The sequence below is a fragment of the Dermacentor silvarum genome, chromosome 3 (assembly GCF_013339745.2).
Source record: "Dermacentor silvarum isolate Dsil-2018 chromosome 3, BIME_Dsil_1.4, whole genome shotgun sequence".
Lineage (NCBI taxonomy): Eukaryota > Metazoa > Arthropoda > Arachnida > Ixodida > Ixodidae > Dermacentor > Dermacentor silvarum.
In genome coordinates, this window is record NC_051156.1 from 62983611 (window position 1) to 63127789 (window position 144179).

The 144179-nt window shown below is 49.1% G+C and overlaps 2 protein-coding genes across 2 annotated transcripts in view; one reads left to right on the forward strand and one right to left on the reverse strand.

Moving 5' to 3' along the window:
- The window catches only part of LOC119444431 (uncharacterized), a 20578-nt gene extending 3830 nt beyond the window's left edge, over positions 1-16748 (reverse strand). Inside the window, exons 1-3 of the mRNA XM_049664589.1 lie at positions 15891-16748; positions 15382-15773; positions 14789-15073 (exon numbers count right to left, since the gene is read on the reverse strand). Coding sequence (XP_049520546.1) covers positions 14789-15073; positions 15382-15773; positions 15891-16748 — 1535 coding nt within the window. The remainder of the gene's footprint in view (positions 1-14788; positions 15074-15381; positions 15774-15890) is intronic.
- Positions 16749-60150: 43402 nt separating this feature from the next.
- On the forward strand, positions 60151-99719 carry LOC119445457 (E3 ubiquitin-protein ligase MARCHF3-like). Its single transcript, XM_037709736.2, has 5 exons — positions 60151-60548; positions 62012-62239; positions 63279-63624; positions 89907-90068; positions 99216-99719. The coding sequence occupies exons 2-5, from the start codon at positions 62086-62088 to the stop codon at positions 99358-99360; spliced, it is 807 nt and encodes a 268-aa protein (XP_037565664.1). The 5' UTR covers positions 60151-60548; positions 62012-62085; the 3' UTR covers positions 99361-99719.
- The last annotated feature ends 44460 nt before the right edge of the window (positions 99720-144179 follow it).

Below are 144179 nucleotides of genomic sequence, written 5' to 3' on the forward strand. Positions count from 1 at the left end.
GTCCCTTGTGAGTAATTCACCGAGATAAACGTACTCTGCCAGATTCTAGAGGCTCACTGTCGACCATGAATTTTTGTTGTTTTACCAGGCTATTGAACATTCCCTTTGTCTTCCATATATTAATGTTCAACCCTACTCCTACACGGTCATCCCTGCCTTCTATTTCTCTCCCTCCTCCTCCTCCTCGTACTCCTACACTGTCTCTGTCCCCAATCAGTTGCTGCAATTCGTCCGCAGCATTCCTGAACAGGACAATGTCATCTGGAAACTAAACGTTGTTGAGATATTCGTCATTCATCCTCACCAGTTCTCACGCTGTATGTGCGAGTGAAAGGTGCGAGGGACGCGCGCTTTCACGGGGAGTGAACCCACGGCGGAGAATAAACGCGCGTTCTGCGCCGTGCTCCCTTAAGGGTTGCAGAAGTAGGCGTCTCTTTCCTCGTTTACAATCACCATATATGTAGAGCAAACGCCCCTTCTTCCGACGCGCGAGAGGCCGTGGGGGAGGGAGGGGAGGGAAGGGAGGCGACGTTTAGCTGCGGCACCAAGTGCCTATTTATATCAGAGGCTTCGGCAACAGTCACCAACGCCGCACGCATTTTGTGCGAACGCGGGCAAAACGCCGACGGCGTCGACAACAGTTCTGCGTGTTGCCGGTGCTACTGCATGTCCAAGTTTATACAGCTGATAAAGCTATTATTACTCCGAATAGCTCTCTACAAATTTGCTATCGCAATTGATGCTTCGCGTTTCTGGTGAAACTGCGACAACTTTTTTCTAGAACAAACTGCTCCGCGAAAAGGGTCAATATAGACTAGCCACCGGCGCGATCTGTCTGTGACCACGTGACTTGCTCGTCCATCGGAGCCACTCCTCTATCATTGGCGGAAGCGCACGTGGCGTCGCATGCACTTGCACCAATGGAAGCATCAAATGGCGCGTGGTCTGTCTTTGTGACCACGTGATGTTTTGTAGCATATATCTGGCCACGCCGCCGGATTTCCGCTTTGTGAGCCATATAATGCCTTCACATTAACAATAAAGCATACAAACAGAACGTCTGGGTGTTTTTAAGGCGAAAGCCTTAATTGGCTCATGGGTCGAAAAATCTAATGTCCGGCGTTATCGAAAAATTGACCGTCCGGCGTTATGGCACCAAAATTAAATTGCACCGAAATTTATGGGAGGTCCAACCAATCACCATTGGTGGGAGTCGAACCCACGATATATGGTGAAGTTAATTAAGGCACAGTTAATTAAGCTAGATCCTCCGACTCCGTTATGGGATAATGCAGGGAAGGAACGTCGCTTCCGGAGGCTAGACGAAACAAGGGGAGAGAGCGTCTATGTTGGTGGTGATGCTCGTCTCCTGAAATAACAGGTTCGCGGCACTTCAAATATTTCCATCTCTGCTATTAATTAACTAATTTGAAAAACTCGTGCGGTAGAACACTTCCTAGAAGGCACGTAACAACTTCCAGCGTGTAACCAAAATTTACTATGTAGCCTGGTGAGGGGCCCTTTAATATGCACCCACTGCACGGGACACGGGCGTTTTTGCATTTCACCCCCATCGAAATGCGGCTGCCGCGGCCGGGATTCGATCATGCGCCCTCGGGCTTAGTAGCGCAACGCCATAGCCACTACGCCAGCACGCAGGTCGAGTATAGTCCTACAGGTTAGCTGTAAGGTGTAGTTGCTTAGTTAATTGCTCATTAATTTACAGTGCGATTACTGATTGTTTTTTATGATGACGTGCTCGTTTGGAGGCTACAGGTAGCCCATAGCAGAAAAGTTATTTCTATTCACTAGTGACTAAAACGTGCTAATGTCTAGTCATCCCTGAATTACTCTAAGGTGTTTCGGTTGAGAGCCATGATGACATCGGGCGTGCGTCATTACCTCTCTTAACAATCTCATGCTAACATTTTCTCGTAATTGTTTACTCGAATCGACATGTCTGCCGCTCTCACAAAAAAAGAAGAAAAAACGAAAAAGAAAACAACAAAAAGGAAAAGAGAGAGAAAAAAAACAACAACAAGAAACTCCAAACGTTGTCGTTGGTCACATAGGGGAAAATCTAGTGGTCTTCCATCATGCTCTTTATTTATTTATTTTTTTGAACAAAGGGTTTCAACTCCAAACATTTTCACAAGATTTTGCTTGCCTCGGGATTCGAACATTCTTTAAGGACGTTCTGCACAGATTAAATTCACTGACGCTGGGAATAAATCGGCTGGCGTTGGGATTCATTTGAGCGGCAAAACCTGTAGTTTGCAAAATTGAAGCCAAGTGCCGCTGCAAAGTCTATTAGGCACAATGGTGCATCTGTATACGCTTCGCAGAGTTGCGCAAAGGTCTGCTATTTTGTTTCAAGCGTTGCGGTGAAGGCACTCTTCCTCCTCCTCCTCCTCTGCTGCTACTACTACTACTACTACTACTACTACTACTACTACTACTACTACTACTGCTACTACTGCCGTGCGACTGGCCGCTCGAGGCACTTTGCGTGCATTTGCGGGCTTCTTCCCGCTCGGAAAAACACTTTTATGTAGCACGTATTGAGCAACAGAAAGCTGTATCGGTAGTTTTTCATGTTGCTCTACCATCTTGTCATTGACACTTTGATAATTAGGAGAGCACTTCTCGAGTTAGATAATTAATTTCAATTACCTAATCAAATTTCAGTAACGAAAAAATACTGGCGGCTACTCCACTGTACTGGAAACAATACGCACTAGGTTTGCTTGGCGTAACGCCGTTCCCCCTTTTTTAAATCGTGCTGCGTGATAGCTGGGACACCCTGTATATGGATAGTGCATATACCTGTAAAATTCGTTCCAATAAAACCTGTTGTAAGTTCAGCGCTCGTCCGGCTCGTTTCTTTTTGTCGGCCGGGTGTTTAATTGCGCTGCAGTTCTCGTAACACTATTAGGCCTCTTACCCGCGGTTTTCGGTGGTTGGTGGTGTATCTCACTCTTATAGCTTTATCACATTTTGTGAAGACATAGGGGAAGTTAATGAGCCGATGTGACGTGGCATGGGGTGCGATTATGGTCTAAGCTAAAAATTGGTTATTTGTAAATCTGTCCCGGCAATTTTATGAAATATCAAAGCGACAGCTGTCGCCTTGTGTATCCTATGAGCGTATGATTATGCTGTTGCTTCTGTGAAAGGTAGCGAAACCCAGTGGGTGCTGTCGCTTCAATACGAGGGGCATTGGATGCGACGGAGGTTGGCACCGAACATTTAAAGGGCGGTTAAAGCGATAGCTGTGCACTATGACGTCGCCAAACACAGTGGATTTTAACGTTGGATTGTTAACGCTATTACTACAGTGTACTGGAAGGGGGGAGTGTGTTCAGGGAGGGCCCGTGGCTGAGGCTCCTTTTGTCGAGGTCACTAGGTGGCGCCACTTCAGCATGGGCTAAACATATTGAAAAGCAGAGCGAGCCAAACTTGTTACATAAAATTTGGCCCTATGAAATCAAGTGTTATACAATAGTTAGCCGTAGAAGTCACAATTGTTGCTTGTACATCGTTACGCTGCAGAAAATCAACAACTGTGGAAATGCACATGCACTTCTTACAATTACGTGTCACAAATGAAAAAAATTATGAATGAAAACATACTCCTTCGTATGCAGATATCACTTAAACAATACATGGACATTCTGTAAAGAGACGGGCTACTTAATTTCTAAAAGTCGCAAGATGAACAATGTACTGGAGATAGCAAGAGTAATTAATAACAAAAGTAATTAATAGCAATAACAAATTAATAACAATAACTGCCTAATTACTCAATTTGTAGGTAATATGAGTAATGCAAACTAACAGCACACTTTGATTTAATAAGTATTCAAACAATCGATGAAACATTTAATAAATAATTAATTATTAAAAGTAGTAATTACGTTTCACTTGCATGAGTTATTTAGAAGTTGGATAATTAAAAGTAATTCAATACTTTATCATTAAAATCATTATACTGCGTCGACAACCGCTGTGTATAACTGGAACACATCAGGGAAAAGCAAGCCTTTATTTTAAACGAGTTTGTCGTTTGAACTACATAAACTAAAAAAAAAATCACTAACAACACAAAGTTCGGGCATAATAAGACATGATTACTAGCGCAACAAGAGAGAGAATGAAAGAACACGGGACCTAGTACTTACTAGAGACCGGATTTTAGGCAAATGCCGTTTTGTTCCTTGCGCTCCTATCGCCCCACTTTGATATATGAGCATGAATCAGAGGTTAAGGAGGGATTTTATAGGGTTTTTATAGTGCCTATAAATGCCTATTTTGGCGTTTGTGCCTAAATGCCTATAAATGCCTATTTTCAATATCGGCGCCTATATGAACACTACTTAGCCTCAAGTTTCGCTTTCGAATGCAGTTAGAGACCGTTATTCATGTTACCGGGCAACATTGACTGTTCGGTACTCTATGGGGTTCAACCTAGTCCTTTAATTTAACCAACTCTCGGAAAACAACTGCTAGCAGCATTGAAATCAGACGCGCCGGCCAGCATACGCCGCCGCGCTGACATTGCGCGAGCGGTTGGCGAATGCGAAACCGCGGAGAGCCGTCAGGGGAAAGGAGAGTAAAGAGCAAAAGAAGAAAGAAAAATGTGATGTGCACGCGGCTTTTGTTTTGCTTGTAATTTACTTTTTAAGGTGTTCACCACCGTCGGGCGTTCCTTCTCAGCGTACGAGATCATTCTCAGTGACAAGAGGCACAATTTTGAATCCAAAAATCTGGAGATTGTGGTAGTTTGCTATTGTTTCCACAATCATCACAGTGACTCTTCGACTACGTTCTGCGTGCTCTCCAAACATGTGCACTTCAAATGGGCGGTACTGCATTAGGCCGTGTTGGGACGTCTGGCCTGTACAATTCTGATAATGCCATTGTATATGAGAAAATAGCGAAGAGTTGTACCTAACAGTCCTCATGTAAGAACATGCTAATTTCTTAATAAATAGTAGTCTCTCTTGCATTTGTTATTTGCCTGTTTTTGTTGTGTCTTAATTTATTGCGTCAGTCATACATAAAGTATCAGTTTTTTAAATCAGTATTTCCAGCTTTCAAGTATCTATTTTCATACCTGTTTCACTATATGCGACGCTCCAGTACAGTGGCCATTGAACATGAATATGAGCAGTGTGCTTATTGAATGAAGCCAATTGATCGTCATTAGTCCAGTAGTTTTATGGGACAATTGCACGGCTATGTTCAACTGTTCGCGCCTTTGTAGCATCGGAGACAATAACCTATCTTGTTTCCCTATCGTAGATATAGGCCGCGCACGTCTTAGTTTGAAGTTATTTGCATTTATGTAAAAATTTATTGTGCCTATATTAACGACGTTAGAGGCCTAAAACGTTGTTTTGCCTGCCTATTTTGGCGCCTAAAACGCTCTTTTTTAATGCTTAAAGATCCGGCCTCTAGTAATTACGCTAGTAATCATGTCTTATTATGCTCGTTATCAAATAGCCCAACTTCATTAAACTCAACATCACCTGCCTTAACAAAGTTCGACGCACACGCTAGCGGCGTACAAGCAGCACAGCTGACAACAGCAGGAATGAGCGACGGGAAACCCCATGCGACGGATGTTGGCGGCGGCGCTGTTGTTGCATGGGCTGGCATCCAAGTGCCGGACCTTTTCGCACTTTTCGCCCAGCAGCAATGCATGGCGCGTGCCGCCCCTAAACACACTACCCCCTTCTAGTAGGTACACCGTACTATTACGGCAAAAGCTTACTTCAAAAATTCATATGGCGGGTAGAGGCGCGGTTGGTTCAGTAGCGATAGCCCGGTCGCGGTCCATATGCAATAACTGCTGTAAAGACGACAACGGCCCCGTCCGCACCTTTCCTAAAGGGACTTTACCTTTCCCGCCTTCAGTGCGATTCGCGACGGCACCCCGCCGTGCTCACAGGTGCTGCAGATAAGTTATTGCGCGGCGATGAGGGTGATCGTATATACAGCTCCAGTGCACACGATAAAGACCGCTGCTCCGACCGTATACCGGTCAAAAGTGCTTAGTAAGCATGTCCTGCTGCCAGGGGGGTATCATAGAGAAAGAAATTCAACAAGAGGGGACACTCGGTAAAAACTGGCAACAGGAAACACGTCACCATAGGTCACGCTATAGCATTGATGCCGAACGTTAGCTGCCGCGAGTATCGAAAAAAAAGAAAGTGAAATTAGGTTAACGGACATTGATTTATTTTTTAAGTTCTCCGCCGGGAAAACTAAAAACGTTGTGCGTATAAATGAACTTAAACTTTGCGACTTATTTTTCTTGCCTTACCTAGCGACAGGTAAATGACGCGCCAGATGCATGCGTCATCCGCCAGATCGACACTCCCCCGAAGCGAGTGAGGGCGGCTGCGCGTGCGTTTTAGCGCTCGCCCGCGGCGACCCGTCCGTCTCCATTTTTTTTTTTAAATGTATCCTGGTTTCTTGGGCTCCGGGCGTATTCTTGCGTTCCTTCTGCACTGGGACAAGACACCATTGCACTATTGGACTACGGCAAGGTGAGAAATCTTGTTTCACATTCTACGACGAAATTAGGCTTACGGCATGGGACTGAGACTTAAGACGCAGTTAGCGAAAAACAGCTCGGCCATCCTGGCGCAGTTAATTTGAGTTAATGAATTGTGCTGGGGCATGTTTCCGACGCTTTCTAGGGGACTATTGTAACTTATTTCGGTTCTGTTGAGGCACACTGGCCGCACAGCGCGCTGTGACGCAGTTAGCGATAAGCAGCACGGCCGTGGTGACAAAGTTTGTTTGGCGTGTAATGAATCTTAGAGGGACAAGTTTGTGACGTTTTTTGTGGCCCCGCAACAACATATACCTTTTTCGGTACTCACGCCTGTCGAAAACGCGATGGGCGATTGCCAAGAGTGATAACATGAGAGTGTGTTGCTGGTGCCGGCAGAAAGCGAGGAAAAAAAAAATAAAAAAAAACGCTGAGGAACATACCAAACTTGTAATTTGAAAATTCCGTCTTCTAAAGGACTGAAAACAGGCTTTGCACCCACGCATTTGTCTTGAGTGCGAGTAGAAGGCATTCTGCGAACGTCTAGCATGGTCCGGCTGGGAGCCTCTGGTGCGTCCGTCTCTCTGTATGTAATGTACCGTCGCGTCGCCCGAGGCCAAGTTTTGGAAACGCGAAGTCGCCCGTGTATTTGTGCTGCTAAAGTGCAGGAAATAATTTCCGGAAATGCTGGAATGATTAGAAATCAGATGTTTTCATATTTTACGCTATTGTTTGGGATGAGTCGGGTTTTTTCCTACGCCATGTATGTAAAAGCGAATTGCTTTTGTTTGTAATGCCGCCCATTCACCGCTTTCGTACGTTTCGCCTCTACACGCAGTATTCCTATATCTAAATACCAAATGACACATGCTTGTAACATGCTGTTACATGCTTGTAAATGTAACATGCTTGTAATTTACTTTTTTTTCAGCTGATGCCGTCCGATGGAGCTTCATATGGAAGCAACTGCTTACCTGGTGTCACAACGTTGAATGAACGCACAAAAAGTGCGGAACGAGCTTTTATATGGATCAAAAGAATATTTCCTCATTTCACAAGGAGTCTGCGTCTACTTTGTGAAATTGCACGTGGCACAGATTCGATGGGACTCGACAAGATCGTTCGCAATCATTTTTACCAAATAATAAACAGATTCCGCGCGAATACCGTGCGCGGTAAGGCAAAAAAAATGTCAGTTTCGCCCTAAGGGCGAACAATGAATGCGATAGCAACAGAGCAATGCCATACGAAGTAACGTGAGCGACTTTGGTAGCAATATGAACTGTAGTAAACATGAGCTGGTTAAGTAAGCAGGTGTGCTGCGGCGTAAGTAGACCGACATGAAGAGAGACTCGATGACCACGAGAAGGCGCGTGTGAAACGGTGGTGTTGATGAGAAGCGCTTCCCGTGGGCAGCGCGTGCGAAGGGACACACCTGTAGCGCTGCACTGCCGATCCGGGCAGCATTGCATGTGTAGCGTGCGTTGGAAAATGTCGCCCGACTATTACGAACTGAATGAACAAGCGTGGTGTGAGCGCGCACAAACAAACATGAATAGATCACACTGAATGACTGCAGACAACGACTGTCAAAACGCATACGCCGCAGCAGGCGAAGGTACGTGCGGTCTATCGCTTCAACGGAAACTGAGCGGCGAATGCACATCGCATAGAAAGGTCAGAGCCGTGTGGAGATAAGAGACGGTGCAGGCGAGCGACGAGCGCGGTTGTTGGCAGAGTAGAAGTGCCCCCCTGCTCCCTCCGGCGCTGGCTTCCCGCTTCCTTGCTTGCGTGTGGAAGATTGAGTGCGTTCGCTCTCCGTGATAGCGCGCGTCCCCGCACGCTTCCGCTCGGCATACGGCGCGCGGCGAAGATTTTTTCTATACGGAACCTCACGGCGACGGCGACGACGACGGCGACGCCGACGGCAGAAATCCGGTTGAAGTGTCCATATAAGTGCTATCGCAATAAAAAAAAGCGCAGCCGGCGTGCTAGCTAGCGTTGAAAATGCGCGCGTCCAAAACCGAAAACGAATCCCGGCCACGGCGGCCGCATTTCGATGGGGGCGAAATGCGAAAACGCCCGCTGTACTTAGATTAGGTGCACGTTAAAGAATCCCAGGTGGTTCAAATTTCCGGAGTCCCCCCCTACGGCGTGCCTCATAATCAGATCGTGGATTTGGCACGTAAAACCCCATAATTTAATTTTTTTTAAACCGAAAACAGAAGTGATTGATGCCGACCGCTTGGCGCGCTGCCGTCAATTCGGCCGCTGGGCTCTATGGAGTGTCCGGAGTGTCCGCTCTTGTTGAATTCCTTTCTCTATGGTGGTACCGCGCCTTTGCCGATACCGATGTCACAAGAGCCGAAGCACACGATATGCCGGCGTTGTTTCCGCCAGGTTGACTTCTCTGTATCGAAATTAAAATTAAATTATGGGGTTTTACGTGCCAAAACCACGATCTGATTATGAGGCACGCCGTAGTGGGGGACTCCGGAAATTTGGACCACCTGGGGTTCTTTAACGTGCACCTAAATCTCTGTATCGAGTAGAACGATTGGTAATTCTTGTGGACGGCCTGATGACGCTCGGCCAACGGCGGTGCGGGTGGCTCGAGGCGCCTGCACGCAAATGCGTGAATTGACTCGTAAACCGAGGCCAAATGAGATTAAGGACGTCAAGCCTGCGTCTGCATATCCTGAAACATGCGCCCATCCCCACCATTTAGCAAACTTGCAATATTCTTTGAAAGTCAGCTTTTGAGATTACGAGCACTACTGCGCAAAAAAAAAGGGTTTTTGATTTTTTATAAGACAACTGGTGAAGCCGCACGACAGTCCGATCGGTCAAAAAAGTTGCATGAGGCATGGGATGGAGGGGAGGGGGTGCGGGGGGCAGGGCTCCGATTTTGTAGCGATGCCTTATGACTTATTCTATACTAGTCTTATCATCCACCCTCACGGCCGGCTGATCGTGTTGATAACGCGAGCGGACCGTCGCTCCGGCCACTGACAAAGTGCGATAAGCGCGAAAGGGCATTATTACCGGAAAGGCATCGCTACAATGTACCGGCCCAGGTCCTTTTCTTAATATTCTGCACCCGCCTTCTCTAAGCGCGAACGAACCTCTTGTACACTAATCAATTGCAGCAGAACTGCTGATTCACAGTCGACCAGCCGGCCTCTCGTCTTATACGCGCTGCGGTTATCAGATCAACGATTCCGAATTCACGCTCGGCGGTGAAAGCAGTGAAAGCTGTTGGCGTGGTCCTGTTTTTTTTCTTATGGGTATTCTGTTTTTCGTTCAGTGCACTGCGTGCGTATCCACGAATTTTTAATCTTGAAGGTGCTTCGATTAACTGAAAAATTAAATTGTGGAGTTTTACGTGCCAAAACCACGATCTGATTATGAGGCATGGCGAAGTCGAGAGTTTCGGATTACTTTCGACCACCTGGGGGTTCTTTAAGCTACACCCAATGCATGGTACAAGAGCGTTTTTGGATTTCGCCCCCATTGAAATGCGGCCGCCGTGGCTGGGATTTGATCGCATGACCTCGTGTTTAGCAGCGCCGCGCCAAAGCCACTAAGCAACTATGGCGGGTAACTAGAGTCGATGTCCGCCATTGCTGGGGTTGCACATTAACGCCAGCATTCTCGTATTTGTGCGCTGTCATTCTACATTTGATGGGCATGTAAAAACAAGGAATGGAATGGAGGAGCGCATTTTCGGTCATTTCTCTTTGTCTTTCACATTTTATTTAGAGCTACGTAATAACCAAACAAACATAAAAAAGAGAGAGAGAGAAAAAAAAGGGGGAAATAAAAAGAAACAAAAGGCTCATCCTTGTGCGGCCCTTTGTATATAGGGTTTTTGTGCCCTGTTTTCTGGCACGGCTCCTCTGTCGAGTCCCCGGCGACGTCCGAGCGGAGTCGTGGTGCACGCGCGAGACGAGAGCTCTCAAGGAGTACCGTGGCGCTTTTCGTCCACTGAGAGCCTACTGACGCAAGCGAAGAATAAGGTTGATGAGGATAAAAACATATTTATTATTAAGGGTACAGATTAAAGCGCACAATCACGATTCGTCCTTTCAAGTGGGCTGCTATACATGCCGAGTCGTTCAAGAGGTAGAAGGATCGTCGGTACTTGGCGCTGCTTTTGAGAAGATACGACTACGTCCCGGCTCGCCGGTCTTGCAAGCCGCGCTTGAGGGTATAATCAGCGACGGCGACAAAGAAGGTAGTTCACCCCCCTTCTTTTTTTTCTTCGTTTTCGTTCCTCTTTGTTGCTACACGTGCTTGAAGCGGTGAAAAGCGGCGATGAAAGAATCGGGATCGTTAATTAGCAGTCGTTAATCAACCGTACAATTGCGGCGTTCTTGCTCTTTTCATGCGAGACGTGCTGACACCGCGCCAATCACGACGTTTAGTTAATTGGGTACACGAGCGCTGGCATAGCTTTTATCTGCGCTAAACTTTGCGCACGGATCGCATGATATACTAGGTCTCCAGAGGTAGGCCCCTGCCACTATACTAAAGAGAAGGCATCATAAAGTTGGGGACAATTAGGTAAAGCAGTTTTCAATAATACGTGATGCAGGATTAGAGGGACTGAAAACGTAACTTCACGCAGTTGATGTCTTCCATGCAACCGGATAGCTTGCATGCTTTCTTTACTTTCTGTTCCGGTTTGCTTGACTCAAAAAAGGTGCGATCATTGTCGAAAACATTGCTAATAAAACGAATTGTTTCCAAGTACGCGCCAGCCGATGTCCTATATGACTGATTATACAGGAGTGGGCCCTGACTGGGCCGCGAAAAGCCGCGGGTGACCTGAGTAACCCGTGGCGTTAGTTACAAAAGATGGCTCAACAACAGGCACTATTGATTACTTACCTTCCAGCTCGAGACGAGCAACCTCGGACAACAGAGTGAAGCTTTTAGGGGTGACCTCCCTTTAGCAAAGGAATGTCGATCAACCTGCGCACATGCCCCCAGTCCTCCAGTCTAATACCCCTGTTCACTGGCGTAGCCAAGGGGGGGGGGGGGGGGGGTTCAGGGGGTTCAACCCCCCCCCCCCCCCGAAATTTTTTGCACCCCCCCCCCCCACTAACCCACCCTTTTCTCTCGTCGCTTCGCGCTGACATATTTCAAGAAACCGGTGCTACTTTCACACTTTCATTCCTGGGCGCTTCCGTTTGGGTTGGTAATTTACAGCGAATCATGTCTGCATATGGAAAAAACTGTCACGGTGTTTGTCAAGGCCTTGACACTCTGTGAGGTTTTGGGCGCGAATGTGGCGTCCGCATTCTGAAACAACAAATGCGCAACAAATGCGCAACAAATGAAGCAACAAATGCGGCAGCCGCATTTTAGATGAAGGCGAAAATGCTCGAGGCCCGTTTACTTGGATTTAGGTGCACGTTACAGTACCCAGGTGGTCGAAATTTCCGGTATACATTTCCGCCGCTTCCCTTCAGGTGCCGGTAGGCCGCGTTCGCGTAGGAACTTGGTCTCGAAGCTGTCGGAAGCGGCAAAATGTTGCAAAAATCCGCCCACCTAAGCGGCAAAACAGGCAGAAAAACAGGCGGCGAGCCAAATTGGTCTCGGACCGATTTTTTCGCCATGGCGAAGCGGAAACGCGGCGGAAAGTCGTTCTGCTCGACCGGAAGCTACACTAGCATGTAAACTTCCGGTCGTAACATTGAACATGGCACCAAAAGTGTAGGCTGTAATGCTGATCGACGCGATCAAGAACCACCCCTTGCTCTACGACAAGAGTGGCACTCAAACGTACTGTCAGCAATACTCGCGATAGTATTCAACGTCGCGCGACAGGAGGTGCGGCAACGAAGCCTTGGCGTGACCCAACTTCTTACACTTTTGCAAAGCCAGGCGAACCCACCACTGCAGTTTCCGAGGTTTTCTTGTCTTCCGTTTATTCATTGTCGATTTCTATCTAGAAAACAAGTAGGTAAAAGTATAAAAGCCATTTCTTCTTCCACTTCCATGGAAGACAATAGTTAGGCAGATTCCTCGTTGGCGCTCCATAATTCTCCTCGCACGTGCACGGTATGTTGCAGAAGTCGCAGGGTGCTTTCTCGTCGCGACGATAGATTGGGAGCGTAGGTCTCACGTAGGACGCGCAGGCTTCGGCGAGCCTCAACACAAGGGCCAGCCCGGGTTTTAGCTTTGGTGTTCCCGTTGCCGCTTTCGTGTCCTGGAGGCGCCGAAAATAATACGAAATGATGAAATGTTATTACAACTTGTAAATAAAAGCTATTAAAGAAATATAATCACGCCTACGCAGCAACCTGTGACACAGCGCTACCGCGCCCGTGTGAGAATTACAGAACGCCAACGAGGAACCCAAGGTCGCAGATGACACGCGAACTTGCACAAGATGATCACTTTTGATGACGGGTGGGTCAGTGAATGAACATACCGCTCGAAATAATGCGATAATGAGCGCCACCACGCCGACAAACGTACGCAGACTAGATGGATGTGGACGAAAGCGGGAGCGCGGCCGCGGTGGTAGCAAAACAAATGTGAACTTGGACATGCGCGGAAAAGATTTCCCGGCCGCTTTGGCCTCTCCACCCGCTTGCCGCTTCCCAAATGTGAACGTAGCCATAGTCTGCAGCGCAAAACGTCTCTCGTTTGCGATTGCGCCCCTACGGAAGGCTGGTAGTTACTGTTGTGTTGCTGAATCCCAAACCAGCAATTATGAAAGGCTGGTAGTTGCTGTTGTGTTGTGGAATCCCAAACCAGCAATGTACACACGAAAGGGTTGATGCCAGCAGTGAAAGTCCACCGACTCGCAACAGAATGCACGAAACAGACAGCCGACAAGCATGGATTACTGCTGTGCGCAGTACAGCGTAAGTAAACTGTTGTTGCAGGCGCTGACAGTTCTCGTCGGAGTTCACGCGTCCTGAGAAATTGATTATGTGCACTATGCACTGAACAAGACCGGAGTTCATTCCTGCATCACTAGTACACCAATCAGTCGAGATTCTGTGAGGTACAAGGCCACTTCCTGTTTGTACCGGCCTAAGTGAAGCAGAAATGACTCGCACGCACTACTTAAAATGCGTACACATGCCATAACTATGCAGTGCGGTGAAATATTCTGTACAATTTTGAATCTGTTGACGTAAGGCAAATGACGGCTGCACGCTCGCACACAGCGGAAGACACAGCGGCCCATGCACTTGCCGCAGGAAATGCAAGGCGACGAAAGCTTCGTAAAAAAAAGCATTACTCGTTTTTGCGCGTATTTAAGTTTTCTAGCGCAAAGACGCAGCGAAAAAGCTATTGCTATGGGAGTAGGTATAGCCTGGTAACACGTGCATTTTCACATGTATAGCCCTCCTTGACCTGTCAAACGCACTTCGCCCCGACGAGGACGACGCCATCTACGCTTAACGGAGATTAACAATTAATGATGTCTTCTCCGATCGGGCGGGTCGTCTCAATGATGCGTTTTGGAAGACTGGTCCGTTCAGTGGCGCGATGAGAGACGGTGCTCCAAACGCCCACTGTACCTGTCGTACTTACTGTATTTTACTGAGCTTACATTACTTTTTACTTAATTTCTTCACAAGCACACAGTGCCACACACACACGCGAGGGGGGGGGGGGGGGGTCCCATGTCTTTGATATACATGCATAGAGTGTGCTTAAACTACCGATACTTATTATCGATCACGTCACGTAGTGGAAAGCAGACGCTTGCCCCCCCCCCCCCCCCCCCCCGGTCGGGCCGATGACCCCCCCCCCCCCCCGAAAAAAATTTCTGGCTACGCCCCTGGTGGAAGTGGTGATATAGGGAGGCCGAGGGCTCGTGTCACAACCTTTCGAATAAGGGCGTTGAGTTTGTCGCGCTCCGCAAGTAGCCAATTGTGTATGGCGGCGACATAGGTAAAGTGGCAGAGAACAAACGCATGTACAAGACGCAGTAGGTTGTCTTCTTTCAGGCCGTGGAGCCGGTTGGCCACTCTACGTACGAGTCGTATTGCATTTTCAGTCTTAGTCATTAGTTTCTGCACCGTTAGGGTGTTGGTTCCGCGGGACTCGATGATCATACCCAGGACCCTGATGGAATCTACCCTGGGAACTATACGACCGTCTCTTATGCGGAGTGTGATGTTGCGTTCGGCCGGAGGTTTCTACCCTTTGGGCTTGGCGCCACGGCGTTTGGGCAAGTACAGCAACAGCTCCGACTTGGTGGGGGAGCACTTGAGACTGGTGTGTTCAAGGTAGGACTCGGCAGTTTCAATGGCCTCCTGCAGGGCGGATTCGATGAAGCCATCCGACCCCGCGGAGCACCAGATCGTTATGTCGTCCGCATAGATGGTGTGATTTAGCCCGTCGATCCTCGAGAGTCGTTCGGAGAGCCCGATCATCACTAGGTTGAAGAGCGTCGGCGAGAGGACGGACCCCTGGAGAGTTCCGCACTGTCCGAGCTCGACTTCTTCCGACACCAAGTATCCTGCGCGGAGGACGGCCCTGCGCCGGGTCACGAAGGAGCGGACAAAGTCGTAGAACCGACGCCCGAGCCCGAGGTCTGCGATCGCCTTCAGGATGGACGAGTGGGCGATCGTATCGAATGCCTTTTCTAAATCGAGGCCGAGTATATGGCACGGATATCCCGAGTGTTTCCTCCGTTGAGAATTTGATGTTTTAAGAGTAACATGGCATCTTGAGTAGATAGCCCAGGTCGAAAGCCGATCATGTGGTGCGGGAAGCAGTCGTGGTCCTCGAGATAGCGACCGACCCTGTTGAGGACGACGTGCTCCGCCACCTTGCCCACACACGACGTGAGCGAGATGGGCCGGAGGTGATCTAAGCTAGGCGCTTTTCCCAGTTTGGGAATAAGGATCGTGTGGGCGAGTCTCCAGGCGTTGGGTAGCTCGCCCTTCTTCCACGTTTCGTTGATAGTATCGGTGAGGTAATTGACGGAGGGCTCATCCAAGTTGCGTAGGAGCTTGTTGGGGATGCCATCGGGGCCAGAGGTGGAACGGCCATTGAGTTCGTGGAGAGCTCGGCGCACCTCTTCGACGGAAAAGTCGGCGTCTAAGTGGGTGTTGTAGGTGCCAGTGTATTCGGGGTGAGGAATCGACGGGTCCGCGGGAAGCGGTATATAGTTCTGCACGAGGCTTTTGGCGACTTCTTCGGGTGGTGCGGTCCCTTTGGCCTGATGAAGTATCTTCGCGAGAGAATGGCGCTGATTGGTGCGGGTGTTGGTGTTGGTTTCGTCGAGCAGGTGTTTGAGAAGGTTCCATGTTTTGCCATTACGGACCTGCCCGTCAATCGAGTTACAGACTTCGTCCCACTGCTGTTTGGAAAGGGTGCTGCAGTGATCCGCTGTGCTCTTGTTCAGCTCGGATATGCGTTTGCGTAACCTCCGATTGAGACGCTGGCCCTTCCATCGGGCCAGTAGGGATTGTTTGGCCTCGAGCAGGTGGGCTAGGCGACTGTCCATCCTCTCGGTGGACAGGTCTGTACAGATGGTTTTGGTGGCCTTGCCGACGTCGACCTTAAGCTGATCCGTCCACGTCTCGAGACTTGGCGCGGCGTAGGGAGGGGGTCGTTCTGCGCGAGTCTTACGGAAGAGGTCCCAGTCCACCCACGTGTACGTCTTGGTCTTCCTGCTGACTGTGGAGAAGTGTACGGCCAATAAGAAATGGTTGCTACCGAGATCTACCGCGAGGTTGGACCAACGGGCGTCGGCGATATTCTTGACGAAGCAGAGATCCGGGGTGGTGTCTCTTTGCGTGGACGTGCCAGTGCGGGTGGGGAAAGCCTTGTCCGTAATGAGGGTAAGATTCATGTCGTTCGCGTTCTGCCAAAGCTCGGTACCCTTGGGGGTGTCGTACGCGTAGCCCCAGGTGCGATGCGCGGCGTTAAAGTCGCCCGCGATCACTATCGGGTTGGAGCCGGCGAGGCGAATGGCTTTCTGGAACAGGCGTTTGAACCGTTGCTTGTGGTGACTGGGGCTGCTGTATACATTGAGTATGTACACGCTTTGTCGGGATGCATTGCCAGGGAGAAGCTCTACCATGACATGTTCGATTTCGGGCATGTCGAGGTCGTGCACAAGGCAGGTGATCTTATTAGTGACCAGCGTGGCGGTACCGCGTCCTCCCGAAGGGCCGGGTAACCACTGGTATCCGGAGAACATGGTGGTTGGCACTACAGTTTCTTGTAACAGGACGACGTGGGGTTTGGCTTCGTGGCTGCGTAGGTATTGCTGTAGGGAGGCTTTCTTACGGGCGAAGCTCCTACAGTTCCAGTGCCAGATGCGCATCTAGTCATTTGGCCTGGCCATCTTGAAGCATTTGGGTGTCGGTGCGGGCGTCCGACGGGTGCAAGGGAGCCACGTGAGGGGGTGGACTGGGCGTAGGCATGTATTGCGAAACCGGCTTAGCTGCGGCGACAGCGGGGGCGACGACGTGATCGAGATAGTGCTCTACTTTGCCCAACCGATCACCGTGGGCCGCGAGGGTGGACTGCACGAGGGCCATGCTCTCGCCGAGAAGCGGAGGCTTGTCTTAAAAAATCCACTTATTTACGCAAACGTCACGGTATATAATGCGTCAAATAAGACAAATAAACATGTTGCGCAGTCACAGATAGTAAATATTACGCATAGAAAGAGAAACGATACAGGCAATATCCGAGTATGTTTCCGATACGTATCTCCACAATCAGTTCGCATGCGAAGAAGCGCTCTGAAAATACCAGTATTTTCAGCGGGGGCTTTGTTTAAATCCATAGGACCACTGTCCATATGGCCACGGAGAGCCAGACCTTGTCGCCCGCAAAAAAAGAACTGTCACAATAATAGGCCGCTTTCTTCTGTTTTCTCTTATTTTACTTTGCCTGCCCTTGTCCAGCTGATCGATCACATTGGGCGCGCTTCCTGAAAATACTCAATACCCAATATCCGAGTATGTTTGTTGGGAAACGCCGCGTGGGCCGGGCTTTAAATGAGCAAGGTCGGTGAAAATTCGTAATTGATGTCCTCGTAATTTTCGTATTCGCATGATAATTTCGATCATGATGCTAAACGTTAGAATAAACGGCGAAAATTTCTGCGGTGCTAAAAGCTAATGAACAGTCATATGTTTTCATAATTACGAGTTTATGGATCTGAAGAAACAGAGCTTAATTTTTACTTGCACTCATTTTTGCTTCTTCGCTATCTAAAGGACAAACTTCACTCGGCGGGGAAGTTTAGCGAAGCGGTCAATGACTTCGGACATGTTGTTGCCAACGTCTCCGTGGCCGTATAGAAGCGCCAACCTAACCATGCGTTTCTCAGACATTGTAGAGCTCAGGTTGTTTTTTTAGTAATCTCATGTTAAAAAATATTCTCTCTGCCCTGGCAGTGGTTACTGGAAGGATGACTCGAATCTGCAGCAGTTTGTACATATTTACATAGAACCTGTAGTCGCACTGAGAGAGGGCATCTATTCCGGTGCTGAAACTTAAAAACACTCCTTCGATGTCGTTGACATCCTTGTTTAGGTACCTTGCACAAGCTGTTCAGTTCCATAAGTATCCGTCGTTTCGTCAGCGAGTATGGAGAAGCAGCCTGCAGCGTTTAATTTTGCATCTAGGCTTTTTTTTTTGTTGATAATTTCACCACAAATTTCTATAATTTGGTTTTGTACGTCTGGGCTTAAATACGAGACATTACTAGGGCAGCTTTCTAAATGGTTCTTCCGATACGTATCTCCACAATCAGTTCGCATGCGAAGAAGCGCTCTGAAAATACCAGTATTTTCAGCGGGGGCTTTGTTTAAATCCATAGGACCACTGTCCATATGGCCACGGAGAGCCAGACCTTGTCGCCCGCAAAAAAAGAACTGTCACAATAATAGGCCGCTTTCTTCTGTTTTCTCTTATTTTACTTTGCCTGCCCTTGTCCAGCTGATCGATCACATTGGGCGCGCTTCCTGAAAATGTTTGGAGAAAATTATCAGCTGCCAGCTGACAGCCACGGTGATATTTAGTATTTTCATGTGTGTGGAAGATGCGAGCGCGTGTTGGCTCTAGAACGGCTTGGACACGAGGGCTCCAGTTCCAGAATTGAAAATCTAAAGCACGCCTTTGGAAATGTCAGTGCACCTTTCGCGTCAAAAGTTTATGAAAACTTTAGACCCATAAAGTTTCGGAATTGAAATCCATGCGCTCCGTAGATTCCGCTGCCGTTGCGAAATGCCGCAACGCGCCCGCTCACTATATCGAAAAACCCTTGAAAGTTTGTGCCCGGATGGGGCTCCTTGCGTTACGTGACTCCAGGTGCAAGGGCGTTGCCACGAAATCCAGCCCGAGTTCGCAATGTTAGTGCCGAAATGTCTCTTCGAGCGTGAAAAAGACATTGTATACAAAATCCTGAATGATTCCCGGCGCCGGTGATTGTTTTGGTTGGCGGTGCTTGCCAGCACGAAACAATTTCGGGGGAGGGGGGAGGGGGGGCTGTAGCCCCATCAGCCCCCCCCCCCCCCGCCCCTTCCCGGCTACGCCCCTGGTGCGGACAGAGTCCAGGCGTCAGGCGCACCGAGGGCCGATAGCTTCGTGTGCGCTATAGCAGCCATACGCTTGCGCGTCACCCGCGTTTAAAAAGGGACACGTCACTGTAACTTTTACCTTCCTGCGTTTTTAAACACATGCGTAGTGAACTAGCAGCATTGGCTGCGTCCGCCATCTTATCTAGGGCGTAGTTGCGGAGCGCTTGTAGCGATTGTATGTAATTGTGCACATAGGCGATCGTCGCCGTGTTGCAATTCAAATTGCAACAGTCGCTTTCATCATCCAACATTTAATGAACTGTGACTTCACCATGCCGCCACTAATCAGCGAAGCGGCGGCCACTGGTTTTTGCACCCTTGGATATCCGGGTATTCTCAAGAGGCGTACTGCTTTGAAAGCGAAACCTTCGCCGAGCGTCTTTTCGCAATGGCGTGCGTTTCGAGCCCGAGCTAAATCCCCTGAACAATTGCTAAAAGGTTCTCGGATTTTCGCCTGATGATTCTAAACAACCTTGCATTGCATCACAACCCCACAGGTTCATTACGTCCGCAATAAAACGGGTCTCATGTGAAAAATCGAAGCTACGCGGGTATAGTGCTGTGCGTTGGAGCTCCTAAAGCACGCAACTAATGGGCACTGAGGTTGCTCCGTTCGCATTGGATATTCGCTTCGATCGTGTGAACTCAAATTATGCCAGTTATATTTCAGAAGCGCGTGTCTCGTGCAGACGGACATAATCGGAAAGTTGAAGTTTACTTGTTTTATGCGCTGTTTTATGCGTGTCTGCCGTTCACCGCGGCAACTATCAAGTTCAAGTTCGGCTTTTCTTGTGTTCTCTCTCACTCGCGTTCCATCCACTGCCTGATTATCGCATTGTCTTTCTGTTTTTTTCTAACAGGCGTTCGTAAGGTGAGGGAGGCTTCGGCGTCAAGCACAACGCCATAACATGAACAACCGTGGAAACGCGTGGTTAGGCGTACTATATATAGCGTGCCGTCAAAAAGCAAAGCCGTAAGCGGGCAAAAAATGCGGTGATATGTGCAAAATGAAAGTACGGGAAATGAACACTCGTGCGATTGAACAGCGCGCGGCGTCGTGTAGTAGCGACAGCTTGGAGGTGTCTTTGCGTCTTTGGTGAGCTGCTGTGAAGATGTGCCGAACGATGTGCACTGACGTCGTACCCACTCTTTCATCTTTTCCCCTAATATGGCAAAATCCACCTTGATGGACTTTGCGAGCTATCTGGACTTTTCAGTGAATAAATGACATCAGTAAATACTTCATCTGCATGCTTATGCTAAAATGTCACAGCGCTTTTTGCCTTTTTATTTCCGTACAAACCATAGGACAATTTCCGTGAACATCGCGTTGTCTTCTCAAAAGTTTCCTTCATTTTTACTGCGTTTCGGAAACACATAATCCGGAATGACTTTTGCTATGCTTTTCCATGAAGACCAGTAAAAATTTAATAGGCATTCCTGTCATATTTTTTTGAAATAATTGGCGCAAAATATGCAGTTCTAAAAACAGTCACCGACGATTACGCTACTCCCTAATGCGAAATTTGAGCGCAGCTCTATACGTACGTGTTTTCGTTTCGCAATATATTGGCTGGCGCCGACAGTCTGTCTCGTGTGGCACGTTGCCAAAGGAGCCATGTGGGGCGCGACTGCCTCGCTAATCTGGACATCGCGAGAGGCAGCGCGTGGGTGACGTGTGGGCGCGATTCTCAGCAGCCGCCGCTGACAGACTTCCCAGACGGCACACACGCTACTCTGGCGCCATCTCGTAGCCATCGTCGCCGCACTACGCTTTTATTCTCATGCTTTCGCCGTACCCTGCTCCTCCGCTTTCCTCCTCGCGTCTTTCATCCCCGTTCGCTCTTTCATCCTTCGCTCGGTTACGCCGACGCTCGCCGCAGGAACGGGTGCCTAAAGCCGGTTTCACGTGCAAGCGATTGAGCGAATGGAGCAAACGGCGGCGCGGCGCTGCGAAGCTTTTCGCGAGGTTTCGTTTCACATGCATTGCGGCTGCGCATTTTCCACCACTGCGAAAATCGTCCTATGCGCAAGCTTTCCCGCACTAGTCCTCCACTGGTCATGTGGTGAGGCGGGCCGTCATTGGTTCGGAAGCGGTGCTGCCGCGCTGCCGCCGCGATGAAATTCCAACTTGCTCGAACCTCGCCGATCCAGCCGCAGTGCCGCAGCCGCAGTGCCGCAGCCGCCGCTCGAAACAGGTTTCGGCGCCGCGGTGGCAGGAATCGCGAGCGCTTTCGCTTGCATGTGATAGCCTTTCCCGCTGTTTTCCTTCACTTGCGCGAGACGGGTATTTTGTGGTCAGACCTACAACGGCACCGACACTTGTGAGGCAATACAAGCTTCGCTTGAAAAATCGCAGCCATTCCACTCTCTGAATATGGGCTATACCAGCGGAGCTATTCTTTGGCAGTTCGCACTACACGCGGCCTCCCCATACCAGCACACGCACCATACAAACTGCCTATTAGGTTCTTTGCGCAGGCGCGGAAATGCAGCAGGTGGCTTGTTAGCAACCACCTGTCACACCAAATGATCGATGCGCGCTACAGCCATTAGCGCTCCCTCGGCGCAGCCAAACCGAGCAGCTGGCTAAGCTGCGGTATAGTTGTCAAAACCACATCACGTTCACGCTGCGCGACATCTCGAACGTTACCAGTAACCATCAACTCGTTGCCGAACCACAGTCTGTCGCTCACCGCACAACTGAATCCGAAATGTCTGTCCAGAAAGCCCCTCTGACATTTCGCATACGCATCCTTGTGCTCCTCCAACTTACAACCGTGGTACCTGCGTCGCTTCGTCGCATTCTCCGCTTCGCGGCACCCGTCTTCCTGCGGAGCCCGCCGCTTACGGGCAGCCTCTCCGGCACGATCTTCGTTGCTACTCGCTGCCGGTTTCCTAGTTTTCCTCTTGCTAAGCCAGGTGCCAGCACATGCCTTACTAGTTTGCTTTGCGTCCTTATAGAGAGCGCGGGAGTTTTGAGGCACGGACATTGAAAAATCTATGAGAGAGTAGACATATACAGCTCCGCAGTAAATACACGGTTGTTCCACTGATGAAAACATTGTCTAGGCCGACCCCACCAAATTGCAGGGCACTCAATAAAGTTGTTTGAATGAATTGATGAAAACATTTTTTATGCATCGAAGCAGAGTTACTGGAACACTCATGTGTTTTAACCCACGTCTGCGTCTGTTCTGATGTCCTTCTACATGCGCCAGCACCGCGGTGCGTCCACTGCCGGCGCTGTATGAAACGCTCCCATAGCGTTGCACGGGTGTTTCATGGCCAAAAGAAACCGGTCTAGTAGGCAGCTTGGGCCACTGGGTCGGTAAGAATAGAGAGATAGATAGATATTGGTAATCTCATTATTCAATCCTGGCAGAATTCATCTCACGATGAATCGTTATTGCGATTATCATTGAAGCAACCTAGCGACACACCGAAATTGCCACCGTCGAAACGTGTCATCTGTCTGTTTGAAAAACTTTATTTAATGTACACGGAGGAAGCTTGAGGTGACCCGGAGGGGGCCACTTTTCACACTCACTAGGTGGGCTCCTCATTACAGGAGCCCATTGGCGGCCGCCGCGTCTTGTGCTCGGTCGACCAGGGCCTTGCCAGGTCGGAGCAGCCGAGCAGGGCTGCCTCCCAGTCCTCTCGGGTGGGGTTTGGTTTTAGGGTGAGGTTCGGGGTTGATTGGCATGCCCACACCATGTGGAAGATGTCCGAAGACTTCTCCGCACAGTGCGGGCATTTTCCTGTACAGGCAGGATCAAAGTGCTTTAAAACTGCCGGGCACAGCAGTGTTTTGGTGTAAAGGCGGAGGAGTGTACGTTCCTCTGCCTTTGTAAGGCCCTTACAGGGCTTAGGATAAATTGCGTGGCCGAATTGGTATAGTTGAGTAATTTCTCGAAAAGTCAGTACCGGATTGGGTTCGGGATCCATTTCGGAAGGGTCTGAAGGCGTTGCCCGGAGAGTGAGCGCGCGGGCTGCGGCGTCTGCCGTTTCGTTGAAACGTTCGTGTATGAGGCGTTTATGCATCCGGGCTACTCTCTCGCTCATCGATGATGATATGATGATTATTATAACTATTTATTGGCATCCTCTTTGAAACGGGGTGGTGACAAATAATCCCCTAGCCTGCTTGAGTTAATCAAGTAATCTGTAGATATTTATCAAACACTGTTTCTATTCTCTTCCTTAAAACCTCTATATCTAACTTGTATATTTACCTATGCCTGTAACGAATCCAGTCCTATCAATTTCTTCCCTGCTTTTTTTCTTCCAATACTCTAAACGCATCTTGCTTATCTCGGCTGCTGACTGGTTGATGCTTTCGTCCACTTTAAATCCAAGCGCTTCTGGAAGGTGTACGTTACCTAAGGGTCCCACTGGGTGAATCCCTTCGCATTTCATTAGGATGTGCTTAGTGGTCTGGGGATGTTTGCTGCAGCATACACATGCGTCATTTTGTTGCGAATATTTTCTCCGGTATTTTTTTCTTTTGTCTTTAGGCAACTAGCTTGATCCTCAAATAGCGAGGCACTGTCCTTTGTGTAATCGTACAAGATTTACCTTCTAATTTCTTTCTTCTCATTCTTGTAAATCTCCATGGTACTTGTTGTTTCCATCCCTCGCATCTAATTTACTATGTCTGTTTCTATCACTCACTTTTTTATGACTTCTGGTTGTCTATTTACACTTTCAATTACCCTGTACTTGGGTGCCAATTTTCTAGACCTCTTCCTCCATTCTGTGTCTACGGTTTTGAGGTCAAGATACTTGTGCACTTTACCCCCCCCCCCCCCCTATTTATTTTCGTCCATGTTCCTCAGTCTTATCTTCAGTAGTAATTTTGCTGGGTGATTCCCCGACTTCAAAAGAGGCCAAATTAACGCGATGTCATCTTGCACTGACACACCGCATCACCACCGTCGAAACGTGTCACGTATGAGGCGGTTCTGCAGCCGGGCTACTCTGTCACGCATTCAGCTGTTAATCCCTCTGGGCACGCAGCGACATCACGAAAACCGCATGGAGCGCGTGTCTGTATTGACCCTTTTCGTAGAGCAGTTTGCTCTAGAGGAACGAGATGGCGCCTTCGGCGGCGCGCCATACGTTGCCTCAGCAAATGCGCACGAATACGAAACCACTATTGCTTCTGCCCTGCTACTGTCCGATCAGTTGTCGAGAATGCAAGTGGGTGTTCGCTAATGCGCTGTGCCCAGTTCATGCTGCAGAATACGTAACGATAAAGGGAAGACGTGCGCGGTAGTTAGCTGTAAAAATAGTGATTCGCATATTAAGGAATGGAATGAACCTGTGGCGCCGCAGCTACATAAGGACTGCCTGTGTTGTCGGCCCTTCACGATGGACGGCTTTCCTCGAGGATAAAAAAAAAAGATAATTCATCCGCCAGTGCTGTATAGCTAACCTCCAAAGAAAGGACTTCAACTCCGCAACGTCGGCACTTAAGAGTGAGTACCGCTCGTTACAAAAGGAAGTAACGTCGCTTACCTTACTGGCATAGTAAGTTTCTCGCACGTTATTTACGAACATCTACCCCCTACTCGCCCGCAAACTTGCACCCACCCTATCGCCAACGTATCAATTATAAGTGAATGGGTGCACACTTGAATCAATGTGCCGAAACATGAGTGACGGCGACTACACCGACAAGACACGAATGTTGGAAGCTGAACGTTTTGTGACGGTCCACAAAGTAAGCGAGGGACTAGCGATAATACGTCTTTGCTACAAGCTACCACAAAGTACAGAACATTTACATTCCAAGCTTTGTGCGCCGCAAGAATAAGTCTATCGCAGCAGAGCACACCCGCTGAGCGATTAGGCTGAAAATAAACAAATAGTGGCCGCACCGAAGAACCGAGGAACTTTACTGAGTCGGAAACATGACAAGCCTCTGCTTCAAAATGTTTGCCACATAAAGAACGAGCACAGTGATCCTGATTTAATTCATAATCGGAAAGTTTGGACAGCTTGGAATACATTTCTAGTCCCGCTGTTAGTACAGGCACCGTATACACTGCTCGCGCAGTTTGGGCAAGGCGTAATGAGCTCAGAAAGCACTTACATGCCCTCTAAAGCTGTGGCCAAAGTGTCGGCCACACAGTCACCGTCTACGATATATATGCTTTGAAACGGAGGTTTGCTGGGCTGCACCGGCGTCACGCGCTTGCATTGTAAACACGGAGGCAACGGAGGCAGCTGAGGCAAGCAATGAACGTGTCACCACGTGATCAAGCATGGCAGCACCCACGGGAGCGCCGGGAAAAGGGTCAATATTATGACGCGGGTTTATATGAGCAGCGTCTTGGAGGCTGGAGTCGAAACAAAAAAATGTGGTTGATCCCTCTTATATAGGAATCGGTATAGAACACGAAAGTGAAACGTGTCTTCACAGAAGTAGTGTAATGTTTATTGCACATTGATATATAATGTCTATTGGTGTTTTGTGGCTAAAGCGCCCTTAGGCGTTGATGCACCCACGCTGACGCCTGGTGGCACGTCTCCTCCATCACGACTACCAACGTCGATGACCATGAGCAACCGTCGTGCATATGGAAGCTGCACTACGCTGCACACGCTAGCACAACGCGAAAGACGAAGCACGTAACTGACACACTAATACAACGCGCAAGACAAAGCACGTAACTGAATCGTCACCGAGTCAAATCAGCGCGTACAGCGCGTCGTAATTGCAGCCTCCGCGATCAACTTCAGAAACATTTTCAGAGCTAATTGCGGAGGCCACGCTCCGCTGTGCTGAGTACGGTGAACGCCACCTAGGTGGCGTTGGTAGTGCTTCTTGATGCCAGCGTCCCTTCGAATGCTGGCATCGAGGCGTCGCAGTGCTGAGACCACCGAAGCGTTCACTGTCGGTGCGCGTTAAGGCCGGAATACATGGAGCGAATAACCGGCGTCCGAGCGAAGAACTTCGTCGGGCGGCGAACGTCCGACGGCCGGCGTCAAGAAATTTGCCGTCCGCGGCCGATCTGCCTGTCCAAACATTTTCGTCGGGCGAACGCCGCCGCCGGAAGCGTCTAGCGCGCAGCGGTGGACGACAGCCAATCAGGAGGCACCAGTTCCGGTCGCAATGCATGCTGGTGTTTCGCGCGCGCGCTGCTTTTCGCGTCGTCTGCAATCGCGTTGGTGTTGCCGTGTCTGCATGTCTCTGCACCGATTGAGTAGTTCCTAGTATGATCTCTCAGGAATCGCGTTGTATTTGTACATCCCATATCCGCTGATCTGCGAGGAAACAGACAAGCCGTGCAAGCTCTCTACAACAACCTTCAACAGAAATCTTCTGATCTCAGAGGCCACATGCTGTCGTCATGCCTATCTCCCGACTTCCCCGATAGATGGCGCTGGCATCGGATATTTCTTTCGCTAGGCTTAGACGCGTTCGAAACGAGAAGCGATCTCGAAAACTACTCAAGGTTATCCATAATACTCTGTCGTCGAAGCGGCCTGAGACTAAGCGAAAGCCGTTTTCGCAGTCATTTGCTACCAACGAAGTGAATTCTACAAGGACAACGCCAAATTCAGTTCGAAGCGGGCGGCCGGGACCGCCGCCAACACGGCGGCCAACGCGCGGCGGCGTTTGCCGCATGTATCGCGACACAGCGAACATCCTGCGTCGTGTCGCCGCGTCGTTACTTGACGCGTGAAGTTCGTCGAGAAAGTTCGCTCCATGTATCCCGGGCTTTAGTGTCATAATGCAGTACTTCTCTTTTCTGCTCGTAGGCGGCGGCACCGCCCCGAGCAAGAGCGCGGGTACACGGAGGAGTGTTAGATATATAAGGCGCGTCTGTGTAGCTCTGTGCAAATGCGTTTGTGGCGCAATGGGTTAACGCTCGGCGATCTATCGTCGCGGACCGAGAGGTCGTGGGTTCGATTTCCAAATTTTGCATGTTTGTGGAACTTTTTCTTCTGGTTTCTTTCTTTGTATTATGTTCGTGTACATTGTAAGCTGACGTATTTCCGTGACGGAAATACGTCAGTGAAGTCTTGGTGGACCCCGGCATAAAACACTTTCGTGTTAAAATGTGGTTGATCCCTCTTATATAGGAATCGGTATAGAACACGAAAGTGAAACATGTCTTCACAGAAGTAGTGTAATGTTTATTGCACATTGATATATAATGTCTATTGGTGTTTTGTGGCTAAAGCGCCCTTAGGCGTTGATGCACCCACGCTGACGCCTGGTGGCACGTCTCCTCCATCACGACTACCAACGTCGATGACCATGAGCAACCGTCGTGCATATGGAAGCTGCACTACGCTGCACACGCTAGCACAACGCGAAAGACGAAGCACGTAACTGACACACTAATACAACGCGCAAGACAAAGCACGTAACTGAATCGTCACCGAGTCAAATCAGCGCGTACAGCGCGTCGTAATTGCAGCCTCCGCGATCAACTTCAGAAACATTTTCAGAGCTAATTGCGGAGGCCACGCTCCGCTGTGCTGAGCACGGTGAACGCCACCTAGGTGGCGTTGGTAGTGCTTCTTGATGCCAGCGTCCCTTCGAATGCTGGCATCGAGGCGTCGCAGTGCTGAGACCACCGAAGCGTTCACTGTCGGTGCGCGTTAGTGTCATAATGCAGTACTTCTCTTTTCTGCTCGTAGGCGGCGGCACCGCCCCGAGCAAGAGCGCGGGTACACGGAGGAGTGTTAGATATATAAGGCGCGTCTGTGTAGCTCTCTGCCATTGCGTTTGTGGCGCAATGGGTTAAACGCTCGGCGATCTATCGTCGCGGACCGAGAGGTCGTGGGTTCGATTTCCAAATTTTGCATGTTTGTGGAACTTTTTCTTCTGGTTTCTTTCTTTGTATTATGTTCTATGACGTATTTCGGAAATACGTCAGTGAAGTCTTGGTGGACCCCGGCATAAAACACTTTCGTGTTAAAAAAAAACACCGCATATCCACGGGGTGAATGATGATGAGTGGGCGAAGCTCCGGAGGGAATCATCGGTAAACCGTGAATCTTCCGTGTAATTCGCCCAGTCTCGCCGCACTAAATCGAACGATTGACTTTCACCAATGACACGCGCCATATGTGACGTCATTCCTATTTTATAACAGCACCCTTCATTATAATTGCACCATCTCCCGCTTAAGGGGACGCTAGCACAAACGCGTTAGAAACGTGCAGTACTCTAAGGGGAAGAGGCCACAGCGTCTTACGCAGCCGTTTACACATGCCGGAACGTGCACCGCGTTTGCCGACGCCATCAGCGTTTATGAATACGGGGGTAAGGCGGAGAGGCCACAGCGTCTTGCAACAGCTTCTTGCACGGGCCGTAACGCGCTAGCACAAACGCGTTAGAAACGCGCAGTCTTTCGTTAATGTTGGGTATTTATTGCCATCGTGGTGCGTCTGTACATGTACGCTTCGTGGCGTAGTGGTTAGCGCCACGCGCTCAGAAGCGAGGGGTCCCTGGTTCGATTCCGCTACGGCCACAACTCTCGGAATTTTTTTTTCTCATAAAATCTCATAAAAGTAGACGTGGTTACCTACTACGACGACTACTACTACTACTACAGAGGAGAGACAGACCCACACCCTAAGGAGCTTCGCCCCTAAAACGGCAAAGCTTGCACTAGGCCGCGCAAAGCTCGAGACAGCGAAGCTGGCCGATCGATTGCGTCATAACCTAAGCAATACCTGGCGTAACCAAGCTCAACTCAGGCATAGCCAAGGTCGAACCTAGCTGCTGCCAAGTTCAACCTAGATAGTAGATACAACGAGGTTCAACCTAGACATAGCCAAGTTCAACCTATAGCTACTACCAGGAGACGCAATCGATCGGCCAGCTTCGTTGTGTCTCGAGCTTTGCGCGGCCTAGTGCAAGCTTTGCCTCCCCATTACGACGACAGAAGGGAAGTGAAATTGCAGGCTGGAATGATTAGCGACCACGCAGCCAGCTGTGGAAGAAGACGACGACGAACGCGGGAGCAGGGGCACGAACGCTAACCGAAGGGCGCCAACGAGCCAGCTGCGGAAAAAGACGACGACGCTCGAGCCAATGGTGATGATGATAGTTTCGTGAAACGCGCATTTTTACGGCTGGCCTAAACAGCTTCGCTGTTAAAAAGAACCTCAATTTCTACGGTGGAGAAATATACGCCAGCGATATATGCAAGCTATGCAAGTCTGCTAGAGCCACCCTTCAACACATGTTGTGGGGATGTAAAATATATCAAGAAAAAATGGCAGTATCCCCGGAAAATCTACGGGCGCGGTGGTCGGCCACGCTACTCAGCTCAAACTCCTAGACCAACTTTGTGCCGTCCAGCGAGCCATGGATGCCGTGCGGGAGCAACAGCTCCCAGTGGCCATCTAGGCGGCCCCAGGCCCGGGCCTCCCAATCACCGGATTTCAAATAAAGTTATGTCACTCACTCAATTTCTACGGTGGCAGCGTGGGTGATCATGAGCTTGTGATTCAAGCGTAAGAAGAGTGCACGCAATGCTCCATGACAGAAAAGCACACACACAACAATGTTTTGAGTGTACATTTCTTTCAGTGGTGTCCTTGTGTGTTCTAAGCCTCGATTAGATGACAGTTGTTTCTGTCAGGTACTATAGTAATAAACACAGTCATTTTATTATGTTTCAAATACAATTAATCTAAGTGTATCACCAGAAGTACATTTGCCACTATAATGTTCAGTGAATTAATCGCTGTGGATGATTTTGCAGAAAAAGCCAAAACTATTTATTGTTTATGCTGTATTCCATGTTAGGAAGTTCAGAAACGTAGTAAAATAACAAGAGCCCCGTTTCCATTGCCTGGGGAGAGCAGTAAACATATTAGTATGTTTATTAGTGACTACAGTACATATTAGTAGTATATTAGTGACTACAGGAATCTGCTTTATTCGCCTCGCACGCAAATAAATTCAAAGTTGAAAATGCGAAGCAGTACTTTTTTACTCACCGGTGCCCACGCCCACAGCCAGAAAGATTCATTTGTTTTCGTGGGTAGTCTCCCAGCAGGCTGTGCTCGGTTCCAGAGATGAATTTTCGTGCTAGCTAGCACATTTTTCAAGCAACACGTCATTGCCCGGCCAGGCGCGGCTGATCACTAACGAAGGAAGCCGTGCAGCCGCAGCCGTTATGCCAGGTTGGTTCAACGTTTGGTTGGTGGTAGCTATCGAAAATGTGACCCACCGACTGGCCGATATATTATTGTTATTAAAAGAACACTGCTTTAAAATGAACGTGTGGGATGCTGCTCGAAGGAAACGACTACCCCGCTCGCAAATATTACCGCCGTACAATTTGAATCGATAAACTGCCCGGACTGCAACCGACACCAATGGGCTGCTGCTTATCGCACGTCCGTGAAGTCTCAAAACCTTTATTCAATAATAAAGCACAGACTTTAATTACAAAAGTTCAGTAAAAACAATGGCCTACTCATTTTGTAAAACATTACGTGTTATAACTATGTCTGCCGGTTATTATATAGGTACATTTATAAATGAAATATTTAGCCGCGTCCAGCGTCCCTGGCAGAAAAAAACACGAATCAAAGTATACGACCAAACTTCAGTAGCTCCACTTACGCGCTTCCTGCTGGAACGCGCAGCGGTTGATTTTTCGCCCTTTGTGACGATCACTTAAACTTGAGTGTGTGCGTGGCCTGACGCAATGACGGTAATGACATCACGACGATAGTACAGTTCACTGTTACGAAGGTGGGACGACGACATGACGACGCAGGAGTGGCGAAGGTGTACGACGACGACAGTTGACGATTGTATGACGACGCGGAATGACGACACGGCATGGACATGGTATGACGAAGCTGGAATGATGATGTCACAATGACGATGAAGGGATGACGACGACGCAGTGATGACGACAGAATCGCAACGGTTCAGCATGTCGGCGTGATGACTACAATGACAAAGCAGTGACGGCGACTGAGTGAAGACGACTGAACGATGATAACGAATGAATTGTTACAGCGACAGGAATACAATCCAATGACGACGGCGGACTGAAGACAGGAGGACGATCAAGGCGTGTTGATGTTCGAGGTCAGGTCCGCGCTTAGTTGCGTCGCCTGCCTGTGTGGGCTACCTAGATTTACGCTATATCCGGTGCTTATTAGCACTATGTAGTACGGTACCGACCTGTCAAGCAAGACAGCAGCCAGCTACCGAGAAGTGGCGGAAACAGGAAAAGAAGTCTTCGTTTTAAAGCAGATTTACCACACACTGTTCACACAAAAAGAGACACATACCTTCGGGTAGAACATGTTCACGTAAATAATTGTTTTTACTTTTTCTGACACAGGAAATACAAAAGGCACAAAAGAGTTACTAATTCATCGCAGTGCAGAAGTTACTACAAGAAATTGGCTGCCGGGAATCCAAGCACAAGTGCAACAGTGACGTAAGCGATGACCGCGACACTAGTGCACCTATGGCAGGCACAGGTGGGCTACTGGACTCTCTAGCAGACGCCTCCACCGCACGCGATGGCTCAAAGGATCTGACCTGATCAATGTTACCACGTCCGACGCCTTGATAGACGAGCACTTGTTCTGCAACTGAGAAACATCCGTGAAGCAGACCACTGCGAATACCTAAACGTTGACTGAACTGCCAGTCAGATGTGAGTACTCGATTGCCCATTTTCAACCAACGCTTTTGACGTTCAAATCGACGCTGCTCTTCAGGTACTTCGGGCTTCCAGTGGAACAAGCGTCCTGGTGCACTCCAATCCCCGGGGTCATATCCGAAAACGCACCTATTAAGAGACCAGTTAGACGAGTAGAAGGGTCTCCTATCACTGGCTTTGCCACGACAGCGGAAGTCTCGCTAATTCTCTTCTGTTGAGCACTGACGGTGCAAGCAATCGTTTTTCCAGACGCAACGGTCGTAATCCGCAAAGCGGCGCTCTTATCCTGCTCGTATACCGCGGTCGCCACAAACTCCAGGTTGTCGCACTTCACTGGTATGTTGGCTCCCGCTGCACTCTTCGTCAGAGCCTGCTCAGACGACCCAATTATGCGAGAGCACTCTTTCGTCTTCGCGGCCGCCTCGTGGCATATCACGGCGAACACTTGAGCTTTAATGGATGTGGCGCCAGCTGCAAAGATGGAGTGGTCAGTTGTCCAGGAAAACGACAACTTCTGTCCACGCAATGTGTCAGTACTCTTCAAGTAACTATTTGGGTGTCCTAGACACGTTTCCCATGCCAGTTTAGGAGCTCCACTTATCGTCCCTTTCAGAGGGCTCGGTGCATCAGCTTTACCTCCGACGGCGGTTATCCTTGTGGGAGCGACGACAACGGCGATAGCTGCGACGATGTTTTGCTGACTCGACGCGGTGAATTCGCAAACGAGTGTTCTTCCTGACGCGGTCACAGTAACTGTCGCAGCTATGGACGCCTTCTTGACATACCCGGTGGCGCTTGTGAACACCAGGCTGTAGCACTTCGCTGGTATGGATGCAGATTTATGCAGAAATCCTAGCAGAAGATGCAGCGATACCCTTGAGGCCATGGCGACGAGCGTTCTTCTTTTCTGTCTTCCGTGTGATGATGATGAGCTTTAAACACGGCATGTACTCAAAATATGGTGGCTGGTCCCACAATCGGGTCGTTGTTTTAATCGCATCAATAATAATAATAATAATAATAATAATAATAATAATAATAATAATAATAATAATAATAATAATAATAATAATAATAATAATAATAATAATAATAATACAGGATTGCAAGCCGGCAATCAAACTAGCAATCAAACCATTACGTCATGCAGCCAGCCTTTGCATGCACCCCCCCCCCCCCCTGCTCCTGTAGCTATCCCCTTCGCTTTTTCCTTTCCCATGTCGGCCCAGATTGCTTGGATATAATTAGTTAACTCTAGAGGAAAAGGTTCGTTGGTTGGATACGGTGTTTATTACAGGCCGTATTCTAGAGGACGTCGCCTCACAGTGTATGTGGCGACGTTTATATAAACCCGACGCGAGCAGATCGAGTCAGAAATCGGGCTGACCGAGCCCGCCGTGCCCGCGTTCACATGAACTATTTTCTGACGGGTCTGGACAACGACAGTGTAGCGTCGCACCCGAGCAACGCCTCCTAAAACAAAAAATGAAGATTTAGGAGGCGTTGACCCGAGCCGGCCGACGGGGACGCCTAGCGTCTGGAAGTTTTAGGAGGCGTTGGGTAGGCGGAGACGCTTCTTCCGGGTGAGAGGCTCTGCCCAACGTGGCATAGCATTTCAAGGACAGATTGCGTCATGCCATTGGCTGTTACACAGGTGGCGTGATAACACTTGTTTGGAAGTACACAGGTGGCGTGATCACAACTGATTTGCCTATGAATTCATACAAACACACAGACATGGAGGTCGCGGCTCCATCATGTAAGCGTACATTGCAGATAACAATGGCAGCGAGTGCTATTTCTGACACCAGAGTTAGCGGCCTGCTGCTTCGCGTCGCCGTCAATGGGCGAGTGCGTCTCGGCTTAGTTGACACTTGCGGCCGGGGCTGTTTTCGGTGAGGACGCCACTGCTCCGGCACGCTAGGCAGACGCCGGTTCGTGTTACAGTGTGGTTGCCTCAGGATTTATGCGTGTTGGTGTGCTTTTTCGTGCGCATTCTCGTGTGCTTTTTTTGGTGTGATCGTGTGTGTGAGCAGCTTGCCTCATGTTTCCTGTGCTTGAGTACGGTTCTGTGGCGTGCGCGCGTGTGGCAGATGTTTTTTCTAGTGGTGTGATGCCGCGAAGCTGTTGTGCCGCTGTGCAACTCGAACGCGAGAAGAAGCGCTACTGTGAAGTATACCACGAATTCCCCTGTGATCTAAAGCGTCGGGAAGCGTGGCTGAAGAATATTTCTCGCCAAGGGCCGTCAGGGAAAGGAAGCAAGTGGGAGCCAAGCGACAGGTCGCTGTATGTTCATTACATTTTACTGAGAATGACTGTAAAAAGAACACGAAGATTAGGCTTTTGCTTCCGACGGCGGTCCCGACTGTTTTTCCCGGTTATCCGCAGTACATGCAAAAAAAGAACGCGCAACCCAGGAAACGCCGGCGAATGAATCCAGCTGATGACGCAATAGTTGGGGCATGTGATTGTGAAAGCTCAGGAGAAAGCCCCAAGATCAAAAGTTCCTCGCACCCTGTGAAATACGAGATCGAAGCGCTCGTTCCACAGCCGGCCTCAGAATCGTGCACAGAACGTAGCTTTCCTGTAGATCAGGCCTTCCAAACCACATTAGATATTGAGCATGTCTTGTAAGAGTCAAAGAAAGCAGTGAACATATTGAAAAAAGTTGCTGCGGCCTCTTATAGTGAATTGGGCTGGGAATGCAAATACAACTGTCGAGCGAGTTTTGACGCTGTCGCATAAACCTCTGTCAAGGAAGGTTTTCAGCCTGTGAATGAGCTCTTCGTTATTTACAATAAAGTTGCAGTAAAAGTGTTAAGTGTTCGTCGAATCATGTCACACTTCTGTCGCCTGCCCATACAGTTATAAATTTTCCACACGCTCACGTGCATTCATGTGTCGGTTTCCAATTCGTGACTTAATAACGTATGTACATCCAGGCACGTAGCCAAAAGCTTTTTCTTGGGGGAAGGAGGGTGCACGAGAGGGTTAACAAGGTGAGTTTCGTGCCAAGCGAGGGGGTGGGTGGAGCTGTTGGAAGAGACATGCCCATCAGAAACACGGGCAAGATCTAAGATGAGCAGCGCGTAAAAAAAAAAAAAAAAAAAAATGGAGGCAGAAGGAAGAGAACGTACACAGAACAAGCGCTTGTCATTTCTGCGTATCTTATTTTGCCACTGTTTCTTGACGCGCTACTGATTTCAAGTCATGCATGCAAGTCATGCACTTGTCAGATTGCAGAGAACAGAGAGATAGAGGAAAACTTAAATTTCACGAGAAAAGGCTTCAGGACCCTTTGGCCAGCCTCCTCAGTGTCTGCATCACTCCCTGCTTTGTCTTGAAGAAACACGTAAATCTACTTCCGATTATTCATAATAGAGCACTTCTTTTCATTTCAGATGAGTCGAGCGGGCAACCTTCATGGAGAGCATTGAGGCCCACTCTACAAAAGATTGGCACTCCTAGGGCAGACTTTTCACATATGTGGGGTAATCGGCACTTCTAATAACGACTTCAATATTCAACCTGTAATGTGCAACTATAAAACGCGTTATTTACGGCCTGATTAGAGTCACTGTCGCGCGTACCAACGCGGCCGTGGAAGCGCTTCTCCGTGAACGGCTGTACCGGAGCAGTGGCGCTAGAGCGGGCGCGAGGAGAACTAGACCCGAGACGCCGTTTCGGCGCCATGCAGCAGGCTGCACCTTTTTTTTTTTATGTAGCGGCCGTGCCAGAAAACAGCACTATACAACATCTTCTCCCCCTGGGAGAATTATACAAACGCAGATGCGCGAAGAAAATAAGAGAAGAAAATAAAGACGGCGCCTGGTCGTGGCACGCGAAGCTACGGCTCGCGGTTCTACTCTGGTGTCGATTCGGGCCAGCCGTGCCTTTCCTTCGCTCCTGAGGCATAAGCCTACAGACCCAATTGAACTACACACTGGGAGACGTACAATTTCCTTATATAACGTACAGCGTGTAACAAGGAGTTACTTCTGCAGGAATAACAAAGAAGATTATGTGGTTCAGGTATATGCAGTAGGTATACACAGTGTACTTCCCCTTATTAAGCGACAATTCTCTAGACATTTCAACATGTATTCTCATGGTGTATTAGCACGACTATGTGGTGTAGATACTTTGATGCATATACATTACCTGTATTATACATGGACTAGAGATACTAATCCTTCATAAATATATAACCAGTAAGGCACAGCGTCAGGCAGTGCAGAGATTGCGTCTTTCGCCCGGAACTTCATACATTATGCAAAAAAGGCAAGACCCATGTACTTAGAGCAAGTATACAAAAAGTATAACACAATAAATATGAATTACCTAAGTGTGAAGAAATGTTCTGCACAGTCATCAGCATGCTAAAGAATACAAAAGGTAATGACAAAAATGTAATGAACAAACTGCAACTCACAGTAATATTCACACTGCACACATCAGACATGTCCACTACAGCTACATTGCGAGGCCTCAAAGCAGTAGAGCCCCAGGGGATGACACATGCTGTATCAGTCTATGTCACATAGTCGCGAAGTCAGGCCGGAGGTTATCGCATTTTCTGTGGTCGACTTGCCTCCGGATCGGCAGTAGAACTTGGAGAGTTGCGACTACAATTAGCCGACTTTGATGTCCCGCACCCATCATTTCCCTCCCCCGTGTTGAAAGACTGCGCTGAGGAGGGTTGCCCAGGAAGCTCCTCCTGAAGTCCCAAATTACGGTCCTGGGGAACATCCAACTTCCCTCTGGATCGCGGAATGCTTCTGCCTGTGTGGAATCTGTCTGAACACAGTGCCTAGCCAACTGCTGACCTGTAGCTGAAGTATTGAAATGATTAACTAAGCCAGCGAAAGAGTGTAAGTAATCACTATCTGATATCAGCCCATAGCCGTCTGAAGCAGAATGAGATGTCGAAATAAGAATACGCGTTAGCAGAAATGAAGTCGCACAACAATCATGATTGCACGTTCTCCTTTAGTAGCACTTGCTTCGATTTGCTGCTGCCAGTTAGGCTTACCATCATACGTTATCCCTAAGTACTTCAAAGCAGCAACTTGCGGTATCGGCTCATTTCGATAACTGAAGAGAAATAAAAACCGGATTTAACTATCGAAACTCAAGTAACGAGCATATCTTGACGTTAAGGGATAAAGACAGTCCGTCCAGCCAGGACTCGAGTTCATGATTGTAAAATTTGGCATAACGTATTGATATCCCAGGATGAGAAGGAAAAAAAATGTGGGCAGCTTGCACTAGTAGTGCAAGGCCGGAGTAAACAGCGGAGCTGGTGATCGACCTATAGCTTCTTCCAGGTTTTACTAGGCTTGGCTAAGTTTTGCTAGGCCATATGATAAGTGCTGCTAGGCACGGTATTCCGAATCGGCTCGCCGCCGACGCACAGATTCTCGCTTGGCCGCGCGAAGCGCTTCAAGATGAGCGGCTTCTTCGGGTGTCCGGATCTTCTTTGGTTGTCCCATGTCAAGGCTACATGTACTCGCCACAGAGTCAACGAGAGTTCTGTCGCCGTCGCTGCGGCTCCGAGCTTTATCTCCCCGGTGACGTCATGGCCAAGCTGCGCCTCCACACTTGCCGGGGTATAGTGCCTAGAATATATACTTACACATATTCTAGGCACGGTATAGCCGAGGCGTGACTGGTCGAAACCTGCTGAGCCGCCGCCAGAGGCGCCGGCTGCAGTCACGGACACCGCGCGCGTTTGGCGCTAACGCGGGGGAACGCGGACGGCGTCGGCAGCAGCTCTGCGCGCTGCCTCGTTGGTGCTGCTACAATTTATTTCTCGCTCTCATTTTCTCTTTCTCTCTCCCGAGCATAGCGCGCGCTGCGCGCATGCTTTCCTTCCCTCTCATTAACGTCCCATGTCAAGGCAACATGTGCACGGGACGGAGAGGAGGCGAAGCACACGCCGGTCCTCGAGGTGGTTGCTAGGCAACGCGCGGTGACGTCATCGCCAGGCGAAGTTTATTGTTCGCACTACGCGGCCTAATCAAGAGCTTAAACAGCTCCGCTGTTAAAAGGCAATGTCATCAGCACAGGGAGAGAGTTGCACATCCTGATGAACTGCGACAGAAGATAACAACATATTGTTACGGTGAGGAAAACAGACAAGGTCGACGAAGGAGAAGAGGACGAAGTGGCAACAGCCTCTCTGTGTTCTCAGCTGCTGTCTATCTCCTGTAAATACATTCTGTAAATAGTTTATACCCGTGACAATATTAAACAAAAGCGGAGAGAGAGAGAGAGAGAGTGAGTGAGCGAGCGAGGCAACTTTAATAAATATCCTGGAAATTGATGGCCTGGGTCTAGGCCGCGCCGGGGGCAGCAGAGAGACCCTGTCTCTTGGTAGCTTCCCGGGCTTGCTGGATGGCCCAAAGTTGGTCCTGAAGATCAGAGCTAGTCAGTGCGGTTCTCTACCGCGCCCTTAGTTCATCCGGAGGGACTGCAATTCAACTATTTCACAATCCCAGAGTATGTGCTATAGGGTGGCTCCTCTATCATTACATAACTTACATTTGGCCTCAGGGTATAAATCCGGAAACATGCGGTTAAGATGCACCGGGTTCGTGTAAGTTCTGGTTTGAAGTCGCCTCCAGTCAACCGCCTGAGACGTGTTTAATTTTGGGTTAGGAGGTGGATATATACACCTCGGAGTCATCAGGGAGGTAGTGGCCGAATACTGCACCAGGGAGGCCAATTCCTGTTCTGGTGAGGGAGTGACTTTGATGAAGCTTAGTGGGCCTGCCTAGTTTGGTTGCACCTGAACTAGTATAGCCCCACTAGCTCTCGGCAATATGTTTTTTTTTTTTGCCGGTGTCAGGCACCACTCCATGCCTGAAAATGTAGTGGAATGGAGCAGGATTCGAACTTACGACCTTCAGATTTGAAGTCGGGTGTTCTACCTCTACTCCACGCCACCACCACTACCGGTGCTAACATATGGGGCAGAAACTTGGAGGTTAACAAAGAAGCTTGAGAACAAGTTAAGGACCGCACAAAGAGCGATGGAACGAAAAATTGTAGGAGTAACGTTAAGAGACAGGAAGAGAGCGGTGTGGATCAGAGAACAAACGGGGGTAGACGATATTCTAGTTGACATTAAGCGGAAGAAATGGAGCTGGGCAGGCCATGTAATGCGTAGGATGGATAACCGGTGGACCATTAGGGTTACAGAATGGATACCAAGAGAAGGGAAGCGCAGTCGAGGACGGCAGAAAGTCAGGTGGGATGATGAGGTTAGGAAATTCGCAGGCGCAAGTTGGAATACGCTAGCGCAAGACAGGGGTAATTGGAGATCGCAGGGAGAGGCCTTCGTCCTGCAGTGGACATAAATATAGGCTGATGATGATGATGATGATGATGATGATATACACCTCGACTTTCTGTAGAATTGGGTAATGTCACTGATTGAGAGAAGTCTAGCCCTATCCATCCGTTCCATCTCCTCCTCGGCCAGAGACCCCCCTCTAGTCGGGCGCGGTTAGTGAGTCGCAAGGGTGGCTGAACGGGCGTGTTGGTAAAGTTGCATTTTTGGTTAGCAGCGCGACGATCTACATAGAAAGGAGAAAGAAGGGATAGGAAAGAGCGCTGACTTACAACAATTTTATTGCGCACATAACCAAGGTTTAAATACCACGCTAAGGCACAATAGAAAGAACAGAAAGGTGGCACGTGTTCAGGACTCAGCTTCCAACAAACAATATGCAAATATTGTGGTTAAATATTGCACTTCTTTATCACACAGTGACAATGAAGGGGCACTGACACAGCGCTCCCCAGATTTGTGAATTTCAAGCGATTCAATGATTTCTCTAGTATGTTTGTTTTCATTGCGACTGATAATTTGCGTCCTATCGAACAACGGATTGCAACCGTGGTCTCTGCAATGAATACCGAGATGACCAGAAACGGAGTTGAAAACACGATTATTGTGCTCCTTTAATCGTTCATTGAGACAGCGCCCGTCTGACCAATGTATTCGCGGCCGCAGGAAAGGGGAATGTTGTAAACAACACCTACAGCACACGTGACAAAGCGGTTATGATGGTTGGTTCTGCAGCAGTTTTTTTCTTTGGGATAGCAGTTGCCTGCATAAGCGTGACAACTTTTGTGGTGCCGAAAACACAACATTGACGCCAGCACGCCGGCCAACTTTCTTGAGACTATGGGACAAGGTGTGAATGTAAGGGATGACGGTGACTCTGTTCCTGGGAGTGGCGGAATCGGGATGACTAGCTTTTTCTTGCTTTTGCAAGCTTCCGGCTACTGACGTCAGCAGACTGCCCGGGTAGCCCGATTGCTCAAGTCTCCGGGCCTGTTTCCCGAAACTGGTTTCCATTAAGTGGTGACATGACTTTGAAAGGGAATTGGTAAAGCATAGACTAACGATTCCCCGCTTGATGAGCTTGGAATGCGCTGAGCTAAACGGTAAAAGAGCTTTGCTAGCTCTATGTTCATACATCCAGCATAGCTGGTTGTTCCTAAAACTGAGTATAAGATCTAAAAACCTAATTGAGTCGGCAACAGGCAGTTCGTGGGTTAAAACAAATGGGTGAAGACATTCTTCAAACAATGATAAGGCATCACGGCAGCTAGTTTCGACAGTGTCGGCGTCAGTATCAAAAAGGACAAAAAATAATCTACAAACCTAAAAACTTTTTCCACGAAAGACGGAAGGCGTTTGGAAAGTGCACGGCCATGAGTGGCTAGCAAGATGTCACTCAGCACGGGCGCTATGCATGAACCGATGCAAACTCCGTCCCTTTGTAGGTACGTCTTCCCGTTCCAAGTGGCGAACGTCGACTTCAAGTACGTATCTAAAAGCTCCAGAAATCCCCCTATGGTGATACCAGTGGCGTTCTGGAAGGCTACGCTGCCAAACTTGTCAATGCACTCAGAGACAGCGACGAGCACCGCGTCATGGGGCAACGAATAATAAAGATCCTTAATGTCAATGGAAAAGGCGTATAACGCTCGGCCGTGATGATTTTTCAGAAATTCTATGGTCTGTCCAGATCCGGTCACCCTAAAAGGATCATCAATTGTGAGGCATTTCAAATGTGTCTGCAAAAACTTCGCAAGTGACTGCTGCCATGTATCCGCCTCTGACACAATCACACGTAAAGGCCAGTCCACCTTGTGAGTTTTAACAGAGAAAAACATTTCTAGGCCCAAGTTCACACTGTTTTTTAGTGATGAGGCTAATTTGGGTAGATTTAGTTTCTCGCAAAGTTTTTGTGCTCTTTTCCTAACGACGTAGAGCACCGCATCATCACGACATGAAAAGGACGCATCAGTAGCCTCTTTAGCTTTGCGCATGAAGGTAGTCTTAGGCATGACGGCAAATCCCCCTTCTTTGTCGGAAGTGAGCAGAGATAGGGAGTTGCTTCGCAAAAACTGCACAGTGCTTCTCAGGGGGAGTTTACATTGAGGCTTCTTGCATCTTAAGAGGGCGTCAAACGCCTTCTGAGGTGCACCTGTTCACTTCGGACGCTGGGGCGCGACACGACACTTGCCTCACAAGCGTCAATAGTTCCGGGGCACTCTTACTTGCCTGGACGGCGAATTTTGGGCCTTGGGCAAGAACACTCCGCACGTGTGTCGGGAGAGTCACACCGTCCAACGTGTGCACTATGGGCGTGCTGCTCACTTTCTTTTTGGGTAGCCATGAGCGAAGCTACATCAGCGTCCGCTGCAACAGATGCTCAGTGTGCTGGTCCACGGCTCGGGATACCTGTCGCCAGCATGCCACACTTGTGAACTAATTGGAGGGACCCTTCACTCGCAGGACTAGGAGCTCGCGGTACAGGCGTGCTTGGCGCAACCACTCTGATCGAAGAATCTTGCACAACCTAGTTCCATGGTTAGGGGAAGGCAGGAAGCCCTCGAAGAGGGCCAGGACGTCAGGGGGCATGCTTGTGGCGGATGCAGAAGGCCAAAGTCCGAGCACGGCACACTGAAGGAACTAAGAGGCTAGCTATCAGACTAGGGTCTGATGCGGAAAGAAAGGGGCCCGATGTACTAGAAATGAAGTTCGCAAGGGTGACTGAACGGGCGTGTTGGTAAAGTTGCATTTTTGGTTAGCAGCGCGACGATCTACATGGAAACGCGAGAGAAGGGATAGGAAAGAGCGCTGACTTACAACAATTTTATTGCGCACATAACCAAGGTTTAAATACCAAGTGAGTCCTCGCGCAACACGATGGGCAGACTCGTTAAGGTTTGGGTTGGCGGTAGATTCGCAGTCTGTACGGGCTGGGAACCAGATGATTTACTTGTCGCAACATTCCTCAGATGATATAAGTTTAATTTCACTGTTTAGAATTTTTGCAGCTTCAACTGATATCCGTCCGTTGGCATAATTTCGTATAGCCGACTGAGAGTCGCTAATAATGTATCTATGTTTGGGAGAAGCGATAGCCAGAGCGATGGAAACCTCCTCCGCAACCTCAGAGACACTGGTTTTGATTTAACACGTGCGTACGCTTTCTTGCTTTGTATTAATTGCTACTACTGTAAATGCTGGGTGATTTGAATATTCCGCGGCGTCCACGAACAGCGCTTCCTCATCATTGCCATAGGCATTGAGTAGAGTTTTAGCTCTGCTCGTTCTCCTGCCCTGATTGAATTCCGGGTGCATATTTGTGGGTAAATTGTAGATTTTAATCCTGCTCCTGATCTCCCTGGTCAACGTAACCTTCTGTCCTTGCTGGTTATGGTAATTTATTCGTAATTTATCGAGTATACTTCTGTCAGTCTGCCTGCTGGCGAGTCTTTCCAGCTGAGCTATCTGCTGATCTTCAATCAATTCTTCTAAGGTGTTATGCATGCCCAGCTGCATTAATCTCTCTGTACTGGTGCTGTCGGGCAAGCCTAGGGCCTGCTTAAAAGCTTTCCTTATGAGCGTATTGATTTTGTCCTTTTCTGCCTTGTACCAGTTAAGATACGCAGCTACGTAAATGATGTGGCTTATAGCAAAAGATTAAATGAGCCTAACAATGCTAGCCTCCTTTATTCCCCGATACTTGTTCGTGATTCTCCTAATCAGCCTAATAGCGTTAGTGACCTTGGTCCCGAGCTTTCTAAGGGTTTCGCCGTTAGTTCCTTTAGACTCAATATTGAGTCCTAGGACCCTAATTTGTTCAACGATGGGGATGGCCCTGCCATTCTTCGTACGAATATGTATATCTTCGTACTCTCTCTCTTTGATGTAGCCCTTGGGTGGCCTGCCCTTGACAGTGAGTCGGTAAAGGAGAAGCAGTGATTTCTCTGGGGAGCATTCAAGCCCCGTGCCTGTAAGGTCCTCCACTTTACTTACCGCTTCCTGTAATTTTTGTTCTATCTCTCCATCACTGCCTTGCGAGATCCGTATGGTAATATCATCTGCGTACAAGGAGTGATTGATTCCTTCGATGTCTTCGAGCTTTTCCGGCAATCCTATCATAATGAGGTTAAAGAGCATGGGCTATATCACGGAGCCCTGAGGCGTACCCGAACTGCCCATGTCCCTCACCTCTGACTTGAGTTCCCCCATCGTGAGGGTAGCCTTCCTATTCGTTAGGAAGTCTCGGATGTAATTCTACGCCTTTTATCCTAGGTTTAGGTGGCTGACCTGACTGAGTATGGCCGAATGTGCTGCTTTGTCGAATGCTTTCTTGAGATCCAACCCTAATATAGCTCTGGTGGACCTCGTTTTACTGTCTAGTACTTGCTGCTTGATTTGCAGCATAACGTCCTGAGTAGAGAGACCAGCCCGAAAGCCCAATATAGTACTTGGATATATTTCGTTTTCTTCCAGGTAATTGTTTACTCTGATAAGGAATGGGTGCTCCATAAGCTTTCCTGCGCAAGAGGTTGGAGATATGGGCTGCAGATTTGAAATATTACTTGGTTTGCCAGGTTTAGGAATAAGTATGACCTGGGCTTCCTTCCCCTGTTGTGGTATAGAGCCCTTGGTCCAGCATTCATTTATGCATTTCGTGATATTCTCTATTGCCTGATCATCCAGGTTTTTTAACATCTTGTTATTAATCCTGTCTGGCCCTGGAGCAGATTTCATATTGAGTTTTTGCAGCACTGCTCTAATCTCTTGTGTAGTGAAGTCCTCATCTAAGGACACATTAGGATTTCCTTTATATCGCCCATGCTCGACTATTGGGTTGGAGGGAAGGTATGTAGCGCTTGCCTCGGCCATGAGTTCATCTTCCTTCCCTTTGTGTCCGTGGATAAATTTTCGCAAGTTATGTTTTTGAGATAGTTTGAGATTGTCTGGATCTAGCAGGTATTTGAGTATACGCCCCGTCTGGCCAGCAAAAATCTGACCATCCATAGCATTGCAGAACACATCCCATTGCTGTTTGCATAACTGTTTGCTATGCTCTTCAATCTTTTTGTTTAACTCAGCTATTCGCTTACGTAGACTCCTATTGTACTTTTGTTGACGCCATCTATGTTGTAAAGACTGTTTCGCCTCCCACATATGTGCGAGACGACTATCAATCTTCTCTACTGGTTTGTCCGGCGTGCAGGGGCGTAGCCAGAAATTTTTGTCGGGCGGGGGGGGGGGTTCATCGGCCCGACCGGGGGGGGGGGGGGGGGGGGGGGCAAGCGTCTGCTTTGATAATAAGTATCGGTAGTTTAAGCACACTCTATGCATGTATATCAAAGACATGGGACCCCCCCCCCCCCCCCCCTCGCATGTGTGTGTGGCACTGTGTGCTTGTGAAGAAATTAAGTAAAAAGTAATGTAAGCTCAGTAAAATACAGTAAGTACGACAGGTACAGTGGGCGTTTGGAGCAACCGTCTCTCATCGCGCCACTGAATGGACCAGTCTTCGAAAACGCATCATTGAGACGACCCGCCCGATCGGAGAAGACATCATTAATTGTTAATCTCCGTTAAGCGTAGATGGCGTCGTCCTCGTCGGGGCGAAGTGCGTTTCACAGGTCAAGGACCGCTATACATGTGAAAATGCACGTGTTACCAGGCTATACCTACTCCCATAGCAATAGCTTGTTCGCTGCGTCTTTGCGCTAGAAAACTTAAATACGCGCAAAAACGAATAATGCTTTTTTTTACGAAGCTTTCGTCGCCTTGCATTTCCTGCGGCAAGTGCATGGGCCGCTGTGTCTTCCGCTGTGTGCGAGCGTGCAGCCGTCATTTGCCTTTACGTCAACAGATTCAGAATTGTACAGAATATTTCACCGCACTGCATAGTTATGGCATGTGTACGCATTTTAAGTAGTGCGTGCGAGTCATTTCTGCTTCACTTAGGCCGGTGCAAACAGGAAGTGGCCTTGTACCTCACAGAATCTCGACTGATTGGTGTACTAGTGATGCAGGAATGAACTCCGGTCTTGTTCAGTGCATAGTGCACATAATCAATTTCTTAGGACGCGTGAACTCCGACGAGAACTGTCAGCGCCTGCAACAAGAGTTTACTTACGCTGTACTGCGCACAGCAGTAATCCATGCTTGTCGGCTGTCTGTTTCGTGCATTCTGTTGCGAGTCGGTGGAATTTCACTGCTGGCATCAACCCTTTCGTTTGTACATTGCTGGTTTTGGATTCCACAACACAACAGCAACTACCAGCCTTTCGTAATTGCTGGTTTGGGATTCAGCAACATAACAGTAACTACCAGCCTTCCGTAGGAGCGCAATCGCAAACGAGAGACGTTTTGCGCTGCAGACTATGGCTACGTTCACATTTGGGAAGCGGCAAGCGGGTGGAGAGGCCAAAGCAGCCGGAAAATCTTTTCCGCGCATGTCCAAGTTCACATTTCTTTTGCTACCACCGCGGCCGCGCTGCCGCTTTCGTCCACATCCATCTAGTCTGCGTACGTTTGTCGGCGTGGTGGCGCTCATTATCGCATTATTTCGAGCGGTATGTTCATTCACTGACCCACCCGTCATCAAAAGTGATCATCTTGCGCAATTTCGCGTGTCATCTGCGACCTTCGGTAAGTTCCTCGTTGGCGTTCTGTAATTCTCCTCACACGAGCGTGGTAGCGCTGTGTCACAGGTTGCTGCCTATAGGCGTGATTATATTTCTTTAATAGCTTTTATTTACAAGTTGTAATAACATTTCATCATTTCGTATTATTTTCGGCGCCTCCAGGACACGAAAGCGGCAACGGGAACACCAAAGCTAAAACCCGGGCTGGCCCTTGTGTTGAGGCTCGCCGAAGCCTGCGCGTCCTACGTGAGACCTACGCTTCCAATCTCTCGTCGCGACGAGAAAAGCACCCCACGACTTCTGCAACATACCGTGCACGTGCGAGGAGAATTATGGAGCGCCAACGAGGAATCTGCCTAACTATTGTCTTCCATGGAAGTGGAAGAAGAAATGGCTTTTATACTTCTACCTACTTGTTTTCTAGAAATGGACAATGAATAAACGGAAGATAAGAAAACCTCGGAAACGGCAGTGGTGGGTTCGCCTGGCTTTGCAAAAGTGTAAGGGCCCATTCACACTTGTGACTAGGCGAGGTCGCGCGACCAATTGCGACTGGCGACCAGAAAACTACTCAAGACGAACGATGTTAACACTTACAAATGCGACCGACGAGTCGCTAAACCGAAATGTATCACGATATGCCGTTCATGTCTGCTTGAAATGTCATCGCTGCGTAAAATAAGCGTCAGCGTATACGGACGTCCTGTTCCTTCGCATCTGATTGGTTCAGCTGTTCTGCGACTGTGGTCGCGCGACTGAGAAATCGAGCAGTGAGCGAATGGCCGGAAACGGTCGCATTTCGAGAAAAGCGACCATTTGCGACTACTTGCGACTGGTCGCTTTGCGACCAACTTGGTCGAGCGACCTCGCCTAGTCGCAAGTGTGAATGGGCCCTAAGAAGTTGGGTCACGCCAAGGCTTCGTTGCCGCACCTCCTGTCGCGCGACGTTGAATACTATCGCGAGTATTGCTGACAGTACGTTTGAGTGCCACTCTTGTCGTAGAGCAAGGGGTGGTTCTTGATCGCGTCGATCAGCATTACAGCCTACTTTTGGTGCCATGTTCAATGTTACGACCGGAAGTTTACATGCTAGTGTAGCTTCCGGTCGAGCAGAATGACTTTCCGCCGCGTTTCCGCTTCGCCATGGCGAAAAAATCGGTCCAAGACCAATTTGGCTCGCCGCCTGTTTTTCTGCCTGTTTTGCCGCCTAGGCGGGCGGATTTTTGCAAGATTTTGCCGCTTCCGACAGCTTCGAGACCAAGTTCCTACGCGAACGCGGCCTAATAGGCACCTGAAGGGAAGCGGCGGAAATGTATACCGGAAATTTCGACCACCTGGGGACTTTAACGTGCACCTAAATCTAAGTAAACGGGCCTCGAGCATTTTCGCCTTCATCTAAAATGCGGCTGCCGCATTTGTTGCTTCATTTGTTGCGCATTTGTTGCGCATTTGTTGCGCATTTGTTGTTTCAGAATGCGGCCGCCACATTCGCGCCCAAAACCTCACAGAGTGTCAAGGCCTTGACAAACACCGTGACAGTTTTTTTTTCCATATGCAGACATGATTCGCTGTAAATTACCAACCCAAACGGAAGCGCCCAGGAATGAAAGTGTGAAAGTAGCACCGGTTTCTTGAAATATGTCAGCGCGAAGCGACGAGAGAAAAGGGTGGGTTAGTGGGGGGGGGGGGGGGGGGGGTTGACCCCCCCCAACCCCCCCCTTGGCTACGCCACTGCCGGCGTGATAGCATGAGTGGCTACGCTTACGTCTTTGATGACGTCTCTAGCCCAATGTTCTATGTTTTCGGTCGGCTCTTGCTTCCTGTCGTCTCTTATTTCTCGAAACCTATCCCAGTCGATCCATTTAATGGCTTTATTATTTTCGGCATCTACGGTTTCTTCGATCTTGATTTCTATAATTCTATGATCGCTCCCAAGGTCTTCGAAGGTGTTTCTCCATTGGACCGTTACCACCTTGTTGACGATTGTTAGATCCGGTGTGGTGTCTCTGTTGAGCCCGGTCCCTATACGTGTAGGGGAGGCGGACTCATTTACGAGTGTTAACTCTGTATCTTGAATGTCTTGCCATAGCATTTTGCCTTTTACTCTCGTATAATCATACCCCCAGGCACCGTTCAGGGCATTAAAGTCTCCCCCTATGATCAGAGGACTAGTCCCTGCCATCACCACAGCCTTTCTAAAGAGAGTTATGAAGCGCTGTCTTTTTTGGTTTGGATTACTATATAAATTTAGAATAAGTATACTTGAGGATTTCCTCCATCTGGGGAGGAGCTCTATTAGCACGTGCTCAATGTCTGAGATTTGATTTTCATGCCGAATCACCACTAGCCCTTTCCTCACTAGTGCAGTTAATGTTCTGTTATTCCCTTTCGGGGGCCCGATAGCTTGATATCCCGGCTGTTTCAGCTACAAAGAAAGAGAGAGATTCAACTTTTATTGGTGTCAGCAATCACGAGGGCGGACGCAGTCTCCCTCCGCCTAGCAGACGGCCGAGATCCCCTGGGTCTCAGCGGCTGCCTCGGCTATCTGGACGGCCCAGACCTGGTCTTGCTGGTCTGAGCTGAGCAGCATGCAGGGTCTCCCACTGCTGCCGGTTTTGAAATTTGCGGCCCTCGAAAGGAGCCGCCTTCGAGCATGCTCATAGAATATGTGGCAGATCCGCCCTACCTTTACATAATTTGCATTGATCATTGTATTACCTTGGGTAGAATCTGCTGCAGGCCACCGGGTTAGGATACATGTTTGTTTGCAGGAGGCGCCAGGCCACCGCCTGTTTCCTGGTTAGCGAGGGATGAGTTGGTGGGTACCGGGCCCTTCCCAGCCGATAGTAATCGGTTCTTTGTAGCTGAGCATGCGGTCTCCTCTCGTTCCCGGCTGGGCGGGCTCACTTGCTCGGCGAGTAAGTCTTCGAGCTACGTTGTGAGCCGCCTCGTTGCCGGGCAGAGAGAAGTGCGCGGACGCCCAAATAATTTGGATCATCTTGTGATGACGGTCGCTGTTATTGTTTAGAATTTGGAGCACCTCTGGCGATATGTGTCCTTTCACGAAATTATCAACTGCAATTTTTGAGTTGCTTATGATAATTCTCGCTTTGTTGGAGGCCACCGCTAATGCTATGGCGGCTTCCTCCGCAACTTCGGGGTTATCCGTTCTCACGGTGCCGCTCGCGAGGGGTTTTCCGTCCGCGTTTACCGCTACTACGGACATCCCTTTACGTTCCCTGTATTCCGCGGTGTCTACGTAGGCCACGTCCTCTACGTCATGGTATTGGTGCTCAATGTGGCACGCCCTTGCCTCTCATCGCTTCTTGGGGGCTCCGGGTGCATGTCCTTGGGTAATGGAGGTATTTTAAGTTCCCTCCTCGTCTTTAGAGGAATGCTTATTTTCGTGCCGTGTTGCGCTTCGTATCGAATTTTGAGTTTCCGTAGAATATGTCGCCCCGTTGGGGTCTGTGTGAGTCTTTCGTATTGGGCGGTAATGTGCGCCTCGATTAGTTGGTCATGGGGAGAAAGAACTGATTTATGTGGTACACTTCTCCTTTGTTTATATGTACCCGATGCCACCCAATCCTTCAAATAATAGAATTATCTACCAGAAAGGAACTCTTGTATCCAGGCCACTATATAGTCTGGAACAGCACAACTTGCTAATCTAGAAATTAAAATTAACAATGCTGATACATCTCCTAGCAGATAGTCCTGCGAGTCCAATGCGGTTTTCTAAATCAACGTGAGCTGACCATATGGAACATTGGGGCCTAAATCATATTTTTCTCGAGCACAGAATACTCTGAGAAGAAGTAAATTCGTTGAGCCGGACATGGATTACTTTTTATATTATTTTGACTCGACTCGATGTAAGGACAATTGGCCGAATGCTGTCCAAGACATATTCGAGGTTTTTGTTTTTAAGTAAAAGCACAATTTTTGCAATTTTCCAAAAGTTGGGAATTCACGTATAGTGTGGTGAACAGGTAACTATATTCAAAAGCTTATTAGGGAAAGAGTTAAAAATACTTTAATCATAGTAATTGTGATACGGTCTGGTCCAGGAGCCGCTTCATGTGCAGCTATCATCGGATAATTTCGTCATGGTAACTTCTACAAACTCTGATGTCGAACTTTTAAGCCTCCTAGGTCTTGGACACTGCGAAGAAAAGTGTGCTTCAGGACCTTTCGTGGTATCATCTAGTGAATCCGCCACTTTTTGGGGGGATAGAATAGCAGAATGTGACCATACGGACTGTTGAAAAGATTTTTTGCTCCGTAAGCTTAAAAAGTGCCGATCGTTTTTCTGGTTTTGACAAAAATGAATGCAGTCCGTTTTTACAGCGAATCTGTTAAGCGCTATGTTCCCCATGATCGTGTCCGCGTGTAGAAAAAAACTATCATCATCAGCATTGGTTTTGGCTCCATGTGCGTGGCGGTTTCCCGTCAGTTGTGCCTTAGCACAGGTGTCAAAACGGATGATGGATGGCCCATTGTTATACCCCTCGCCACCGCCGATGCCTCTTTCCCAAGTGTCGCGATACTCGGCGACGGCACCTCCCACCAATCGTTGTGTCCCTTTGTCTCGTGACGTAGAGAGCACGCTGGCGCTGTTATCAGCAATTGCCCTTTGGACTCGCTATGGGACGGACGCTCATTTAACCACATCTTCCAGGATCCTGACGTCAGGATCGTGACGCTGCCGTGCAGTGTGCCGCGGCTATTATGCACGCTGTGGCTATGACGATGGGGCGGACTTAGCGCAGCAAATGCACTACTTGGCCATCGCGCCGGGTGAAAACAAGACGTCGGTGTCCTTGCTCTTTGACGAACATGCCGAAGATGTTCAATATAGCCAATAATGATAATATATAAATACAATGTAGCAATATTCACTATAGCAGACCTACTATACTCGCAGCTTCGCTGGCTTCCATCTTCACAGCAGTGGAAGGGCTGCTATTTTTTTTGTTCCTTAAGCTACTGCCACATTTCTTTTAAACACACCTGCATAGAATTTATAGTCCATCTAATTTATCGGTGAAAGATTATGTGATCCACGCTGCTTTTTTTCGCCTATAATCCCGTGTACATGCTTCATTCCCCCAAGATGAGTTTGACGGCGAGCTGCCAAACATAACCGTAAACTTAGCGGGCTGAATAGTAGAAATTAAAAGCGATAACACAGCGTCAGCTCTCCTTTGTCGATCACAGGTTGTCAACGATGATAACGCCGAATTTATAGTTGATTTATAAGTTTTATGATTAATGAGCCGTCTTTGCCGTACAACAGAAGTCTGACGTGAAACCATAATTTCAAATGTAATTGGTAGGAGATCGTTACTTGTTCTATTCTCAAAGGTGTCCCAAGATGACATAGACATCTGAGCAGAGAAGAAAGTCGGGTTTAATGCAGATGAGAATCACCCACGTAGAATAGTAATTCAACCTAAATTGCGACATTGAAAATTGTTATCATGCACCCAATTCCCCAACCTCTTTCCACAAACATCCGTTTTCATTCCCCAAGAAGTGTGATGAGAATTAAAATCTCCTGCCAGGAGCACTGCACGCCTTCTTTCTCCTCTTCTTCTGCCTCTTTGTAGTCTTCGTTATCTGTTCATCCGGGATCACTACAGCATGTAATCAATCGCTAAAAAGTAATTGAATTACAGTGAGCGCTACAGAGTAAAGAAACTATTCGTTAAAGTACAAAATTACCAAATAACCTTATTGAGTACAAGTAATTCATTACATGTAATTGGTTACGTACAAGTCTGGAGCTGATTAGCTTCTAGTAAGAAGATCCAAGTGAAAATAAAACATTTGTCAATCCACTCACTAGGAACCAGCCTTTAAGGAAGCGTATACGCGTACAGCATATACATTTTAGCAGGTTTTCACAGAGAAGCTGTTAATGCGACTATAGAACAGCTCAAGAACATTACATATATGCTAGTTTTCACGGCTTTATGAAAAAAATTAGCAGTGGCTTAGCTCGGCTATGCCAGGATACACGTAGCGTGAGCTAAGTCGGCCACATCGTTCAGAACCGGTAGACCTGGTGGCATGGGCGGGTAACGATACTCATTGGTAACGCTAAAGAGTGGAATCTTGTGCTCAACGAGAAAGTTCTTGCACGTTGTACAAACCAGCGCCACGGTTTCACCACATTCAGGCGGCGCTGCTAAACTCAACGTTTCAAGCATGGCAATACTTACCGACGTCAAGCCTTTCATGTGCCACAGTCTTTCACACACGTCGCACACATATTCAAACGAATTGTTTACGAAGTCCGTCTCGAAGGTCCGAGTCACACTGGCGCTTTCGCTAAGTTTCACCGTATAGTCAGTCAATCGGCGAGCCTTGACGTCATCGACGGCGTCTTGTTGTAGCTACTGGTGAGATGGCCGCGCACGTTGCTCAGCCTCCTGGCGACGCCGCTTTGCTCCGGTGTCTCCGCAGCACGTTTAGCCTTCTTCTGTTCGTTCCTCCTACGCTCAACCGCTAATTGCCAGGTAACTGCTTCGGGATCCGATGAGTTAAGCTCCGCCCTACTACGCCGCTGAGCAGCAATTTCGCTCTCCTTCTCCATGGCTATACCACACTGGCCAACGCCCAGCGTAAACGATCAAACGCCCAGCGCAAACGCCGTGCAAAAGCCCGGAGCGCCAGCTGTGCGCGCGCCGGCGCCAGTGCGTCTACCATGGCTACGACGTCACTCCTCTGGAATGCGCAGACCGGCGGCGGTGAGTCGCGCGCGGCGGCGGCGGAGTGCGCGAGAGGTGCCGGCTCCGATGGCTCCGGTCTCCGGTGCGCAAGCCGTGTGACATCACTGATCCTTGCGCATGCGCAGCACGGCTCTTGATGTGCCGCGCGAAACGGGCTTGGCTAGGCCAGTGTAGCTAACGCTACAAAAAATCACTCACCTCATCAAAAACTAAATAAATCGCAGTCTGTCCAGTGGCGGCAGTTACAAACGAGCACATACTGTAATCCAGTACTGTGGAATATACTATATCCAGATACATACACGATAAACGAATGCAAGTCATGGTGCTCAAGAGCAACTCTTGAGCAACTCTTGAGCATATGCTGTGGGAATGCCAAGGGCTAACGAGTAGCAATGGGGGGACAGCCTCTAGCGGAAGCCTCCGCGCGCGTTGGTGTGCTGTGCTGCTCAGCTCAGCCCCAGAGGGCAGTCCAGCGGGCCGACGACGCCGCCAGAGCCCAAGGGCTCGTGGCAGACGCCTAGGCAGGGTGAAGCCCACCCTATTAACTTGCCGGACAAAAATAAAGCTTTTACCTACCTAGACCTACGAAGCCTATATTTTGAGGAAATGTAGGGACTGTTAAGGACAATCAACCTGCAAGAGTTTTCATGTCTGTGTCAATTAGTGGTTAAATGAACATTGTTAAACCCTCGTTCTTGGCTCCCATAGAAGCGTTATATGAAACGCTTAAAAAGTTTCCTCGCTTGCGTGGGCGGACCATAAACAGCAGATATTTTATCTTTTGAGGAAATTAGGGTCACTTTATTGCTGACGCGCACCTTAAGTTAGAGGTGTCTAGGGTAATTATGAACTTTAAACATAATTACTGACTGCTCGTCTTCTCCCAATACTTTGTATGTAGTTGCTGTTCCCCTGTCTCCTTGGTGAACCATGCGAAGCTCAGCGTTGATATTTCGCTGAAGTAGGAAGCATGCCGTGCGCGACGAACGATAAATGTTTCATCTTCGTAGCTTAATTACGGACTTAGTAGAAAACTACTTATTCAAACGTTCCAGAGTGTCCTACTGCCGCGATTAACTATGTTCCTCAAAGTAATAAGACAATTGCACAAGACACCAACTTCCAATTCAAGTGCAATATGTGGCGAAACTTTCGTTTTCCTAGTTTAAATAGAAGCGTAACAAAGAATTACTGAACCCTCAGTTTTTTTCTTACGTTCATGTGTCATACCAGGGGGCGAATTCACAAACCTTTACTTTGGTAAGTACTCTCTGCCATTGGCCAACCGCCTTCGCTAATAATATGTCCAGCATCAGGATTGGCTGAAATTTTCTCTTACGAATGATTTTAGCGTAAGAAGGTTTTTGTGAATCCGGGCCCAGGTTTTTAGTTGGTATCCGGCGCCCGCGGTAAACTAGACAAGGTAACTAAGTTAATATGTCGTGAAAATAAAATGCAGGTTATGGCTAACGTGTACGCAAAGTTCGCAGCATCTGGGTTAATTGCGGCATTTGCAATAAATCGCGCATACGAGTGCTCCGGAGCGCTACTTTCGGCACAAAATTTAGCCTGCTGCTATTACACAACTACATATACAACCAAATTAAACGTAGCAAAAATATGCGAACTGTATACTATGGAGACTATGCGTCCGAAGTTAAACGTATGTTGATCAAATATAGCTTTTGCAAAACGTTTGTGAAACAAATGTTCCGCAAATGTGGCGCTGCCGTTATCAGCTACCTTTCCCAACGCCTGAAAATAAATCTGCATTCCACAATCTTCACATTTAACTGAAATGAGGGGCATTTAAGTGCAATGTGTCCTAATATTTCAACGTTACTGGCTTGATTATATAGGAGCGTTACAAAACGTCCATGAACAATCGTTTTTACGCTATTCATATGCGTGATATGACGTTCGCCCACTGTCCTCGGTAACCTAAAGGATGTGTAATGTTTATGTTTGGCGAAAATAAGGGCCAGGTAAAGAGTAATGTGCAGGCAGAGCTCAAAGTGGGTGGGTGTGTGGCGGCTTTCGCTGTAAATTACGTATGCAAGGGTTCCGCAGCGTTATGAGTGTTTTACGACAGAGCACAAGTTTAGCCAGTTTCCCTGGAAGAACAACAAATCCTACCGAGAATAAATTTAGCGAAAATGGGGTGAAGGCTATGGCAAATCATTGCGACAAGTTGAATGCCTGCGATATAAATACTGTTCTTGCTTAAAATTTAAGTAAATGTTCGAAAGTGTCATACTGCCGTTACCAGCTATGCTTCCCCATAACCCGATATAACTTTATTTTACACGAAGTTTAGGTTTACTAGCAACGGGGGCATGTTCAGTGCAATCTGTGACGAAACCATAGCTTTCCTGGTCAAATTAAAGCGTTGCGAATAATTGCTGAACACTTCTTTTGTTTTTCGCTTATTTTTCAGTTACACGAGGTTTAAAGTATGTGTCTACGGTGTCCTCGATGAACTACAAAGGGCAGTTGTTCATAATCTTTAAATTTAGAGGCAGGCTATAGGTAATGTGTAAATAAAATATAAAGCGTGTGGATAAATTACAGGCCTTAGGAGTAAATTATGCGTGCAGACTCTCCGGAGTGGCATAACTGCGTTTTAGGAACGACGAAGTATTTAGCATTCTGTCCTGGGGAAACTGCAAAGTCGAACAAGATCATATCTAGTGAAAATTGGGCGAATATTATGCCAATATTCTTTCTGGGGTTTTACGTGCCAAGACCAGTTCTGATTATGAGGCACGCCATAGGGGAGGGCTCCGGATTAACTTTGTCCCCCTGGGGTTCTTTAACGTGCACTACAACGCAAGCACACGGGCGTTCTTGCATTTCGCCTCCATCGAAATGCGGCCGCCGCGGCCGGGATTCGATCCCGCGATCTGGTGCTCAGCAGCGCAACGCCTTAGCTGACTAAGCCACCGCGGCGGGTTATTATGCCAATATTCTCGCAAAGTGAAATGCGCGTGGGTAAATTACCATATTTGTAAATATCTTTCGCAATTGCCCGAACAGCGTTAGCGTATACCCGGAAGGTTCAAACAAACCAGTCACATATAGGGGCAATGTTTTAAAGTGTGTGATTTAAGTAATGACAACTCAAATTTCTATTGCAACTGCTCGAAAGAAACAGTTTCGCTAAATATTGGGTTGTGATCCTGCAAGGTCACACAACCCTGCAGTTCTTCTTTTTCTTTGGGAGGTGTTTAGCGTCCTCAAACTTCACAGTTGGTTACAATGCCGGGGCTCCGGATTCATTTCGACGATGTGGTGTTCTTTAAGTGGACCTACATCTACAAGTTGAAGCGAAGTGCACAACAACCTTCACAACAACACTAACCTGGCGACATTAAACAATAAGTCCACGAAAGTCTTTCAAGTAACCTTGGCAAAAACGGAAAATTCCCCTCAAGCACCAGGCAATTAACCTTGGCTCCGGACACGGTGGTCCGAAGCAGCCAAGCCCAGGATCGTGAGTTTCATCGACTTGCGAAGCCTTGTGCGACGCATGCGTCAAGGCGCGCAGAGCAGTTCGGGGCCATTTCGTCACCATCGCAGCTGTAGTGTCATGAAGCGGAAGGATGCTTATCGATTGGATCAATCGACGGGATCTCGGCAATGCGCACAAAGTACATGCATGGGTGTTCCACCCCTCTCGGAACGCGCCCGCCGCGATCGGCAATTGAACCGCCGCGGAGGCTATGCAGTGGGTTCTGAGACAACATGTAGCTAGGCACGATGCAAGCGCCAGCTATCTATAGCGAGCCAACTCGCCGGATAAAAATATTAGTACATATTACATACATGTTAGTACTAGTCTCACTTGTACCTGGGACGTACGGAATAACCGCTCGTTTCTTCGAGAACGACGTAGAAGACTGCATCGCTGGGTGCGGCAATTTCTTCTGCACCGGCGACAAGAAAGATGTAGGGTTAAAAGGTGTTCGCATACGTTTACAGCACGAAGAGCGCGCTCTTCCTACCTTGTGCAGGCGGCTTTCGCGCGCTGGAAGAGCGTGGCAGCCACAGGCAGTTTGTGTCGGTTTGTTTGTGACAAAGATGGGACGTACCGAGTTTTAATGCGATTAGCATTCATAGGTAATTAACGCACTTTCCGATATGTATCTAACCGTTTGCATTTCACTCCAACTTTGGTCACTAGGTCGCCCATAGTCTAATGGGTGGATCAGTCGGCTGCTGTGCGTAGTGACGCTGGGTATTTGCCGGGCTCTTCAGTGAACCTCTTTCACGCCAATTGGGGTCACTAGGTATGTATGTCTCACTGGGCACGTGTCACTCTTCAAGAACAAATTAAAAAAAGATTCTTTAAAATATGTCTGCTGGCGGGCGGAATTAAACCCGATGACTATTGTCGCCTCCCGGCTTTAAAAAGGATGCCACTAGAAATAATCGTCATGATCCTCCTAGCACCATCTCTCATACTGCTACGACACCGACTCCCTCCGTCGCATGTCTGCTATATGCAAGGAAGCTGGATCCAAAAAGACGTGAGCCATGCGGTAGGAACATAAGGGGACGCAGGAGGGTCGAGTGGCCCCACAGGATAATGTGCAGTTGACATAACCATAATTTTACGCTATAATTATATGCTAGAGCTTTACATTCCTTTACAAAAAGTTCCACCAGAAGGTTAATATTCCTCTCACTACCTGCTAAACTTGTCTACTTACGCCAAGCATGGAAGATGTTGCCTTACCACCACATCGTTATACTTATATATACTATCAAAACTGACTCCATGGAGCTATCTCGAGAAAAGAACGGAAGAGAGAACATCCATTCTGCATACCATCCGATAGGGTGCAAACGAGCTGGTATGATCTGATCTCGGAGGCCGGCATGTATCAAGCGGGCGGGCGCCTGACGCTTCGCCTACACAAATTCGGTAGCCGGCCACACAATTCACGTAACAGCTACATCATCATGATGTGAGAGTGAGACAGTTTTAGATGCGAGAGCATCTTATGCTCGGGGCAGTGTCCGTTCTGAGGCGTCCGCACCCGTACTGCCCATGCGCAACTCTCCCTCATTCTCCTCTCCGCCGGTGTGCGCTCTCCTCCTTCCCTCTCCCCCTCTCCGCCACAGGTGCGGCGCAGCAAATCATTGCACATAACTCTCTCTCTCCCTCTCTTCCTCTCTATATAACGGTACACTGTTAGGCGGCGCAAGTGTCGCGGCGCAGTTTAAAGCGCGCGTTCGCTCTGCTTCCGTCATTTTATCTCTGTGCAACGATGTGTGAAACGCCATGAACAACGTCAACGTCGGCGCTAATTGCAGCGGCAGCGCCACCGCCGCGGAGCAGAGGAAGGCTCGGGAAGCCGAACGTAAACGTCAGCGTCGGACCCCGAACTTCGGGCCAGGGAAGCCGAACGTAAACGTCAACGTCGGCAGGAAACTTCTACGGAAGCAACACGGGCTCGGCACGCCGTGTTGTTGATAACGTCAGCGTTATCAAGCCGACCCCGAACTTCGGGCTCGGAAAAGTCGAAGCGCAACGGCAGCGTCGAGCGGCAGCTCCCGATCCCGAAGCGACGAGGCAACGTGAGTCTGCGGCCAGAGCAGCAACACGTTCGAGGCCATTACAACGCCCGGGCTTCGACGGTGCTGACGCGCGGTTCAAGCGCGACTTCCTCGATCGGAGCTTCGGGCACAGCTGCAACGTGTGCGACCGGCTTTGGTTTGACAACAACCTGAGCAAGGTCGGGAGCGTCCAGAACGAACGTCAGCGTAACGCGGCCGTCGGCGTGCTTCGACGCCAGTTCAGCAACAATACAATAAATTCTCAATACATTCTCAATACATTCTCTCACTCTATTGGGTTGTGTTGCTAAGTGAAACGAAACGGAAACTCGATGCGCACCCCCATGGAGGTAAAAAATACTAGGAGGGAGCGTCACGTGATTCCGCTAGCCTTGGCAAGCCAACCTCCTCTGAAGCCACCCCTCCCTCTCTCAGGGGCCCCGTGCGCGGTGCCTTATGGGGCGGAAAAGGCCCACAAGGTTGCCGGAAAATTCGTGATTGTTTGGTACGTGGTAACTTTTAGTGGCGCCTGCCGTCACTGGCTTGGAGGCCCGTATGCGGGTGGTGGTTTTCTGCTAGTGCGCGCGTCGTTCTTCGCTTCAAATGCGATGCCTTGAAACGTGGAGCAAGACTGGGGCGTCTGACTCATGAAGACAGATAATTTTCAAGGCGTCACTTGCGCTTACCACCGCGGTTAGTGGAATTGCCAGCGCTCGCGGCTCGAAAACACGTAGTCACTAACGATCGCGAATATTGCAGTTCCATTTTCATAAATAAAAGAAACGTTCATTGTGCTTACCTATGGAAGGACAGGCCATCGCGCCGAATTTCTGTTCGATTAGGGCATCCTGGAACAAAACACTTCATCACGCAGGTGCGCCTACTGCTGACGGGAGTTCTCGCCGGTCTGCTAAGAGGCCGAAGACTTTGAGCAGATCACGAACAGTGTCGACTGCGCTACGGGCCGGCACGGCCCTAAATATGTTCGGAGTCTCCGGCTCGCCAGTCCATCCTTGCGCACAAGACGGGACGCATTTTTTTCCCGTAGGGACAGTCGCTTCGGACCCCGTACGCTCGCTTAATCGCGTGCACATTTTGCGGGGGCGAAATGCATCATTGTTTCCCAGAAGACGTCGTCAAACGCAACGAATCGTCGTCGGAAGGGCGGCGTGGTTGCCTTCACACGTTTGCAGGGCGAAAGGTTCCCTCGTTTCCCTGAAACCAGACCGAAACGCAACCAGTCGTCCTTGAGGTGGTCCTCCCGGGTTGTTCGGCGCAATGCCGATTAACCGACGCCTTCGTACGCAACAGCCTTGGCGCCTGTCTGCTAATTAGGCGGCGAGACTCAACTGCTTCACACACTAGAATTCCTTCACTAACCTCGGCGCGCGTTTGCCACGCCGAGTATGTGCGCATATTCAGAAACCCCCGCAGCAGACGAAACCGAAGCCACCGAAGCGAGCCGAGTAAAATATACCGCTTGCCTATCACGTGAGGGCCTATTTCCCATCATCCCATTCCTCTAAATTTTTTATGACTAGGCTTCAAGATTGTCACGTGACGCTCCCTCCTAGTTTTTTTCCTTCCTCCATGCGCACCCCCCGCGATGCTTTCGCATCCCACCATGGTTGCCCGTAGGGTGAGATGATGTGATTTTTTATTATTTAAATTACAGAATAATTTAATGAAAGAAGTCAAACTTGCAAGGGTAATGGTATGAAGGAAGACTAGATAAGCTATACTACTCCACAAGGGAAGATGGTATCCACATTAGCAAGGAAACGTCTTCGTCTTCTTCTGCTTCGACTTGGCCGGTAGTTATATCTTCAATTGCATTGACGCGCCCTCAGTTTCTCAGGAAAGCAAGCTCTCTGGCGGTGCCTCGTGCTTTCTAGAAGCGGCCAGCAAGACTTGAAGCACACGTCGCCGTTGTGGCGCGGCCTGCACACATAGAGTTTCATGTATTAATGCCTGCACAGCTGCGTGTTGCAAGTTGTTGTTGCCTGAAAACAAGCCGGCGACTTCCGGCGGCTGCCTGCCAGTGGCGCCTCCTTTAGGCGCTCGTGCTCCGACTATGCGGCGCGCGTAACGTCTTCGCCTTATTCCATCTGGCTGACCAAGCCCTACGCTGTGGCTGTGAGACGTCGTAGCCCGAGAAGAAGTGAGCTGCCGTGCCGCAAGTTGACGCGAACCGGTGAGCCGGGTCGTCGTGAGGTTCAAGTTCCCCGCGATCCACGTCGGCGGGGCCAGCTGGCCACCGGCCGGCACGCGGCCGTTCGAACACGAGCCCAGGAGGCGGCGCTGCTGCGAGTGCTGTGTGCCGCTGCGCGGTCGTTGGCGAGCTCCTGCTGCGGTCCTCCCGCCGACGACAGACCAGAGACTGCCGCCGGTCGCCGACCCGCTGGACCCTGAGCGGGACCGCACCGACCTGCGAGGCTGGAGCACAGTGGTGAATGACCGCGCGCTTTCTTCTTGGCGATCATGCGGCACATGCATGTGGGCCTGCCCGACGGCCACTGTGAGTCGCGCTGCGCCGTGTACCACTGGCCGTCGCGGTTAACGTCCAACTCGTGTCGCGCGGCCCACCTCGGTCTGACGCTCACGAGGTGATGCATCTACGAGGTCCCGGATCGATTGGATATTTGATCGATCTTCGATAGGTCCAGCCTGACCTATCTTTTGTAGAAATGTCTTCCGATCTTGGCGTTCCGTGACCGATGGCTTTACAGCACGTGCTCTTAGTCGCCTCCTTAAATTTGATGGTGGCACTGTATAGCTTTGCTACCTGAGTTCTCCGCCTTACGATAATTGATTAATTTACCCCTCATATTAGTCACGACACCAAGCAGGCTCCCGTTTTCTTGCACGCACGTGGTTACATTTGTATCTTTATTATAAACTGGCCAGGTCCCGGTGAGCATAACTTTCGATAGCGTGTTGTGTCGGAAGCCCCGCAGACAGCGCCGAGATGTGTCCTGCGCTTCGCTGCTGCAGCGGCGAACCGGGCCTGTCCGCGTTTACACGCATCATTGCATGTGGGCGGGGCTGAGTCGATCTACCCCATACAGCCGAGCTTTCAGCCGCGCGGGAACGTTTGCCGCTTTGTAGCTGTCAATAAAGATGCGCGTGCCTGCGCTCAAACGTAAATATCTGCCCGGACGTCGGAAGTGACGTCCATCATGTCCATGTCGAGGTGGTCAGCGCACTGTGCTGCGTGCTTGATCGTATATGTGTACGCGTTGTTTCTGTGTACGCACATTCATCAACGAACGCAATTCTGCAGTGCAAGCATGTGCGTCATCCGATAAAGACAGCACTCAGTCTTACTGTATACATGGAACCGTTCACCCTGGTGACGGGGTTAGGGGTTAAAGTAAAAGGTGTTCCGTTCACCTGCGCAACTCGGCTGCTTCTAATTTGTTTGCCATCGTTTTGCCAACTGAGAATATGTGCCACGGATGAACAGCGCTTGCGATGTATCGTGTTTTTCATCCGTTGACGATGGAGTATGTGTACGCACGCTTGAGGATGCGCACTTAGATATACTTGTGCATGTTAAAATATTTGCGCTTCATAAAAAGAATGTTAGACAAATCGTCTCTCGCAGGTAGCAAGTGGCATAAAAATTACCCCCTGCACATAACTGGTCAACATAGTAATAATCAAACTAGCATCATGAAGTTAACGAAAATACTGTTTTCAATTAAGACTTTATCAGTTCAATTTCATTTACTGGCTCTCTTTAGCGTTCCTTCGCGACAAGAATAAAATACCAACTTGTCCAACGCATCCGTCACTCTGTTCTTTGTAGACACATAGTAGTTCCGCAGCAGCCGCCTCGTGCGTGCAGACGACCGTCTCGCTCCGCGCATGTCAGCGTACGGGCTGACGCGGGTCTGTGGGGCTGTGCAGGGCACCGGGCCGCACCCGGCGACGAAGCATGGGCGCCTGAGGCTGCTGCTGCCGCTTCCACCGCTGCTGCCTCGATGGTGTCCGAGCTGCCCGAGGTGACGCCGCCGGAGAACCTGTCCGAGAACAGCGCCGACTCCAAGGTGCAGTCGTGCAGCAATGGCGACATCTGCCGCATCTGCTTCTGCGGCGTCAGCACAGAGTCACTGCTGGCGCCATGCAAGTGCAAAGGCAAGCACGGCGTCTCGCCGCATTGCTGTGCCGCGCGGAACGGCTTCGTTAAGATCTGTGGTACGGAACGACAGGCGTGCAAATCAATGAGAAAGAGGAGAACGCTAACACCAACGATCAACTGAAGCGTCTCACAGTGACTGAAAAAGAGTTGTCGCAGTTTCACCTGAAAGGCGAAGCATCAATTGCGATAGCAAATTTGTAGAGAGCTATACGGAGTAATGATAGTAGCTTTATCAGCTGTATAAACTTGGACATGCAGCAGCACCGGCAACACGCAGAACTGTTGTCGACGCCGTCGGCGTTTTGCCCGCGTTCGCACAAAATGCGTGCGGCGTTGGTGACTGTTGCCGGAGCCTCTGATATAAATAGGCACTTGGTGCCGCAGCTAAACGTCGCCTCCCTCCCCCCCCCCCCCCCCCCCCCCCCCACTGCCTTTCACGCGTCGGAAGAAGGCGCGTTTGCTCTACATATAGGTGATTGTAAAGGAGGAAAGAGACGCCTACTTCTGCAGCCCTTAAGGGAGCACGGCGCAGAACGCGCGTTTGTTCTCCGCCGTGCGTTCACTCCCCGTGAAAGCGCGCATCCCTCACGCCCTTTCACTCGCACATACAGCGTTCGGCGGCGCGCGGCAACGATTTCATCTCTATTGACGTCATACGGAACCTCACGGCGACGGCGACGCCGACGGCAGAAATCTGCTTTGGAGTGTCCATATAATTGCTATCGCAATAAAAGTATAAGCCACCAAACTCAACTGCGCGCGCTCAAGGTTAGGCAGCTCCACCCGTCAACCACGGACGTGTTTTCCGTGAGCATATAGGCGTAATTATTTTGTGTTCTCCTTCTTTTTGCATCACTGCAAAAAGTTTCAGTTGGTAGTTGGCGTTTGCGTTCTTAATCTCATTGTCACGGTGCCCGTGTTCTCCTGCCCGAACCATAGATCCGTTCATAGCCGCCGCCGGTGTCTCGGCACTCTTCGCCGCGATACGACGATACTCTCCCATATAAGACGGCGGCGAACATCGCTTCGTCGCAGGCTCGCTGGCCAAGGTGCACAAGACCTGCCTGGAGACGTGGCTGGGGAACCAGGCGATCGACCAGTGCGAAATCTGCAAGTACCACTACATGACGGCGCGACGACCAAAGGGCTTCCACGAGTGGCTCATGAACTCGAGCACGCGCGAGGACAAGCAGAACCTGGTGGGCGACATGGTGGCGCTGCTGCTGCTCACGCCGCTGGTGGTGTTCTCCCTGTGGCTCTGCACCGAGGGCGCCATCCAGTTCAGCCACGAGGGCTTCCCCACCTGGGAGAGCGCAGGACTCGTCTTCATCACCATCGTGCTCTTCGTCGTCTTCTGCGTCTGGGTCACCCTGCTCTACAGGTGAGCGCCCCTCTTCGTATTTGCCTGTGGGCGATGGACGCGTGCATCACAATTCCGAGAATGGTCGGGTTTAGTCATGTATATAAGCAACAGAACTATAGGCTGCGTCTACGTGGAACAAGGCCCGATGTTGGACTAGAGAAGTCGGGGCACAGTGTTAAATGCTGTCTACTCCAGTCTTCTGCTGTCTACCCCAACTGCTGTTTGACGTGTCATTCTTACAGATATGATAAGGAGTGTGTGTGATTTCCGTACGAATGGCTAGTCGGAAAATTATTGGGTTTTTGGGAAATTATTTCTAGTAGATGCGGAAGGTGGCACATATATTGCTTTTGAGAAAGCGCTATCGGTGCACCAGTGCTTGACGCGATACAGTGACTTCCGCGTAGGTAGTGCGAACTGAAGAGTCCGGATGCGCAAAAAAAAAAAAATCGGGTGGTTACGCTGGCCGCACGGAATGGGTGTATAAAGGAAGTGCTCACTGAATGACAGTTGCAAAATTACAACAACAAAAAAGTGTCCCGGTTCCCTTATTGTTCCGAGGTAGCGACGCCTATACGAATTTCCGTATGGGCTGCGAAATAATTGGGAAATAGCGTACTTCGCCAAATGGCTAGGCAGAGATGACAAATTCCAGCTTTATTTATTTCGCATGGTTGTACAAAATGGTAGTGCTTAGTATGGCTTTTTGGGGCAATGGTAAAGCGCACACCTAAGTGTGATGAATAACGGCACAATTAAGTATAAATTCTCGAAATCGGGTAAATACTATGATATAAGCCTAGCCAAACGGCGCTACTTTTGAAACAAATTCAACGATGCTTGAAAGGGATGAATACTTGGGCATTGGTTAACAAACTAAGTGCAAATAATAAGGAGGATATTAGGGACAGCTCAATCAAGGCTCATTTTCGAAATAACGATGTCATTGTTGCTAACGAGCTTAATGAACCTTTTTACATACTATCAGGTGCTGCGAGGGCTTTCAGTGGACCATGCGCATTATCCTGTAATGTGTTAGAGTCTGTCCAACTTGCATCACCCTGAAAAAACAAGCTTAAGTCTGTTCTCTTAAGCTCAATAAGTCTCCCTGTGTAGACGGAATTTCGGCGTCGCATTTTCGTAGGAACTTTGAATCCATTAAGAATGTTTTGTTGTGCCTCCTAAAGAGCATAATTTCTAAAGTAGTAATTCCGCTCAACCTGAAAGTAGCTAAGGTTAATAATCTATTCAAGGGCGGTTCGCATGGTAAAAAAATTGCTTGCCAATTTAATCTTGCCTTCTTTGTCCGCAGATTCTAGAAAAGCATATATTCTTGGCTATGATTAGCTTCTTAATTGCGCATGACGTCATGTCTTTATCCCAGTACGGCTTCATTTTAGGTAAGGGCACGCAGCCCTTAATAGAGGGATTTTTTCAGGCGCTTTAAATCTGGCTTTTCAATACAACGAAGTGGTCTGTGCACTGTTCCTTGATATCAGCAACGCATTCGACAGTGTTTACCATAGTCTTTAAGCTGTCGTTCTCAGGTTTCTGGGGCGCCCTTTTGGCGTTGTTGAATAACTTTTTTATCAGACAGACAGCAGTTCATTGCGATTGGCCAAGACCGCAGCAAACTTCGGGTGATAAATGCAGGCGTACCTGAAGGTTCTATATTGAGTCCCTTATTATTTAAGTTCGTATCAACGATCTGTCTATGGCAACTTCAGTTCCATTGTTTCAGTGGGCCGTTGAGACTGTCATATTATCTGAATCGAAGCATTACTCAGACGGTATCTCTGCACTACAGGAAGCATCCCACAATGTCATGAACTGATTTCATGTTAATCTAATTAATGTAATTAGGAATAAAGCCAAAATTATTTGTTTTCATTGCCCACTGAAAAGGGCATTTTAAATCATCCCCTGCACCTTCATAGATCTTATTGCTCGCCTTGCAGATGCAAAGCTCTTCAATGCACTGAATCTGTAAAAATACTTGAGTTTAGATTTTGATAGTATCTCGCGTGGAACTCGCATTTAGGTCATGTCTGTCAAAAACTCCAAATGGTGCCTTGTCGCTTATGCAACATTAGATATTGCACGCCAGTTTCCGTGCGCAAAACTATCACACGCGCATTAGGTTACAGTACGCTCCGTAACCGATTGACCGTTTACGGCCACTGCCGCTGCTCCATGGCAGAACAACTAATTCCAAATCGCGTTTCCTGTTGAAGACCATTGCTTACGATTGATGTGCCCCGTCTGAATTAGACGTTTTTAAGGTTCTAAGGTTGCCTAACTTTAATTTACTCTTGACAGAAGCATTCGTGTTAAAATATTTTGGTCCTATCAGTACAATGTTCAACAGGGCCCATCATGATCTCTTAGACTGAAAGAAAGATCATTTTTCTACTAGTCATGACAGGAGAGCTCGCACATACCACGTGGCAACACTCTTGAACAAATTGCAACCAAGTGTATTTCTTGCCCACACCAAACATAAGCTCGAAGAACTGCCGTGGATCATCGATGTAATGTAGTTATGACACTTTTGTTTCCGTTAATTATATTGCATGCATGACGTCGCAGTAGCAATTGATTTGTTGTACGGTTAATTTATCTTCATCGTTATTGGCATTATTACTTTTGTTCTGCTTTAGACAGTAGTCTACGTAATAAGCTTGTGTCATATTGTATCCACCAGATGGTTCTATATGATGATCGCACGTGTCTTGTTTTGGCCGTATTCATCAAAACTTCAACATATGTTACATTGACCCTTCCACATCTTCACGTGCTCTTCTCTGCTTCAACTAGGATCGTGTTATTTACATTTCTGGGCAATATATTGTAATTGTGGACGCGGTTACATTAACTGACTGTTATAGTATGCGATATGTCATTCAGAGTGATATGCATGTGCTTGCCTTGTACGCCATCGGCTGTCACCCAGGCGCTGCCATACAAGCCCTACGAGGCTTCGGCAGGCCTGATTCACGTGTATGTAAAAAAAGTGCTGAATAAAAAAATTTAATGCGAAAACATTATGTGCCCCATTACGCGAAAATCCGTCGGCGTCGGCGTGACCGAAAGAGGGCACCCAAATGGCCGACGGCGCAAAGAGTAAAAACACGTCAAAAAATGCCTGGATTGACATCAAGTTTCTCAGGGACGTTCCTGTAAACAAAATAAATTAATGGCTTCGAAAAGGAAATTTGGTACATTTCGGCCTGGGTGAGAATCAAACCCGGGCCTCCGGGGCGCGAGACGAGCGCGCTTTCCCGACGCCACGGCAGTTCCGCAGTTATGGCCTGGCGCATGCGTCATCCACCACGTCACGTCGCAGCCATCTGACAGACTAGAGGTGTGGCCTAGAGAGTGCGTCATTGGCCACGTAACGGCCCAGCTAATAGGGGAGGAGGTGGCGCGACATCATGGGTGTATAAAATGAGCGCGTTCATGACGTTCCGAGGTCTACAAACGGTATAATGATTTCGCATTACAACAAGCAAGCAGTCTTAAAGGGACAGTAAAGCAAAACAACTTAGACTGATAAAATATTCTTCGAAAACTCTGCTGTCGTTAATTACACTGCAATAGGCCAATTATTAGAAGAGAAAATGAAACTCAAAGTTAATTTGTTTGAATTTCGCGCGGAAACCCAAACGTCAGCACTTCAGTGTGACGTCACGACTTCTAAAGTAATTTTTTGTATTTGGACCACGTTGGCTCAGTAAAAGTTCGCGAAACTTGCCATATTCAGTCTTTGGCTCCTTTAGAACACAATGTAGTCAATCTTTACCGCTAAAGAATTAACTGAGACCTAGAAGAAGCTGTCAAAATCCATGACGTCACGGTGAGCTGGTGCGGGAACTTCAACGTGGCGTCGCCGCTCGCCTTGATATTTTTAGTTTCTTTCTGGCTTACCAAGCGGCTTCTCGCGGTAAGAGTGGTGTTTTCGGTAATGAGGAAGGGTAATCTACTGATACAGAAGAAATCATTTTTTTCCTTTAGTATCCCTTTAATTGTATCTCCCAAATTTTATTATTAACAGCGAAGCTGTTTAAGCCAGCCGCAACCGTAAACTATCATCATCAGCAATGAAGAAATAAATAAAAGAAAATAAACTCCCTTTCCGAGGCGGGATTCGAACGCACGCGTACCCACAGGCCCAAGGCGAGCGTCGTAACCACTGGGCTATACAGCCATTTTTTTATTTATTGCCTGGCTTTGACACACAAAATTTCACACAAGGAACAGTACAATATACAATTATAATACAAAGTAGGGGAAGGCGTATTCAACCACCATCGTGCTGGCTGCGTCTATTTAGAATTCGCGCAGATCCACAAGCGGCTCTACTCTTGAGAGCCACTCGGGGGGTTCGGCTAATGCCTTCTTGATTTCAACAAACCAGTGCATGCTCTCACGAAAATAAATTCGTGCAGGCCGTGCATCCTTATCAACGTAATATCGTGCCATTCTGGACCGCCAGATACAGCGGGGGCCCATAAGCATAATTAAATCAAAAGGCACCCCATCCTCGTTATCTACGCTTAAGTACCGAATGCCATACGGGTCAAGTGGAAATTCTTTCCGTACTGTTCTCTGTAAGACATCCCAAAAATATACGCCTTCCCAACAGTGTAAAAAAACTTGATCGATTGTCTCCGGCTGCTTGCAAATTAAACAGTGTGTTCCCCACGGTAAAAACAATTCCTTTCACTTTTTAACTGGTAATGTTCCGGTGTGTAATTTAAAAAAGAAAGTTTTCGTTCCTGGTGGCACCTGCATTTTTTTAACTCTCTTTAAAACATCACTACCTGGGCCTCCACTGTACACGGACCTGTACAAGGGCACTGGGAAAACAATGTCACACAAAGCACAATACAGTTTTTTTCCGTTTCACACTGAATAGGTAATCATTCGAAAATCGCGCTATTAGAAATCTTACGCACGATACGATTTCTTTATAGAAACCACGAATCCCTCCCGAAAGCTCTTCGGTTGAAACAACATACTCGGGCAGCCGTCGGCTTAGCTTCATTTTGCATACAGTACGCAGAAACGGGTCTATTGCGTCCCGAAAAAACAAGAAACGGTTGACCAACTGCCGTAAAAAGAGGTGACCCAGTCCCAGACCCCCGTCTTTTACCCGCCGGAACAAGTTGGTACGGCTGCAGCGCTCCCATGCAGACGCCCAGAGAAAGACTGCGAAGACCCTGTGTAGCTTCTGAACGTTTAACCGTGAACACTGCAATACCTGCATTACATACCACAGCTTGCTAATGAAGAAAATGTTGCAAACGGTGGCTCTGGCAAAAATCGATAGGTTGGCTCCTTTCCACTTCTCCGCTCTCTCCCGAATCATTTTAGTCTGCTCTTTCCAATACTGCTCACTATCGCTATAAGCGTTGAGCGGTACGCCCAAGTACTTGCCCGGGGTCGTCACCCAAGGCACGTTGGCGAAGAGGTCTGGTTTCTCCGGCCACGCTCCATGCCAGAGCCCAAGACACTTGGACCAGTTAACTCCACTACCGGTGACATGGCTGAATTTACGGACACATTTGACAACCTCGATTAAACTGCCCTGATAATCCGTGATAACTGCAACATCATCAGCATATGCCAGCAGTTTCACTTCGGCTCCTTGTAACTTAAATCCTCTAATGCTGTTGCTTTCCAATATCTTCATGCACAGGGTTTCAATGTATATACCAAATAATAGCGGGCTGAGGGGGCAGCCCTGGCGCACCGAACGGTGCACGCTTATGGGGGCCCCCAGGCTCTTATTTACGATCAATCTCGTCGTGCAGTTTCGGTACGCCAGGGCCACTCCCTCGCAGATAACAGAACCGACATTAGCGTGGTCTAAGACGGCAAACAGAATTTCATGAGCCACGCAATCGAAAGCCTTTTCGAGGTCGATCTGTAGAATGGCGACCCGACCACTGGTATCATCACAGCATTCAAGTAGACTGCGTGCTTTGTTAATATTTGTAACGATGGAGCGCCCCTTTATCCCACATGTCTGGTGAGGCCCGACTATGTCCTGTATCACCGTCTGCAATCTTCGTGCCAATATCTTCATAAAGATTTTATACTCGACATTGGTGAGTGCTATGGGACGGCATGCTGTTATACAGCCACGCTTACAGAGCATACATTTATGTATGCTACGTGACAATATGATTGCGTTCGAGTGTCGTCGTCTTCGTCCACAGCTGAGCATTGGCACAATGCTCAGCTGTGGTGCTCAGCAATGCTCAGCACGAGCTGAGCAATGCTCAGCTCGTGCCAATGCTCTGCGACATGAAGAAGAGAAGTTTTGCGCGCTATGCTCGGGAGAGAGATAAAGAAAATGAGAGCGAGAGAGAGATAGACGCATTCACGGAGCGGGTCTGCTGGAACACGTTGTCGGCATAGCAACGCGGTGGAACGCTGGTGTCGGTGTTGCGAGCTGCGCTATGCAACGCGCAGTGACAGCCGTAAGTCCGAGAGAGAGAGAGATACGCATTCACGGAGCGGGTCTGCTGGAACGCGTTGTCGGCATTGCAACGCGGTGTCGGTGTTGCAAGCTGTGCTATGCAACGCGCAGTGACAGCCGTAAGTCCGAGACGCGCGAAAAGAAATTTTCGTCATCATGAGCAATTAGATGAAAAGTTCGCGTGCACTTCCGGAAAATGCTGGGCTACGATCACCCAGCTTCGCTGTTTCAAGCGTTGCGCTAGGTTGAGCATTTTTTATTATTAGTAGTAGTAGTAGCAGTAGTAATGCTATCATCACCATCATCATCACTATTATTTAGCATACACCTGATAGCTGCGGAAAACTGGTCACCGAGATCGTCGCATAAACTTTGTTTTCTACTGACACGAGTAAAGGAGCCTACACACAAGTGCCCAGTGCTCTACTTAAATTATTTATATTCGCATGCTGCCTCCATAGTACAGCTCACGGACGCTACGACGAAAGGCACATGGCTGAAAGTCTACCACCAGCATGAAGTGCATGCTAAAATGGCTGCGATACCAGGAAGTCATTGCTGCAGACACTCTCGTTTATATTTAGGTGAACAGAAGGAACCTTGAAAACCTGCATGGTGATACTGTCGTCCATTAGGTGGTCGTATATTATGTACCTGCGTGTATAGAATTCCTGCAGGTGCATGGAAAGTAGTAGAAGGTCGTGTACTATTCTTAAGCCGAGCACTAGCTATGCGCGAAGATAATATTTGCAAGGTTTTTTAGGTAACGAAGTTGTTCTAAAACCTTGAACAAACCCACTTTCAAAGTTTTGATTTAAATGCAAACATTTGAGGAAGACGGTGTATGGAGACAATGTATGAGAATGTGTAAGATTGACAAGCAACAAGACCCACTGCAAGAAACAGTCGGTCGAACCGAAAGCTACCTCAGAGCGTGGTGCTTGCATTGCGCGCCCGAAGAGTCTGAGTTGCTGGTTCTCAAAACGAGAACACGAGGCAGACCATGCACCAGAGCACGAATAACCCGACCTCAGCATCACCCTAAATGGGGTAGACATACCGCAAGTGGTCACTGTTCTCGGCCTTAAGGCCGAGAACAGTGACTCCACGTGCGGTATTCATCATTCATAAAGACGGGTTGGGTGCGCTACGCTTCCCAAACTGCAGGCCTCACTCATGCAAGTGATGCACCTCATCAAACGGGTCGCTAACAGGTGGCACGGCCTCTAAGAACAAGACACGCTCCGAATCGTGCAGGCACTCGTAACCAGTCGAATAACGTATGGTACTCCCTTTCTCGACGTCAAAAAAGACGAGATCGAGAAACTAAATACTGTCATCAGGAAATCAAACAAGGTCGCCATTGGAGTTACTGAGAAAGCTTTGACGACCCGCATAAATAAACTGGGACTCCATAAAACGTGGGTAGAACTACAAGAAGCCCACAAGACAAATCGAATCCAACGCCGGAAATTGACCCAAATGGGCCAAACCCTACTGCACCGTCTTGGTTAGAGGCCGCCGGCAGAATAAATTGAGGCAAAACAGCGAATCCCAAATCACTTACGGGACGCCATTACGACGGTACCCATTTCCCTTCATATGCACCCTATCCACCACAAAGCGAAGACAACCGAGAGCCCAAGCTCTACACAAAAAGCTACTCGAAGAACCCCGACATCCGTTATACGGATGCGGCAAAATATCCGAAACGCTCAGCCTTCGCCCTGAGTGCCGTAGGCGCCCAGGGCAAGGAACAAGCTGCCGCCACGCTTACCAGCAAGGGACCCAGACATAGCAGGAGGAGGCAGGAAAAGTGGCGGTCGCGTTCGCCATTTCCACGTGCACTGACTCAGACGTAATAATCAGCGACCCGCAAGCGGCGTGTCGCAATTACCAAAAAAAAGGAAGAATCTCGAAAAAAGCCCTGAGCATTCCTACCAATACCTGTAACCAAAGAGGAGAAGATCTTCCAGAGACCTACGTCGTCTGGACTCCGGGACATTGAGTCCCTGGCGAGGAACGGAGCGGCCGACGCCGCAGCCCGAGAGCATACAGGCCAGGCTTTCCTGCCAGAGTAGACCAGAAAGGCAGTGGCGTAGCCAAGGGGGGGGGGGGGGGGGGGGAGGTTCAAACCCCCCCCACTAACCCACCCTTTTCTCTCGTCGCTTCGCGCTGACATATTTCAAGAAACCGGTGCTACTTTCACACTTTCATTCCTGGGCGCTTCCGTTTGGGTTGGTAATTTACAGCGAATCATGTCTGCATATGGAAAAAAACTGTCACGGTGTTTGTCAAGGCCTTGACACTCTGTGAGGTTTTGGGCGCGAATGTGGCGTCCGCATTCTGAAACAACAAATGCGCAACAAATGAAGCAACAAATGCGGCAGCCGCATTTTAGATGAAGGCGAAAATGCTCGAGGCCCGTTTACTTAGATTTAGGTGCACGTTAAAGTCCCCAGGTGGTCGAAATTTCCGGCATACATTTCCGCCGCTTCCCTTCAACGCGACCAAGTTCCTACGCGAACGCGGCCTAACCGGCCGCGTTCGCGTAGGAACTTGGTCTCGAAGCTGTCGGAAGCGGCAAAATCTTGCAAAAATCCGCCCGCCTAGGCGGCAAAACAGGCAGAAAAACAGGCGGCGAGCCAAATTGGTCTCGGACCGATTTTTTCGCCATGGCGAAGCGGAAACGCGGCGGAAAGTCGTTCTGCTCGACCGGAAGCTACACTAGCATGTAAACTTCCGGTCGTAACATTGAACATGACACCAAAAGTGTAGGCTGTAATGCTGATCGACGCGATCAAGAACCACCCCTTCCTCTACGACAAGAGTGGCACTCAAACGTACTGTCAGCAATACTCGCGATAGTATTCAACGTCGCGCGACAGGAGGTGCGGCAACGAAGCCTTTGCGTGACTCAACTTCTTACACTTTTGCAAAGCCAGGCGAATCCACCACTGCCGTTTCCGAGGTTTTCTTGTCTTCCGTTTATTCATTGTCGATTTCTAGAAAACAAGTAGGTAGAAGTATAAAAGCCATTTCTTCTTCCACTTCCATGGAAGACAATAGTTAGGCAGATTCCTCGTTGGCGCTCCATAATTCTCCTCGCACGTGCACGGTATGTTGCAGAAGTCGCGGGGTGCTTTTCTCGTCGCGACGATAGATTGGGAGCGTAGGTCTCACGTGGGACGCGCAGGCTTCGGCGAGCCTCAACACAAGGGCCAGTCCGGGTTTTAGCTTTGGTGTTCCCGTTGCCGCTTTCGTGTCCTGGAGGCGCCGAAAATAATACGAAATGATGAAATGCTATTACAACTTGTAAATAAAAGCTATTAAAGAAATATAATCACGCCTATAGGCAGCAACCTGTGACACAGCGCTACCGCGCCCGTGTGAGGAGAATTACAGAACGCCAACGAGGAACTTACCGAAGGTCGCAGATGACACGCGAAATTGCGCAAGATGATCACTTTTGATGACGGGTGGGTCAGTGAATGAACATACCGCTCGAAATAATGCGATAATGAGCGCCACCACGCCGACAAACGTACGCAGACTAGATGGATGTGGACGAAAGCGGCAGCGCGGCCGCGGTGGTAGCAAAACAAATGTGAACTTGGACATGCGCGGAAAAGATTTTCCGGGTGCTTTGGCCTCTCCACCCGCTTGCCGCTTCCCAAATGTGAACGAAGCCATAGTCTGCAGCGCAAAACCTCTCTCGTTTGCGATTGCGCCCCTGCGGAAGGCTGGTAGTTACTGTTGTGTTGCTGAATCCCAAACCAGCAATTACGAAAGGCTGGTAGTTGCTGTTGTGTTGTGGAATCCCAAACCAGCAATGTACACACGAAAGGGTTGATGCCAGCAGTGAAATTCCACCGACTCGCAACAGAATGCACGAAACAGACAGCCAACAAGCATGGATTACTGCTGTGCGCAGTACAGCGTAAGTAAACTCTTGTTGCAGGCGCTGACAGTTCTCGTCGGAGTTCACGCGTCCTGAGAAATTGATTATGTGCACTATGCACTGAACAAGACCGGAGTTCATTCCTGCATCACTAGTACACCAATCAGTCGAGATCTGTGAGGTACAAGGCCACTTCCTGTTTGCACCGGCCTAAGTGAAGCAGAAATGACTCGCACGCACTACTTAAAATGCGTACACATGCCATAACTATGCAGTGCGGTGAAATATTCTGTACAATTCTGAATCTGTTGATGTAAAGGCAAATGACGGCTGCACGCTCGCACACAGCGGAAGACACAGCGGCCCATGCACTTGCCGCAGGAAATTCAAGGCGACGAAAGCTTCGTAAAAAAAAAAAAAAAGCATTACTCGTTTTTGCGCGTATTTAAGTTTTCTAGCGCAAAGACGCAGCGAACAAGCTATTGCTATGGGAGTAGGTATAGCCTGGTAACACGTGCATTTTGACATGTATAGCCGTCCTTGACCTGTGAAACGCACTTCGCCCCGACGAGGACGACGCCATCTACGCTTAACGGAGATTAACAATTAATGATGTCTTCTCCGATCGCGCGGGTCGTCTCAATGATGCGTTTTCGAAGACTGGTCCATTCAGTGGCGCGATGAGAGACCGTTGCTCCAAACGCCCACTGTACCTGTCGTACTTACTGTATTTTACGGAGCTTACATTACTTTTTACTTAATTGCTTCACAAGCACATAGTGCCACACACACACGCGAGGGGGGGGGGGGGGGAGGGTCCCATGTCTTTGATATACATGCATAGAGTGTGCTTAAACTACCGATACTTATTATCGATCACGTCACGTAGTGGAAAGCAGACGCTTGCCCCCCCCCCCCCCCCCCCATCCCGGACGGGCCGATGAAACCCCCCCCCTCCCCCCCCGAAAAAAATTTCTGGCTACGCCCCTGCAGAAAGGTGACGAGGCTCGAAGACATCGCGAGGAAATACACCAATATGCTATAGCACCACAGACTCGAACGAAGAATGTACCCCCTACCTCACCTGAAACTCAACAGCAAAGACAGTTATTCTAAGAACACTGCAAACAAACTCATACGTTAACGGCATCCACTTACATACGATATCCCCAACGCAATTCCCGTACCCCTGCGCGTTTTGCGGAGTCCCGGGCACTCTGCGCCACATGATAATGGAATGCTCGGGGCCTGCGGGGCCACCGCAAAAAAAAAAAAAAAAAAAATCCGAAGACTGCAGATAAAAAAAAAAGCCGAATCAAAGAACACAGGAGAGGACTAGGAAGCACTGTGGGAGGTCATGCTGTCTTGCCCAAGGCTGGATGACAAGCGAAAGTCGGTGGGCCGGCCCAGGGTGGCAGCCAGAGACCACGGATTCCAGGAATGAGGAAGCCGCCCACCTGAGGGCGAGGAGTGATCTCTTTTTCTCTATCACTAGTTCAACAATAATCGTCTCTCTCTCTCTTTCTCATGAGAATAGCTGTAGTGGTTTTAGTATTTTCGGCCTCCACAGAAAAAGAGCAAAATATGCTGCCAAAGTGTGAAAATATGGACTTTTTAGGGATTCAAGACTATGTATAGGTGTAGCACGAGAAAAACAATACTGTGTGTCTGCCTGACTGACTGACAACACTGAGTGAAAACTCTGACTCGCAAAGGGAGTTAGCTGCCGATGTGGGCCCTGTTCTACTTTCCGGCAGAATTGTAGATCGTACTCTGGTGCACTCTGAGCGGAACGTAAATCGTCGGAAACAGGTTCAAGCTTGTTTCCTACAAAGGAAGATGCTCCATATGTATTATGACGTCTCTGTTGGCACGACGTTTATTAGGCCTGAGTCCTCGGGAGCGAGCCAGCCAAGGCACACACCCGATGATGATGATCACACATAACTGAAGATGAGGATCGAGCTACGTAGAATGATGATGATAATATACAGAGGAAGAAGACGTGCGTAATAAATGCCCACACTAATCCCCCCCACGTGGAAGCGGCCATACTGGCCGCAGGTCAAGGTGACGAAGAACGCCGCCTGAAGGGTTTCATGCGGGAGACATGAACGACCTCGGTGCTGCGACAACGGCGGTCTGTTGAGGCGACAACAGGAGTCACGCGATAACTGACGGGCGATGTCTGCTCCAGGACTACGTAGGGCCCGATGAATCGCGGCTGGAACTTGTCGCACAAACAAGGCGTGCGAAGGGGCGTCAATAGAAGTATTTCCTCACCAGGTTGGAAAGACAACACGATGGAAGGTGTCGTAAATGATCTTCCGGTCTCGTTGTCTGGTCGCTGTGTTTACGCGAGCACGCTGGCGGCACTGGGAGAGTCGTGAAACGAATTCTTCGCTAGACGATGCAGTTGGCTTACAGGAGAATCGAAGAAAGAAACGTCTAGAAGGGAAGTAGGCGACCGTCCGTGAACTAGGTAAAATGGCGAGTAGCCGGTGGTACGCTGAACGGCCGTGTTGTAGGGGAAAGTGACGATTGGTACAAGCTTGTCCCAATTCTTGTGATCAGGCTGAATATATACGGCGATCATGTCGGCCAGCGTGCGATGAAATCGCTCTGTCAAGCCCTTAGTCTATGAATGGTAACTCGACGCTGTTTTGTGGGTGGTACCAGAGGCGCGCAGGACTTCGTTTAAAAGTTGCGAGAGAAAGACCTTTCCACGGTCGCTTAGCAGTGCCCGAGGAGCGCCATGGCGCAGAATTATAGCTTGAAGGACGAAGTCGGCAACCTCCGAAGCTGAGCCAGTGATCACTGATGTTGTCTCAGCGTAGCGCGTCAGGTGGTCGATGGCGGTCACTATCCACCGATTGCCAGCTGCATTAACAGAAAGGGGCCCGTAAAGGTCGATACCAACAACCTCAAACATAGGCGGAAAGTTTTCATTCTTCCGGGGGGGGGGGGGCTGGGGCCCGCAGTTTATATATATATATATATATATATATATATATATATATATATATATATATATATATATATTGTAAAGAACTCAATGGAGACGGCTAAAGCCGTTCCTCCATTTTATTGAACTTCTTCTTCTTCTCCTCCGGTACTCGCGCCACTTCTACTTCGTCTTGACGGCACTCCACATTCTCCGGGGCCTCTGACTCCATCCCTCCTGGGATGGTATGGGATGATGTTCCCAACGGAGCTAACTTCGATCGTCTTCGCCGGAGTCTCGTAGTACACTGACTTGAGGATTCCTTGCTGGCTTGCCGTTTTGGTGACCATGTATGGACCACTAAATTGGCACTTGGAGCCGCTCAGTCCTTTCTTGACGAGTATAAAACTTCCAGGTTCAACCACAGGCAACTTATGATAGTGCCTATTGTCGAAGTTTCTCTTCATTCCACATTTATATTTCATTTGCTGTTCGGCTGTCTTGGGGGTCTCTAGAAGAATAACGCGGCCGGTGATTCCTAACTGATGATCTGCAGGAAGCCAAGGACTTGTGCCATTTGCACAAAAGTATGGACTGCAGCCCAACCCCCCCGTGTAGGTGTTATTGTGGTGAGTCACTGCCGCTTCCAAGGCACATTTCCATCCACCAGGGAAGGTAGGGTATAGATCAAAATACTTCTTGAGGTCGCGAATTAACCTTTCTGCGAGTGCGTTGCCTTCCGGATGGTACGGAGTCGAAAACCTTAGAGTGATGCCTCTCTGTTCGGCCCATCTTCTGAGCTTTTCGCTACGGAAAGCAGGTCCATTATCAGAGACCAATACTTTAGTTGTCTTGAAGATGACGCGTTCCATTAGGGCGATTACAGAGTTGGCATCCTCCTTTCCACATTTAGCTGCTGCCATTCTTGTACATTCGTCAATGGCGACAAGGAAAGCCTGCGTCCTCCGCACGCCTTCCCCCTTCTTTTTGACTTCAGCGAAGTCGAGGTGGACAACTTCAAAGGGTACGCTCGAATACTTGGGAATGACCATTTCGTTTCCTCTAGGTTTGTATTTGGCTTTAGCCATTTGACACAGGTGGCAAGTTCGGACATATTCATGTATTTCTTCTTTCATACTTTCCCAGGTAAAGCGCTGGTTTATCTTTCTGAACGTCTTTGAGAATCCGTCATGCCCACCCGATTCGGCGCTGTCGTGGTAAAGTCGCAAGATTCTTGGCCGGCATGTTTCTGGCACGTAAAACTTCTCGCCCTGTGGTCGAATTTCCTCTGTTCCCTCCCAGATGCCGATGGCGCACACTTTTTCCGTATTTGCTGCTGATGGAATATGCAGCCTCGATAATCCATCAGCTTCTGGTAGCTTGTCCCCTGGTCTGTGGGTCACTTCAAATGTGAATTGCTGCAGTTCGTTAATCCACCTTGCAATTCTGCCTTTCGGTTGAGAGAGATTGAGAAGATAGGTAAGTGCTTTGTTGTCCGTAAACAGCTTGAACTGTCGACCTTCAAGATAGGTTCGGAAGTACCTTACAGCCATTACCACTGCAAGTGCTTCTTTTTCCGTAGTAGGGTAGTTTTCTTGCGCTTTTGTAAATGTGTATGAGTAATAACCCACAGCCTTGAGTTGGCGCGCTGGTGGCTGTGAGTCATCCCGTTGGTAGAGTACAGCCCCAGTTCCATAAAGTGATGCGTCCGTGCAGAGCTCGAAAGGTTTTTCGAAGTCCGGAAGTATCAAGACCGGATCTGAAGATATGATGTTGACAAGTGCTTGATATGTTTGTTCGCAATGTTCACTCCAAACAAACGGTGCACCTTTCTGTGTGAGAGATGTCAAGCACTTCGTCATGGTGGCATAGTGTGGTATGAAGGCTCGAAAGTGTCCAGACAGACCTAGAAAAACTCGCAATGAATGCAAATCGTACGGCCGAGGCAATGTCTTTATCCTCTCGACAGACTCTGCTTTGGTGCTTTTCGTGTGGCCGTCAAACACTCTGCCCAGAAATACCACAGACCGCTTGAAGAACTCGCTTTTCCTGACATTTATCTTCAACTTGGCTTTACTCAGTGCTTCCAAAACCTGTGATAAATGCTTTGCGTGCTGGTCCTCTGTTTTAGAGTACACAATTATGTCGTCCACGTAGACGTTACAAAATTGTTCGGTACAAGCAGATAGAACATTGTTCATCATTTTTTGAAACCAGGTGCCCGAGTTCTTCCAGCCAAATGGGAGCCTGTTGTATTCGTACACATCGAAAGGTGTAACAAAAGCTGTAAACTTCTTGTATTCTTCTTGTAGAGGAAGTTGCCAATAACCTTTGCAGAGATCGATTCGCGAAAACCACTCACATCCTCCAGTTTCATTAATTATGTCATCGATCCGTGGCATAGGAAATGGAAACAAGTCTGTCTGTCGGTTTATCAATCGGTAGTCCGTGCACAACCTGAAAGTACCGTCCTCCTTAGGCACAATTGTTATAGGTGATGCAAACGGGGATGTCGAGGGCCTGATGATGTTAGCATCTAGCATTTGTTGCAGTTCATTTTTGAGCCATACTTTCTTCTCGTGAGATACCGCCGGGGTGGCTCAGTCAGCTAAGGCGTTGCGCTGCTGAGCCCGAGGTCGCGGGATCGAATCCCGGCCCCGGCGGCCGCATTTCGATGGAGGCGAAATGCAAAAACGCCCGTGTGCTTGCGTTGTAGTGCACGTTAAAGAACCCCAGGTGGTCGAAATTATTCCGGAGCCCTCCACTACGGCGTGCCTCATAATCAGAACTGGTTTTGGCACGTAAAACCCCAGAAAGAAGAAGATAGCGGATAGGGCTTCTTGCGGACTACATTTGTGTCTCGCAGCTTGAATGGAACTTCTAGGAAAGGAGTAGCAGGAGGGTACGCCCCAACGCAGATGAGCTCAGGATACGTTGTCAGTATCTCGTCTGCGTTTCTCACCGTCCTAACCTGCGTTTCTTGTGCCAAGCAGTTTTCTTCTAAAGTTGAGTCGATAGTTAATTCATCTTTCCAAGATATGTTTAACTTAAGGCGCCTCATGTCCGGCCTTGACAGTATGAAAGAAAAATTCACGTCATTCATTACAAGTGCCTTAACCTCGATTGTCCGATTCTGGTATTTCACAATCACTGTTGTCCAGTAATGCAGAATTCTTCTGCTGCCGTCGTAACTTTGCACCTCCACTGCTTTATCTTGTCGGATTTCCCTTTTGTCTGCCAGGACCTCATTTATGAGACTCACAGACGCTCCTGTGTCCACTAGCACATGCGTGCCTCTGCCATTAATTTTCATTTCGGCATGAAGAATGTTTGTCTTCAACAAATAGCAGCAGTGCCCGAGGAGCGCCATGGCGCAGAATTATAGCTTGAAGGACGAAGTCGGCAACCTCCGAAGCTGAGCCAGTGATCACTGATGTTGTCTCAGCGTAGCGCGTCAGGTGGTCGATGGCGGTCACTATCCACCGATTGCCAGCTGCATTAACAGAAAGGGGCCCGTAAAGGTCGATACCAACAACCTCAAACATAGGCGGAAAGTTTTCATTCTTCCGGGGGGGGGGGGGGAGGGGGGCTGGGGCCCGCAGTTTATATATATATATATATATATATATATATATATATATATATATATATATATATATATACCCTCTGCTAACAATTTTCTATTATTGCGATAGCAGTTATATGGCCACTTCAACCGCCGTGAGGTTCCGTATAGCTTCCAAGGGCGATAAAATCGTCACCGCGCGCCGTATGCGCGAGTGAAAGCGCGCGGGGGACGCGCGCTATCACGGAGGGCGAACGCACAGCGGAGAGCAAACGCGACCGTCCCGCGAAAGGCCGTTGGGGTATGGGAGGGAGGGAGGCGGGGCGGCGCTGTGCTCCGGCGCCAAAGGCGTATCTTACCACTCAATCTCCCACGCGAAAGCAAGAAACGGGAAGAGGGGGGGAGGGGGGGGGGGCAGCTTCTCCTCTGCCAACAACTTCTCTGCCCGGCGGTCGCCCGCACCGTCTCGTATCTCTACACGGCTCTGACCTTTGTATGGGCTGTGCATTTGCCGCTCAGTTTCCGTTGAAGCGATAGACCGCGCGGACTTGCGCTTGCTGCCAGCGTTTTGACAGTCGTTGGCTGCGGTCATTCAGTGTGATCTATTCATGTTTGCTTGTGCGCGCTGGCACCACGATTGTTAATTCAGTTAGTAAGCCAATGTGTCCAAGTTTATGCAGCCGATAAAACTACTATCCCTAATCCGAATAGCGCTCTGCTAATTTGCTATCGCAATTGATGCTTCGCCTTTCGGGCGAAACTGCGACATTTTTTCTAGCTTTATGGCGAAAGCAATTACATCGACATTTCAGGCAAATTGTCGCGGTTGTCATCGCCGCGATGTTCCGCATTAAATCCAAAAGCCATATACATGAGCGACCCATACCCTGTGGGTGCGGGAACAAGCACGTAACAGTTAGCCGAACAGGATGGCGGCTTGATGGGCATTATTTCCGACACGCTCAATATTCGGGTTAGTTATAGGTCACGTAATCAAATGCGAATGGGAAGGAGAGCACGCGTCTTCTCCTCTAGCCCTGCCGTAGCTGTGAATGACTGTGCGCGGCTGACGCATATGGGGCCCGCGTACCATATTTAATTTTTGGTAATCATTGGTGGATGCAATGGGGATCAGGAATGGCTGCTAACTTCATGCGCGCGGTCTTCCTTTCCGAGCTGTCTTAAGAGACAGAGGTCATCGCAGATCACTCACAGAGGCCGTCAGTAGTGGACATAAAAATAGGCAGATAATGATGATGAATCTAATTTTCAGGGTTGCAGTGAATCGCGCGGCTGTACGAACCGTTCGCCTCCGCTGCCGACGTTCTTCACAATGCTTGCGTTGTGATGGATGGATGGATGGAAAACTTTAATGAACGTCCTGAGGTACGCGACTCAGCGCGCAGCGGGCCGCTCCCACGTTGGGACAGTCAGGCCATGCCCGACCGCCGCATCGTGGGCCCTCTGGACAGCCCATAGTTGCGCCCCGGCATCGGGGCTCTTGATAGCGGAGAGCCACTTGTCCTCATTTATTTGTTCCGTGCCTCGTAACGAGGGGCAACGCCAGAGCATATGGTCTAAGCTAGCGAAGTCATTGCAGTGCCTGCAAGAACTACTGGCATAAGTGTCGGGATAAAGCTTGTGTAATAAAGCCAGGCTGGGATACGAGCCTGTTTGCAATAATCTGAGGGTCAATGCCTGCGCTCTGTTTAACTTCTTGTGAGGAAGGGGAAAGTCTCTCCTGCCGAGATAAAAGTACTGCGTAATTTCATTGTATGTTGTCGGTTGATCTCTGTTCTCCACCACTCCTGGCTGGCCGGGGAGTTCTCCATGGTCGCGGAAAGCGAGACCTCGCGCCTTGGAGTGGGCCAGCTCGTTGAGGTTTGTGGGGCCTCCCATGATGGATCCCATGTGAGCGGGGAACCACGTGAGAGTGTGGGTGGCAATGCTTTTACCGTCGAGGATGCGACAGGCTTCTTTACACACGGCGCCAACGCTGAAGGCGCGGATGGCTGCCCTGGAGTCGCTGAAGATGTTGGCATGTTTCTCGTCCAGGAGGGCCAAGGCAATGGCCACTTGCTCGGCCGCACATGACGACGTGCCTCGTACCGAAGCTGCGTTAATGGTCGAACCCTTGTGGTTGATGGACACTACTGCGAAATTTTTGCTGTTGCCATATTGGGCCGCGTCAACGAAGCAGCTGCCGCCAGGGAGTTCTGTCGCCCGGCGTAGGAGCGCCACGGCCCTGGCCTTCCTTCTTTCCACGTTGCGCTGGGGATGCATATTGCGTGGGGCGGGGGATATGATGATGTGGTCTTTCTGCTCTTTCGGAAGGCCCTGGTAGGAGTCTTTGACTTTAGCCGGGGGGACGCCCATCTCTGTTAGGAGTCGTCTGCCCACCGTGGTGCCGGAGAGTCTGAGAATCTGTGCCCTTTCGTTGTGAAAGCGAGTGCTCGAGGTCATCCAGTGAGTTATTTACAGGTTTACATGGTCCGTGCTTACTATGTCCACTATGCTTACTATGTTAATTTTAGGTGAATGGTTACTACAATTTATATGGGCATTATAACTAACGTATAGACTCGTGTAAGGGCCACACTTTTCTGTCGCGATGTTGACGAACCTTTCATGGGACCGGGCCATTTGACCTCCCTTTTCCAACTAAGATTATGAAATCAGCCGTAAACCTACGCGATCGCCTCCTCTCGATATCCAGATAGCGACGCTCGAAAGTACGCTGCGTGCGACAATTCGCTGTTGAGCCGGATCAGAATCAGCGCACGGAACGCGATTGCTTCTTGGTTGGATGTCTTTTTTGTAATATTGGCTGTCAAGTTATGGGTGCGGCCCTTACACGGGTGCGATCCTTACACGGATTTACACGGTAAGAATCTTCCTTCTTGTAATTGTCTTCTACTTCGCTATCACTAATACTGCTTCGCCTTTCTGGCCAAACTGCACTCTTTTTTTTATTTTTTAGCACTCTATCCGAGTCCGAGTATAAAAGCTTCTGCGCACGACTTCTAGACTTCTTTTTATTCTCATTTCGAGTGAATCCGGCTTGGCATCATTTCGGTTACTAAGTGAATTCTGTATACAAGGTGTTTCAGCGAACAGTTTCCAAAAATTTTTAAAGGTGGCCTGTGGCAGATAGTACAATTCTAGTTCATGAGCTCGTCTACTCGAAGAGGCGGACATTACTTGCACACAAAATTCAAATGCATGATCCACTAATTAACAAAATTAACCAATTAGGTTTTTAGCTAATTACCTTATGGCCCATGTTGCCATTTACAAATTCTAGCCGTGGAGTGCGGATCCACTTTGAACTAAATATTAATTCTCTAACTTTGCGGAAAAATACATTATCGTGCCAGTCACTTTCTCAACAAAACGTCATTTTATGCATCAAAGCACAAAAGTATGAAAAGAACAAATTATCGGATTTTACGTGCCAAAACCACGATCTGATTATGAGGCACGCCGTAGTGGAGGACTCTGGAATAATTTAGACCACCTGGGGTTCTTTACGTGCACCTAAATCTAAGTATACGGGTGTTCTAGCATTTCGCCCCATTGAAATGCAGCCGCCGTGGACGTGATTTGATCCCGCGATCTCATGCTTAGCAGTCCAACACCATAGCCACTAAACAACCACGGCGGGTAAGCGCAAAAGTAACTGAAACGCCAATGCATTTCTCCACAATGTTCGGGAATTAATATCTCGAAATTTGTGCTATCCTGAGAATTAGTTGCTAGTGCATCCGCCTTGCGAATTCCACGGCTAGAATTTGTAAATTCCAACACGGGCCATAAGTGAATATGTTAAAAACCTAATGGTAATTTTTTAATTAGTCGGGTATGCATTTCAATTTTTTGTGCAATGTCCACCTCTTGGACTAGACCAGCTCATGAACTAGAATTGGGCTATCTGCCACAGGCAACGTTTAAAAATTTTTTGAAAGTGCTTGCTGAAACACCCCGTATTTATGGACTCTGCATGCAAAAGGCGATGTTTCCATCCATAATGCGTAAATGTTGTAAATGATTAGAAGAGCCTTTTTTTATTTTGTCGCCAGTCGTTAGCATTGCCTACTGTAAAGAGAATCAATATTGAGACACATATCACTCACGTGCTTTTTTACACGCTTATTGAGTTCGCTTATTTAACACGCTTATTTAACACAATAGACAGCGCATTCGCATGTACAGATGCAAGACTGCCGCGACTTCAGCTCTCCATTTAAAAGCACCGAGTCATATCTCTCGCTTTCCAATGAGTATTTTCACAGTCAATTGGTCAAGCTGGGGAAAATGCAAGTCATAAACAAAAGTTTGGGGGCTGCGGATTCGCGCAAAAAAAAAAAAAAAAAATCTTGGTTGCCTCGTCAGTCAGCTGGCATTCCTTCTAGCAGATAGAGCTCGAATGCCTTCTCTCGCGTGCAGGCTTTCCATTGGCATGCTGCGCTAAGTGCGCGGAAATAATTTTCCCGCAAAACTTTGGCTTACGAGTGTACGCGTTTCGGGCAGCATCATCCTGACAGAGGCTGGAGTGCAAAGAAGAAAAAAAAATTGCGTCAAGGGACATCGGTGCTTTTGTGTACCTTTTTGTTCGGCACAACTTCTCGCGGTTTCTTATAAAGCGATATTTTCATTATAGCGCGAATTATAGCGCAAATCGTCTCGCGCGCAGCCGTAGCAAGGGAGTTGAGGGGTGGGAGGCGCGCGCCGCGGTGCGGCGAAAGCAGCGGCCACGCCCCTTTTCGCAATTACACCCTCTCCGTCCGAATGGGACGGCCGGAGCAACCCCGCCGCGCGCGCCGATCCAGGCGGCCGTGGGCGAACCGGCGCCCGTGTTGTATGCTGTGGTATACGCTCGGCGGCTGTTACTGGTGGATTTTTTCGCACTCGCGCAGTCTATTTAGCATGAAATGGCGTCTTTTACGTGGGGAACGGTCCTGTGAGGCGTAATAAAGGAATTTAAGTCTGAAGTAATTAAGCGGCTGGAGCAACTGCTGGTGTTAGGGCGGACGGAGCACCCAGCGCGAGGTGTGGGCGTTTCTTTGAGCTCACAATCAGCCTCGGATATCAGTTAGGCATTTCTGAAAATTCGTTTCACGAAAGTTACTTTACTGCAGAATTCTCAGCACTGTAATTCTAAGCTCTCGTTTAGCTGCAACGAGTATAGTTACGAAACATTTGACGATCCTAACAGCGTGGGTACCGTTCTGCTGGAGAATAAGTCGTGCTGTTTTCTTTGACAAGCGCTCAAGATGTTATGTGCAGATACACTGGGCGACTGCCTTGTTTTCAGGGCAAGGTTTCCGCCTACAAATGAAATAGTTTGGTTAATAATAGCCGCATACCGTACAGTGTGAATCACACTTTTCGAGTGGTCGAACGACCAGCTGCAGACTGTGCGAGCGCCTGAGTCAGTACTAAATGCTGTGTTATAGATCTGTTTGATCATTATTGCGTATGGTCCAAGTAGTCCAAGCATGCGGCACGTCCATGCAGAGTCTTATTGTGTCGTTATCCCGTGTTTTGTTTTATTTTGCCGCAAAAGGAGGACATATGAACTCTTTTTGTAGCGTTAGCTACACTGGCCTAGCCAAGCCCGTTTCGCGCGGCACATCAAGAGCCGTGCTGCGCATGCGCAAGGATCAGTGATGTCACACGGTTTGCGCACCGGAGCCACCGGAGCCGGCACCTCTCGCGCACTCCGCCGCCGGTCTGCGCATTCCAGAGGAGTGACGTCGTAGCCGTGGTAGACGCACTGGCGCCAGCGCGCGCTCGCTGTGCAGTCGCCGTCTGAAGGCCGTTTCACATGGCGCGATTTTCACACAGCGACACAGCGAATTCCGTCGCTCAGCGACCGCCGCGATGTCGCGGGCTCTCCGCGACGGGATTCCAACATGTTGGAATTTCCGTCGCTGAGTCGCAGCGATCGGCGCGATGTGGGCGGAGCAACGTGACGTAACAGCAAGCGCCGTCGAAATAGGCGCTTTCCTGTTTTACCGCTTGTTGGAAGCTCAGCGGAGCAATGTCGCGCACCAGTTTCAATGATGTTTTAACAGAGCGTATCCACCAGCGCCTGTGGCTCAGGAGCTTCATGAACAATTTTTGTTTTCTCTAGCTCACACAATTTGTTTAAATTGAGAAGCTTCACGCTATCCAGGTCAGGAGCAGACGCCGCCTTCAACATACGGCAAGTACCCACTTGGATCGTCACCGTCATGAACCTCTTTATCGCTACAAATTGTGCCAGGTGCTTACACACTCAATGGTCGCTTCTTCTGCAGAAGCATATACTCCTCCAGGAGAAGAGTTGTGGCTTCGATATATTACCACAACGGGGTAATAAACGAAACCACCCCACCGACGCCGCACTAGCCGCACGCTCATACTTGCTGTGTTGTGCAGCGTTTCACTCGCCGCGGTTGCAGACTAAGCGATCGTAAAGGCTCAACGCATTTAAACATTAAAAAATAGTGTACTCATTCTATTTTCTATATTCTATAAGAAGAACATTTTATGATGTGACTAGTTCCCACGTTGTTTTTATTTAGCGATGCAGGCTTGGATGCTTCGTGAGCAGGGGGCGACCTTCGGCGTCGCTGCGACGGAAATCGCGCTGTCACAGACGCATGTGAAAGCTCTCACATGCGTCTGTGACGTGCGCGGCAGAACGATTTTTTTCGCCCCAATCGCGCCATGTGAAACAGCCTTGACACTGCGCTGGAGCCGCTGCGCTTCTGACTGGCGCTTGCCAGTGTGGTATAGCCATGGAGAAGGAGAGCGCAAATGCTGCTCAACAGCGCAGAAGAACGGAGAAGCTTGACTCATCGGATCCCGAAGTAGTTGCCTGGCAATTAGCGGTTGAGCGTAGGAGGAATGAACAGAAGAAGGCTATATACATGTGCCACATAATACCTATATATACCACGTGTGTGTCATTGGAGCAGCAGTAAGCATGACAATCAAGCTAATCCTTGACAATCTAGACAACCAGGAAAGCTAAGAATAATCAGCTGAACCTTTGCTAACGCTACGTATGTCCTGGCATAGCCGAGCTAAGCCACTGCAACATTTTTTTTTTTTCAGTCTCCTAAGCTCAGTCATTTACAACGCAGTCCCGGAAATTGTGTACTTACAAATAGCTGTTGGATTCTCTTTATGTGATCCCCTTTGTATATTGTACCTTAAAGGGTAAAAAAGGCAATGCCGATCTAAGCACGAAGCAATTGTGCGTATCATGTTGGTTTGCCAACCACAGTCCTCGCTGTATTGAGCAAAGCCTTCGGCCTCTTGCAGGAGGCTAACGTATACATAGTGATTTGAAGTCTACTAGACTTAAAATGCGTGAGAACGATGCCGGTGGCTGATGCAAATGATTTACAACTCTTCGTCGAGGAAAAACCGATACATCTAAAATATTTCACAACACATACACACCGCGACTGATGATGCGCGTCGCATTTTTGCACATCCAAGAGAAATTTCCAGATACTGCTGCTACTGCCGCACCTAAAGGCTACAAAGTGGTTGTTCGACGACCTCGTAAGAGCTGACATCCCCTAAACGGCACTTAGAACTAGCTAAAACACTTCCAAATCGTTCCGCAGCGCGCGACCGGCCACACGTTTCAAGCCGCGCCGCGCCGGCTCGCACAAGCCAGAGAGGAGGAAAGGCTCGTCGCGCGCCCTTTCCTCCTCGCCCGATGAAAAGGTCTATAGTTCATGTCAACGCCTCCTTTACTAGGATGCCTGGCACGTCAGCGCCGAAGCCCCCGCTCAACCCTCTCCTGTTTACGCGCGCCGCAGCCGCGCAGCGGCGCTGTGTTCTGACACTATCGTGCGCCCCACCGGCACTGCTAGTGCCCGCGCAGTATCGGTGGTAGCCCATTCGGAGTCAGGATTAACGTTGTAGGTCTTAATTTTTCTCGGCGCCCGACGTGCTGCTTTTTATCGTTTGTCTTGCCGCTTCATTGCTCGGCCTAATAACCGCAGTTGAAGCTCAGCCACACGGTATTGCTGCGTGCCCTTTTGCATGTCAAGCCAGCGCAAGAAGCTCCCTGGCTTTTCTGTCTTGTATATCTCGCGTAGTTAGTGAAAAAATTGCGTGTGAGAACGGTGTGGCTTTAGTTAAGAAGGCAAAGAGAAACTCTGTTATGGATGGGTTGATTTCCCACCAAGATAGGGGTGGCCTCTACTACCAGACAGTAGAACTCATTAGTTCTTTGTGGTCTGAAGAAATATGTGGAATGCTATCAAACCGAAAATCTCTCCTGAAACCTATGGATCAGTGTTTGTAGCGCAGCGTGAGTGTAATCGCAGTCTTGCCTGTGTTGAAACGTGAAAGCTGCAACGATGACCACGGGAGGCTTTTGTACAGCTCATATGAAAAAAATTTATGAAGCCGCTATCTGCATCTAATAAATGTAGACTTTGATGTTCTTTGTTTGTTTAGTGAAGTGATTTTATCGGACTGCAGGCATGAAAAACAATAATAACAGTGTTATGAATTGGGGAGCCTTTCTTCCCTATTCCTTGCTTTCAATAATTGTTGGCTTCCTTAATATGTATATATGGCACAACGAACCCCCTCATTTCCCTACCCTTGTTTGTGATAGCAAAGTCATTTCCTGTTTTGCACGTCTATTAACTGTCAATCTTTTGCATTTTTCTTCATAGGTGGGACTGCTGCTAATATGCATAAACAGTGTCATACTTATTCCTGCCATAAAATGTTTACATATCTTTTTCTTCTGTGTTCATAATTTACTTAGCATTATGTGCATGAGCCCATATTTGATCTCGCTTTGCATTCATGCTTTTTGTCTTTTTTCATATTGAATCAATAATTGTAATTATGCGTTATCTGCAACATGCCCTTTTAGCAAAGAATATTTAGCCTGCACTTCTGCTGCAGTAAATAAACAGTTATTTTTATTTTACTTCATTTACTTTCTCATTTCGTCTTCAAAACTACCTAATTTCACTCTGCTGAGCTTTGCAAATCTTGAAGCACAATTTTTTTTCACCGTTCAGCGCTGCAAACCTTCGGAGAGGGACCGGAGCAGTGACTTTCTATGCGGAGCAAGCGGTGCGTAGTGTCAGAAGTTAGCGCCACCTCACGGAAAACCGGAGAAACACATCGGTCCCGGACGAACAATAGGAGCGCGGCCGACGTGCCAGGCATCTCAGAGTAGAGGAAGCGCTGTTCATGTCGGGAAGATAGCGTCAACATTTCCCCTTTCCACATGAACCACTTACTACTACTACTCGGGAATGCTCAGACATAACGCACACTGTGGTTGGTGTTTAAGGTGACTGCTTTTTAGTGCTCTTCAGCGCTTTAGGTGACGTGCACTCTCAACACGTATTACTCGACACTCGTGCAGGTACCACTACACGATCTGGAAGCAGTGGCGGTCGCACAATTTCCACGTCAACCTGCTGGTGAAGACGAACGCGTCCATGGGCGACGAGCTGCCCGCGGCAGCCATGGCGCAAGTGGCGGAGCCAGAGGCCCTACCCAACGGCGACATCGACGACGGCCTCAGGTATCTCGTGGTCATTCGCCGCCCACGATTGTCGCCACACGTGGCTTTCAGTGTAGCCGTCCATGTAGGGGCGAGACAGTTGGCCGGCGCAGACAGTTGGTCAACGTGGCTATGGCTTTGTTTACGCGAACTCGGCGCGAGCGGGTCGAGTAAGAAGTCGAGCTGACTCGACCCGGCCCGACCGCGCTTACACATACCAAGACACTTTGGATGGACTTTGCCGCTTCGACCGTCTATCGAACTCGACCTATTGCGCGTGATGCTATTGGCGAGTTCGGTGCAGGTGACGTTACCACGCTTGAAGACAAACAGAACGGCAGCGCGAATACGTCGGAACTTATACGTGCTTGCGCTGACAATCAAGCGCTACAACAGAATTAAGTGAGATTGTTAGTAAAGTGATGATAACACACGCTTGAAACTTTTTTTCTGGTACCGTTCTCTGATGCCACTGTTGGATTTATAGGCGCCATTCCAGACTACCGACACGTATTCAAGCTCAAGAATACAAAAAAAAAAAATTCAAGATACGCTAAAGGGAACCAGATTAAACCAGATTAGACTGGCAAAGTATTCGAATAGAACTGTTTTTTTTTTCGGAATTTCGCCGTAAAAGGTTGAATATTAGAAGAGAAAAAGGTCAAAATTCAATTTGTTTAATTGCGCGCCAAAACTCAAGCACAGGTACGATAGTGTAACGTCATAGGTCTCACAGTATCTTTTCGTATATGGACGAAAGTTCTTGAAACTTTTCAAGTGCTATCTTTATCTTTGGTTTTGTTCAAAACAGAATGTACTGCATCTTTACTGCTTTAAAATTAAGTAGACCAGAGCAGGCACTCCCAAAATCAGTTACCTCATGGGGGAACCATCGCCAGCCGTCTTCCTTTTTTTTTCGTCTTTTCTAACATTTTCTCGGCAGTAAGACTAACTTTCTGGCATAACTGTAGAAGGTATTTTACTAATGCAGCTCAAACAATGTTTCTCTTAAGGGTCCCTTCAAGCTCGCATAAGCCCATACACGCCGCACTCCGACTTCTGCTGCTGCTCTTCAGCACATTTACCGCAGCTATACATAGTCGCTACGAGACGTGCGATGCTGCCTTGGCGTCATGCCATGGCCAAACTGAAGCGGCCTTTCTGAACACTCTTACGTTGTGGTTTTCCACTTTGCCCGCAGTATATACTTCGGTAACAGTCAGAATTCCGACATCGCAGCGAATCTTGGAACTATCCTGTCCCTTCGTGTTAACTGACATTTAGTTAATTCTATGCCGGTGACGCGTGGATCACCATAGCCATACACAAACTGCAACTGTATCCTCCGCTCCTTCCACTGTATTGCCTGCTGGCCTTCTGAAATGGGTGCACTCGGTAATCTACAGAGCCGCTCAACCAGGCCCACACCGGCATCCACCGCTGCGCCAGAAAGAATTCTTTTTGTCAATGTTAATCGCCAAACTGACTGGACCGCGCCGATCCAACTCATTACTGCTCGAGTTGGCCAAGATTTGTACCTATGAAGCAGAGGGCATGCCTGGAAGTAGGAAACGGCCGGCGCCCATCATCTTCGTAAATTGTCTTTGTAGTTTTGCCAGGACATAGCGTGCAGTCAGTGTATTACGAAGGGTATACTACGGCGGAAGATGGAAATGTAGGCACGACTATTAAAAGGAGTCGTTTCTAAAAACAAACAAACAAAATATTCGGTGAGCGCGGATCACGCTCGTTCTTTAAGTTTAGTGCTGTAGCCATTCCAAACGTCACCAATAATATATTCTTCCATTGACTCCAAGGATTGCCGGCTTCTTCAGCTTTCTGCCAGCTTTCTCGGTTTTCTGCAGCTCGTACTGCTTGCATGCAGCGCCGCCCAAGTAAATCGTACATTAGTAGCATTGTCATCGTGCCACTTGTTCTTCCTTACTGCATACAATGTATCCGTAGCACTCGCACCAGCTTTCTGAACTTCAAGAGGTGCCTTCGAAGGTATCGGATTCTACAAACTTAGCCACTGACTTCTCACTGCTTAGTGAGTTAATAAGCGATGTCGCCGAGTTGGTTCTGCGGCACATTTTGTTTCTTCGTGGAAAGCTTTCAAAACCACGTTTACATCTTCAGTCGTAAACCGTGATAGAGTTTGCGTAACCATTGGACGAACAACATACGTATACTTCCGCGGTGGCCTTCAATTTCACAGCAGCCATCTGACGACTTTCTGTATTGTCCATGGAAACTTTGTCCAAAATTAGGTTCATGCGAGTTCTGCCGAGCTCGGATTTCATGGTACTTCCACGGCTGGTTAATCTTGAGCTTGATATCCAGAAGGGATTATCTCCAAGAGAAAATCTTCTCAACAAAAATAGACCTTTATCGGGCAGGCTTGCCCAGCTGCACGCCTGCCGTTCACAGCGTTGGCGCCGTGGCGAAACGATGAGAACAAGGCGCCTCTTCTTTCTTGACGCTTCTCATGACTTAAGTACACATGCTAAAAGTATCCTAGCATTTGTATCTACATGCGAGAAATGTGAAAGAAACAATGCAGTCAGTGCTGATATCAACGAGCGGTCGCCCTTTCGCGGAGAGCTTAACTCCGCAGTAAGGATGTCACCCATATCGTTTACAAATTCGTAATTGTCCCTACTTCTTTCCACTTAGTTTTGCTGCGCCAAAACCACATTTAGCATGAACCAATAGCATGAGCCAACTAGCCCAACATCGCATTCTGCCGTTTACAAATTCGTTTACAAATAGCCGCGTTGTCGGACGGCGCGTAAGCACCTGAAGAGACCGTGCATTCATATAAGATAACGTGTTTATCGGCTTTCTGCTGCTACAGTGGCCTGATAAGAAAAGCGCGTGTACGCTGTGGGGAAGGGCTAGTGTGCTCACCGGTTGGTTGCTCACAGGTTGGATGCTACATATATTCTTGTTTGTACATAAAAACAAGAAAAATATTCGCCTATACTCCTGTCCCTTTTACGAGAAAACCTTCTAGTAAAATCAAACTTATAGCCCGCCGCGATCCACTGAAACTACGTAGCTCACAAACAGCATTTTCATTTGAGCGCATTGGTCACAAGTGAAATATGTTGCTAACCGCGAACAGAAAATGTGGGCCGATCCTGGCGGCATTGCAGAAAGGGTCCAAGCGCAATGGCACATACCGCTGTGAACTATAGTGAAGCTGAGCCTGGCTTAGTCTAGCTAAGCATGGTTGGCACTACTTAAACTTAGTCAGCCATCGATAGCGAATCGATGGCTAACCGATAATCGATCAGTAAGCAATAAATTCCGGAAAATGCTGGGAATGACTTGGTAGTGCTTAGCCTAGCCCAAATACGTTGTCAATACCTTGCGATAGCCAATCGATAGCCAATAAATAGCTAATCGATAATCGATCAATAATGAATAAATTCCGGAAAATGCTGGGGATGACCTGGTAGTGCTTAACCTAGCCCAAAAGCCAGGACTAGCTAGGTGCCCGTCAGATCCGCTGTCTCTTTAGCATTGCGCCTCCAGTGCAAGCTACGCACTTTTTTTGTCATCGAAGAACAGCCCGTACCCAGTGGCACACACCCTGAGACCCAGGTTCGTCCAACGGTTGGTTTCCAACCCAGTTCCCTCAACACAGTAGCTCGATGTTCTACTCATTACACCACGAACATTGACCCAACTTGGTGAGAAAACGGTTAAGAGAAATAGCTACTGGAAAGAGCGTGAAGTTTCTATTTTAATAATAATAATAATAATAATAATAATAATAATAATAATAATAATAATCGCATTTAAAAAGTTCACCGACGATTACGATACTGCCTAATGCGAAATTTGAGCACAGCTCTATACTTGTTTTCCTTTCGCGATATATTGACTGGCACGTACAATCTGTCTCGTGCGACACGTTTTAAACGGAGCGAAGTGTGGCGCGACTGCCTCGCAAATCTAGAGATCGCGAGAGCCTGCGCGTGGGTGACGCGTGAGCGCAATTCACAGCAGCCGCCGACGACAGACCTCCCCGACGACGCGCGCTACTCTGGCGCAATCTCGTAGCCAACGTCGCCGCACTACGCTTTTCTTCTCACGCTTTCGCCATACCCTCCGCTTTCCGCTGCACTCTCCCCTGCGCTTTCCTCCTCGCGCCTCTTCTCTCTCACCGCTTCTTTCATCCGCCGCTGCGCGCCGCGTTTGCTCTCACCTTTCGCTGGGCTCGTTCGCTCAGTTACGAGTGACAACGCCGACGGACGTTGCAGGAATGGGCGCCCAAGAGCTGCGATCTTCTTTTAAAAAAAAGGAACGGAAGAAAAGGTGACACAGTCAGCGTATATACTCGTGTAGCTTTCCCGTCCGTTGAGTTTTCAGCCTGCAGCCGAAAAGCTCGTGCTGTTGACCTCTCGAGCGCGTTTCAGTGGTCATTGGACGCAAAATTGCCGCCCCGATGTATATTGCTTGGCAGAGTAAACTCAATCGCGAAGAGTGATCGAGAAGGTACAAGATCCATGCGCACCTTTCACTGCAGAAGTCGATAACTCGTCCCGTGCGCAGCCCTGTGAAGGTTGGGCTGCTGCACCCGTCTTCCTACTTTCGTTCTTCAAGCACTAAAGATTGCAGTCCAAGTACCGGCTCATTTATGGGAGCCTTCTGAGCCTAATACGACACGGTAGCCCTGCAGGTGAAGGCCGCGTGTTTAAAATAGAGTACGATTCACTGGCAAGAAACCAGCTTAGAAGCAACTGAAACGGTGTTAACTTTAGCCGTTCTGCTGGAAGTTGTCTTCTTGCTCCGGATGCTTGCGTGCAGTGACTTTAACGTGGAAGGAAGCGTTCTTCTCTACACAGTGTCGTTTTAATGCGTAAGCATTCTTTGGCGAGTACTCCAGCAAAATCTGTCCATAACGCGAAAAGTGTCATACTCCTTATCTGCAAAATAAATGCATAATTGGCGAAGGTATGACAAGTAATCGTTATATCAGTGTAAATGTAAATGATTGGTAGTTTTAGAATCGATAAGGAAGGAATGGAAAGTGAAAACAATTGGAGATAACCGCTCTTGTCATGGCTCCTTGAAAGCTTACTTTCCCGCATTTTTGGTGTGCGTGCAAAGAAGTCTGCTGTGGGATTGCGGATAAAAAAAAATATAGAATAGCTGATTGGTAGATGCGATGATAGTGTAACAGTAGGTGAGTGGAAGCCTTTAAAAAATGGTGACATCGCCGTCGCCACGTCAAGGTCGTAACAAAAGAAACGAAAATAAACAAAAGCTATGGTGCGGCAAAAAAAAAACAACTATTGTGACGAAGTTTTGACTAAGTTGATACGATATATCTGCAAAATAAATGCATAATTGGTCAAGTTAATACATGTAACCGTTATAATAGTGTAATAGTAGATAGTTGGTTGCGATGGGTAGACATGCATAGGCTAGTTAAATAAGTAAGCAAGAGCTAAGTAGCAGCCGAGGCAAAGAATGCTTACGCATTAGCAGACAATTCACAGAATTTCTGTAGCAATTTTTGTTATATTTCGATATCAAAATTACATGGACACTCCAGGCAAATTTCCACAGTTGGCGTCAGCGTCGCCGTGATGTTCCGTATAAAGTTCAAGTGCGATAACATCGCGGCCGCGCGCCGTATCCTGTAGGTACGAGCGAAAGCTTGCGAGGTGGGCCGTGAAGGATGGTGGCTTCGTGCGGCGGTGCCTTTTCTTCCACGCTGATGGGACCGACATGCCTTGCGCGCCTTCCCCGTTGGTGTGCCGCTTGTGACGTTACTTAAAGATGTTCACTCGCCTGCTCGATCAGGTTTCGGTTTCGTTCTTACGCGTCTTTTGCCTTATAGAATTACTTTCGAATTTTCGGAACAAATCTACTATCGGGCGTGTGACGGGGGGTCCCGGGAAACCTAAAAATTGTCATTGCGTGTAAAAAAATTGCCGGATGTCCCTTTAAGTCTAGTCAGTAGACTGTCGCCACACTTCGACCCCCCCCCCCCTTCCCCTCCCAATATCTCTTCTGCTTCTCGTTTTCTTACTATACGCATAGAGAAACAAATTCAACAAGAGTGAACATTCCCATAGAGCCCAGCGGCCGAATTGAATGTAGCGCACCAAGCGGATGGTGTGAACACCTGAACCACACATCCGGTTTCGGTTTTGGGAGCGCGCGTTTTGAACGCTAGCTGGTACGCGCTACGCCGGCTGCGCTGGACGGCGTGGTATTTGTTTTTGCTTTACTTCTCAACTGTGCAAAAAAAATTTAAAAACGCCCGTGTCCCGTGCATTGGGGGCACGTTAAAGATCCCCTGGTGGTCAAAATTATTCCGGAGTCACCCACTACGGCGTGCCTCCTAATCAAATCGTGGTTTTGGCACGTAAAACCCCAGAATTCAATTCAATTCTATTGTTGTGGCACCAGGTAAATTGCAGTAGTTCCCGTATGAAGCTCCGCCGCATAGCATCGGCTGAAAAAATTGCAAGCATGTGACGTTTTGGTATTTAAACCTATAGGAAAATTGCGTGTAGACAGGAAACGTACGAAAGTGTTGAATGGGCGACATTACGAACAAAGCCAATTCGCTTTTACGTACATGGCGTACAAAACACTTGACGCATCGCCAAAAGTACTATGACGAAGAAATCTCATTTCCAAGCACTCCCCCATTCCCGGGCCTTATTTCCTGCTCTTTAAAAGCGCAAATACACGGGGGACTGTGCATTTTCGACACAACTCGGCCTCAGCCGACGCGATGGTACGCCACGAATACAATGGTGGCCACAACACATGCTCCCAGCGAGACGGTCGCAGAATGCCTTCTACGCGCACTCAAGACATCCGTGGGAACAAAGCATGTTTTCAGTTGTTCAGAAGACGGAATTTTCTAGGTACAAGTTACTGGTCTTTGAGCTTTTCGGCGTTATCTTGTGCGCGTTCTACCGGCGCAAGCAACACACTCCCGCGTTATCGCTCCTGGCGATCGCTCGTCGGGTTTTCGACATGCGTGAGTACCGAAAGAAGTTAAATGCTATGGGAGGGGGGGGGGGGCATAAAAACAGCCCCAATTATGTCACAGTAAGATTCATCCACGTCAAACTACATGCTCCACAGCGGCCGCGGTGTTTTTCGCTAACTCCGTCACAACGCCTTATGCACCCAACGTGCCCCAAAATTTACTGAAATAAGTTAAGATAATGTTGGGGGTCAGAAAATGTCACAAAACGTCCCAGTAATATTCAGTACACGTCAAACTAACTGGGCCACAACGACCGAGCCATTTTTCTCTAACTGCGTCACAACGCCAAGGGCACCCAAAAACTACCCCAAAAAGTACCGAAATGAGAAAAAAATTCACGCAAAAACTCATCTGGGGGTTGTCTAAGCATGCGTAAGCATTCTGCCACTTGCTCATCTCTACGCAGCCAGGTGTGATTATCAATGTTATGAAACTTGATCCCACCAGTATAAACGACAGCGCTGCGGCGACCCGAACTGCTGTGGACGGCCGGGCAAGGTGAATTGATGACGCAAACAAAGTACTGCAGGTGACAGCGCCCGGTACGTGCGCTGATGACGCGCCGATCATTATAAGCCGTTATCGTGCTTTTGCGCCTTATCCATCCGCGCCGAACCATTATGAACCGTCATCAACCGTGCCCCGGCGGCGGCTGCGTATGGCGCGGTCGCGCGGGCCCTGTCTTGAAAGCGATCTGCGATGGGGGCAGAGTGCGCCGAGTGCTGATAGCTTCGTGTTCACTGTGCTCTCGTCGCTTAGTTCGCGTTGAAGCGAGAGGCTGCATGAGGGTCGATTGGCTCGCTGCTGCGGACCCTATCTTGAAAGCGATCGTCTTACGTGACGGACGGACGGATTTACTCGTTGGGTAGGCATACAAATGCTTACGCGCTGAATAATGTTGGGGATCATAGAAAGCGTCATAAACACGTCCTATTAATATTCAGTACACGCCAAACTAACGGGGTCACAACGGCGGAGCTGTTTTTCGCTAACTGCGTCACAATGCCCTGCGCACCCAGCGTGCCGAGAAACTACCCCCAAAAGTACCGAACTAAGTTACAGAAATGCACGCAGAAACTCCTCTGGGAGCTGTCTAAGTATGCGTAAGCATTGTGCCACTTGCTCATCTCCACGCAGCCCGGTGTCATTATCAATGTTATTAACTTGTTTGGAGCAGTATAAACGACAGCAATGCGGCGACACGAACTGCTGCGGACGGCGGCTCAAGGCGAATTGATGACGCGAGCAAAGTACTGTAGATCGCGGCGCCAGGTGCGGTAATGACGTTCCGACCATTATAACCCGTTATCGCTCTTTAAGGCCTTATCTATTTGCGCCGAACCATTATGAACCGTGATCAGCACACGATTTTGCACGTTGTGCACGAAAACGCCTGAGTAGCGGTATAAGTCAGTGCTACACGAACACCGAGGCAGACGCGAGCGGATGACAGGGCATTATCGTGCGCTGGAACACGGTAAAAAATGAGTTTCGCTCTAGGCGCACGCGACTGCACGACGTGGGGTCAAGCAGACGAAGCGGAAGTGCATCTCTCTTGCTACGGTACGAAGTAAGACAGACACGCGCAGACATTCGGTAATTTCGGTTGTAGGTTTATCATTTCTCGAAACTTCAATTCGTCTATCGAAGCAAGAGATCATACAAATAACTGCTGTCGCCTGGAAAAATTCTCGAAGTCACGTGTCGCTGAGAGTGACGTCACAGCACATACATGTACGTAAGCGCACTTGCGCATATACGTCAACTCTCCGGCTGGGAGCGCGCGCGCGCGAGCGATGAGAAGGGCCAACGGCGTTTGGTTTAAAATTTCAGCTTTTTCCGCGGCGCGTAGCGATGTAATACTCGTGCTTAGCAGACACGATCGTTAGCGCGCATTGAAATCACTGCTCTCGTCAGCTCAAAATGACCAGACCTGTTGAGGGGCCCTTTAAAAAAGAAGTGTTCGAAGAAAAACAATGCTTTACATATAAGGGCAATGACGGACCTGAGTCAACACCTCGATTAATTCGGACTCTAGAGCGAACCGCAGTAGCGGATTGTAATTCCGTAATTAGCCGGCGGCGGCGAGTGCCGTCGGTGACGAAGGGGGCGTCACGTGACACGTATTGCCTGTGATGCAGCGCCGTGGTGGTGGAGGAGCCGCCGGAGCTGGACGCCGCCGAGGAAGCCGTGCCGGACAAGGTCGAGTCCCCCTGCACGCCGTCCAAGGAGTCGCCGCCGAAGTCCACCAGCAGCACGCTCATCATCTACACGCCCGCCGTCTGATGAGCGCAGCACAGAGCCCACCGCAAACGTCTGCCACCCCAGGGCGTGGTAGCGTTCAGAGCTTGTCACCAGGGGCAGCGCTGTCTTCACCACCGCCGCCCACCGCTGTCGTACATACACCACACACCACCACCACCACCACCACCGCTGCGGACATCCGGGGATCCTGGGTCGTTAGGGGAGGGAGGGAGGGAAAGGGTGCGATAGTGAAAATTACCACTGCCGTCCACGCAGGCACTTGGTTTTGGGTAATGCGCGAGTGAAAAAGAATAAAGATGTGTACGTGTTGGCCCACCTTGTGCACCGAACCACCGCAGAGGAACCGCGTCGCCCTCGCGGAAGTGCTACTGGGCCGGTCACTATTGACGATGCAAAAAAAAAATGCAAAGTACACAATTCTCGTGCAATAATTTCATGTTGCATCGATGGGTAATACTATAAAAACATGCGGTTCGGTATGTTGTACAATCATACAATGTGCTAAGATGGTGTTCCGACCAGTTCTTTCCATCTTCTGTGCACTAGTAATTCTATAGGCGCTGCACATCTTGCGTCGTGCCAGAAGGAACAATGTTTTTTCCTGTCGTATAAATCATTTCCAGATATGTACACGTGTACACACGCGCACACACAGTGTTGGCAGAGTAGCAATCAACACAGGGTGCAAAATATATCGGCTGCAACAGTAAACAAATAATCTTTAGAGAAATCGAAACGCATATTCAAGTAATTACCAAAAATTAACTAGTCAACTTAATAGTTTACGGTACATATTGCAATTTAGGAATGAGCTTGCAAGACGTATCTATTTGAAATAAATCTCCAGGATGATGCCAGTTTCGGCAGTATTTCCCAAAGTGTGGGACATAAGCGTTCCAGTTGCTTTTGTGCTTCAGTGCATAAAAGAGCTTTTTTTTTTATAAAGTGGAACAACAGTGAGTTCTTGCGGCTAGTTTGATGGCGCATATCTCCAAACCGGTGTCGTTCTGGAAATTCATTCCAAGTGGATACACGTTACAAACTCACCGGCTACATTTCGTGTGCAATATGTGCCGTAAAGTAAGAAGTTAATTAGTGAATTGTTAATTAGTTGGATATGTGTTTCGATTTCTCGTGCAACTAATGTCCGCCTCTCTGAGTAATCCAGCTCAACGTCTAGAATTATCTTCAAAGGGCGATTTTTAAAAATTCCGGAAAACCCCTTAAAGTGCACCCCTTAAAGTGCACCCAAAATATGGAGCGCGCACCAACATATCATGCCACTAATGAATACTGCATTTGTCGTGACGTCTGGCTCACCCAGGAGGCTGCTTTGAACATGGGAGGCCGCTACAAGACCCGAGTTATATGATTGTTTCAAAGTAAAACATTGGTTTTCTTACAGAGGGAATCTCAATGGCAACGTCTACAACTCGAGGTCAGATTTAAGCGTGCCCAATTCTGGACAGCGGTGTAGTGTTGCGCGTACATCTCTTTGTTCGTATAGTAGATTTTTCGCAGGAGAATGGCATGGCATTTACTGCGCCGGCAGAACATGATGAAATACGCGCAGCGTTTTGTATTCGCAAGCTGTATATTTCACAACGAGATATCAATATCGTAATACTCAATTGTATGTCATGCATTGTGCCTTTCTTTAATTTTAATGAAATTTGGAGCATCGATGTATATGAAGTTCGTACTTTCATTCTGTGGGGCTACGTGGTTACCGACGGGGATACGTCTTGGCAACCACGCGCCTCCTTGACGACCGCGGACCGGTGTAAGCCCGAGGAAACAGTACAGAACACTCGCAATCAAATTATTGCGTCTGCAACTAATACGTCGGGCAGGCCAACTAGCTGCAAGATCGCCGAGAGATTCCTCGAAGAGAACGCGCGAGGTAAAGAGGGTTCCCGACCACCTGAGGTATACGGATGACACTGGCAACCGCTACACACCCGTGAGAGTTGCCTCTCTCAAAGCTCCTGCCGCAAGGCTGCGCGCCCGACACGAAGCCTCATTATGTGGGACTGCAGACCGTAACGAAGCTTCAAACCGATGCACGCATATGCATTGAACACGTAGCCGAACAAGGAGTGTCGATTTCATGCAACGTTTCGACAAGGAGACTCGTCTTGTTCAGGGCAGCAACTGCTTTCCTCAGCAGCGTTTATGGACGCCTAGTTCACACTCCCCCACCCTCAAAAGGGGAGGAGAATAAACTGGTGTGGGGTAGCTGATGCCAAAGTACAAAGAGACAGAGAAACAGCGCAAAAAAAAATGAAAGGAGGGCATATAGGGAGGTCTTGTGTTGCGTTAGGGCCTGTTTTTCGTTCTTCTGAGTAGTTCGCGATTAGCTGCCCCAATCAACGCACCGTCTTAAGGCGAAAGCCTTAGGTGTTTATGTTGGCGGTGGCTTTGGCGGTGCCCTTTCCGTGACCTTGGCGAAACTGTTCCGTGACGAAAAATGGCCGACGCCGCGAAGAGTAAAAAAACCTCCAAGAATGCTCGGATTGGCGTCGCATTTCTCAGGGAGGTTCCTGTAAACAAAGTACATTAGTGACTTTGAAAAGAAAATTTGGTAAATTTCGGTCTGGGAGGGAATCGAACCCGGGCCTCCGCGGAGCGAGACGAGCGCGCTTTCCTGAAGCCGCGGCGCTTTTTTTTTTTTTTGAACATGGTATTTATTACAATGAATAAAATGTTGTATGTACATGAACTATTTACAATAATATGAGCACCAGGTGGACATAAGTAATCAAACGTCGACGAGCAGTCCATATGAAGATAACGTCACACAGCAACACCGTCCTTCACAGCAAAAACTTGTAAGGGGAAGTTAAACACCTAATCAAAAGTGGATACCAAGCGGGCTGACATTCTTCTTGGTCGTAAATGTCTTTAAGTGTATGATCATCTGAACGAAGTGCGATCTTGAGGAAATTGTTTTTTTCTGCATTTCGGTCTTGGATACGAGATTTCCATAGGCTATGCAGGCCTATCAGTAAAAATGTCACAGTTTCGCCCTAAGGGCGAAGCAATGAATGCGATAGCAACACAGCAACGTCATACGAAGTAAGGTGAGCGGCTTTGGTAGCAATATGAATTGTAGTAAACATGAGCTGATTAAGTAAGCAGGTGTGCTGCGGCGTAAGTAGACCGACATGAAGAGAGACTCGATGACCACGAGAAGGCGCGTGTGAAACGGTGGTGTTGATGAGAAGCGCTTCCCGTGGGCAGCGCGTGCGAAGGGACACACCTGTAGCGCTGCACTGCCGATCCGGGCAGCATTGCATGTGTAGGGTGCGTTGGAAAATGTGGCCCGACTATTACTAACTGAATGAACAAGCGTGGTGTGAGCGCGCACAAACAAACACGAATAGATCACACTGAATGACTGCAGACAACGACTGTCAAAACGCTGGCAGCAAGCATACGCCGCAGCGGGCGAAGGTACGTGCGGTCTATCGCTTCAACGGAAACTGAGCGGCGAATGCACGGCGCATAAAGGTCAGAGCCGTGTGGAGATAAGAGACGGTGCGGACGAGCGACGAGCGCGGTTGCTGGCAGAGTAGAAGTGCGCCCCCCCCCCCCCCCCGCTCCCTCCGGCGCTGGCTTCCTGCTTCCTTGCTTGCGCGTGGGAGATGAGTGCGTTCGCTCTCCGTGATAGCGCGCGTCCGCGCACGCTTCCGCTCGGGCATACGGCGCGTGGCGAAGATTTTATCTATACGGAACCTCACGACGACGACGACGACGGCGACGCCGACGGCAGAAATCCGGTTAAAGTGTCCATATAATTGGTATCGCAATAAAACATATCGAATGGAACATCATCATACGGAGCAACAAGATATCGGATACTGTGAGAATTTAGATCAAAATATTTTAGCAAATTTCTATGGATAACATCTCAAAATAAAATGGCATTTTTACAAACAATAAAACAGTGTTCAATGGTTTCAGGCACGTCACATAGGCGACAGTTAACTGATGAAAGGAAAATATTCCTTTTATGCAGCCATGTTTTAACGGGCAAGGTTTCAGTGTGTAATTTCTAAAAAAAAAGTTTTTGTAGAAGGGGGAACTGGCATTTTGCGCACTCTCGCAAGCACATCATGTCCAGGTAATGTGATGTATACGGATCGATAAAACGGCGGAGGGAACAACATCGATATTAAATCTTTGTAAAGATTTTTTCGTGACACAATGAACAAATAATTTTTAGAAAAGCGAACAGTCAGAAAAGAAATAGAAAAATAAACCTCACGCATAAACCCCCATAAACAAGGTCTAGAAATTAAATCTGAGGACACCACCAATTCTGGCAGGACATGAACCAGGTTAACCTGCATGAAAGCTCGTAATATCGGATGAGAGCTATCCCGAAAAAAAGGAAAAGCGCGAGACTAACTGTCGCACATATAAATGCACCAAGCCTAACCCTCCAGCACTCACTGGTCGAAAAATGTTGTCGCGTCTCATAGGTTCAAAACTGGAAGACCATGTGAACGTAGAAAAAATCCTATGAAAACGTTGAATGTAAAGCCTTGCGCAGTGAAGAACCTGAAAGACGTAGAAAACTTTGGTTGCCAAAAAATGTCACAGTTTCGCCCTAAGGGCGAAGCAATGAATGCGATAGCAACACAGCAATGTCATACGAAGTAAGGTGAGCGGCTTTGGTAGCATAATGAATTGTAGTAAACATGAGCGGATTAAGTAAGCAGGTGTGCTGCGGCGTAAGTAGACCGACATGAAGAGAGACTCGATAACCACGAGAAGACGCGTGTGAAACGGTGGTGTTGATGAGAAGCGCTTCCCGGGGGCAGCGCGTGCGAAGGAACACACCTGTAGCGCTGCACTGCCGACCCGGGCAGCATTGCATGTGTAGCGTGTGTTGGAAAATGTGGCCCGACTATTACTAACTGATTGAACAAGCGTGGTGTGAGCGCGCACAAACAAACATGAATAGATCACACTGAATGACTGCAGACAACGACTGTCAAAACGCTGGCAGCAAGCGCATACGCCGCAGCAGCGGGCGAAGGTACGTGCGGTCTAGCGCTTCAACGGAAACTGAGCGGCGAATGCACGGCGCATAAAGGCCAGAGCCGTGTGGAGATAAGCGACGGTGCGAGCGAGCGACAAGCGCGGTTGTTGGCAGAGTAGAAGTGCGCCCCCCCCCCCCCCCCCGCGCTCCCTCCGGCGCTGGCTTCCCGCTTCCTTGCTTGCGCGTTGGAGATGAGTGCGTTCGCTCTCCGTGATAGCGCGCGTCCCCGCACGCTTCCGCTCGGGCATACGGCGCGTGGCGAAGATTTTATCTCTAGGGAACCTCACGGCGACGGCGACGACGACGGCGACGGCGACGGCAGAAATCCGGTTGAAGTGTCCATATAATTGCTATCGCAATAAAACATGTTGCAAGCTTCTGCTCTTCCAAATATTGATAGACGGTGCAGACAAAGGTATTTGTGTAGCGCTGGAGGGCTGGAACGCGCTCTCTCCAGTAGTGTGCACTGAACTTGTTGGCATGCAGTGGAACTCCTATATATTTAGGTGGCACACAGGACCACTCAATGCCAGCATAATGTGATGGTGTAATGGCCCAATATCCAAACCATAGCCCTGAGCTCTTAGTGCTATTCATCCGCGCACCGGAAACAGAACCAAACTCTTCTATGATAGAAAGAGTTTTATCGATGCTGGGCTTGTCTTTGCAGAAGAATGCAATATTGTCAGCGTATGCTAACACTTTTACCTCATTACCAAAAACATTAAAACCGCGAACACTGCGGCAGTTCAATATGCTCAAACAGAGTGGTTCTAAGTAAAGGGCAAAGAGGAGCGGGGACATAGGGCATCCTTGTTTCACCGAAGAACGGATGTGCACGGGATTTGAGAGCCTACCATTGACAACAAAGCGGGTTGTACAATGACTATAACAAAGTCGAACGCCATTAAGCACTGTGGATCCTACATTGGCGTGTTCTAGAAGAGAAACTAAAAACGAATTACGGACCCGATCAAATGCCTTTGCGAGGTCAATCTGGAGCATTGCAAGTTGATCATAAGAAGTCGAACAGTACTCAAGAACTGTGCGAGCGACGTGTATGTTAGTTTGTATGGAACGGCCTTTGATACCACATGTTTGATGAGGACCAATAAGAATTGAAATCGCTACCTGCAACCGATTTGCCAAAATTTTAGCAAAAATTTTGTAGTCAACGTTTGACAATGTGATCGGTCTATAACCATCAACAGAACGTAATTTTTCTCTGTCAGTACTTTTAGGTATTAACACTGTGTGGCTTTTTGTGAAAGACTGTGCATGGTAAATCCTCTAGTTCAAAACTTGTTAAAATATCTTCAATAGAACAGGCGTAAGAATGGACTTAAAGGTTTTATAAAATTCACCCGAAATGCCATCGGGACCGGGAGTTTTTGACCTGGGTAACTGGTCAATGGCAACATCTACCTCCTGTTTAGTAAAGGGACCACTCATTACTGAACAGTCTTCATCAGTTAAAGGAGTTATTAAAGACGCAAAGTATTGTAGAAGCTTGATATTCTGGTCTCCAGAAGCATCACTGAAGAGCACCGAATAGAAGTCTTCGAATTGAGACACAATATCACTCGTGTCAGTTACTAATGCGTCTTTCGAATACATGTCGGTAATAACTTTCGCAGAAGCGTGGCGGCGTTCATCAATCAAAGCCTGGCGGGTCGGCTTCTCGGAAAGCAAGGCGCGGTTATTACGTGACCGAACACGGGCGCCTCTATAGCGCACTGCGTCAAACTTTTGCAAGTCACATTTCACATTTGCAATGTCATCAGCCTACGATCCAGAAGATTCACATTCAAGCTCATAAAGGCTATAAAGACTTTTCAACAATTTCTTCTCTTCATACTTTTTGTAAAACGACTTAATAAGAACCAAGTTCAATTGCGACTTATCTGATTTCTTGCTTAAAAAGCTCCCATGCAGCGAATAGTGGCAAATCAAGAGAGAAGCAATTTTTCAGTGTTGAGCATACCTGATCATTAAACATTTTATCACCAATTAGAGATTATCTTAACTTTCAGAGTGCCCACAGAGACCGGAAACTAGCACGAGTGTCTCCGCCTAGTCGCGTAATTACCATACAGTGGTCGGCGAACGAAATAGGGTGAGTTTTACATAGGAGACTTCTAGAAATCAACGATGTCGAAACATATATACGATCGAGTCTAGAATGTGAACTTCCTTGAGTGTACGTATATGAACAAGATATTTGCTCCGATGCTCCTATATCTATGAGGCCCGCATTTCCAGTGATGCTAAATAGCACTTCACTACTTTTGTCCTTATGGGTGTTACGTAATGAACGGTCACTCACGTCGCACACGCAGTTGAAGTTTCCTAAGAGAACAACAGTACGGTCACAATCCAATAAAGGAGCTAGATTTTCAAATAAAGCAATTCGTTTTGCGGAATCATTGAACGCATAAACGTTAACGATGCGCCATGGTATGCTACGCAACAAAATATCACAACATATCCACCGCCCTTCAGAGTCTACATTATAAGTGAATGCGGTATACGGAAGGGTCTTCCTCAAAAACAAAAAGCAACCTGCCGATAACCCAACTGCATGAGACACACAAACATTGTACTCGGGCAAAAAGGGCTCTAATGCCGCGGCTGCTCCACGGTTGTGGCTTACTAAAGGTGTGCCTAGTGCGTGCCCGATTGCACACGTCACGTGGGCACAGAGACGCGCGCTCGTGCTACTGCTCGCGCGTTCGTCGTCGTAGTCTTCTTCCACAACTGGCAGGCTTTCGCCTTCACGTTTCACAAACATATAACACTTTCTTACTTTTCTCCTCTATACTCCACCATTGGCGTAGAGCGAGCCACGCATGTCTTTCCACGTGTGTCTACGTGTGTCTTTCCAGACGTAACAATATTCTACCACTTGCTCATGTCCACCTAGCCCGGTGTCGGTATCAATGTCATGAAACTTGATCCGACCACTATAAACGACAGCACTGCGGTGACACGAACTGCTGCGGACGGCGGCGCAAGGTGAACTGATGACGCAACGCAAGCAAACTACTGCAGGTGGTGGCGCCAGGTACGCTGATGCCGCTCCGATCATTATAAGCCGCTAATGCTCTTTGGCACCTTATCCATCCGCGTCAAACTATTACGAACCGTGATCAACCATACTTTCGCGGCGGCTGCGTATGGTGCGGCCGCACGGGTCTTATCTTGATAGCGATCTGCGACGGGGGCAGATTGTGCCGAGTGCTGATAGCTTCGTGTGCGCTGTCTTCTCGCCGCTTAGTTTGTGCTGAAGCGAGAGGCAGCACGAAGGAAGGTCAATTCGGTCGCTGCTGCGGGCCCTATCCTGAAAGCGATCGTCTTACGCGACGGACGGGCGGGTTTCTTCGTTGAGTAGGCATAGAAATGCTTACGCATTTAGAACTACGTATAGATTGCTTTAAGGGTGACTACATATGTTAAATTTGTGCCATTTTGTGTCCCATGCGGCACCCGTCGAAAGCTCGTACTGTCCGTACGGCTAGCTATCAGCCCGAAGCTATCAGACTCGTCGCACCTATACTCTGTAGTCATCACAGATCGCTTTCATGATACGGCCGACTCTACTCATCGCAGATATCTTTCAAGGTAGGGCTTGCGTGGCCGCGCGCTGCCGCGTCATACGCAGCCGCTGCCGGAGTATAACTCCCCCCGCCCCCGTTGCCTTGCGCGTGGTGGAAGACGGCGTGCTTTCTCCTCGTCTTCCTCTCTTGCGCGCACGAAATCAAGCCACCATCCTCGGCTCACCCTCGCACGCTTTCACTCGCACCTACAGCACATGGCGCGCAGCCACGGTGTTATCGCACTTGGACTTTGTACGGAACCTTACGGCGACCGCGAGGGCGACGACGACTGTGGAAATGCGCCTGCAGTGTCCCTATTATTATTATCGCAATACAAGATTAAAGAGCGAAATTCCCCGGCTACGTAAGTTGAAGTCGGCATGCATGGGTGTCTTTTTGAGATATGATCCTTTCATCGGCCTAATACAGTTTCAGGACGTGTTCTCAACGATAGAGATTTGCCTTAAGTTAGGTATACTGGCTGTTCGGCTGGCTGTTGATGAAAATTCTTATCACTCACTCCAAATTGTTTTAATAGGAACCCTATCGACAAAGTCCTAATCAAAACTATGCAAATAAAGAAAATTAGCGTAGCTTGCAGTGGAGGTGCAATGCTAAAGAGAAAGCGGAGCTGATGGGCACCTAGCTAGTCCTGGCTTTTGGGCTAGGCTAAGCACTACCAAGTCATCCCCAGAATTTTCCAGAATTTATTGATTGTTGATCGATTATTGATTAGCTATTGATTGGCTTTCGCAAGGTATTGAGCCACGTATTTGGGCTAGGCTAAGCACTACCACTGTCGTTGAAAATAAAAGTGTACAATCATTGCATTCTACTGGTGCTGACACATGGTGTAGAAACTTGGAGGTTAACAAAGAAGCTCGAGAACAAGTTAATGACTGTACAAAGAGCGATCGAAGGAAAAAAGTTGTCGCAGTTTCACCTGAAAGGCGAAGCATCAATTGCGATAGCAAACTTGTAGAGAGCTATACGGAGTAATGATATTAGCTTTATCAGCTGTATAAACTTGGACATGCAGCAGCATCGGCAACACGCAGAACTGTTGGCGACGCCATCGGCGTTTTGCCCGCGTTCGCTCAAAATGCGTGCGGCGTTGGTGACTGTTGCCGGAGCCTCTGATATAAATAGGCACTTCGTGCCGCAGCCACGGTGTAAGAATATTTAGGTGTTGACACTGCGCGCGAGCGAGCGTCCAGATTATGTTCGGCCGCGCGCGGGCGCACCGAGTAGCTCTGCTGCGAGCAGATAGATGGCGCCGCGGCCAGCGGTCCCAGCTTAGCGGCGCCGGCGGCTTGGCATTCCTCTGCCTCCGCTAAATTTTCGTTCATAGTGGAGTGAGTAAATCTCAAAGCGCGAAAAAAAAATCGTTATTTCACATTAAAGTGATAACTGTACCAGGCTTCGCTAACATGAAGGTTCCTTGTGCAGGGCGTGGATGACGTGAACACGGATCAATCGGGCAGCACTCAAAGCCCACTCAAGTTACGCTAGCGCGCACAATTTCTTTCGTCCGGTCTAGCCGTTCATCCAAGCATAAAAATAAAATAAAAGCGTTAGCCCACGTGCTACCCCTCGATCAGAAGAAAATAGTGACTGCACCAGAAAATGTATTTCATGCTTATCGCTGCTTCCATTCACACTCAGAAAACCGTTCAATCATCGTTGCGCGAATTTAATGTGGCCACGATATAAATTAAGAAATGAAACGGCGCAAGCTTGCGATATGCAATGCACTAGAGCAAAGTGGCTGTTCATGGCTATAAATTAAGATGAGAATGCACATCAGCTATGTAAAAGCTCTTTCAAATGGGAATTTATTAGGCGGGACGAAGGCAGGCGTCTATCTGGAATTAGAGCATCACTACCACAGTTTACTGATGAAAACCTGAGCAAATGCCTTTTTTATTCCAATTACACTTAACATAGACCGTGTATATTATTCATTGGGCTTTCGTACATTGAGGACTGAGTGGCTCTTGCAAGATCTAAAAAAAGAAGTGACTTTCTTTTTTCTTAAATTGCATATGCGAATGTGCCAATGTATAAGCGTGTTTGACAATGCACGCTACAGCCTGTCCACAGATACACTTACACCCACCACACAATAATCCCATAGACCTTCTTTTTTTTTTGCATAGACACAATACGAAAAAACTTGTGCATGAAGCAGCTCGATAATTTTAATAGGTGATAACCATCCCAGAAGCTTGCAGTCTCATACACTCCCACAATGGAAAAAAATGTTGTATAAAAACATGCAAGCGTGTAATATACACCGCACGCGCATTGTAGAAAAAAATCAGTAGCCAGGATGGAACAAATTTGAAAATCAGGCACACATCTGCACAGAAAGCAGCAGTATTTTACAGGGTACACAAATATTTCAAAATATGCAAATGTCACGTAGCTGTACAGAACCATAGTAATGTTGTTGCCGTCCCTTGGAGATACTCAGTTATTTTTACATTCCGCCTAATTAGTCTTATTTATTGATCAGCTTCTCAATTATTATAATTAGATTAAAAGTGTCAATGAAAAAATTGTAGAGCAACATGAAAGACACCCGATACAGCTTTCTATTGCTCAATACGCGCTACGTAGAAGTGTTTTTCCGAGCATGAAAGAAGCTCACGAATACACGCAAAGTGCCTCGAGCGGCCAGTCGCGCGGCAATATTGCTGTATTCGCGGGTTTCGTTCACGCTCGGAAAACACTTTTATGTATCACGTATTGAGCAACAGAAAGTTATATTGGGCGTTTTCCATGCTGCTATACAATTATCTCGTTCACACTTTTTATCCAATTATAGCATTAAAAAGTTTAATAATCAATTATGTAAATAATTATGTAATTAAGCGGAATAAAAAAATAATCTGAGTATCTCCAAGCGACGGCAGACAACATTACCTTGGTTCTGTCCAGCTACGTGACATTTACATATTTTCAAATGTTGGTGCATGATAGTAAACCACCCAGTATATATCTTTTACATGGAGCAAAATTTGCTCAAACTACTGCGGCACACAGGAGGTTCTCTCTTCCGCAGCGGCTTTCGAGGTTTATTTGACCGTGCGAGGTTCTTTGGACAGTTTGGAAATAAGGTGGGAATCCTTTTATCGAGCGCTCCGCATAATATTGCCACGTGTCTAGCGCGGCGATGACGACGACATAAGACACATTGGCACTTATGAAAAACATAGCAAGAAGAAGAAGAAGCAGTGACTAGCGCGCGGTATTTAAAAACCCTCCATTCTTGTTACTGCCTCTGCCGACAAGTGCGTTTCGTTTGTCCCTCGAGCTTTCGACGTCGTGACAATATGCCATCGATATCGTATCCTCTGAAAAATGGCTGGTGCAGACATGGTCGGTAGGCGTTAGAGTTCGGTCTGCCCTCAGATTTGCACGGCGCCACTGCTCTAGACGACCGCTGTCGGACGGCGCTTTGAATGAAGGCACACGCTCCGCACAAGTCAGGTATCCAGAATTGCAGTTCGGAACGGAGCACTTTCTAGCCATTTCAAACGCCCCTCAGAAGGCCGCTGCCACCTACGTCGAGAGCCTGTGGCGATAATACCCAAGCACAAGCTCATGAAACGAACGCGAACAAAAATCGTGCCTTCAAAACAGCGCAACCGAACATGCAAGCAGAAAGACGTAGCAGCGGCAGCACGTAGCAGGCTGGGACCGCATACCGCAGCGCCCTCTACGACGGCGCCGAACCAGCTGCAACCAAGCCGAACATAATCTGGACGCGAGCGAGCGGCGCTTTCGCGTGCGTTGGGGGGAGAGCGTCAGCACCTCTCCTTATTCTTACACCGTGGCCGCAGCTAAGCGTCGCCTCCCTTCCCTCCCCCTCCCCCACGGCCTCTCGCGCGTCGGAAGAAGGCGCGTTTGCTCTACATATATGGTGATTGTAAAGGAGAAAAGAGACGCCTACTTCTGCAGCCCTTAAGCGAGCACGGCGCAGAACGCGCGTTTGTTCTCCGCCGTGCGTTCACTCCCCGTGAAAGACGCGCCCCTCGCGCCCTTTCACTCGCACATACAGCGTTCGGCGCAAGGGCTGCAGCACTGCTGTCTACCCGGCTGACAGCGCTGCAGGACGCAGGCCACCCGGTGTCCCTGCACTGGATCCCCGCCCACGTAGGGATCCCGGGCAACGAGGCAGCCGACACCCTGGCGAAGGACGCCCACCACACCACTGTGCCCCTCAGTCGGGCCGTGACGGAGGGCGACTTCACTGGACTGAGGCTGCGGCGACACCTGGCGACCCACCACCCAGACAAACGGGTGGCACTGGGATGCCCCCCACGACCACTCCCCCAGCGAGGCCTGGCTCGCAGGGAGACCTCGCTCCTTCTCCGGCTCCGCATCGGCTGCAGCTGGACGGCAGCACGCAGCTACCGACTGGGACGAGCGACGTCCCCGGCCTGCAGCTCCTGCGGGGAGCCGGAGACGATCGAACATCTCCTGCTGGCCTGCCCGGCGTACCTCCAGCAGCGGGGCCCACTCCTGCAGGAGTTCCGCCGCCTGGGCCTCCCCTCTGGCAAGGAGGAAGATCTCCTCTTCCCCGGCCGACACCACCTTTGTGCACTTCGAGGCGTCGTGGAGTTCCTTGACTCGTCAGGGCTCTCCGCACGCCTCTAAGGACATTTCTACAAGCGGGAAGGCCTCACGGCCTCCCACCCACCCCGGGCCTGACCAGCCTGGCACAACACCCCTGCAGACTCTGCAGCACACCAAGGCCTTTCATCTCGGCCTGATACGTGCCGCCTATGCCTGCCGGTTTTGCTTCGCCCAGCCATGGCGACTCCACTCGATCCCTTCTTTCGCTCCCACTTACCCCTCCCCGTTGGCGCTGAGCCGTGCTCCCTCAAGGGCTGCAGAAGATAGCGCCAACCTTTCCCTTTCCCTCAAGAACCACTTATCAAGGGCTGCAGCACTGCTGTCTACCCGGCTGACAGCGCTGCAGGACGCAGGCCACCCGGTGTCCCTGCACTGGATCCCCGCCCACGTAGGGATCCCGGGCAACGAGGCAGCCGACACCCTGGCGAAGGACGCCCACCACACCACTGTGCCCCTCAGTCGGGCCGTGACGGAGGGCGACTTCACTGGACTGAGGCTGCGGCGACACCTGGCGACCCACCACCCAGACAAACGGGTGGCACTGGGATGCCCCCCACGACCACTCCCCCAGCGAGGCCTGGCTCGCAGGGAGACCTCGCTCCTTCTCCGGCTCCGCATCGGCTGCAGCTGGACGGCAGCACGCAGCTACCGACTGGGACGAGCGACGTCCCCGGCCTGCAGCTCCTGCGGGGAGCCGGAGACGATCGAACATCTCCTGCTGGCCTGCCCGGCGTACCTCCAGCAGCGGGGCCCACTCCTGCAGGAGTTCCGCCGCCTGGGCCTCCCCTCTGGCAAGGAGGAAGATCTCCTCTTCCCCGGCCGACACCACCTTTCTGCACTTCGAGGCGTCGTGGAGTTCCTTGACTCGTCAGGGCTCTCCGCACGCCTCTAAGGACATTTCTACAAGCGGGAAGGCCTCACGGCCTCCCACCCCACCCCGGGCTTGACCGGCCTGGCACAACACCCCTGCAGACTCTGCAGCACACCAAGGCCTTCCATCTCGGCCTGATACGTGCCGCCTATGCCTGCCGGTTTTGCTTCGCCCAGCCATGGCGACTCCACTCTATCCCTTCTTTCGCTCCCACTTACCCCTCCCCGTTGGCGCTGAGCCGTGCTCCCTCAAGGGCTGCAGAAGATAGCGCCAACCTTTCCCTTTCCCTCAAGAACCACTTATCATCATCATCATCATCAAGGGCTGCAGAAGATAGCGCCAACCTTTCCCTTTCCCTCAAGAACCACTTATCATCATCATCGGCGACGATTTCTTCTCCAAATGACGTCATACGGAACCTCACGGCGACGGCGACGGCAGAAATCCGCTTTTGAGTGTCCATATAATTGCTATCGCAATAAAATGTTAGGCATAACGTTAAGAGACAGGAAGAGAGCGGTGTGGATCAGAGAGCAAACGGGGATAGCCGATGTTCTAGTTGACATTAAGAGATAAAAAAGTTGTCGCAGTTTCACCTGAAAGGCGAAGCATCAATTGCGATAGCAAATTTGAAGAGAGCTATACGGAGTAATGATAGCAGCTTTATCAGCTGTATAAACTTGGACATGCAGCAGCACCGGCAACACGCAGAACTGTTGTCGACGCCGTCGGCGTTTTTCCCGCGTTCGCTCAAAATGCGTGCGGCGTTGGTGACTGTTGCCGGAGCCTCTGATATAAATAGGCACTTCGTGCCGCAGCTAAACGTCGCCTTCCTTCCCTCCCCCTCCCCCACCTCCCCTCCCCCACAGCCTTTCGCGCGTCGGAAGAAGGTACGTTTACTCTACATATATGGTGATTGTAGAGGAGGAAAGAGACGCCTACTTCTGCAGCCCTTAAGGGAGCACAGCGCAGAACGCGCGTTTGAAAGCGCGCGTCCCTCGCGCCCTTTCACTCGCACATACAGCGTTCGGCGCGCGGCGACGATTTCATCTCCATTGACGTCATACGGAACCTCACGGCGACGGCGACGGCAGAAATCTGCTTTTGAGTGTCCATATAATTGCTATCGCAATAAAATGGAGCTGGGCAGGCCATGTAATGCGTAGGATGGATAACCGGTGGGCCATTAGAGTTACAGAATGGATACTAAGAAAAGGGAAGCGCAGTCGAGGACGGCAGAAAACTAGATGGGGTGATTGGGTTAGGAAATTTGCAGGCGCAAGTTGGAATCAGCAAGCGCAAGACAGGGGTAATTGGAGATCGCAGGGAGAGGCCTTCGTCGTGCAGTGGGCATAAAGGCTGATGATGGTGATGATGATAAAGCACTACCAAGTCATCCCCAGCATTTCCAGGAATTTATTATTATTGATCGATTATCGATTAGCTATTTATTGGCTATCGATTGGCTATCGCAAGGTATAGGTAGGTGACGTATTTGGACTAGGCTATGCACTACCAAATCATCCCCAGCATTTTCCGGAATTTATTGATTATTGATCGAATATCAATTAGCTGTTGATTGGCTATAGATGACTGACTAAGCTTAAGCAGGCCCAGCCGTGCTTCGCTAGACTTAGCCAGGCTCAGCTTCGCTGGTTACGTTTGGATCCTTTCTGCACTGCCGCCAGGATCGGCCCACATTTTCTGTTCGCGGTTGACACATTACGTCTGGCTTAAACAGCTCCGCTGTTAATATAGATAATGAGAAGGTATTGGGTGCACGATAGAATGCGCATCAGCTACCATGTTATTATTTACAAAGATCAGAATCAGAAGCAGAATCGGAAGCATTTTATCCTTTCACGCACGATGTCGAAGTGTCGGCAAGAAAAAAATGTCAGTTTCGCCCCAAGGGCGAAGCAATGAATTCGGTAGCAACACAGCAATGTCATACGATGTAAGGTGAGCGGCTTTGGTAGCAATATGAATTGTAGTAAACATGAGCTGATTAAGTAAGCAGGTGTGCTGCGGCGTAAGTAGACCGACATGAAGAGAGACTCGATGACCACGAGAAGGCGCGTGTGAAACGGTGGTGTTGATGAGAAGCGCTTCTCGTGGGCAGCGCGTGCGAAGGGACACACCTGTAGCGCTGCACTGCCGATCCGGGCAGCATTGCATGTGTAGCATGCGTTGTAAAATGTGGCCCGACTATAACTAACTGAATGAACAAGCGTGGTGTGAGCGCGCACAAACAAACATGAATAAATCACACTGAATGACTGCAGACAACGACTGTTAAAACGCTGGCAGCAAGCGCATACGCCGCAGCGGGCGAAGGTACGTGCGGTCTATCGCTGCAACGGAAACTGAGCGGCGAATGCACAACGCATAAAGGTCAGAGCCGTGTGGAGATAAGAGACGGTGCGGGCGAGTGACGAGCGCGGTTGTTGGCAGAGTAGAAGTGCGCCCCCCCCCCCCCCGCTCCCTCCGGCGCTGGCTTCCCGCTTCCTTGCTTGCGCGTGGGAGATTGAGTGCGTTCGCTCTCCGTGATAGCGCGCGTCCCCGCACGCTTCCGCTCGGGCATACGGCGCGCGGCGAAGATTTTATCTATACGGAACCTCACGGCGACGACGACGGCGACGACGACGGCAGAAATCCGGTTGAAGTGTCCATATAATTGCTGTCGCAATAGTAAGATAAATAAATCACCCAATAGCACGACAAAACGCCGAATCAGAACTGCATAACCTCGTCAAGTACAAACGCTCTTAGTGGGTGCTATCAAAGTTTGCTCTTGGAGTATGGTGCAAATCTCACCCCATTTCAGCAACTACACATGCAGTCATCAGTGAAAACCCACTTCCCCGTAGCCGAGTCATGGCCTTGTTGATAAATATATCATTTCGTTCTGTTTCCAAAACGAGGCCGAGAAAGCATTCTGCATTCACTTTTTTGTGATAGAATGCCAGTTGTCTCTTGTTGGTCTTTGTCGTGTTTATCGGAGTTGGCAGCGTCAGACGTGGCCTTGCTGATATAATTTTTCATATTTTTTTATTTATTTGACGTTGTTCAGTACTTAGCACATTACAAACTTCGATGTGATAGATGCTACCCCGATTATCACTGGCCCTGTTTATCGGAGCCCTAGCTTCTCCAGTCTGTCCCTGCATATTTGCTATCCATGAATGCAGTCATCATCACGATAGCCAATCTAGCTCCGACTGTTTCACAGAGGACGTACAGTCGTCAGTACACTTATCTAGAGCGCTCGATCGAACGCCGTGCTTTGGGTTGAATGGGAACCGTCCGCCGATAATTAACGGCTGGTTCTATAGATAGCTTGTATCTGAGCATACGCGCCCACACTGATTGGCACTATTAATCTTTTTCGCCTTACCAGTTACCGAAGTTTCGACTACTGCGATCCCCTGGGACCGGTGGTGAAAGCGCCGTCATGCAGGGCGCAAAAACGAAGATAACATGTAGCAAAACGTTCAGGAAAGCGCGCTCCGAAAGGTGTTCTCTGTGTTTTTGTTCATCGGCCCTGCAGCGCCTTTATCGGTGATCGCATCTGTTGAAGCCTCGGTAACCGGCAAGACAAAAATGATTAGGGCGCTTCCATCAGTGTGGCCGCCGCACATTCAGATGTGAGCTATCTAGAACCAAGCGCTATCGGTAGACGGCGCTAGTACAGTCTAAAGCACGGCGCTCGAGCGCTCTATAGACAAGTGTGCTGACGACTGCATACGCATTTCCTATTGTCGTGAGAATACTGCGAATCACAAAAGTATATTAAATTGTGGGGTATTACGTGGCAGAACCACGATCTGATTATCAGCTATTGATTATGAGATTATGAGCTATTGGGGGATTCCAGAATAATTTAGACTACATGGCCGCGTGCACCCAATGCACGATAGGCGGGCGTTTTTGCATTTCGCCCCCTTCGAAATGCGGCCGCCGCGGCCGGGATTTGATCCCGCGACCTAGTGCTTAGCAGCGCAACACCGTAGCCACTGCAAAACCACGGCGGGTACTGCAAATCACATATCAGCAGCTTCAGAAAAACTTCTAATTCTCAACTTCAGCCTTCAAGTATAGTCACTCATCCGACAAGTATCCAAAGTACAGTGGTGAATGCCATTCAATTGACACCGCTAAAATCTTTTTTTTTTAACTAAACGTTTGTAAAGAGATGAATATTGTCATTTCTTAGAGGCACCGTATATAGAGGCAACGTGTGATGTAAAAACATTTCACCGATGATTACGATACTCCCTAATGCGAATTTTGAGCGCAGCTGTTTTGAATTCGCGATATATTGTGGCAAATGATTTCATTCTGAAAGACAGGGTGCTCTCAGTGGCGGCGCTGAACCTCTGCTCGGGCTGCTCGTTTAGCAGCGGCGGCGGAGAGAGAGATTGTGGTTGTGAAGAGGAAGAGGCGCTATTCGAAGGACTTCCGCCGGTTGCGTCGCTCATTGTTCAGAAAGAAAGCATGAACATGGGAATGCGTGACACGCGCGGAGCGCATTCTCTGGCCGCGGCAGCGCTGCAGGCGATGTAGCGCATGCGCAGTGGATTCGCGAAGCCCACGGCAGCGCCAGGGTAGAGTGTACTAGAAGCTTTTGAGTGGCGCGACCGGAGCGCTGTTCCCTTGCTTGCCCCTTGCCCAACTTGTGGCGAAAGTAGCGGCGGCGCTGCCATCGCCCAATCTACCCAGGTTTGCTCGGCGGCATGGTAGCCTCTGTAGTCGGCATCTCTGTTTTGGTGGCGTAATGGCAAAAAAACAGCGTTTAAACCATTGTTACGCGCCAGGTTGCACAACTGGATATCCGCGTGTGCAACAAAGTCGAAAGTTATCCCTTTTTAAGGCCCCGAAAGACGAAGAACGACGACTTCTTTGGGAGCGGAACCTCCATCGGCTTGACAAACCGCTTGACGCCGATTGTGCCGTGTGCGAGTTACACTTCGAACCGCATTTCATTGTGAGAGACTACGTGCATGTGATCGATGGTGTTGAAGTCCGTATTCCTAGGGGAACGCCGATGCTTGCCCCTGATGCAGTCCCGACGATCTTGCCCAACCTGCCTGCATATCTGACGCTGAAAACTCCGGCTCCACGGACCCAAACAAAGCGGCGGCATCAGGGTGTGCCGGCTGAGAACGACAACAGGAAGCGGCGCCGCATTAGCACTCCTGCGCAGGTGCTTGTGGACACTAACTGTGCAACTTCTGCAGGTAGCGACGAAGCTGACAAGGCAAGCTCAAGTCCCTCGTCTGAAGCGGTTGTCACTCTCGACGACCTTCGTGGGCTTGACCTACCGTCAAAATCATGGGCGTTGCACGAGTTTCCCGGGTTTGACGGCGTGTCATACGTAGCGTGCTCACTGAATTCTAGCACGCGTGAGCTTTCCATTGAACGAGCCGTATTCTTCAGCAGTGCAAACAACGGAAGCGTGGAATGTGAAGCGTTCGTGCAAGACAAACTAATCAGCAAGTCTAGTTTAGTAATGGTTCAAGAGGCCTCAGATGCCCTGCAGCTTGTTGCAAGCGTCCCACTCTGTTGTGGAGCAGCAGAAACTTCAGTTTTGCCACCATCGGACCTTACCCACGGTCTACATGCGCAAATGAATTAAACCTGTGATGGTTAATTTAGCAGCTTTAGGGTTCTCGGAGCACAATTACTCGAACTAAGCTGATTCATTGTTCCACTTTAGAGTCGGTTTAAACAATTTTGCAACCATAATAACATTTTTATTTATTTAAATGCATTTTACAAAGACAACCTAAGCTCTGCTATTCTGTTTTGTTTTATGTTATATTGTGTATCCTGGCTCTATAATTTTATTCTTTTTATCATTTTTAATTGCAAATGTATTGTTTGTATAAGTATGCGATTGTTAATAGGACTTTGCAGTGGTGTTGCCTTTAAACTCTCGAAATCTTGCACTGCTATGTTTCACTGAAGGAGTTTTTCTGCAGCATTACGTATGTGCATTTTTGTGGGTCCTACAACAATAAACGCATTCCCATATTTTAAAATGATAGGGTGCTCTGGAAAAACTCTGCTGTTCTTCAGACAGTGACATTGTCAATAAAGCTTGCTTTTGTTGTGAGTGAACGCAACCACAAGCAACGCGCCCTTTATTTGATTCCAACATTGGTGTTTTACGTGGAACTGGCGGAGTTCTTCGTCTTATATGCAACACATTGCTTTTTTTCTTTTTTTCGAGGGGAGGGGGGGGGGATGAGGGAGGCTTCCGATGTGTGCCGGCTAGCTGGTATCTCGTGTAACTGTACACTGTAAAAAAAAAAGGGGGGGGGGAAGCGCTCGTTATGCGGTACGATGTGCTACGCTACTTCAAGCTGCAACACAGTCGGCGGCAACTTCAGTAACAATAATGTCAAATAATATTTATTTGCATTAACATTTTATTGCGATAGCAATTATATGGACACTCCAAAGCAGATTTATGGCGTCGCCGTCGTCGTCGCCGTCGCCGTGAGGTTCCGTATGACGTCAATGGAGATGAAATCGTCGCCGCGCGCCGCCGAACGCTGTATGTGCGAGTGAAAGGGCGCGAGGGACGCGCGCTTTCACGGGGAGTGAACGCACGGCGGAGAACGAACGCGCGTTCTGTGCCGTGCTCCCTTAAGGGCTGCAGAAGTGGCGTCTCTTTCCTCCTTTACAATCACCATAAATGTAGAGCAAACGCGCCTTCTTCTGACGCACGAAAGGCCGTGGGGGGGGAGGGGGAGGGAAGGGAGGTGACGTTTAGCTGCGGCACCAAGTGCCTATTTATATCAGAGGCTCCGGCAACACTCACCAACGCCGCACGCATTTTTTGCGAACGCGGGCAAAACGACGATGGCGTCGGCAACAGTTCTGCGTGTTGCCGGTGCTGCTGCATGTCCAAGTTTATACAGCTGATAAAGCTACTATCATTACTCCGTATAGCTCTCTACAAATTTGCTATCGCAATTGATGCTTCGCCTTTCAGGTGAAACTGCGACAACTTTTTTTGGAAAAGGGGGTATAACAAAGAAGGAAAAAGATCATCCTAGGCTCGACGGAGAGGTACGAACACGTACGCGGAACGCCTGCCAGCCATCCGCGCTGGTAGATTGGTCGACGCCAGCGCCACCGCATCATTCCACGCTGAAACGGCCGCGCTCAGGCAGGCGCTCGCGCCACTGAAAAGCTTCTAGTACACTCTAGCCAGGGGCCGGACACTTCGACTAGTTTCGGTATCTGAAATAAACCGTCCGCCATTGTTTTGGTAGGAAGCGAAAATTCAGCAACTTTTGCATGTGTGGCCCTACCTTTCCAACCTACGCATGAATAAAGTTAAGTTATGCAATTATGTGTTGAAAAAAATATGTCCTTGGCCATTTTCGTTTTTTTTAACACCCTATATATTTATCCAGACTCGGCCTTTGTTGCGCCGAAGGGCGGCGCTCTCGCTCTTATCTCGTCTGCTGCCATTCCGTTCGTCTGCTCCAGCCCTTTTCGCTGTCCACGTGTGAAACTTTTTAGAATTGCAGGAAAGCGACAATTTTGGTGTTTGTGAGTGCGAACATCTGAAAATGTCGGCGAAACTAGGCACAGGACACAAGGCGTGTTGTGCTGCTCTTTGGTGCCGCAACTCGGGAAGGAACAGCGCAGCCAAATTTTTCCGCTTCCCAGCGGACGAAAGGTAAGCACACTTTTTTTCGGTACGAAGAATCATGTGCTGTGCTTATCAAAATGGCCACAGAGCGAACCGAAACATTTCTGCCCTTGCTTTACAGTCATTCTTTTTCCTGGCACTGCGCATTTTTCAGTAACGTTGTAAGCATGTAAAGCTACTTGTGGACAGTTTCTGGTGAGCCGGTTGATGCCAGCTGACGCTCAAACGGAAATTTCGCTTCGGTATTGGTTTTTTTAGCGGTGGACCTGCATTTTTTTTCTTCGCGAAGAAATCTTGCAAAGTATATATATGTTCGCCGAACACCCTTATTCGATGAACTGGCTCGGCTTCAGAGCATTCCGACGAGCAGTTCCTTGGGGTGACATTACCACATTTGAATGTTTAAGAAAGAAGCCCCCAAAATAATTACGTACGAGCGACTGCTTACATTCCGTGTCACGAGAAGTTCATGTTACCTGCGCTAAGGGCGAGCTTCGCTTCACTTTTGAACTCGTGACATATTTTCTCGCTTTTTAGCACTCTATATATTAGTGTCGCTTTTATGTGTTGTTTATTGATATTCATGGTGGTACCTGTTTCATTTTCTAGGTGTGACGTATGGCGGAATTACGCCCAAAGAGCAGATCTTGAGGGACTCGCACGGGAGCAAATGTACAACGGCTACCGCCTCTGCTCGGACCACTTCGCTGAAAATGCCTACGCCGACCCTGCCAAAACACGACTCCTGTGGACGGCTGTTCCCACTGCTGCAGTGGAAGTGGGGTCCCCAATCGACGAGGGTAAGAAAAACAATTTATTAGCGGTTGCGAATGTGTGCGCATTTGTAGTTCGTTTTCACGCGCCTTATCGCTTGATACATAATTCACGTTCCATATTTAAGCATGAGTTCAAGGTGTGTCCTTTACATTGGATTTCATGCAACCAGCTTAATGTACAGTCAACCACAAAAGTTTGCGGACCACGCGAGCGCGTGCCAGACTGCCTATCCGCGCCACCTAGCGGTACGCCACCTAGCGGCGACAGGGGCGCTCTCCCGGATATGAGCCCTCTTGGTACTCGCCTGCCTGTTAATTTTTTATTCCCGTGCATGACATTGTTAGTTCGTTGTGTTGACGCAGAGCGCTGTCTGCGATAAGACCGCCACATATCTGGCTTGATAGCAGTATCGGAGCAATCACTGCAACCTTTGTCGACTGGTGTGCCAGTGGGTAGATAAGTTTCACGAAGCGCTGCGACGATTATTTTACGCGACGTTTACTGGCGCACTTTGGTTGGCAGCATCTTGGTCCAGTGAGTGTTGCTGCTTCTGCGTCTTGAGAGAAAGGGTAGGGAGGTGTTTCACTGTCATCAAAAATAAAGAAAAAGCGGATGCATAGAAAATTTTCTTTCACACATAGGCGCATCTTCGCATCAGTCGCTGAAAACGTAGTAGACTTGCTTCAGGCCACGTGGTGATTGCCTATTTGGAAAGATGCCGCTGCGTGTTCCACTTGACGAAAGAAGGCACATTGTGCGTTTATTTATAGAGGGAATACCTCAGCGCGAAATCTGCCGCCGAACCAACAGGAGCCGGACTGCCGTGAATAGGATTATTCAAGCTTTCCGCGACGATGACAGATTCACAGATATGGAGCGCAGTGGGCATCCAAGGGCCACGACTGAGGAAGAGGACCGCCTGATTACGGCCGCCATCGTGGCTGATCCTTTTCAAAGTGCAGAGGATATCCGAGAAGCGCTCTCGCTCACGGTATCGTCTGAGACTGTAAGAAGAAGGCTGAGTGAGCTTGGCCTGCAGTCTTTCGTAGCAGCACAGAAGCCCTGCCTCTCACACAGCCAGCTACAAGAACGACTCATGTTCGCTACAGCAATGAAAGATTGGACAACAGAGAAATGGGGCGATGTCATCTTTAGGGACGAGTCAACTTTTTCCACGCGCTGGGACCAACGGAAGCGGGTTTGGCGTCCACTAAACTGCAGGTGTGTTTGCAGTGTATTGGCAGTTAATTCACGAAGCTAATTCTGCATCACAACATGTTTCACGTAAAATGAGCTTTTGGACATTACGAGATTTTTCTGTAGTGGTATTATGTTGAAAACATTAACGATTGTTTCATAGTACTACTTACTCTGAAGCTAATTAAAAGCTGCCAGTGGGTCTTTCAGTACTATCTAATGATGTTTGCACGTTTTCTATTGCAACTCTATAACAGCATTATAAAGTTCATACGCAAGAGGAATCACAACATTTTTAGACACGCCGCTGGAACCCAATTGTATGCTATTTCTTGCAGATATCTGCCTAATTACACACAGAGTGTTCTATCCAGTGGACGGTGTTCCGTGAGCGTGTGGGGAGCAATCAGCAAAGATGGCCTTGGTCCCCTTGTGCGTCTGGAAGGGCCCTTCACTGCGTCACGGTACTGCGACGTCATCACTAGACACCTCGTTCCGTATGCGCTGGACGGTCCCTTCAGCGACGGCTGCTATTTTTTTCGACACGACCGCAGCCCGATCCATAAAGCACGTATCGTCCAGTCATTGCTAGAAGAACATGCTGTTTGCCAGCTTGAGTGGCCTCCATGTGGCGCCGACTTGAATCCCATAGAAAATGTCTGGGGCATGTTGAAGAAACGGCTGTCCACACGAGCCAACCGCGGCCGCACGGCCGATACGCTGTGGCAAGCGATCGCACAAGAATGGGAAAGCCTGCGCGGTCCACCGGAGATTACTGAATCTTTGTACGAGTCGATGCCCACGCATCAATAAGGTGCTAGAAAACGGCGGACATTTCACTTCCTACTAGATCATTGAGAGACCTATGTTTCATGACACTTCTGTAAATGTCTTGTGAATAAATTCATCCCCTTCAGACACGAATTATGATGCACTGTCTGCAAATGCGTCAAATGCGCATGGCATCATTTCAAGACGCTCACTATTACATTCCAAGAAAGAAGACGAAGCAATGGGCTGTTTTGTGCGAGTTTCAGTAAAAAAAAATTAATTAGCGTATAACTCATTATCTAATTATTCTGAAATCCGTCAGCTTCAATGCTTGCATAAAAAGAATCAACTATTAGGCCCGAAACGCATGCACACTTGCTTTTTCGGTTGTATTCGTGTCGACCGGAGAAAAAAAATACTCTTGACGTTGGTCTTGGAACGCGGCACGTCGAACGATTGTCTAACATGGTAGTGTCTCCAGCAAAGTGATCATCTGCAGCAATACGCAGGACAATGAAGTTAACTGACCGCTAATTGTCCCATCAGGAAGCGGACACGAATGTGCACACTGAGTTTTAGGTCATTTGAAGAAACACGTGGCGTGGGACGCGCCTCCGAAGTTCGAGTCCCCAAACGAGGACGCCGTGTCGCAAAGGGTTATAAAAAGAGTCATCGCACCCGATTATTTCTTATTTTTCTAAATGTAACCACTATAGCAGCGCGGTGGTTCGGGCTTTGCGCAGCAAAACCTGGGCGCAGGCGATCAAATCCCGGCCGCTACTGTCACTTAGCGATGGGGGAGGAACGGAAAAATTCTGCCTACTGACTAAGCATCTGTGTCCCATGGCTGCCTCACCGCTCACTCACGCACTCACGAAAAAAAAAAAAACAGCGTGGCTACGCGAAAATAGAACTGATAACAGCCGAAGAATACGCTGTCTGATTACTTGTACTGATATTCTGTTCTCAAAATATAAGCAAGTAGCCCTGGCTAACAAAGAGCGCGTCACGTTGAAAGAGATAGGTAGAAAATATTTGCGCACAGTGCGAAAATAGACAGGCCATAGATTTAAGGAGGGATGCGTCTTCAACGTAGCGCTGCTGTCGATCGCTGGTGACGTAGCGGAAGTGTCGCGAAGAGGCTCTTGGCCACGCGCTCGCGTGGTCCGCAAACTTTTGTGGTTGACTGTACAACTGTCTTCCTTCGCTACCTCCTTAACCGAGACCGATTTCTACCCTATCTTCCAGGACCCTCCCGGGCAGAAGCCACAGAAGCCACGGCTGGTTCGGCTCAAGACCACCCTGCCGGCCAAAAGAGCGTCGTCCAGGTTGTAGGTATGCAAAGGCCGACTTGTTGATTTTGGGCATTAAGGCAGGCGGCGTGCATTCTTGCTTTGTGTAGAACTAGTATGCAAGATACGGCGCAAAAGTCAACAGCACGGAGCGCTTCTTTCTTTCTTTTTTCATGTCGTCTGCTACGGCTTCGTGTGACGTTACGCCGCGAAATTTGTTGCGCGTGCTCCAGGGAATTGCGTTCTTTTCGTTTTTACTTAATATTCGATGATCATGCGTGGTAAAGGGTGTTCCAAACTGCTGGTGTAGCTAACGCTGCGAATATTTTCCAGCTTCCTGACGCAGCGAAAGATGCGAATATCTTCTTTTCACAACGACAGAATTCACGCTCGTAAGAAGACGCAGCCCACTTAGCCTTGCTGTAAGCGGCATATCTGTCGCCCGCCGTTGTCGCTTATCGGACATGGCGTTACACTTTGAAACACGAGGTCGCAGAAATAAATTGAGTTTCGATAGGGCCGAAGTTAACGCACGCCGCCGATGGTCGAAATATTTCGCAGTCGGTTATTACGGCGTGTCTCACGCACGCATCGTGGTACGTAAAATCGCACAATTCAATACGACGAAGCTAAGTCTTGGGTACACGCTGCAACGATCTCCATAATTTTCGTTGTATAGTAGAAATTTTACAGGAGCAGGTGTGCGCGTGCCGGCGCAGAGCAGCTTTTAAATTATTTTGACTTAATTACCTCTTGTGGGCTGTGTAGGCAATGGTAAAGCGAAAGTAAATTAAAAAAAGAAACTGCAATACTACAATGTTCCTAGCCAGCTAATGAGACAACACCGATGCTAAACATGTTACGTAATTGTAAAATAGCAATGCAACTTTGAGCAAAGCTTAATGTCTCTTAGAGGAATATTTTTAGTTGAAGTCATGCAAAGATACGCAATCGAAGCTGACCCGCATAAGTTGGAAGCGCCATTTTGCGAAAAAAGTGCTGAGACTTGTTTAAAACATGTGACCTAAAATGCTGTTCATTTCCCCCTTATTTCCAGAAGATGGAAAAAGAAAAAGGAGCTGGCAATGTTGGGCTCAACGTCCTCGTCACCTGCTCTGCATGATCAGTTCATTATTCACGAACGTGTTACTATGAACCTTCGTTTGTGGTGAATTGTACTGTGTACAGCCAATGAACGTGGTGACCCCTGCAGCGATAATCTATATACGATGAATTGTGTGAAGACTTCTCTTATGTTTGTGTAACCAATACAGATGCCAACATTTGTATTTACTGTACGAATTACACAGCTCTGTGCTATTCTGGTATGTATTGAGTTGTATCGTTTGCAATACGTTGCTAATAAAATCAGTGAATACACCACATTTTCCGACTACTCAATTTTCTTGCTCAAACTAAATTGTCACGCTTCGAGCTTGCTAGCTCGCGTGCATTTTAACTGAGAAATATTTCCTAACAAATGTTTCGTGGACGTGCTCAACGTCCGAGAAAATTAGCGACCGAAAGCTGTAGAAAACAGTATATGCAGCAGCAACACAATCTAAAAAAGATGCAAGCGGTGCTCTTTTCCGCTTGCGGCTCACAAAGCGGTCGCGCGCTCGTCGAGCGCATAGCAGACGACAAGCAGCTCGGCGTTTCCTCCTCTCTCATCAACAAAAGCGTTGCCATAGCAGCATCAGCAATTTTTTTATTGTTTATTGGTTTCACAGTTCGGCCTACCAAACACCAGGGGACAAATTGGCGCTAGTGAAGCAAACATCGTTTACCCGGGGGGTATTGACCCTTTTCGCGACGCTCCCGTGGGCGCTGCCATGTTTGATCACGTGGTGACGCGTCCATTGCTTGCCTCAACCGCCTCCGTTGCCTCCGCGTTTACAATTCAAGCGCGTGACACCGGTGCGGTGCAGCAAACCTCTGTTTCGACGCGTATCGTAGACGGTGACTGCGTGCACGACACGAAGCTTTGGCCACAGCTTTAAAGGACATGTAAGTGCTTTCAGAGCTCATTACGCCTTGCCCAAACGGCGTGAGCAGCGTATACGGTGCTTGTACTAAAAGCAGGGCTAGAAATGTATTCCAAGCTGTCCAAACTTTCCGTTTATGAATTAAATCGGGATCAGTGTGCTCTGCGTTCTTTATTTGGCAAACATTTTGAACCAGCGGCTTGTCATATTTCTGACTCAGTAAAGTTCCTCGGTGCGGCCACTATCTGATTGTTTATTTTCAGCGTAATCACTCGCGGTATGCTCTGCTGCGATAAATTTGTTCTTGCTGTGCACAAAGCTTGGAATTTAAATGTTCTGTACTTTGTGGTAGCTCGTAGCAAAGACGTATTATCGCTAGTCCCTCGCTTACTCTGTGGGCCGTCAATAAACATTCAGCTTCCAGCATTCGTGTCTTGTCGGTGTAGTCGCCGTCACTCATGCTCCGGCACATTGATTCAAGTGTGCGCCTATTCGCTCACACGTTGGCGATAGGGTGGGCGTAAGTTTTTGTGCGAGTAAGGGTGGACGTGTGTAGATAACGTGCGGGAAACTTACAATGCCAGTAAGTGGCACTACTTCATTTTGTAACGAGCGGTACTCACTTCCAAGTGCCGTTGTTCCGGAGTTGAAGTCCTTTCTTTGGAGGTTAGCTATACAGCGCAGGCGGATGAATTATATTTTGTTTTAATCCTTGAGTAAAGCCGTGCGTCGCGAAGGGCGCCAACACAGGCAGTCCTTATACAGCAGCTGCGACACAGGTTAATCACATTCATTAATACGTGAATCACTATTTTTGCAGCGAACTACCGCACACGTTTTTCCTTTATCGTTACACATTTTGCAGTATGAATTGAGCACAATGCATTAGCGCACACCCAGTTGCATTTTCGACAGCTGATCGCACAGTAGGAGAGTAGACGCAGTAATGGTTTCGTATTCGTGCGCATTCGCTGAGGCAACGTATGGCGCGCCGCCGAAAGCGCCATCTCGTCCCTTTAGAGCAAACTGCTCCGCGAAAAGGGTCAATACCAGCTGACCTAGCCCTGGCAGCGCTTTGTTCCCGCGCTAGCCGCATGCCTGGTCGCCGCCGGCACTCCGCTTTCCTCCTCGCGACTGTTCGCTCTCGCCGCTTTTCTCATCCCTCGCTGCGCGCCGCGTTCGCTCGCATCTTTCGCTGTGCTCGTTCGCTCGGTCACAAGTGACGCCGACGCTCGCCGCAGGAACGGGCGCCGCCCAGACTACACGCACGCTTGCGGACGCGCGTAAGCTCGCGTCTATGCACCTTGCGGTTGCCGCGCCTAGCGAGGAATGGCGGTTTGCATCCACAAATACGCGCGACAGCGCGCGCTCACTGGCCTCACTCGTTTACACCTTGGCAGACGCCACTTCGTATTTCGTTGTTGGCAGTGCTTCAAAATGCTTCGATATCTCTAAACGTAATTGTTATCTTTTTGGAGCTGTTAGATTAGCGCCAAAGAGAAGAAGAAGCACTTTCTTGCATGGTACAATTCTGCTTAACTGAGAGTTGAATGTACCGCGCCGTCGCTGCCTAGCCAGGCGCGCCGACGCGAGGCAGCCCAGGCGCGCGATAACTGAGAATAGCTGATCACCGAGATCGCGCCGCGTTTCGACGCGTACGAGCCGTGCCGCACCGTCTGCGCATGCGTGGGCGCGCGTTTGCAAGCGTACGTGTGGTCTGTGCTTTAGAGCTGCATTTTAAGTATGTTAAAGCAAGATCGATTTGGACGATCATGAAGTTGGCAGAACGTAGCACTGTTTCTACGTAGCGTAAAGTGCTACGAGGAAAGTTCTGGGGAAAGTGGGCCCGTCCTGGTTATAGTGCAGTCTGACACTGCGCCTCATAGTCCGGGCCGCCAGGAGGAAAGAAGACGAGAAAGCGGCACGTGGCGCACGCGCCGAGTGTTTCAATGACCTGGCTGCCTTTGGAACGAGAGAAGTATGCGTGTGGTTCACCCTAACATTGGCTTATTCAACGCCGCCACGTAGTAAGTATGCTTTCGAACTGTTGTCTAGCCAGCATACTAAATGAGTTTAAAATAACTCGGAACAGCTTGCGTCTGTTATTCACGAAAGCTATATATTGCAAATGGTGTCCTGAATGTGCGTTAATTCTTATGCTTCTTTTAACAAGAAAGTGGCTTGTGCCGGGTTTCACGACTGATTTCCGGCAGGGGATGTAGCGGCCGCCATCTGGGAGCGGTGAAGCGAAGTACAGCATCTTGACACTAACGAGCGCCGACAGGGAGCGCTTCAGTATAGTCACAGCGCAGCGGAGACTCCAGCGTGGTGTAGCCATATAGAATAAAGAATCAAGCGTAAACGGCTTCGTGACTATGTAAATTCGTCATTTCGAACGAAGTCATCATCATCATCAGCCTATATTTTAGGTCCACTGCAGGACGAAGGCCACTCCCTGCGATCTCCAATTACCCCTGTCTTGCGCTAGCGTATTCAAACTTGCGCCTGCAAATTTCCTAACTTCGTCAACCCATCTGGTTTTCTGCCGTCCTCGACTGCGCTTCCCTTCTCTTGGTATCCATTCTGTAACCCTAATGGTCCACCGGTTATCCATCCTACACATTACATGGTCTGCCCAGCTCCATTTCTTGCCCTTAATGTCAACTAGAATATCGCCTATCGGCTATCCCTGTTTGTTCTCTGATCCTCACCGCATGGTGGTGGCGTGGAGCAGAGGTAGAATACCCGGCTTCAAATCTGAAGGTCGTAAGTTCGAATCCTACTCCAGTCCACCACATTTTCAGGCATGGAGTGGTGCCTGACACCGGCAAGAAAAAATCAATTGCCGAGAGCTAGTGGGGCTATACTAGTTCAGGTGCAACCAAACTAGGAAAGCCCACTAAGCTTCATCAAAGTTCACTCCCTCACCAGAACAGGAATTGGCCTCCCTGGTGCAGTATTCGGCCACTAACTCCCTCATGACTCCGACAATTAACCCATGGCCCTCAGCACCTGACCAAGGCGGCGGTCAGACCTGCTACGTGGCAGAGGGTGCTAAGAATCTCTGGGTCTGGACAGGCCGCCAATGGAAACTGAACCTGGCAACGTTCAACACGCGCACCCTCTCGAGTGAGGCTAGCAAGGGCTCCAGAAGAAGCCCTTGCTGTATAGCAGCATTAGTGAAGCATTTACGTCCGGAAAGCGCAGATACATGGTTGCATTCGGCAAGAGCTCAGCTTTCTTATATGGTTGTCTCAATGGTAACACTTTCACATAAACCGTAAAGAGACCACTGAGTCGAGTCGAGCATTCCAATAGGCATCTTGGAAGAGTGAATTATGGTGGTGACCGACATATTAGAAAAGCCACTACGATGCGTTCCATTTTCCGTGGCGAGTGTTTCAAGAAGTGCGCAACAAAAGTGTTTTCCTGCATAAAAAATAGTGATTGTGCCGAAGACGGCACAAGCATGCACATCTTTATTATACGTGTAACTAAAGAATCACAGCATATCCACGAAGTGAATGATGATGAGTGGGCGAAGCACCGGGGGATCATTCTGGTTCTCCACAGCTACGGACGAGAAAGAGAGCGCGCGTCAGGAACGAACGCCCTTGTGCACCGCAGTGCCCCTAGCTATGCACGAGACATAAAGAGAGCGCGCGGCGGGAATGAGAGAAAGAGAACGCGCGTCGGGAACGAATGCCCTTGTGCACCGCAGCGCACCTAGCTACGGACGAGAAAGAAAGAGAGCGCGCGTCGGTAACGAGAGAAAGAGAACGCGCGTCGGGAACGAACGCCCTTGTGCACCGCAGTGCCCATAGCTATGCACGAGAAATAAAGAGAGCGCGCGTCGGGAACGAGAGAAAGAGAACGCGCGTCGGAAACGAACGCCCATATGCACCGCAGCGCCCCTAGCTACGGACGAGAAAGAGAGCGCGCGTCGGGAACGAGAGAAAGAGAGCGCGCGTCGGGAACGAGAGAAAGAGAACGCGCGTCGGGAACGAACGCCCTTGTGCACCGCAGTGCTCCTAGCTATGCACGAGAAATAAAGAGAGCGCGCGTCGGGAACGAGAGAAAGAGAACGCGCGTCGGAAACGAACGCCCATGTGCACCGCAGCGCCCCTAGCTACGGACGAGAAAAAGAGAGCGCGCGTCGGGAACGAGAGAAAGAGAACGCGCGTCGGGAACGAACGCCCTTGTGCACCGCAGTGCTCCTAGCTATGCACGAGAAATAAAGAGAGCGCGCGTCGGGAACGAACGCCCTTGTGCACCGCAGCGCCCCTAGCTACGGACGAGAAAGAAAGAGAGCGCGCGTCGGGAACGAGAGAAAGAGAACGCGCGTCGGAAACGAACGCCCTTGTGCACCGCAGTGCCCCTAGCTATGCACGAGAAATAAAGAGAGCGCGCGTCGGGAACGAGAGAAAGAGAACCCGCGTCGGGAACGAATGCCCTTGTGCACCGCAGTGCTCCTAGCTATGCACGAGAAATAAAGAGAGCGCGCGTCGGGAACGAGAGCAAGAGAACGCGCGTCGGAAACGAACGCCCATGTGCACCGCAGCGCCCCTAGCTATGGACGAGAAGAAAGAGAGCGCGCGTCGGGAACGAGAGAAAGAGAACGCGCGTCGGGAACGAACGCCCTTGTGCACCGCAGTGCTCCTAGCTATGCACGAGAAATAAAGAGAGCGCGCGTCGGGAACGAGAGAAAGAGAACGCGCGTCGGAAACGAACGCCCATGTGCACCGCAGCGCCCCTAGCTACGGACGAGAAAGAAAGAGAGCGCGCGTCGGGAACGAGAGAAAGAGAACGCGCGTCGGGAACGAACGCCCTTGTGCACCGCAGCGCACCTAGCTACGGACGAGAAAGAAAGAGAGCGCGCGTCGGCAACGAGAGAAAGAGAGCGCGCGTCGGGAACGAGAGAAAGAGAACGCGCGTCGGGAACGAACGCCTAAGATAGCGCCAACCTTTCCCTTTCCCTCAAGAACCACTTACCCACCCTTGTGCACCGCAGTGCCCCTAGCTATGCACGAGACATAAAGAGAGCGCGCGGCGGGAATGAGAGAAAGAGAACGCGCGTCGGGAACAAATGCCCTTGTGCACCGCAGCGCACCTAGCTACGGACGAGAAAGAAAGAGAGCGCGCGTCGGCAACGAGAGAAAGAGAGCGCGCGTCGGGAACGAGAGAAAGAGAACGCGCGTCGGGAACGAACGCCCTTGTGCACCGCAGTGCCCCTAGCTATGCACGAGAAATAAAGAGAGCGCGCGTCGGGAACGAGAGAAAGAGAACGCGCGTCGGAAACGAACGCCCATGTGCAGCGCAGAGCGCCCCTAGCTGCGGACGAGAAAGAAAGAGAGAGCGCGTCGGGAACGAGAGAAAGAGAGCGCGCGTCGGGAACGAGAGAAAGAGAACGCGCGTCGGGAACGAACGCCCTTGTGCACCGCAGTGCTCCTAGCTATGCACGAGAAATAAAGAGAGCGCGCGTCGGGAACGAGAGAAAGAGAACGCGCGTCGGAAACGAACGCCCATGTGCACCGCAGCGCCCCTAGCTACGGACGAGAAAGAAGAGAGAGCGCGTCGGGAACGAGAGAAAGAGAACGCGCGTCGGGAACGAACGCCCTTGTGCACCGCAGTGCTCCTAGCTATGCACGAGAAATAAAGAGAGCGCGCGTCGGGAACGAGAGAAAGAGAACGCGCGTCGGAAACGAACGCCCATGTGCACCGCAGCGCCCCTAGCTACGGACGAGAAAGAAAGAGAGCGCGCGTCGGGAACGAGAGAAAGAGAACGCGCGTCGGGAACGAACGCCCTTGTGCACCGCAGTGCCCCTAGCTATGCACGAGACATAAAGAGAGCGCGCGGCGGCAATGAGAGAAAGAGAACGCGCGTCGGGAACGAATGCCCTTGTGCACCGCAGCGCACCTAGCTACGGACGAGAAAGAAAGAGAGCGCGCGTCGGGCACGATAGAAAGAGCGCGCGCGTCGGGAACGAGAGAAAGAGAACGCGCGTCGGGAACAAACGCCCTTGTGCACCGCAGTGCCCCTAGCTATGCACGAGAAATAAAGAGAGCGCGCGTCGGGAACGAGATAAAGAGAACGCGCGTCGGAAACGAACGCCCATGTGCACCGCAGCGCCCCTAGCTACGGACGAGAAAGAAAGAGAGCGCGCGTCGGGAACGAGAGAAAGAGAACGCGCGTCGGGAACGAACGCCCTTGTGCACCGCAGTGCTCCTAGCTATGCACGAGACATAAAGAGAGCGCGCGGCGGGAATGAGAGAAAGAGAACGCGCGTCGGGAACGAATGCCCTTGTGCACCGCAGCGCACCTAGCTACGGACGAGAAAGAAAGAGAGCGCGCGTCGGGAACGATAGAAAGAGAGCGCGCGTCGGGAACGAGAGAAAGAGAACGCGCGTCGGGAATGAACGCCCTTGTAAAGCCCCTATATAAAAAAGTAGCGACACTCTCCTCCTCCACCTTCCCTCCTCCTCGATTCTCCTCTCTTTCGCGCTTGCTCCTCGACCGTGGCGCCGCCTACACCGCTCGAGCGTAGCAGACGACCTTTCGCAGAGTGAATGCGCGCTTAGCAAGGCGGTGCGTTTGAGCGTTTGCGTTTGCTTTCTAGCTTCGAGTAACTTCGTGTACAGCATAGAATTTCTGTAAGGAGGGTTATATAAATTCAGTGACGGCAGGTTTTCGTTTATTCCTGTTTTGAAAACTTTTTTTAAGTACCTAAACGAGCGCCAACGCCGTACCATGACGACTCCGAATGTATCGCGTGCGCTACAATTAGGTACGTAACATTTGTCAAGCGCGTGTCGCAAGATCTTGTTGCGGATTGGTGTAAATAATAAGTTTGTGATCGAATGTCAACATCTTGGCCTCCAGCAAGCCCTCGGTAACCTAAATAATCCGCACCGTCCATACCATGTGAATTCGCGACACGTATCAGCTATGACGCAAAAAGGCTGGCAGAGGGCACAAACAACCGCTGCTCTGAAGGTTCGATAGGGCATTACAAGATACAAAGCCGTCAACATGCGCGCTTGCCAATCTTCTAAGCACGCGCGAAGGCTCGCGTGCCCGCGCATGCAAGCCTGTAGGCGTACAAAACGATAAGCGCGCCGAATACACGTCCAAAACCGCTTTTTGAGTGTCCAGATAAATTTGCTATCGCAATAAAATGTTAGGCATAACGTTAAGAACAGGAGGAGCGGTTGTGGAGTCAGGAGCAAACGGGGATAGCCGATGTTCTAGTTGACATTAAGAGATAAAAAGTTGTCGCAGTTTCACCTGAAGGCGAAGCATCAATTGCGATAGCAATTAAGAGAGCTATACGGAGTAATGATAGCAGCTTTTATCAGCTGTATAACTTGGACCTGCCAGCAGCACCGGCAACACGCAGAACTGTTGTCGACGCCGTCGCGTTTTCCCCGCGTTCGCTCAAAATGCGTGCGGCGTTGGTGACTGTTGCCGGAGCCTCTATATAATAGCCACTTCGTGCCGCAGCTAAACGTCGCCTTCCTTCCCTCCCCCTCCCCACCTCCCCTCCCCCACAGCCTTTCGCGCGTCGGAAGAAGTACGTTTATACTCTACATATATGGTATTGTAGAGGAGGAAAGAGACCTACTTCTGCGCCCTTAAGGGACACAGCGCAGAACGCGCGTTTGAAACGCGCGTCCCTCGCTCCCTTTCATCTCGCACATACGCGTTCGGCGCGCGGCGACGATTTTCATCTCCATTGACGTCATACGGAACCTCACGCGACGGCAGAAATCTTCTTTTGAGTTGTCCATAATTGCTATCGCAATAAAAGGAGCTGGGCAGAGCCATGTAATGCGTAGGATGGATAACCGGTGGCCATTAGAGTTACAGAATGGATACTAAGAAAAGGGAAGCGCAGTCGAGGACGGCAGAAACTATATGGGTGATTGGGTTAGGAAATTTGCAGGCGCAAGTTGGAATCAGCAAGCGCAAGACAGGGGTAATTGGAGATCGCAGGGAGAGGCCTTCGTCGTGCAGTGGGGCATAAAGGCTGATGATGGTGATGATGATAAAGCACTACCAAGTCATCCCCAGCATTTCCAGGAATTTATTATTATTGATCGATTATCGATTAGCTATTTATTGGCTATCGATTGGCTATCGCAAGGTATAGGTAGGTGACGTATTTGGACTAGGCTATGCACTACCAAATCATCCCCAGCATTTTCCGGAATTTATTGATTATTGATCGAATATCAATTAGCTGTTGATTGGCTATAGATGACTGACTAAGGCTTAAGCAGGCCCAGCCGTGCTTCGCTAGACTTAGCCAGGCTCAGCTTCGCTGGTTACGTTTGGATCCTTTCTGCACTGCCGCCAGGATCGGCCCACATTTCTGTTCGCGGTTGACACATTACGTCTGGCTTAAACAGCTCCGCTGTTAATATAGATAATGAGAAGGTATTGGGTGCACGATAGAATGCGCATCAGCTACCATGTTATTATTTACAAAGATCAGAATCAGAAGCAGAATCGGAAGCATTTATCCTTTCACGCACGATGTCGAAGTGTCGGCAAGAAAAAAATGTCAGTTTCGCCCCAAGGGCGAAGCAATGAATTCGGTAGCAACACAGCAATGTCATACGATGTAAGGTGAGCGGCTTTGGTAGCAATATGAATTGTAGTAAACATGAGCTGATTAAGTAAGCAGGTGTGCTGCGGCGTAAGTAGACCGACATGAAGAGAGACTCGATGACCACGAGAAGGCGCGTGTGAAACGGTGGTGTTGATGAGAAGCGCTTCTCGTGGGCAGCGCGTGCGAAGGGACACACCTGTAGCGCTGCACTGCCGATCCGTGGCAGCATTGCATGTGTAGCATGCGTTGTAAAATGTGGCCCGACTATAACTAACTGAATGAACAAGCGTGGTGTGAGCGCGCACAAACAAACATGAATAAATCACACTGAATGACTGCAGACAACGACTGTTAAAACGCTGGCAGCAAGCGCATACGCCGCAGCGGGCGAAGGTACGTGCGGTCTATCGCTGCAACGGAAACTGAGCGGCGAATGCACAACGCATAAAGGTCAGAGCCGTGTGGAGATAAGAGACGGTGCGGGCGAGTGACGAGCGCGGTTGTTGGCAGAGTAGAAGTGCGCCCCCCCCCCCCCCCCGCTCCCTCCGGCGCTGGCTTCCCGCTTCCTTGCTTGCGCGTGGGAGATTGAGTGCGTTCGCTCTCCGTGATAGCGCGCGTCCCCGCACGCTTCCGCTCGGGCATACGGCGCGCGGCGAAGATTTTATCTATACGGAACCTCACGGCGACGACGACGGCGACGACGACGGCAGAAATCCGGTTGAAGTGTCCATATAATTGCTGTCGCAATAGTAAGATAAATAAATCACCCAATAGCACGACAAAACGCCGAATCAGAACTGCATAACCTCGTCAAGTACAAACGCTCTTAGTGGGTGCTATCAAAGTTTGCTCTTGGAGTATGGTGCAAATCTCACCCCATTTCAGCAACTACACATGCAGTCATCAGTGAAAACCCACTTCCCCGTAGCCGAGTCATGGCCTTGTTGATAAATATATCATTTCGTTCTGTTTCCAAAACGAGGCCGAGAAAGCATTCTGCATTCACTTTTTGTGATAGAATGCCAGTTGTCTCTTGTTGGTCTTTGTCGTGTTTATCGGAGTTGGCAGCGTCAGACGTGGCCTTGCTGATATAATTTTTCATATTTTTTTATTTATTTGACGTTGTTCAGTACTTAGCACATTACAAACTTCGATGTGATAGATGCTACCCCGATTATCACTGGCCCTGTTTATCGGAGCCCTAGCTTCTCCAGTCTGTCCCTGCATATTTGCTATCCATGAATGCAGTCATCATCACGATAGCCAATCTAGCTCCGACTGTTTCACAGAGGACGTACAGTCGTCAGTACACTTATCTAGAGCGCTCGATCGAACGCCGTGCTTTGGGTTGAATGGGAACCGTCCGCCGATAATTAACGGCTGGTTCTATAGATAGCTTGTATCTGAGCATACGCGCCCACACTGATTGGCACTATTAATCTTTTTCGCCTTACCAGTTACCGAAGTTTCGACTACTGCGATCCCCTGGGACCGGTGGTGAAAGCGCCGTCATGCAGGGCGCAAAAACGAAGATAACATGTAGCAAAACGTTCAGGAAAGCGCGCTCCGAAAGGTGTTCTCTGTGTTTTTGTTCATCGGCCCTGCAGCGCCTTTATCGGTGATCGCATCTGTTGAAGCCTCGGTAACCGGCAAGACAAAATGATTAGGGCGCTTCCATCAGTGTGGCCGCCGCACATTCAGATGTGAGCTATCTAGAACCAAGCGCTATCGGTAGACGGCGCTAGTACAGTCTAAAGCACGGCGCTCGAGCGCTCTATAGACAAGTGTGCTGACGACTGCATACGCATTTCCTATTGTCGTGAGAATACTGCGAATCACAAAAGTATATTAAATTGTGGGGTATTACGTGGCAGAACCACGATCTGATTATCAGCTATTGATTATGAGATTATGAGCTATTGGGGGATTCCAGAATAATTTAGACTACATGGCCGCGTGCACCCAATGCACGATAGGCGGGCGTTTTTGCATTTCGCCCCCTTCGAAATGCGGCCGCCGCGGCCGGGATTTGATCCCGCGACCTAGTGCTTAGCAGCGCAACACCGTAGCCACTGCAAAACCACGGCGGGTACTGCAAATCACATATCAGCAGCTTCAGAAAAACTTCTAATTCTCAACTTCAGCCTTCAAGTATAGTCACTCATCCGACAAGTATCCAAAGTACAGTGGTGAATGTCATTCAACTGACACCGCTAAAATCTTTTTTTTTTAACTAAACGTTTGTAAAGAGATGAATATTGTCATTTCTTAGAGGCACCGTATATAGAGGCAACGTGTGATGTAAAAACATTTCACCGATGATTACGATACTCCCTAATGCGAATTTTGAGCGCAGCTGTTTTGAATTCGCGATATATTGTGGCAAATGATTTCATTCTGAAAGACAGGGTGCTCTCAGTGGCGGCGCTGAACCTCTGCTCGGGCTAGGGTGCCTCGATGCCCAGCGCCGCCGTCCAGGGTGGAGACAACCCCGCTGGCGCCGCCATATTGTGTCACACGAGCTGAGACTCAGCTACGCTTGCGTTCATAAAGTGTTACTCGCGGCGCGCTTCCAAGTGCTTTGCCATGATGAGGATTTTTTTATCGGTGTCCCATCTGCATATCTTTATAACCAATAGCCGTTAACTCGTCGAAGGTCGAAGACGTAAATGTATGGCGCCGGAACATGCCCCAAGTTGCCTAATTCAATCACATTTAATATGCCGTGTGTATGTTTAAAATACGCACTATTTTTTTATTTTTTTTTGCGTTTCGATGCTTGGTATATAAGGTTTGCGACCCCCTGTGTGTGGAAGTTTTTTATTTTCGCTGTTGTATTTTGGTTTACACGTCACGCCTCCTTTACCGTAGCCAGCCACTCGCGCACGGCGGTTAGTTTCCCTTGTGTTGCGCGTGCTCTTCGCGTTCGTTGCAATTATTTGACGATATCTACGCGCAATTTTTGCTTTTTTTTTGCCCACAAAACTGTGTGCTGACAGGATTAAGCTGCTGTAAAAATAACTGCGATGTGAAAATAAGGTTTAGTTAGTGCTGTAGAGAAAAATGTAACGTAACTTGTCTGTGTCAATCTTGCGTAGTACACACAAGAAATCAAACGATGCACAAAATACATTTACTTATAATGTCTAGTACAATCAATCATGAAAGAGATATGTACATGAAAAATTATATGTACTGTGTGGCGCCTGAAGGTTATGTTGAAAGACGAGATAAAAAAAATTAATTCGCAAGGTAGGCTCGGCACACAATTCGGGATAGAGAGAGTTTTTTTTTTTTTATTCATTACATGGGGGGGAGGGGGGGGTTCAAGTGAGTACATCAACCTTATTACACACAATATAAATCGAAAACAAGAATGCAAACAAGAAAACGCAACCGCGGGTAATATTAATCAAGATATCCAGCCAGAATACATACATCAGCTACCATCGAATACGTCGCATCAGCCAAACACATCGATAGCGAGTACAGAACATTTCATAAATAACCATTAGAACACTGATAACTACATTGAAAAAATAAACAACACTGTATACATATCACGTACAAAAACCGTAAATGAAACTAAGACAGTCAAATACAGATTAGCAATGTTTTTCACTTCGAAAATATAGTCCATGATGATGTAGGGCTGTTGACTTTAACAGACGGCGCCCATCCTGTCGATTTCCCTCGTACTGGTCCTCTTCAAAGTGTTTCTAAGTACAGGTAAAACAACAAAAGTGATTATTGATATGAAAAGTTGCCTTGTAAATACAGAGAACCCATTACAGTGCTTAAAAATAAATTTTAGCAGAAGCAATGCTGTATTACCTCGCTTCACACGTTTCGAAGAAATGCACAGGCTACAACAGACACCATGCCAGAAAGCGCCGAAACATTTTGGTCCCATGATGCCCCTTAACTGTACTACACCTGTGCATACCGTGCACAGGCATTTAAAGACCGTCACAGTACCCACTACGATCGGGAATGAGCACGAATGACCATCGGCTTACGATCACCACGCTACAAATATGTACAAGTCTAAAAAATCAGCTATGTAACGTAACACCCTGAGATCCGCAAGATATCTCCTGAGAAATCGGAGAAAATCACAATGTTTCGCTTACCACGTAAAAAACAGCCGCTCTCCCCAGACGAAGCACTGCGTTCTTTAGTCCCAAATAACCAGTACCGAAAAAAAAAAAAAAAGAAACAAGAGACACACACGATGTGTGCTTCCCGTGAAAAAGGAAAATAGGTGGCTTACGTGACGATTCGTAGCTAATGTAAGACTATTTCGCGGCTAAGCATCTTCGTCAGTCCTTAAAATAAGGGTACAGACTGCGCCCATCAAAACGAAAAAAGCCTATGCGACGCGCGCTCGCAAACCATACGCTACTCAGACAGCATCGGTGCAGTGCTTACTTAGTTCGTGAGCGAACGTAGGTACGTGAGCGAGGATCAGAGAATACTTTCTTATTTAAATGAAAAACACGGTGCGGTAGTCTAAACATTCTTGACACTTACCTCGCAAATGCAGGAGTTATCCGTTGCCTTCCAGTGATCGCGCTTTACTTGGGCTTCCCATCTCTTCCGTCGCTCTGGGTCCCGGGGGAAGCGAAAACAACGCAGTCCTTTACGCGTCGATCCGGCGCACTTGGGAACACAACAGCCCGTCATGTCGACACGATGCACTTGATAGCTTGTCAGTCAAGCGGCTGAACACTGTCTAGCAAGTAGAAGCGTCCGCGAAGCATCCGCGCGCACTGTGCCTCGAACTCAGCACCGGCACCAAGCAATCGCAACGGCTCGCTGTGACACAATATGGCGTCGCAGCGAGAAAGCGGCGGCGCGGGGGCGGTCAAAGGTTGGCACCACCCTGAACGGCGGCGCTGGCATCGAGGCACCCTAGCTCGGGCTGCTCGTTTAGCAGCGGCGGCGGAGAGAGAGATTGTGGTTGTGAAGAGGAAGAGGCGCTATTCGAAGGACTTCCGCCGGTTGCGTCGCTCATTGTTCAGAAAGAAAGCATGAACATGGGAATGCGTGACACGCGCGGAGCGCATTCTCTGGCCGCGGCAGCGCTGCAGGCGATGTAGCGCATGCGCAGTGGATTCGCGAAGCCCACGGCAGCGCCAGGGTAGAGTGTACTAGAAGCTTTTGAGTGGCGCGACCGGAGCGCTGTTCCCTTGCTTGCCCCTTGCCCAACTTGTGGCGAAAGTAGCGGCGGCGCTGCCATCGCCCAATCTACCCAGGTTTGCTCGGCGGCATGGTAGCCTCTGTAGTCGGCATCTCTGTTTTGGTGGCGTAATGGCAAAAAAACAGCGTTTAAACCATTGTTACGCGCCAGGTTGCACAACTGGATATCCGCGTGTGCAACAAAGTCGAAAGTTATCCCTTTTTAAGGCCCCGAAAGACGAAGAACGACGACTTCTTTGGGAGCGGAACCTCCATCGGCTTGACAAACCGCTTGACGCCGATTGTGCCGTGTGCGAGTTACACTTCGAACCGCATTTCATTGTGAGAGACTACGTGCATGTGATCGATGGTGTTGAAGTCCGTATTCCTAGGGGAACGCCGATGCTTGCCCCTGATGCAGTCCCGACGATCTTGCCCAACCTGCCTGCATATCTGACGCTGAAAACTCCGGCTCCACGGACCCAAACAAAGCGGCGGCATCAGGGTGTGCCGGCTGAGAACGACAACAGGAAGCGGCGCCGCATTAGCACTCCTGCGCAGGTGCTTGTGGACACTAACTGTGCAACTTCTGCAGGTAGCGACGAAGCTGACAAGGCAAGCTCAAGTCCCTCGTCTGAAGCGGTTGTCACTCTCGACGACCTTCGTGGGCTTGACCTACCGTCAAAATCATGGGCGTTGCACGAGTTTCCCGGGTTTGACGGCGTGTCATACGTAGCGTGCTCACTGAATTCTAGCACGCGTGAGCTTTCCATTGAACGAGCCGTATTCTTCAGCAGTGCAAACAACGGAAGCGTGGAATGTGAAGCGTTCGTGCAAGACAAACTAATCAGCAAGTCTAGTTTAGTAATGGTTCAAGAGGCCTCAGATGCCCTGCAGCTTGTTGCAAGCGTCCCACTCTGTTGTGGAGCAGCAGAAACTTTAGTTTTGCCACCATCGGACCTTACCCACGGTCTACATGCGCAAATGAATTAAACCTGTGATGGTTAATTTAGCAGCTTTAGGGTTCTCGGAGCACAATTACTCGAACTAAGCTGATTCATTGTTCCACTTTAGAGTCGGTTTAAACAATTTTGCAACCATAATAACATTTTTATTTATTTAAATGCATTTTACAAAGACAACCTAAGCTCTGCTATTCTGTTTTGTTTTATGTTATATTGTGTATCCTGGCTCTATAATTTTATTCTTTTTATCATTTTTAATTGCAAATGTATTGTTTGTATAAGTATGCGATTGTTAATAGGACTTTGCAGTGGTGTTGCCTTTAAACTCTCGAAATCTTGCACTGCTATGTTTCACTGAAGGAGTTTTTCTGCAGCATTACGTATGTGCATTTTTGTGGGTCCTACAACAATAAACGCATTCCCATATTTTAAAATGATAGGGTGCTCTGGAAAAACTCTGCTGTTCTTCAGACAGTGACATTGTCAATAAAGCTTGCTTTTGTTGTGAGTGAACGCAACCACAAGCAACGCGCCCTTTATTTGATTCCAACATTGGTGTTTTACGTGGAACTGGCGGAGTTCTTCGTCTTATATGCAACACATTGCTTTTTTCTTTTTTTCGAGGGGAGGGGGGGGGGGATGAGGGAGGCTTCCGATGTGTGCCGGCTAGCTGGTATCTCGTGTAACTGTACACTGTAAAAAAAAAGGGGGGGGGGAAGCGCTCGTTATGCGGTACGATGTGCTACGCTACTTCAAGCTGCAACACAGTCGGCGGCAACTTCAGTAACAATAATGTCAAATAATATTTATTTGCATTAACATTTTATTGCGATAGCAATTATATGGACACTCCAAAGCAGATTTATGGCGTCGCCGTCGTCGTCGCCGTCGCCGTGAGGTTCCGTATGACGTCAATGGAGATGAAATCGTCGCCGCGCGCCGCCGAACGCTGTATGTGCGAGTGAAAGGGCGCGAGGGACGCGCGCTTTCACGGGGAGTGAACGCACGGCGGAGAACGAACGCGCGTTCTGTGCCGTGCTCCCTTAAGGGCTGCAGAAGTGGCGTCTCTTTCCTCCTTTACAATCACCATAAATGTAGAGCAAACGCGCCTTCTTCTGACGCACGAAAGGCCGTGGGGGGGGGGGGGGGGGGAGGGAATGGAGGTGACGTTTAGCTGCGGCACCAAGTGCCTATTTATATCAGAGGCTCCGGCAACACTCACCAACGCCGCACGCATTTTTTGCGAACGCGGGCAAAACGACGATGGCGTCGGCAACAGTTCTGCGTGTTGCCGGTGCTGCTGCATGTCCAAGTTTATACAGCTGATAAAGCTACTATCATTACTCCGTATAGCTCTCTACAAATTTGCTATCGCAATTGATGCTTCGCCTTTCAGGTGAAACTGCGACAACTTTTTTTGGAAAAGGGGGTATAACAAAGAATGAAAAAGATCATCCTAGGCTCGACGGAGAGGTACGAACACGTACGCGGAACGCCTGCCAGCCATCCGCGCTGGTAGATTGGTCGACGCCAGCGCCACCGCATCATTCCACGCTGAAACGGCCGCGCTCAGGCAGGCGCTCGCGCCACTCAAAAGCTTCTAGTACACTCTAGCCAGGGGCCGGACACTTCGACTAGTTTCGGTATCTGAAATAAAGCGTCCGCCATTGTTTTGGTAGGAAGCGAAAATTCAGCAACTTTTGCATGTGTGGCCCTACCTTTCCAACCTACGCATGAATAAAGTTAAGTTATGCAATTATGTGTTGAAAAAAATATGTCCTTGGCCATTTTCGTTTTTTTTTAACACCCTATATATTTATCCAGACTCGGCCTTCGTTGCGCCGAAGGGCGGCGCTCTCGCTCTTATCTCGTCTGCTGCCATTCCGTTCGTCTGCTCCAGCCCTTTTCGCTGTCCACGTGTGAAACTTTTTAGAATTGCAGGAAAGCGACAATTTTGGTGTTTGTGAGTGCGAACATCTGAAAATGTCGGCGAAACTAGGCACAGGACACAAGGCGTGTTGTGCTGCTCTTTGGTGCCGCAACTCGGGAAGGAACAGCGCAGCCAAATTTTTCCGCTTCCCAGCGGACGAAAGGTAAGCACACTTTTTTTCGGTACGAAGAATCATGTGCTGTGCTTATCAAAATGGCCACAGAGCGAACCGAAACATTTCTGCCCTTGCTTTACAGTCATTCTTTTTCCTGGCACTGCGCATTTTTCAGTAACGTT

Bases quoted from the DNA above. Each gene is read 5' to 3' on its own strand.
- LOC119445457 (XM_037709736.2), top strand. From the start codon at position 62,086: ATGGTGTCCGAGCTGCCCGAGGTGACGCCGCCGGAGAACCTGTCCGAG. The intron at 62,240-63,278 runs GCAAGCACGGCG...GCTTCGTCGCAG, and splicing joins GGCGCCATGCAAGTGCAAAG to GCTCGCTGGCCAAGGTGCAC. The intron at 63,625-89,906 runs GTGAGCGCCCCT...ACACTCGTGCAG, and splicing joins TGGGTCACCCTGCTCTACAG to GTACCACTACACGATCTGGA.